Raw genomic sequence first — 144,179 nt, forward strand, 5'->3', positions numbered from 1 at the left:
GTAACTATGTTTCTGATAATGTTGGAAATAGTAAAGGAAACGCTCTAGTACTGGGTTATTTAACCTATTTATGCCTAGTGGACTCTCCCATCCTTCTAAATTGGATCAATTTATTTCCAAACTTAGGGATGTCTAGTATATTTATTTCTATATTTAGAATATTTCTTACAGAAATTCCTTTAAGCAAACAGCGATGACCCTGATGAGACGCCGCATGATGCGGCGTCTCATCAGGGTCTACGCATTTTGCCACTGTCTTTTTTTTAGACGCTAGGCATAAATGGGTTAATATTGCGTTCTATGCCCGCATGGAAATACACTGGTCTATTACGGCTAGGACACTTGTGTTGTAATGTGCTACGTTTACATGTTCCGGTATTCGTGGAATATGTTCCAGTATGTTCCTATTTTCTGGACAGCGCTCCTAAGAGGCCTATTCAGAGACCACTATCCAAGTATAAATTATTTTTGCATTCCCGCTGGCTTCGAGCTGGCCATGAAGTGTATCATGCGTTCGCAATTTACTGCATTCTTTATTTGCCTTCCAATAAAACCTTTTATGATTGCCATGTAAATCACCTGAATAATCTAAATATGAAAATATATTTGACAACATTCTTAAACATTCTTCGTAAATTGGATTCTTATACCAAAAAAAAACGCACACACTTCTATAACAAAACACATAAGTTACATGTGATTATTCAAATTAATAAACCATGCGACAAACTTAATCCATATTTCGGTGAGAATGTATTTGAACAAAATAAGTATGTGTACGCAAAAACGTTTATGTAATATTTACAGAGGAAATGAGATTATGATGAGCATGAACACGGGACTAACGTCACAACCGTAATATGGGTCTGATGTGTATGGAAGGTATATGGTACACTCTTATGCTGTGATGATGTCAACATTCTATGACGGCATGATATGAAAAAGGTGTCATGGCGTAACAAATAACTCATCATGTCGACGAAAACTATGATGGCAAGTCATTTTCACAAGAGCATGACGCCAAAAATTATGTTGATTTGTCGACTTAGACAATGTCGACCAAATTTTTTTTCGGGAAAAGCCGGCAACGTTTAGGTCGATACTTTAACTTAATGTCGTTATGGCGAGTAAAATTAAACTTTGACGACATACCATGTTATTTCACAGTAAGTCGATATAAACTAATCTGGCATGACCATATTATTGGGGTGATATACGCTTCCGCAGGTGTGCACTTAAGTCGACAACGTTTATGCACATATTTCTTTAGAAAAGCGCGATTGGCGATATTGATTTACTGAGAAGTAAAACATTGATTGAGTGCATTAAATCTTTCCAATTATTTGGTTTTTCATTTTACGAATAAGTCGATGCGCCAATTTACAACGTTACTCGTGACATTTAATGGGGATATTAGCCAATAGTTCCGATTGTTCCGATTGCATAGATGATAACCGCAATAAAATCCAGACGAGTCACATGTTCAATCATTTGACCAAAGTGCTTGCTGCCTCACAAACAAATAAAATCAGACGATACTGTAATTGATTGCGAAACCGACAGTAAACTGTCCGATAATGAATAATAAAATTGAGCACTGGTACCCAGTTTATTCTGTGTGGTAAATGTTGAAATTAATAACGGTAAATGGACTTTTAATCAAGTGATACAGAATTATTGGTGCTTTTATATCGTTTATTGGACACCGTTTGTCCATCACTTGAGGAATGTCTCGAATTATACGAATACTTGAAATTAATGCATTGCTTAACATGGTTCAACAGTCGAAAATAACTTCGTTCTGTTTTTTTTCTAAGATAACCACATATGATAGACTTGTTTATTAATGTATAGAATACGTCACTCAAAAGTAATATTTCATAGTTATGTTCTTGATTATAACGTTTTGAACAAGTATATTTAAATGACTCGAAACTAAAGCAACGTACCGATTGCTGTTGAAAAAATGCAAACATTTCTAGCCTTATTATTTGTCTAGCATGCTGTCTTTATCGACGACTGAAACAAATCTCCAATAATTTCAAGCCCTTGTCTCACCTTACAAACAATACAAAAGCTGATTTATTTTTGTCTACGCCTTTTAATACCGTATTTTTCGCAACCGGAAATTTCGTAGAATAAGATTTAAAATGAGGACCTGATTTAAGGCGACAAAGTATATATGTGTATACAATAAAAACAGAAACAATTTTTTGCGAATATGAATGCCAATAAATTGGAAACTAATTTAGTTTCTAAAGGATGTATTTTACGCAAGACGCGCCAGATTCTGTATCTGACTCTGAGTATTTGGGCAACAAATTAAGAAGCGCACCTAAGACTGTATTGTAAATGAATACACGTATGATTGTCCCTTCCCATATGTAAAGGCTTCAATTTCCTATAACGTTTGTAAAGTAATTTACGATGAGCCCTGAGCAGATATTACTCGGCCAACTTTGTATCGATTCCATTTGACAGCACTATTATTATTTCATTGAACGTAAATCATGTAATGTACGTATATGACATCATAAAAAGGACACAAACTCACTAATATTCTTTCGGAGATTTGCATCGTTGTTCAAAACTACAGACTATGACTATTTATTATATATCGATACTGTGCCATGTTCATATTTACAATGGAAACGGATTGGTGCACATGTCACTCGAACAAAAATACCTGTAGTTTTGTTTTATCTAAACGGGAATGAATTCCGACTCTGAAACTTTCAATTCGTAGCTTAAAATGATAACAGGTGATTCATCGATTAATCGTTTAATACATTTATAATTTAAGTGACGTACTTACTTTCTTAATTAAGGAGTCAGTGCCTCTCGACGAAATTTATCTAATGTCAACAACATGTATCTTTTGTAATTCGATATATACGAAACCACAACTACCGGTCCTTTCAGGTATCCAGATCCAATTTGAAAAAGGTAACGTTTCTAATGACGTTGTTGGGAATCTCAATTAAGTGATATTTTTTAAATGTAGGGCAATTATTAACAGCACACGTGGCAGTATCACTTATTTTCTCACAAAATCGATCTTTCTTTAATGTTTAAATGCGTCCACCAACAATGAATTATGCATTAAAGAATGTCAATCACTTTGCTATGATGTAAGAAAAAACGGAAGTGACGTTGAGAAAAAAAAATAGATTTTTACAAATAGTCAGTCATATGTAGTTTATTAAACAGCCCGCCAAAATTAACTCTTAATACCAAGGTAACTTCGTTACACTTGAATAGTTCAAATGCCCCATCTTTTGTTAATTGTATATTTACCAAAAGTTCGGTATCAATTACAATGACAACAATAAAAGAGTCTAGATACAACTTCAGATGGACCGTTGATTGTGGTGACTGTATGTAGAGCTGATCGGATTAAAAACAACAAATGAATAGCTTATTAATCTGTCATATTTCGGATAAGTTTGAATGTTGCAAAATACATATACTTATTGACCAGACTCTCTGAATGAACATGCATAATGTCCTCCTGCAAATAAAACTAACAAAATATTGCGCTGCTTTGGTTTCTGCTCTCCTACAATGTTGTATTAGGTACTGATGTAGTGTGGTTGTACGGCAGTGTTGGTAATGTTGTTAGTAGGGTTACCTGGTAATTGGCACTGGTGTAAATGGAAAACAACTGAAATAGGCACAATTGAATTCGGATCAACGCCGCGTACAAGGTATTTAGTTTTCAAAAGCGTGAGCCAGCATAGCAAACCATTAAATATACGTTTCAAATTTTTGTTTCCATGGCAAACTATTTAGTGCGCATGCTCTTCATAAGATAATACAACATTTATAATATAAAAAAAAACACGGAAATGAATAAAGCCTTCCTGAAAAAAAACACATCCGTAGACAAATGCAATCTCAGGGAGCAAGTCGGACGTCTTTATTGAACTCAATACACCCACTCGCTGTGCAATGATCACAGTGGTCTTTCGGGGAAATAATTTCGTTGCTTTACAGGATGCAGCCATTACCTTACGGATGTTTTAAAAGTTTGGTAGATGACGGGATCTTTGGCATTTACAGTGAATAAAAAAGGTTCAATAAAATACATCGATAACAATGATTCTTATTTCCCATATTTATCAAAACAATCAGGCAAAACATGTCACCCAAGCCTGTAGCTGCATTAATCGTGGACAAATGCATATAAGTTTGATTTTCATTTTACAGGTTTTCGAGACCTGTTTACAGTTTGAAAGGAGCACGTTTTTTGGTATTTGCATTAATTTCATTGTTTTGCTAGTATTTCTCCGATTCAGTCTAGTTAGAAATCACCTCTTGTTTTTGTTAATGTTTGTATTATCAATAAAACCACAATGATCAAGCTCCTCGACCAATTATTAATTCTACGGATATTGCTCTAATGTAGGTCATCCCTTCCGCAAAAGGTCACGTTTCTTTCCGGTACATTAATTTTTGTTTCTCTGTGACACAATCTGCTGACGAAAGCGTATTAAAGGCAATGAAGCGGACTCAGCGAAGGTTTTGAATGGTCAGTACACGATACCAACAAAGTGTTGACAATGTATTATTAGCCATGACAGTGTCCTCGCAAAACAGTAAAAAAGAGATTCAAATGATATGAACATATGAAAACATACTCCTCAACCTATTGATGGAATATTTGCAGCAAGACTGTATTTATTTAACTAAATTATAGGAATATATAAACGCGTCAACTATGTGGATGATATATAACATATGAGTCGTGTTCTGAGAAAACTAGGCATAATACATGTGCGTAAAGTGTCATCCTAGATTAGCCTGTGCATTGCGCACAGGCTAATCAGGGACGACACTTTCCGCTTTTATGCGGCGTCCCATCAGGGTCTGCGCTGTTTGCTTAAAAAAAATTCTATAAGAAATATTCTAAATATAGAAATAAATATACTAGACATCCCTTATTTTGGAAATAAATTGTTCCAATTTAGAAGGATGGGAGAGTCCACTAGGCTTAAATGGGTTAATAACTATACAATTAGCCTAGCCACACAGACTGCCTTTACATGCACTAAACGGTGTAGGTGAAAGTATTTATTGCGTTAGTGACTCGGTCATACTGCAGTCATTATTCAGATAAAGTGGTAAGATGCAGACAGTTTATAACAGTCACAGGTGTCCGATATATCGATGTGTGAAAATGACCTGCAGACTTGTTCGTAAACAAAAGATTATTAGAAATCGGATGGCTCGAATTCCGGATGGCTCGAACTTTTGTTGCCGGTCCCGACGAGTTCGAGCCATCGGGTTTCGACTGGATAAATAATTATGCATTATGAAAACTTATAAACGTATATAAATAACAGATCAACTTACCCAAACAAAGTTAAATTCGGTAAACCAAACTACTCAAATAGTTGATGAAATGCTTATTTCGGGAATGCCTTTCTGTTATTTGTTTGCGGTTACCAAGTTGAATTAAATTTAAATTTAACGGGAGATATATTTGGTTCAGTCTATAGCAAAATGGACATGAAAAGCGTGTTTTCGTGGCGTATACGCTTACAGAAATAAGAAAACACCAATTCCTTTACAGGCAGACTTTGTGCGGTTTAATGGCGGCGTGTAATTTAAATTGTACTTGATTTGAGTTGCAACACAAATATTTTTTTCCAAATCCTGTTTTAAAGGCTTTTGCCTTACTTTCCAATTCATGTATTGATGCTGCAGATCATGATGAACATTGACATCACACGTTGACGACTTTACACAAAAATAAGGCATTTATTTGAGAACGCGTACCCTTATACCAGGAGCAAAGTAGGAGCAAAGTAACATTAATATAAACAACATCACACGTGATTATGTCTGAAAAAAGTATTGAAACGCCCACAAGACTGGAATATTGATGAATTAACTTAGGTTTTTCTCTTCCCACAAGCAAAGGCTTTACTTCCCCTTTGACATTTGTGATGTAAAGGACGATGAGCCCTGAGCAAAATGTACTCCGCTCGCTTTATATTGATTTCAGTTAATTGCACTTGTTTTTTATTATACATGTAAATGTAAATTGACTTTAATAACCTCATTATAAATAGACACAAACTCAATATAATCTTTCAGAAGTTTTCACTGTTGTATAATTTTGTTCGAAACACGCAGACTATCAATATTATAGTTTCACCCATTTATGCATAGCGTCTAGAAAAAAGGCATTGACATAATGCGGCGTCTCATCAGGGTCTGCTCTGTTTGCTTAAAGGAAATTATGTTAGAAATATTCTTAATATAGAAATAAATATACTAGACATCCCTAATTTTGGAAATAAATTGATCCAATTTAGAAAGATGGGAGAGTCCACTAGGCATAAATGGGTTAATAATCATTTCCGTATCATTTAATAGTAAAACAGATGTTGCATAGGTCATACGGCCATACATGTCGTGTTCTGAGAAAACTGGGCATAATGCATGTGCGATAAGTGTCGTCTCAGATTAGCCTGTGCAGTCTGCACAGGCTAATCAGGAACGACACTTTCCGCTTTTATGGTATATTCCGTTTAACGGAAGTGCCTTCTTACCGAAAATATTGTTAAGAAGGAAAGTGTCGTCCCTGATTAGCCTGTGCGGACTGCACACATATATATATATATATATATATATATATATATATATATATATATATATATATATATATATATATATATATATATATATATATATATTTGTTTCCATAGCAACCAGAATTTTTGAAATAGGAACAAAATGAAATGACGTGCATAATGTCCATACTGCCATCTATCCATGTTTAAAGTTTCATGAAAAAAATATGAAGAACTTTTAAAGTTATCGCAGGATCCAAAAAAGTGTGACAGACAGACTCACAGACGCGCAGAGCGAAAACCGTAAGTCCCCTCCGGTGAAACCGGTAGGGGACAATTAGCAAACTTGTATACCGCTCCGATTCAGATTTTTACTACATCTAAAAGAGGGCAATCACTATGATGATCACAAACGATATATTGTCATTCTAGTAATAAACATCGAAATGTTCTGGGAACTGGGAACGAATGAGAGTAATCACCATGATCAAATACGATAAACAATGTTTAGTCATTCTAGTCATAAACAGCGAAATGTCCTGGGACCAGGGCATGAATGCCACAAATGCCAAGAAAATAGTAAAACCATTATAATGGATCAATAAAATACTAATCAAATCTGCAATTCAAAAGCGTCTAAATGTGATACACAAATTGCAGAATAATGCGTTTGACGCACGTACAATCACATACTTTAAAACAATATTTCCGTTGAAATAGAAAAAAGGTATATCAGATTTGAATATTGTATAGGCGAAATATTATTCAGTCATTTCGTAGTTTTCTAGGGAAATGCAATACTAGTCTAACGGATTAAGTTAACAAACAATATTGATTGAAAGTACTGTTTGCAAAGGGAAATGTAATTTTCCTAGTTTGAGCGCAGCGAATCAGAGGATTTCCTTTGCATACAAAAGTCTCCTGTAGGGGTCGCTCATTGTATTGTATCTGCGGGTAAATAAGCTCTTGGAATAGCCATTCGGCTTTGCGATACGAACCAGAGAACACGTTAATTTTCCTAATATTTTATTGGATATAAAGTATTGACAAGTTTTCTCATGAAAATGATTATACTCATGAATATTATCTGTTTTATTTATTTATTTATTTTCGTGTAAACTATATGTTTATTTCATGTATGAGTTATGAAATGTATATCAAAATGTGAAATGTTCACATTTGTTTATTGTCATACGTTATACTAGTGTCATCGTCTTACGCATGTATACCAAAATACAAGCTGTATTTTCAATTAATAGCGTTGTGTTTGTTGTTTATTTAGGAAACGTATAAGGTATAAGGAAAGGCTATACGACTATATTTTTTTTCCATCCACACGGTTCCATTCCTCTGCAACATGTGTGTTGTAATTTGAACAAGTATTAAGGGGCCTTTGTCACAAATTGTCTCTATGCTTACTTTTCGATATTTCATTGCAATATTTTATGGAATAATGATTAATCATCTGATGTCGCATATGACGATATTCAAGCTACATTCTTATATACTCTGAATACAACTGCTAAGCCGTGTATGCTTGCGTCAGCTATCTTAGCAGCAAATAAATAATGTGAACATTATTATACCAATACTTCCAAACAATTAATGAATACTCGATTTTGCAGTCATGCAAGAAATTAGTACTAACAAAGCAAACCGCTTATTTAAAAAACAAAAAATACATTGTTGGAAAACAACATAAATGGTTTTGCTCTTATCACATACTATGTATCGCATACTCTTTTTTAATTAAATGGATGAGGTACGAAAATTAATGAAACCTGCATGAAATGCATCCGGTGACAAATGAAATATCAGAGAGGAATTCAGATGTTTTTATTGAACTCTATCCGCCCACTCTCTTTGGAAAAAAATTATTTTGTATAACAGAATGCAATTATTTACAAAGTTTGTTTAAGCGTTATGTGTGGACAGGGGTTTATGAAAATTAAGATGCATAAGAGATGAGACGTTACGCACAATAAAATGCATTAACCAAATCGATACTTACTTCATAAGTCACATAAGTAATAAAACATACTACCTATTTTTTTAATAAAATTATTGCATGGTTAATACAATCATATATAAACACATAAATTATGTGTAGTACATTATACATATTGTCGATCAGTTCATTTAGGGATATTATGCAACAAAGAGGAAATAATGGATAGGCTTAAGCATGTACAGCGTCTTGCCCTATTCCCTTTATTTACGAGCAAACGTTAGGTTATCATACACTTATAATACACGCGATTCATGTTTAAAGCCTTTCCACACACAATCACGATTCATTGGTTGAAAGTTTGTTCCGTTGAAGATTTTATTGTTTGTCCTTTTGCTTGAAAAATCAGATATCTCTGTTTAAGATTGTATACTAAACAGTAGCGGGAAAAATAGTTTTTTTAGTTTTACAAACAGTTATAAATATTTCAAAAATATCACACGACATACTTTTTGTTACTTTATTTCCCTTACTCGCCTTAGCTTAGAATGATGTTTTTAAAACGGTATGGTTATTGTCTTCTCTAAGTGCAAATGTTAATTTTATGTAAGTCTAAATCTGGTTATTATTCACTAAATTACATAAGAAATTGAATTAGTGTATTGTGTCTATTGCGTATTTATTTGTGCTACTAGCCAGTTGCTTTTATTTATCTAACCTAGAAGCAATACACCAACTTTCTTACAAAGTTCTCAAGAACTTATATTAATAAGTACTGAACAGTGTAGGTGGAAGTATTTACTGCGTTTGCGACTCGGTCATGTCATATTGCAGTTCTCACGTAGCCATAATGTTCAGACGCTGACAGTTTATTATCAGTTCAGGTGTCCGAAATGTCGGTGTGTAGATTTTGTATACAAACTACAGATGAACTTCCAAACTAGGTCAATTTAAATCCCCCATAACAAACTGCTTAAATAGTGAACGAAATGACAATTTCGACAATTCTGATATGTTGTTTGATGATGTCACTAAGTTGCATGTCCATGCCCGAGAGAGTTTTTTGGTGCAAGATCAAAAGGGATAGCGCATCATGGTTACAAATGCGAACACCAGAAGACCGTATAAGAGACATAAAGGTAACATGCATTCATTGCGATAATAGACATCTATATTTGAATGCAAAATGCATATGGAGTTGTAATACAACAGATCAGGTGATTTGTTTTTGTATAAATGAAGGTTAAAATGGCAGTAGCAAGAAGACAACCATGTCCTTTACATTCCATTTGAATTGCGCTTTCGAACCTTTCATCTGTTGGGTTGGTTTTATGCTAAAATTGCAGCTTTATGCTGGCTATTCCCGGAGTTTAATTCTTAAAGTACTGAGATACAACCCATATATTTTTCAAATCATGTTCTAAAGGTTATGCTTTTATCTTTCCAACCATGTTATGGACGGAGAAGGTATCGGTGAAAATTGAAAAAAACATGGCAAACTTCTATAAAAAAAGGAAGGCATTCTTTTGCGTCGCGTAACCTTATACCAGAATCAAAGTAACGTGAATATTTGTATACGGAAATACTAACTAACAACATTAGCAATTGATCACTTGGCAAACAAGTGGCAAAACAGCACTAAGACTTGATTGTAAATGAATTAAGTTATAATTTCTCTCGTTTCGTGCGAAGGCTTCAATTCCTCTTTGATATTTGCGAAGTAATTTACGATGAGCCCGGAGCAAAATTGACTCTTCTCGATTTGTATCGATTCCGGTTAACGGTTCTATTATTTTTCATTGAATATTATTCATAAAAAATACTCGTATGACCTCGTCATAAAAAAATACACATACTTAATAATATTCTTTCGGAAGCTCTCGTTTTTGTATTATTTTGTTCGAAACACACACATATTTTTAATTTGTGTAACATCGAAAGTATAATTGATATATTTTATAGTTCAAACGAATTGAGCAGAGGTCATAGGACCTTAACCCATTTATGCCTAGTGGACTCTCCCATCCTTTTTAATTGGATCAATTAATTTCCAAAATAAGGGATGTCTAGTATACTTATTTCTATATTTAGAATATTTCTTACAGAAATTTCTGTAAGCAAACAGCGCAGACCCTGATGAAACACCGCATCATGCGGCGTCTCATCAGGGTCTACGCTGTTTGCCAAGGCCTTTTTTTCTTGACGCTAGGCATAAATGGGTTAACTTCATGAAATTTGCTTGCATGTAGCTCACACTGATTATCAATTATTCCACCGATTATTTATTTTTTTTATTTAATCGGCTTACTAATTTCGTTAATAAAGAAGTATTTGCTTCTTTACGAAATCTCTCCGATGGAAATTTGTATCGAAAGTTTTGCTGGCTAGCGATTTTAAAATGCCAATTAACAACATTTCGTAGCTAATTTTACCGACCTTTTCGCCATTTAGCGAGTCTGATAAATGCTTTTGATATTCGATCAATAACACAAAAGAACTACCAAACCTTAAAAGTATCCAGATCCAATTCAAAACACGTAACCTTTCATATGGTATTGTTTGTCATCTAATGTCATTATAACCAGCAGACGTGACATTATCACTTTTTTTCACACGAAATCGATCTTCCTTTAATCATTAAATGCATTAATCAATAAAGAATCATAGTATTAAAGAATATCAATCACTTTCGTACGTTTTATAAAGAAGAAATGGAGGTAACGTTGAAAACTCTTTTTTTTCCTTAAATATTCAGTCATATGTAGCTACTAAAACAGTCAACACATAAACAAAGTTCAGGCTATGGTAACTTCGTGAATTTCGTTATCGTTCATAAACGCTTTTTAGTTGTTTATTGGCCGAAATTTGGTATCAAATACAATAACAACAATACACAAGTCTAGATATGTTTTAGATTGACGATCCATTGCGGTGACTTAAAATGAAGAGCTGTTCTGATCGAAAAAAGCACATTAAAAGCTTATTAAGCTGATATATTTCTGATATGTTTTATTTTTAGAAGTACGTATATTTATTGACCAGACTCTCTGACTTAACTTTACCATTGACATTCTGTAAATAAAACTAGCGAATAATTTGCTTCGGTCCCTGCTTTCCTAACAACTTCTTAACGGCAATTCCCTGCTTTCCTAACAACTTCGTAACGGCAATATAATATAATCATCATGACCAAAAATGTTAACTCAGTGCACGCAATACTGTCATTAAAGTCATACAGAGCGAAATTTCTTGGGACCGGGTTATGAATACCAGAAATGCAGAGAAAATGCAATCCATCATACCAGATCAATAAATAAACTACTCGAAGCTGTATTATCAAACGTCTTAATGCGACACACTCATCGTGGAATAATGCGTTGTACGCATGTGCAATCACAACCTTCAAAACAAGATTTCAGTTTAACCAATTTAGAAATTTCTTTAAGCAAACAGCGCAGACCCAGATGAGACGCCGCATGATGATCAGGGTCTGCGCTGTTTGCTTAACGAAATTTCTGTAAGAAATATTCTTAATATATAAATAAATATACTAGACATCCCTAATTTTGGAAATAAATTGATCCAATTTAGAAAGATGTGAGAGTCCACAAGGCATATATGGGTTTAAAAAGCCGCCTTATCAGCTCCGTATTGAATGTTTAACAAGCAGAAACGTCGTCCTGTTGTATCGTAGATTTCTAGACAAATAAAAGAGGACTCGAGAGGATTCGATTAACCCATTTATGCCTAGTGGACTCTCCCATCCTTCAAAATAGGATCAATTTATTTCCAAAATTAGGGATCTTTGGTATAGTTATTTCTATTTTTAGAATATTTCTTACAGAATTTCCTTTAAGCAAACAGCTCAGACCCTGATGAGACGCCGCATCATGCGGCGTCTCATCTGGGTCTACGCTGTTTGCCAAGGCCTTTTTTCTAGATGCTAGTCATACATGGATTGAACATGATGTTGGCATAGCGAAATGAATTTATTCACTGACAAATTGACAGAGGGATCTGTAAGTCTAGAAGCTCATCCAAATACCAACACGTTTACAATGTATTTATCTTCATTCTCATATTACGCAAAATTAACAAAAAAAATGACACCACCATTTAAAAAGTGTTCTTTAAAATTCAAAGAGAATTTCAAATTCAGTAATATTATTAGGATATGATCGCAGGAATATATTTATTTACATAGGTGGTAGTACTAATGCAGATTTAGGCTTATTGTACTCAGGTAGTCAGGTAGTACTGATGCTGTCTGGTTGAACAGCACGGGTAGTCGTATGATTATCTAGTATATACATGTGGTATTGATGTGACCGTGAACGCACGATTACTTAGGTTTGGAACAACACCTCAGACAAGGTATTTGGTTTGACTTTAGGTCATAATACACCAAATAGTTTCCCTATATAATTCAATGTAAAAGCGACAACTTTGAGCGAAAATAAATGCAACATTTTGCACATAGAGACCCCCATAACCATACCTTTTCTTAAAAGCCATTCTAAGCGGAATCGATTTATGCAATAAAAAAGATATGTCATGTACAATGCAAGAAAGAACTTGACACAAATCAAAATCGACTGTTTTTGCAACTTTTTTTTCGGCCGTTTCTTAGTGGAATGCAACCTTGTCTAGTGCAATGGTTTACTATAGTCTTCAAGTGTATCATATTTCAGGGATTCAGTAGTGAACACCTATTCATGCCCTACCATTATCTCCGCAAGATAACACCTGAATAATGGTAAAAAGTGTAAAACATGCCTTCCTGTCAACTATGATATTTTTTTAGAGAGTACAGCCCTACATGAAGCGATCATTTAGTGTATTGTAACCATTTCGATATCCGTATGAGTCGATGATCCGAATTGCGATTTGCTTCGTGGCTTTTGTTGTGTTACGAAGGAATGCATCATCTTAGACGGTTGTAACGCCGTACTTGATTAGGTCAGACGTATATAAGGAAACACTACAAGCCTGAGATTAACCCATGCTTATTTCATTTTTTCATCGAAAATTTCTACATTTGTAAAAATCCTTCTATTATTTCATAGAATAAGGAATCATTTTCTGCGGTAAACATATGACGAAAGTAAAGTTATAAACTTATTTATTTATTATAGAAAATGGAATGTCCTGCCATGTATTTTTGGTAGTTTTAAGTATGTTGTCCTCTTGGGTCTTATAATAAGTTATTAAACTATCAAATTGTGGTATAATAAGTATAATAAAATGGCGAAATAACCTTTTACTTACCTACTTCGCCTTATCTTAAAACTTGACAAACCAATTATTTTATAGCAATGTTATGTTACGATTACCGTAAAGGCTTGACATTGTCTATACAAGTGACAATCATACGTCATTAGTTACTTGCAAAACCCAATTGTTAAGCTGGTAATATCGTTTTCAAGATGTTTATTAGGGTGCTCAGAATGGAGTAGAATTCAACACAGTGCTCTTGCACTCTGGGTCAACCCATTGATGATTTTCTAGTAGGCACTATGTCGACAAGGGTTCTATGGCGTGGGCCCCAAAAGTTGAACTGCCTTTGGGCCCAAAAAGTGCTAATCCGGCTTTGGTAGTAGTAATAGTCGAAGAAGTATTACTTCTTTTATTTTAATTACAATAAGAACGTAGAAAGATCTTTGGTTAAAAAGAAGTCCATGTATGCATATAACTGTCATAAGACTGTAAACAAAACGAATCATAATTGCAAACAAAGCAAGCCACTTATTTAACAAGAATAATCGGAAAAATATCAGAATTAAATATCCGCTTGCATAGCATTACATTTAGTACGCATGCTCTTTATTTGGTATTGTAACTTTAAATATGTTCGGAAATGAATTAAACCTTCCTAACAAGATGTACGGAAATGAATTAAACCTTCCTGACAAGCATCCGGATACAAATGCAATCTCAGGGAGGATTTCGGAAGTTTGATTTCAACTCTTTACACCCACTCGCTCTAAAATGAGCCTTGTTCTGAGAAAACTGGGCTTAATGCATGTGCGTAAAGTGTGATCCCAGATTAGCCTGTGCAGTCCGCACAGGCTGATCAGGGACGACACTTTCCGCCTAAACTTGATTTTCGGTAGGGAGGGATTGCTTTGAAACTAAAAATACCATAAAAGCGGAAAGTGTCGTCCCTGATTAGCCTGTGCCGACTGCACAGGCTAATCTGGGACGACACTTAACGCACATGCATCAAGCCCAGATTTCTCAGAACAAGGCTCATATGAAGACGGTGGTCTCTCGGGTCCATAATTATTTTGTATTACATGATGCAGCAATTGACTTTATTGCTGTATTGGTTTAGGTTAATTGCTGGACGGGAGCTTTGACGATCACAGGCATAAATTCAAATATTAAAACGCATCAGAGTTAAAGTGTTACTCACAATAATATGCCGCTATCAAAAAAATGTTTTTGATGAGTAGCCTAAAATAATTATGTAAGGATCATACACAAATATAGCATTCACGAAAGCGTGTAGCTCTTTAAATGGGGCTACAAGGTTATAAGTATGATATGTAACACATTTATGTCTAGCGTCTAGAAAAAAAAGGCATTGGCAAACAGCGTAGACCCAGATGAGACGCCCAATGAGGCGGCGTCTCATCAGGGTCTGCGCTGTTTGCTTAAAGGAATTTCAGTAAGAAATTGTCTAAATATATTAATAAATATACTAGACATCCCTAATTTTGGAAATAAATTGATCCAATTAAGAAGAATGGGAGAGTCCACTAGGCAAAAATGGGTTAACTATGAACTACCTCACTTGTCGTTAGTAAATATCGTAAGTAGTATATGTGACGTGGTTTCAATAACGATATGATAATGTTAAAGATTGCAACATGTTCTTAATTATATATTTATGGAGCCACGTACTTGAACCCGTTGTTGCGTGGACATAAAACAACGAAACGAATTTTAATAGATATTTAAAAACTGTAAATAAGCAAAACATTAAAATATTGAGCATATTGTACAAAGAGTCAATGGCTTGTAGATTTTAATCCACATAAAACCGTGGCTATGTTGTTTTCATCACACCATGCTGTTCCCCAACCACATGTTTTATTTAATAATGTACCGGTCAATTTTGTAGAAAACCACAAACACCTCGGTCTTACACTCAGTTCAAACGGCAAATGGCACGAGCATATCACTAATATAGTAAAATCGTCATCGAAAATACTTGGAATTATGCGAAAAATTAAATACACGGTCTCAAGAAAAACATTAAATCAAATTTATATTTCCCACCTACGACCACTACTTGAGTATGCATGTGTCGTTTGGGACGGATGTGCTCTTTACGAAAAAGAAATGTTAAATAAAATACAAAATGAAGCGGCAAGAATAGTCACAGGTCTCACAAAATCTGTTTCTTTGTCTAACTTGTATTCAGAAATCAACTGGCATAGTTTAGCCGAGCGTAGGAAGTATCTAAAACTTATACATATGTACAAAATTCACAATGGTTTATGTCCAGACTACTTACAAAATTTACTACCAGCAACTGTCTATCAACAATCTGCTAGGAACCTGAGGAACGCAAATGATTATGTAATCGTTACTAGAAGGACGGAACTTTACTCACGCTCATTTATCCCGTCGGCTATCGATCTATGGAACAACTTACCTCGCGACATAAGACTGTTAGATTCTCTATCAAGATTCAAAATTAAATTGAAACAATTATTTCTCCCAAATGTCGAAACTCCTTTATATTTTCATACTGGTGATAGAAAATCGTCCATTTTACATGCTCGACTAAGGAATAACTGTAGCGATTTGAAATTGCACTTGTTCATCAATCACTTAGAACCTTCACCTTTATGCGTATGTGGAGAAGTTGAATCAGTGTATCATTTCTTTTTTATTTGTCCACGCTTTTCTGAACAACGTACTACTCTTTTTGAAACCCTACACGCAATTGAACAAATAAATTGCAATACAATGCTTTTTGGTAATGACATGTTAGATAATGACACCAACTGCTTCATATTTAAAAATGTTCAGATATTTATTAAGACGACAAAGCGTTTTTCATAATGTTGTTGTAGCGCATAGTTATGTTTATTCTTCTGGACAGGACTTCACAATCTCAAGGTTGTACTGTATGTTTTATTTCCAATGCTTTACAAACCATGATTTTCTTTTGTATTTTACTTGCGCACTTGTATTTTGCTCTCTTAATACAAATGTAATCTTGACCATGTAACTTACAGCTTTACAAAATCACGCTATCGTCACGAATATATGCAATGTAAATAACACAACAGGGAAAGACCACCAATAATGTTGTTAGAACTTTAGGTCCTACCCTTTTTTCAAAACAGTTGTATTTCTATATATGTTCTGTAGTTGTGTAACTATTTTGGAAATAAAATATGTTTAAAAAGTCAATATTTCAACAGCCTAAACAAGAGCTGTTTGTGCGTGTGCAAACGTACCACATCGTAAAGTGCTGTGCAACCTTGCGTCAACCCACCCAGTCTAGGTATGTGGAATCTCATTTCCTCGTTATTCACACCCACAAGCTTGATATTTGCTATTATATTGTCATTAAAACCAATTAAGATAGGGCCAATTCCAATGAAATAATATCGGCACCCGATTCGCCGACATCCACATGAGACCGTTTGAATCTAATTGCGATTAATAAGCGACTAATAAGCAGAAATTACAAAAAGTTTCGTTCATTTCTCATTTTACAGGTTCTGCAGATAGCTTGATGTCCACACTGTTAAAACATGTTATCGATATATTGTTCAGTTTGATAAGAGCATTATTCGTTATTCTTGTGATATTTGCATTAAGCGTCTGGCTAGTATATGTACGAAATTTACGGCCGTTAATCAGGACGCCGCGTTTTTTTCGGCGAGGCTGTTTAACGTCACTTTTGACATTAGATGACCTTCATTCATGATAGATCCGAAATGAATAAACCCGAATTGTGCATTGGCTAATAATACAAAAATCACCGTAAACATTGGTAGTCTGGTTCCCAGACTAAAACATTGGATGCATATCATTTGAACTGAAATATGAATATATTGTAAATTACATGTAAATTTCTCCTTAGTATACCAAGCAGTATAGCAGTAATCACATGTCTCTACAATTAAAAGAATCTATTGTTTACATGCCGTAGCGGCCACTCTAAACACTACAAAAACAGTCTAGATTGAACTTTACCGGTACGCAGTTGTTTACCACTATCGACAAAGCGCGGGGGTTTGGGGCGGTAGCCCGCGATATTAAGGAAATATATAGGTGTTGGAAATATATATATATGTCTTTGATTTATTTTAATCCATATTTGCGTTTATCGGTGTAAATTTGTTTCTTTGTACGTTGTTTTGTTCATTTTTATGCAAAGTTCTGTTTTTCTGCAAAAAAATCATATCACAATGATGCTTGCAATATTGCAATGATGCTTGCAATATTGAGTCTTTTATGTTTACATTCTACTACCATCTGTACACATTATAACACATTATCTTTTATTTCATTCTAATATTACGTTCATAGTATTTCAGTGGCGAATATGTTTTCTTTTCCTATTGAAACTAATGTATTACTCGTTCAATTATGAATACCCAGTAATTACAATTCTTATTGACATTAAAACATACAATTTCACCTCTTCTTGTTCTTCATTTTTATTTGTTAATTCATTAAAATATATTATCTTATTATCACTCACTTCCTTTATTAAATTACATGGTCGATTTATTCCATCTCCTTTCACTGGTCGCAAACATTACAACTTCAACGCCGTATATATTTTTAAAGATATTTCTTGTTTGAGATGCATTAATAAATGAGCCAATGCAACTTCCTAGCTGGCACTCAGGCCTGTATGTTTTGACAATTCACGGATAATTACAGAGGATGGGTAGGTTTTATATGTTTTTCAACATATTTCGAATTTTGTTACAAATCGGGCAATGTTTTTCGCTTCAGCGAAAATTAATTCCTCCACAAATGTACATCAACATACAATCGCAGTCGTTGTGTAAACGCGAGGAGCTTTATAACTTGTGACATGTTAAAGTTTATAAAAGCAAATTTATGTATTTTGCTTGTGCATCGAGCACATTCCCAGCCAATTATATCGCTTATTACATACAACGATTCATTTGAACGTGTTCAAGTTAATGCATTCCCCACGACACCGGCTTCTTGCGATTCTAATAGATAATTTTACATTTTTCAAATAGAGATGGAACCAGTGCAAGGAGGTGGCGCTGCTTAGCGCCACCTCAGAAGTAGAAGTGCCTCATGTATGATTGCATCTCAAAAAAAAGTGGCGCCCATGATTGACGGCCGTGAAATTAGCTAGGTAGAAATCACCTCTGCTATTGCCATGTCTGTATAATCAATATTACTACTAAGATAAAGCTGCTCGACCAATTATAAGTATTAATGGCATTGCTTCGTTATTTTGATAAAGATTTTAATAAAGCAATTGCTGCATAGAAAAGGTAACGTGTCTTTTCGGAACATGTATTTCTCGGTGACACAAGCTGATTGCGCATGCGTGTTAAAGGCATTTTAGCGGACTCATCGAAGGTTTCAAATGGTCACTTACCGATACCGAAACAATATTGACTTAATGTAGGATTATCCATGAACTAGTCATGAAGTTTGACAAAAATGTATGCAATTGGTAAATATATTACACCAGTACATTTTTAACTAAAATATCGGACTATATAAATGTATATGCACACCAAATATGTGCATAAGATTTAACATACTGATTATCGTTCATTCTATTAACCCATGTATGCCTAGTGGACTCTCCCATCCTTCTAAATTGGATCAATTTATTTCCAAAATTAGGGATGTCTAGTATATTTATTTCTATATTTAGTATATTTCTTACAGAAATTCCTTTAAGCAAACAGCGCAGACCCTGATGAGACGCCGCATCAGGCAGCGTCTCATCTGGGTCTACGATGATAGCCAAGGCCTTTTTTTAGACGCTAGGCATAAGTGGGGTAAGGGATTTACAAAACAAAGAAAAAATGATTTTTTTTGTATGTAGACCGTTCTGCAATGACCCTTACGGACAAAAGCATGTCATATGGTTACATAACACTTATTTCTATGAGAAATGCAACTCTAAAGGCTAAACACACAACATCTATTTCGTCATGTTTTTCATGGACAGAATTTAGGTCCACTACGATAGCTCTGTTTAAAGATTTGAGAATAAACATTGGCGGGAAAAATAATTTGAACAAAACTGTGAACATCAATACATTTTTAGACATTCCTTACATATCACATGACAAACCTATTTTAATTACTTAACTTCATTCAGCTTAGAATGCTCTTTAAGAAACTGTGTGGTTATTGACGTCCCGACGTGCTATTTACCTTATTTTATACGAATATTTTGCCTATAAACCACTTGTGAAGTTTACTATTAGCATATTGCAATAATTGCTAAACAAAATAAACCTAGCCATACTGCATATTACTTTTTTTTCAAATATCTTCTTAAGATTGTATGAGAATGTAGGAACTGTGTGAGTGACCATCATGTCATGTCATGTCAAATTGCAGTCATCAAGAATGCACAATGGTCAGATTCAGACAGTTTATTACCACCACAGGTGTTTGATATGTCGCGTTGTATATTAATGCATGATATAAATGTGATTATAAAGTACAGATGAACCTATCCGTTCTAGATCACGATGAATCCCTGAAAACAAACTGCACAAAATTCGACAACGCTTTTTTGTTGTTGCACGGTCTTACCAACTTACATCTCCTTGCACGAAATTATTTTTGGGTACAGTTTTGTGCAAGATCAAAATCGAAAGCGTGTTATGGTTATATATTCCGCAAACCGGAAGTCCTGTTGGAAAGATTACATGATGTCGGTTGAATCAAAAGCACTCAAGGCTGAGTGCACGATAGACATGGGTGGTATATATGAAAGCAATACGAAAACAACCCTTTCCTGTGCACTCCATTTTGTAGTGGTTTCAACCAAGTATTTAAAGCAGATACAAAGGAAGGAAGAAAATGTTTCGCACGCGTAACCTTATATCCTGAGCATAGTATGAGCAATGTAACATTAATATATTTATACGAAAAACATAAAAAAGCAGTAGTGTTGTTGTTTTAGAAGTAGAAGAAGAAGTAGAAGTAGTTTGCTTGTAGTATTTGTATTAGTAGCAATAGTACCTTGCATCTCATGAAGACAACTATGTTTAAATTTAACTAGTTTTAACAGAGTGACATTGTTACTGCTTCAATTTAACTCCTGTACGCTATTTTACATCCTGGCGTTTTACTTAAAACATACGTATCCATAGACCTTACCTCAAATCCCAAGAATGTGTGCCTTCAATTCAAGCAATGCTTTGACCGTTCAGGACCACTTTTAAACGTTATCCATTGCAATTCCACCCAAGGTCCACAAACACACAAAATCGCTTCAAGAAACGTGCGAATCTTTTAATGTCCGCCCCGAAACGTTCCTTAGAAACACTCATAAATGTAGCCAATGCAGCCTTCAGAGATTCCGAGATTCCCGTATTCCTACAGCGTTTGTCGCAGAATCTGAAATTCGATCAATATTGAGATAATGTTATAATGTCATCCACCGACCGTTATCTATCAGACTTAACGCATAGATGGCTGCTTTATGAGGAGGGCAAGCGCCACGTGTGATATGATGAGACAAACGATGTTTGGAGGTCGGCTAAAGGGTCGGCGACGGAGGAGCCCATAGGGACGGCGGTTCGGTGCGTACATAGGTAGCGCGCGCCAGCTGGAAGCGCCACGGGGCTGCTTAGCCGCGCGCGCCAGCTGGAAGCGCCACGGGGCCGCTCAGTTTCTAATTTCAAAGATGCGCTCAGTAATTACTTAGGGCAAAGTGTCATTATGTCACAATCTACCAGTTCGTATATAATGGCAACAGCACGTAACAGTAGGTCGACTTCATATCGTGAGGCGCCGTTGTGATATGAGGTACATTATCATAAAAATGTAATGTGTAAACATTAATTGAGTACAAAATTAGACATACATTTTACACATTACATATCTTTGCATAACTTATCATGAACTAGGGAGTGAATTTAAATCGTTATATCAAAACCAATGTCACCTGGAGAACAAATTTTATATCCACGCTGTTATTCTTCTTGTTCGATATGTTGACCGTTATATCGTTGGTTCAAATTATTTTTTAAAACGTAACTCAACATATAATAAAAGATGAGCGGCACATGCCAATTAGTTCTTGAGATATTGTACACAGATCAAATCCCTTATCTATTTTTCATCGAAATGTCTTATACCACGATACTGTATGTCGGCTTACATGTGGACAATCATGCAAAATACAAAGAGTTTTCTTTAATTTTGACCCACCACAAAACACATAAAATCCATTATTACCTGACTTTGGCTTTAACGAAGGAACAACAATTATGCATATAAATTGGTCAAAACTCTGTCGAGGGTTGTGCCCAAAGTACCAATATGACTTTGCTCCTATCTGACTTTTACAACATTCTTATATATTTCGGAAATACAAGTAAGCACGTGTCGCATATGTCTTGTCAGTTAACAAGCGCACAGAAAATAATTAATTGAGGTCGATATCGATCTTTCTCAATTCTATGTGCGGAATGATTGAAAGGTATAGGTCAAACAACAGTGGGTAATTAGGTGAGAAAATGATGAAACATATTTTGGGGATGATTTAAATTACTTAATGTAAATGCTATGACAAATTATTACATTTAGCTATAAATTAAAAAAAAACTTTTTTATTTCGTTTGCATGTGTCTTGTCAGTTAACAAGCGCACAGAAAATAATTAATTGAGGTCGATATCGATCTTTCTCAATTATATGTGCGGAATGATTGAAAGGTATAGGTCAAACAACAGTGGGTAATTAGGTGAGAAAATGATGAAACATATTTTGGGGATAATTTAAATTACTTAATGTAAATGCTATGACAAATTATTACATTTAGCTATAAATTAAAAAAAAAACTTTTTTATTTCGTTTGCATATTAATTAAAAATTATATGAAAATGCTAATTAAATTAGTAAACATGATGTTATTGGAAGTTTGAACAAGACATGTAATATTATAAAAAGATGATAATGCAATTGTATCTATGTTGATAACAAATTGTGGTGACTAATACGCACAATAAATATATGCACATGCAAACATAAGTGCATCATTAAAATGTATATAACCACAACACTGTGTATTGTATAGATTTAAAATTAATTATTTGATACGTGCTCTTTGAAACGGGGGTTTAATGCATGTGCGTAAAGTGTCGTCCCAGATTAGCCTGTGCGGTCCCAAACTTATTTTTTGCTAAGAAGTGACTTTCTTTAGACGAAAAATATCATAAAAAGCAGAAAGAGTCGTCGCTGATTAGCCTGTGCGGACTAGAAAGAGTCGTCGCTGATTAGCCTGTGTGGACTAGAAAGAGTCGTCGCTGATTAGCCTGTGTGGACTAGAAAGAGTCGTCGCTGATAAGCCTGTACGGACTAGAAAGAGTCGTCGCTGATTAGCCTGTACGGACTAGAAAGAGTCGTCGCTGATTAGCCTGTACGGACTAGAAAGAGTCGTCGCTGATGAGCCTGTACGGACTAGAAAGAGTCGTCGCTGATTAGCCTGTACGGACTAGAAAGAGTCGTCGCTGATTAGCCTGTACGGACTAGAAAGAGTCGTCGCTGATGAGCCTGTACGGACTAGAAAGAGTCGTCGCTGATTAGCCTGTACGGACTAGAAAGAGTCGTCGCTGATTAGCCTGTGCGGACTAGAAAGAGTCGTCGCTGATTAGCCTGTGTGGACTAGAAAGAGTCGTCGCTGATTAGCCTGTGTGGACTAGAAAGAGTCGTCGCTGATTAGCCTGTACGGACTAGAAAGAGTCGTCGCTGATTAGCCTGTGTGGACTAGAAAGAGTCGTCGCTGATTAGCCTGTACGGACTAGAAAGAGTCGTCGCTGATTAGCCTGTGTGGACTAGAAAGAGTCGTCGCTGATAAGCCTGTACGGACTAGAAAGAGTCGTCGCTGATGAGCCTGTACGGACTAGAAAGAGTCGTCGCTGATTAGCCTGTACGGACTAGAAAGAGTCGTCGCTGATAAGCCTGTACGGACTAGAAAGAGTCGTCGCTGATTAGCCTGTGCGGACTAGAAAGAGTCGTCGCTGATTAGCCTGTGTGGACTAGAAAGAGTCGTCGCTGATTAGCCTGTGTGGACTAGAAAGAGTCGTCGCTGATAAGCCTGTACGGACTAGAAAGAGTCGTCGCTGATTAGCCTGTACGGACTAGAAAGAGTCGTCGCTGATTAGCCTGTGCGGACTAGAAAGAGTCGTCGCTGATAAGCCTGTACGGACTAGAAAGAGTCGTCGCTGATTAGCCTGTACGGACTAGAAAGAGTCGTCGCTGATTAGCCTGTACGGACTAGAAAGAGTCGTCGCTGATTAGCCTGTACGGACTAGAAAGAGTCGTCGCTGATTAGCCTGTACGGACTAGAAAGAGTCGTCGCTGATTAGCCTGTACGGACTAGAAAGAGTCGTCGCTGATGAGCCTGTGTGGACTAGAAAGAGTCGTCGCTGATTAGCCTGTACGGACTAGAAAGAGTCGTCGCTGATTAGCCTGTACGGACTAGAAAGAGTCGTCGCTGATTAGCCTGTACGGACTAGAAAGAGTCGTCGCTGATTAGCCTGTGTGGACTAGAAAGAGTCGTCGCTGATTAGCCTGTACGGACTAGAAAGAGTCGTCGCTGATTAGCCTGTACGGACTAGAAAGAGTCGTCGCTGATTAGCCTGTGCGGACTAGAAAGAGTCGTCGCTGATTAGTCTGTGTGGACTAGAAAGAGTCGTCGCTGATTAGCCTGTACGGACTAGAAAAAGTCGTCGCTGATTAGCCTGTACGGACTAGAAAGAGTCGTCGCTGATTAGCCTGTGTGGACTAGAAAGAGTCGTCGCTGATAAGCCTGTACGGACTAGAAAGAGTCGTCGCTGATTAGCCTGTACGGACTAGAAAGAGTCGTCGCTGATTAGCCTGTACGGACTAGAAAGAGTCGTCGCTGATAAGCCTGTGCGGACTAGAAAGAGTCGTCGCTGATAAGCCTGTACGGACTAGAAAGAGTCGTCGCTGATTAGCCTGTGCGGACTAGAAAGAGTCGTCGCTGATTAGTCTGTACGGACTAGAAAGAGTCGTCGCTGATTAGCCTGTGCGGACTAGAAAGAGCCGTCGCTGATTAGTCTGTACGGACTAGAAAGAGTCGTCGCTGATAAGCCTGTACGGACTAGAAAGAGTCGTCGCTGATGAGCCTGTACGGACTAGAAAGAGTCGTCGCTGATTAGCCTGTACGGACTAGAAAGAGTCGTCGCTGATTAGTCTGTACGGACTAGAAAGAGTCGTCGCTGATTAGCCTGTGCGGACTAGAAAGAGTCGTCGCTGATTAGCCTGTGCGGACTAGAAAGAGTCGTCGCTGATTAGTCTGTACGGACTAGAAAGAGTCGTCGCTGATTAGCCTGTACGGACTAGAAAGAGTCGTCGCTGATTAGCCTGTACGGACTAGAAAGAGTCGTCGCTGATTAGCCTGTACGGACTAGAAAGAGTCGTCGCTGATGAGCCTGTGCGGACTAGAAAGAGTCGTCGCTGATGAGCCTGTACGGACTAGAAAGAGTCGTCGCTGATTAGCCTGTACGGACTAGAAAGAGTCGTCGCTGATAAGCCTGTACGGACTATAAAGAGTCGTCGCTGATTAGCCTGTACGGACTAGAAAGAGTCGTCGCTGATAAGCCTGTACGGACTAGAAAGAGTCGTCGCTGATAAGCCTGTACGGACTATAAAGAGTCGTCGCTGATTAGCCTGTACGGACTAGAAAGAGTCGTCGCTGATAAGCCTGTACGGACTATAAAGAGTCGTCGCTGATTAGCCTGTACGGACTAGAAAGAGTCGTCGCTGATAAGCCTGTACGGACTATAAAGAGTCGTCGCTGATAAGCCTGTACGGACTAGAAAGAGCCGTCGCTGATTAGCCTGTACGGACTAGAAAGAGTCGTCGCTGATAAGCCTGTACGGACTATAAAGAGTCGTCGCTGATTAGCCTGTACGGACTAGAAAGAGTCGTCGCTGATTAGCCTGTACGGACTAGAAAGAGTCGTCGCTGATTAGCCTGTGCGGACTAGAAAGAGTCGTCGCTGATTAGCCTGTACGGACTATAAAGAGTCGTCGCTGATTAGCCTGTGCGGACTAGAAAGAGTCGTCGCTGATTAGCCTGTGCGGACTAGAAAGAGTCGTCGCTGATTTGCCTGTGCGGACTAGAAAGAGTCGTCGCTGATAAGCCTGTACGGACTAGAAAGAGTCGTCGCTGATTAGCCTGTGCGAACTAGAAAGAGTCGTCGCTGATTAGCCTGTACGGACTAGAAAGAGTCGTCGCTTATAAGCCTGTGCGGACTAGAAAGAGTCGTCGCTGATGAGCCTGTGCGGACTAGAAAGAGTCGTCGCTGATTAGCCTGTACGGACTAGAAAGAGTCGTCGCTGATTAGCCTGTACGGATTAGAATGAGTCGTCGCTGATTAGCCTGTGCGGACTAGAAAGAGTCGTCGCTGATTAGCCTGTACGGACTAGAAAGAGTCGTCGCTGATTAGCCTGTGCGGACTAGAAAGAGTCGTCGCTGATTAGCCTGTGCGGACTAGAAAGAGTCGTCGCTGATTAGCCTGTGCGGACTAGAAAGAGTCGTCGCTGATAAGCCTGTACGGACTAGAAAGAGTCGTCGCTGATTAGCCTGTACGGACTAGAAAGAGTCGTCGCTGATTAGCCTGTGCGGACTAGAAAGAGTCGTCGCTGATAAGCCTGTACGGACTAGAAAGAGTCGTCGCTGATAAGCCTGTACGGACTAGAAAGAGTCGTCGCTGATTAGCCTGTGCGGACTAGAAAGAGTCGTCGCTGATTAGCCTGTACGGACTAGAAAGAGTCGTCGCTGATAAGCCTGTACGGACTAGAAAGAGTCGTCGCTGATTAGCCTGTGCGGACTAGAAAGAGTCGTCGCTGATTAGCCTGTACGGACTAGAAAGAGTCGGCGCTGATTAGCCTGTACGGACTAGAAAGAGTCGTCGCTGATTAGCCTGTACGGACTAGAAAGAGTCGTCGCTGATTAGCCTGTACGGACTAGAAAGAGTCGTCGCTGATAAGCCTGTGCGGACTAGAAAGAGTCGTCGCTGATTAGCCTGTGCGGACTAGAAAGAGTCGTCGCTGATTAGCCTGTACGGACTAGAAAGAGTCGTCGCTGATAGGCCTGTACGGACTAGAAAGAGTCGTCGCTGATTAGCCTGTGCGGACTAGAAAGAGTCGTCGCTGATTAGCCTGTACGGACTAGAAAGAGTCGTCGCTGATTAGCCTGTGCGGACTAGAAAGAGTCGTCGCTGATAAGCCTGTGCGAACTAGAAAGAGTCGTCGCTGATTAGCCTGTACGGACTAGAAAGAGTCGTCGCTGATTAGCCTGTGCGAACTAGAAAGAGTCGTCGCTGATTAGCCTGTACGGACTAGAAAGAGTCGTCGCTTATAAGCCTGTGCGGACTAGAAAGAGTCGTCGCTGATGAGCCTGTGCGGACTAGAAAGAGTCGTCGCTGATTAGCCTGTACGGACTAGAAAGAGTCGTCGCTGATTAGCCTGTACGGATTACAAAGAGTCGTCGCTGATTAGCCTGTGCGGACTAGAAAGAGTCGTCGCAGATTAGCCTGTGCGGACTAGAAAGAGTCGTCGCTGATAAGCCTGTGCGGACTAGAAAGAGTCGTCGCTGATAAGCCTGTACGGACTAGAAAGAGTCGTCGCTGATAAGCCTGTACGGACTAGAAAGAGTCGTCGCTGATTAGCCTGTACGGACTAGAAAGAGTCGTCGCTGATTAGCCTGTGCGGACTAGAAAGAGTCGTCGCTGATTAGCCTGTGCGGACTAGAAAGAGTCGTCGCTGATTAGCCTGTGCGGACTAGAAAGAGTCGTCGCTGATAAGCCTGTACGGACTAGAAAGAGTCGTCGCTGATTAGCCTGTACGGACTAGAAAGAGTCGTCGCTGATTAGCCTGTGCGGACTAGAAAGAGTCGTCGCTGATTAGCCTGTGCGGACTAGAAAGAGTCGTCGCTGATTAGCCTGTGCGGACTAGAAAGAGTCGTCGCTGATTAGCCTGTACGGACTAGAAAGAGTCGTCGCTGATTAGCCTGTACGGACTAGAAAGAGTCGTCGCTGATAAGCCTGTGCGGACTAGAAAGAGTCGTCGCTGATTAGCCTGTACGGACTAGAAAGAGTCGTCGCTGATTAGCCTGTACGGACTAGAAAGAGTCGTCGCTGATTAGCCTGTGCGGACTAGAAAGAGTCGTCGCTGATTAGCCTGTGCGGACTATAAAGAGTCGTCGCTGATTAGCCTGTGCGGACTAGAAAGAGTCGTCGCTGATTAGCCTGTACGGACTAGAAAGAGTCGTCGCTGATTAGCCTGTACGGACTAGAAAGAGTCGTCGCTGATTAGCCTGTACGGACTAGAAAGAGTCGTCGCTGATTAGCCTGTGCGGACTAGAAAGAGTCGTCGCTGATTAGCCTGTGCGGACTAGAAAGAGTCGTCGCTGATTAGCCTGTGCGGACTAAAAAGAGTCGTCGCTGATAAGCCTGTACGGACTAGAAAGAGTCGTCGCTGATTAGCCTGTACGGACTAGAAAGAGTCGTCGCTGATTAGCCTGTGCGGACTAGAAAGAGTCGTCGCTGATTAGCCTGTGCGGACTAGAAAGAGTCGTCGCTGATTAGCCTGTGCGGACTAGAAAGAGTCGTCGCTGATTAGCCTGTACGGACTAGAAAGAGTCGTCGCTGATTAGCCTGTACGGACTAGAAAGAGTCGTCGCTGATTAGCCTGTACGGACTAGAAAGAGTCGTCGCTGATTAGCCTGTGCGGACTAGAAAGAGTCGTCGCTGATTAGCCTGTACGGACTAGAAAGAGTCGTCGCTGATTAGCCTGTACGGACTAGAAAGAGTCGTCGCTGATGAGCCTGTGCGGACTAGAAAGAGTCGTCGCTGATTAGCCTGTACGGACTAGAAAGAGCCGTCGCTGATTAGCCTGTACGGACTAGAAAGAGTCGTCGCTGATTAGCCTGTACGGACTAGAAAGAGTCGTCGCTGATTAGCCTGTACGGACTAGAAAGAGTCGTCGCTGATTAGCCTGTGCGGACTAGAAAGAGTCGTCGCTGATTAGCCTGTACGGACTAGAAAGAGTCGTCGCTGATTAGCCTGTGCGGACTAGAAAGAGTCGTCGCTGATTAGCCTGTGCGGACTAGAAAGAGTCGTCGCTGATTAGCCTGTGTGGACTAGAAAGAGTCGTCGCTGATTAGCCTGTGCGGACTAGAAAGAGTCGTCGCTGATTAGCCTGTACGGACTAGAAAGAGCCGTCGCTGATTAGCCTGTACGGACTAGAAAGAGCCGTCGCTGATTAGCCTGTACGGACTAGAAAGAGTCGTCGCTGATTAGTCTGTACGGACTAGAAAGAGTCGTCGCTGATTAGTCTGTACGGACTAGAAAGAGTCGTCGCTGATTAGCCTGTGCGGACTAGAAAGAGTCGTCGCTGATAAGCCTGTACGGACTAGAAAGAGTCGTCGCTGATAAGCATGTGCGGACGAATCTGAGACGACACTTTCCGCATATGCATTAAACCCCTTTTTCACTGAGCACGGCCCATTTATTTTTGAACATTGATTAATACTGTATGAAAATGTAATTTAAAGAGTCTAGTGTCATTCAAACAAATTTAACAACTGGCACAATTCACCATAATAATATATAATTTATGGGACCTTTTCACGTCTTGGGAAATGAACAAAATAAAAAAAAATGTTTTAGATTCGCAATTTTTTTTGTAGTTCTATTGTTGTCGTTATATTTTGTGATTCTACGAGGATTGCTTATATAAAGTACAAAATGCATCACTCATTGTAGGGCTACTTTTTTTCTTTCTTTAATTATATTCTTTTTTTTTAAATGGAACTTTTTACATTCAATGTTTACATTTATCAATTTAAAGGATTTAATGACAAACTTCAATACATGCCAAAATCTGTGAAAAGGCCCCTTTTAATTACAAAACTGTGTAATGTATTGATTTAAAATAGCAGTCGATTTTGAACATTGATTTACGGAGTTCATAACACACTAGTCCTATACGCATATTAAAACGTTCGCACAATGAGCAAAGCAACATCAGAAGATCGCATATGTGGAATTGACAAATATGGTTTACCTTTGATGCAAGTAAGCATGTTGTACTCACGTACAAAACATTTGACTCGTGTTCTGAGAAAACTGGGCAAATGCACGTGCGTAACGTGTCGTCCCAGATTAGCCTGTGCAGTCCGCACAGGCTAATCAGGGACGACACTTTTCGCCTAAATTGGATTTTTGCTAGGAAGAGACTTCATTTAAACGAAATATGTCCTAAAAGCGAAAAGTGTCGTCCCTGATTAGCTTGTGCAGACTGCACAGGCTACTCTGGGAAGACATTTTACGAACATGCATTATGCCCAGTTTTCTCAGAACACGACTCATATTATGTTGTTGTGGATAAGTATCGAGAAGTATTTGCTATATTTTTAAATAATATTTATTACTACCGTGGGTAGGCTGGTAAAAGTATTACTTAACTTGGATAGCATTTAAAGTGAGACTGCATGATTTTGTCAAATATTTATGAATTTATATAAAATGTGTAAAAAAACTTATTATACTTATATTTTAATATAAATTAAAATATAAGTTAAGAAAACCATGTTTCGAAAGATGCGAAATAAGCCACATATTTAATTCTGAAATCTAAAATGTCTGTACAGTCGAATTCGCCAGCATGTATATCATGCATGTACGATGTGAATCTAAATTAAGTTTCACGGATCATTATAAATTCCTGCAACGATATCTATTCATACGACACTCGAACACTAACTCCGATCCTAAGACGAATGCTTCGGTTATCGTAGGAAAATATGTACGAAATATCTTTGTCACAATCGGGGGTGCTAATTTGTCTTTGCTGCATTTTATGAAATTCGTCTTCAATGTATAATTATTCTTCCCTTATTTGTGTTATTGTAACCTATTTTTATCAATATATTACAATTTAACACATATAAAAATCGTGCAGTCTCACTTTAAAAATATTGATCTCATTTACAGAAACAAACGAATAAGTTGTGCATTGGTACTCAGTCATTTCCTACGCTCAAATTATGCCGATAAATAAGCGTGAAGTGACAGCTGGTTCTTTAAGTCAGCCTAAAATTTATCTCAAGATCATGATGTTCCCAATGAAAATTCTACACTAAAATTAGAAATATGTTTAAAAGGATCATTGCTCTAATACTGATGTTGATGAATTTTATCTTGTATCTTAAGAAGGAACTCGTGAGAGCGGAATCGGCCTAGTATACAAAGAAGCCGGAAATAAGCGATTGCCTTTACGGCAGCTTTGCAAGAGGCCGGAGATACACTGATCTCGTAAATCCCCTTTCTCTGTCAGCCATGATCGGATTTGATATCTCCTGGGCTTAGTTTGATTGATTATTCTGCTTAAACCACCTGCATCTTTCACATAAGCTGAGATAACTTTTCGAAGCAAAGTATCATTGTTAACCCATTTATGCCTAGTGGACTCTCCCATCCTTTTAAATTGGATCAATTTATTCCAAAATTAGGTATGTATAGTATATTTATTTCTATATTTAGAATTTTTCTTACAGAAAAGCCTTTAAGCAAACAGCGCAGACCCTGATGAGACGCCGCATTATGCGGCGTCTCAGCTGGGTATACGCTGTTTGCAAAGGCCTTTTTCCTAGACGCAAGGCATAAATGGGTTAAAAATTAATGAGATCCGTATGTAGCCAAAATATTTTATTATGGATTTGTAATGTTTTGTTAATGCCTTGTTATAACCTCTCAAAAGAAGCGGTCGATACAATAATGTTACTTTAAAAGTACACTGTGCTTGTTTTATCTGTATTTTGAATTGAGTAGAACATTCCAAATAAAGCTGGGGTATTTTCTTGAAACTAAAATTCAGCAAAGGCCAGATATTTTTGAAAACTATTGTCTAATCGTCAATTCCATTGTGTGTGCATTTGTAACCAACATATGATGAATTAAGAACATCGATCTTGTATAATTGCTTTCTGGTGAACGGAAACTCTCCTATCACCCTTGTTCACGATGTCTCTTCTTGTAGGATACTGGCAACTCTAATTTTCCCTCATTATAAGTCTGAAGTGTTCACATGCTTGTATGGTATTGTCATCCCTTTTATTCTCAGGTTATGGAAGTATAATTATGATAACAGCATATGTCACAAATAGAAAAATAGAAACATAAAATAAGATGATGTTTATTCGTTATAGTACTCAAATGCCTCGTCTAGACGGAAAAATGTTGTAGTGAAATGTGTGTTTGCTTGGCATTTAAAGTACTAGCAAAAAGGTAATACGAAGATACGAGAAGATACAATTGAAATCAGTTTATTGCACAATGTATCAATCTTTCAAAAGTGTTAATGTAAAATCCAAGTGTTTTTAACCCTTACAGTGCGGGAACCGGATTTTGAAGGCCTTTGCAAACAGTTTGGATCCAGATGAGACGCCACAGAACGTGGCGTCTCATCAGGATCCAAACTGTTTGCTATTCTGATAGTGTTCTTTGAAAAAAATCGAAGAAAATGCTAATTTTAGAAATTCAGCAGAAGACATTTTAGCAGACGACAAATTTCCCAGCATGCAAAGGGTTAAACTGTTCTCATTGATCATTTAAAACAAAGACTGTTAATTAAAACATATTGTAAAAGTAAAAATAAATTTAAAGTTGTCTGCATCTGCTTTGAATTCGATATAGACAAAATTGTATATTGTATTATAGTATAGATATTATTATTATTATAGATATATTATAGACATGTTCTATCACTTATCCAAATTATTCACATACACAATGCATCGACCATTATTGAAAGAATATGGCCCCTTAAAGCAGTAACACATTTAACAAAACATTTGGACAAAATGACAATCTCGAATAAATTCACTCGTTCGTAATGATGTCCATAATAAAGCGTTCCAGGGAAAAGGTTGTTAATGTCGATTGCCATTTAAACATGTTACACGGGCTTAGAGGGGCCTTTTCACGTTTTCGTTGTAGTTATGATATTTGTGAGTAAACAGTAATACTGAACATTAACCGTGCTCTAAAATATCCCTTACATGCATCTTTTGACGATTTAAAAATCTGAAAGTTATAAAGCGTTGCAACGCGAAACGATTAAGGTTCATGTAAAGTCCCAAAATGACCCCACATAGATGAAATTTTAAAATATAAAAATGATCAGTAACACCCAAAATAAGTTAACGAAATTTACATATGGGTGCAATAATCACATTTTTATTCCATATATGTATACAATTAAAAAAACACTCACAAATGTTAGTTATAATGTAATTATTAGCAAAAATATTGCAATGTATGGCAAATTCTCAATTTCATTAAAAAACACACAAATGCACCAAATAAAAACACCAACAGTATATGAAAGTTAAATGTAAGGTACTCCTAGCAATGAATTGCGTCAATACAGCCCCACAAAGACACTATGCGTATTTCAAAATGAACATGTCAATGCCATGAGTCGCTATTTATAGATTTTGGAAAAATACTATCTTTCCACGCGCATAGCATGCGATCAATAAGAGATATGATCTTATAAAATAAAATTAATGAAAATATATCATTTTCATAATATCTCCATAACAATGACACTTTCTTGAAACGCACTATTTGAAAAGAATCTTGATATAATTGACTCTCCTCCCGATTTAATTTCATCGGTCGTCCATCTTGGTCAGAAATGTGTATTGATTCGTATTTGCGAATTTGTTAAATATTGCTTATATTAAATATTTACGTTATAACATAACTTGAAATTACCTCATAAACAAATTATACAAATTTAAGAACAAACGCATCGTGAGTAATTTATAAATGATCGATTTTGAAACGAAATATTTTTCGAATATACTTCCGGCAAATAATGGCAACCTGAACAAGTAAACATGACAAGACAATAACAAATGCATTTTTTGATCGATGACAAGGTTTTTATAGAAATGTAAGTGTTCAGATGGTTTAATATGTACGTGTGCCCAACATTTGTATTATTCATTTTTCCGATCCCACAAATATTATGCCTAGATCGTTAATTGAAATATTGTTATGTCGACTTCCTTGAAATCGGATGTTTTATGCCCCACATGTTTAACTAACGTGTATGGAGTTCGAGATGTGACATAAACATGTTGTAATTTGTTTTAAGGTAGCCAATTAGTCGTCGTTCCGAGTCCTATATATTTCAAATGAACAATCAAAGTGTTTGCCTTTTGTGACTATAAAGAGTACTGTATTGCGAGTAAATAAGTAATTTTGAAAATGAAGGTTCACTGGTAAGTCCACCATACTTAAAGTAGTTCCCAATTATTGTGTTAACTTTTGACATTTTTTTATGTTTTTCTTTTGCATATTTTAGGATTGTTGATGTGTGTTGTGTGGACTTTTCATTTGTAGTACCTAACATTAAGTGTATACAATATTTTGACCAAAGGAATTTGTTCAATTTAACTCCGTTTGCTATTTTGATAATTTCATGCATGCGCTGTATATTTCTTCAAAAGCAACATTTTGCATCATTTATTTTATTTGCATTTTCTTATATGTTCTACAAGTGTTTACGAAGCTATTGACTTATAAATTTAATTTATTGCCATAATATTTATTGAAGTATTCCTATGTGAAGAATACGCCTTTTTACACTTTACATGAACCTTAAATAATTTGGAGAGTTCTGTGGTGTCGTTATAATTTGTGAAACTACGAGGATTGCTTATATAAAGTATAAAATACATGGGTCATTGTATGAGCACGGATGGCCGAGTGGTTTAAGCGATAGACTTTTACTCCATGGCTTCAGGGGTCAGTGGTTCGAGCCCAGTTGAGGTCTACTTTTTTGTTCTTTCTTTATTTTTATTCTTTTTTTACTGGAGCTTTAGACCCAATGTTTACATTTATCAATATAAAGCATTTAATGACAAACTTCAATACATGCCAAAATCTGTGAAAAGGCAAAATGACAATCTCGTATAAATTAACTCGTTCTTAATGATGTCTATAATAAAGCGTTCCAGGGAAGAGGTTGTTAATGTAGATTGCCATTTAAACATGTAACACGGGCTTACACGCGGCGAGGCAGAGCTTTTTTATTCGATTGCCATTAACATTGGTTTGTCGAAGACACATCAATCACGGTGAGAACATGAAGCGTTTAATTGCATAAAAAATGAACTGCTATGCAAATTGCATCAGCGCACAGCATGTACACACCTTCAATAAATGGTGAACATTATAAGAAACATGCGTTTTATTACCGCTCGTTTATGTGAGGGCAATGGAATGCTTTATAGTCCCGTTTTAGTTTTGTTTTCTGTGCTCATATGTAAGAAGAAAAAAATGTTTACTATGGGTACATGTTGGAGCGTTTAGCTGAATACGAGTTAAGTTGCCACGTACCTTGCGCCAGCGAACAACATGTTAACATTTGCAATACAACGAACATCAGTAGGTAAAGTGCGTTTAATTGCCACTAACTGGTGTAGAGGTACCGGAAAGGGGAAAACTAAACGTCTCATATTATTGTTTTTTTCTTTTATACTTAATGATAAGATTTGACATTTTTGCAGTGAAATAACAGCAGTGAAAATAAACAAATTGTTATTTTCACCGGTGAAAATAAACCATTTTCGAAACTACTTTTTCTAACGATCTTACACTGATATGAACAAATATCCTTTATCTCTTTGCGTATACCAAATAAAAACTCCGCCAAGGACGGTCCCAAGCCCGCGCTGAAAAAAGAGGAGGGTAAGGCGTGGGGCTAGCAACCCCACCCCGTGAAAAAATGCTTGCTACGGAAACGACAAGGGAAAAAGCGACAAACGGCGTCGGGAGCGAAGCAGACCAGGCAACTGGACTTATGTAGGATGGGGATCAAAGCCGCAAGGACGTCCCCACTCCGATAGCGCAACTCTTTACGCCAAAGCGATGGATCAGAGTTGGATGTTGGAACGTGCGAACACTCTACCAGACTGGAAAGCTAGCGCAAGTGGTGAGTGAGCTGAATTGATACAACCTGACCCTTATGGGAGTTACAGAAGCAAGATTTGACCCTTATGGGAGCTACAGAAGCAAGATGGACTGGCTCTGGCAAGCAGAAGGTGAGTGCGGAGAAATCATCATCTGGTCAGGAAGAACTGACAACGACCACCGGAAAGGAGTTGCCGTCATCATCAGACGACGTACCAATAGACGACGCGGAAGAAGAGGACAAGGATGCTTTCTACGACGCCGTTAAAAGTGTTTTAGAGTGCATCCCCCAACACGACGTGCTGATGTTGCTCGGCGACTTCAATGCTAAGGTTGGCTGCGACAACGAAGACAGAGAGAGGACCATGGGGCGACATGGAGTGGGTATAATCACCGACAACGGGGAGATACTAGTCAACTTCTGCCAACAGAACGACTTGGTCATAGGACGGACCCTGTTCGCGCACAAGGAGATCCACAAACTAACATGGACATCACCAGAAGGCAGGACCCAGAACCAGATCGACCACATCATCATCAACTCTCTGCAGGACGTACGTGTGATGCGACATGCAGACATCGGCAGCGACCATAGTCTTCTGGTGGCCAAGGTGACTTTGAAGCTCAGGAAAGCCAAGACGGGAGACATCAAGAACCAACGCTACGATGTGGTCAAGTTGAAAGACCAAAAAGTGAAAGAAGAGTTTAGGCTTACCCTCGGGAAAAGATTTAGTATTTTGGAAGATGAGGCAGCACTGACCATCGAAGGCTTCAACAGAGTAATGAAAGAGACAGGAGAGGAAGTTCTAGGCTTCAGAAAGAGCCAGAAGACAGGATGGATCTCAGAAGAAACATGGTCTCGTATAGGAGAAAGAAGACAGATCAAAAAGAAACTGTTGGACACCAAATCCCTAAGACTTAGGGAAAGAATTTCAAAGGAATATAGCTAGACATTCCTGAAGCTGAAGAGGACCTTGACATCAACCTCGGCAACATCACTGTAACGGAAGACAATAAAGCCATAAATATGCTGAAGAATGGAAAGGCACCTGGCGATGATGGAGTGTGCCATGAGATGCTGAAAGCAGAAGACACAGTGACGCCGCAGCTTCTTTGTCAGATTATTCAAAAGATTTGGGACAGTGAAGAAGCGTCAAGCGACTGGAAGACCGGCACCATCGTAAAACTGCCCAAGAAAGGAGACCTGGGGAACTGTAACAACTGGCGAGGCATCACTTTACTATCTCTCACCAGTAACATCTTCAGCCGCATCATCCTCCAACTCATCACACCAGCAGTGGACGGTATCCTTCACCCGGAACAGGAAGGCTTCAGGAAACGCAAGTCCTGCATGAATGGAATGGATCCCGCTACGTGGTTTTTGTGGACTTTGAGAAGGCCTTCGACAGCTTACACCGAGACTCCCTCTGGAAGATTCTGCGACATTATGGCATCCCTCAGACACTTGTCAACGTCATCAGGTCCCTGTACGAAAACTTTGAGTGTAGAGTCTTCCACAACAACCAGCTCACTGAACCATTCAAGGTGTGAAGCAATGATATATCCTTTCGCCGCTCCTCTTTTCAATGGCAATTGACTGGATCATGCGCCGCACCACAGAGGGAAGGAGGCAAGGAATACAGTGGACGCTTACCTCGCTGCTAGATTACCTGGACTACGCCGATGATATCGGGCTACTTGCTAGCAGGAACCAGGACATCCAGCAGAAGACACAACATTTGGCACGGTCAGCAAGCACCATCTCAGGGTCAACATTGGAAAGACTCAGGTCATGAGGAAGAACGCCAGAGTGGGCGACCCAGTCACCATCAATGACCAGACTCTGCAAGATGTGGACGAGTTCATTTGCCTGGGCAGCAAGGTCACCACAGATAGACTGTGCAAGGAATATCAACACGAGAATAAGCAAAGCCAATCAAGCCTCCGCAATGCTGAAGCCCATCTGGAAGACCACAAGTCTTAGCATGCACACCAAGCTCCGCGTCTTCAAGAGCAACGTGCTGAGCGTCCTTCTATATGGGTCTGAGTGCTGGAAGACCACTGCTACCATCGAGCGCAAACTGGAAGTCTGCGACGGATCATGGAAGTCTTCTGGCTTAACATGATCACGAACATGGGACTGCGTGGAAGAGCTGGCGCAAACAGCATCGCTGAGACCATCGCTTTGAGGAGATGGAGATGGCTAGGCCACGTCTGCAGAATGCCAACCGACTCGCTACCCAGGGCGGCATTGAGATGGACTCAACAGGGGAAAAGAAACCGTGGACGAACAAAAGAGACGTGGCGCCGAACCGTGGAGCGAGAGCTCAAGAACAGAGGCCTCACGCCTGCAGACAGCACCCGCATCAGCAGCTGACAGATCAAAGTGGCGCTCCCTTGCTGTCGCCTCAAGCACCGGACGGCGCAGAGAGGATTGAATGAATACCAATTAATACTTTTTATCTTCACATCTACGGTTTTGCTTTTCCCTTTGTATTATATTATTTTTTAAAAGGAAAGAATTTTATCAATATAATGGTGTAGCAAACCAAGACTATGCTATTTTATTCAGTACATCAAGATAAAAGCACACAACAGATGGTTGATGTGTCGCCATGTGAATGCTGTTACCCTGGATGAGGCGTTGAAATACTGGTAATGTATATATCGTATTGTACATAGTGTCCTTTATGTTGATGCATTTTGTCACTTGCCTTAAATAATCCGAGAGAATTGATTAAATCATCAACCTTAATCTATCACTGACCTCTATGCATGAATATTAAAAAATATTGTTTCAATGAATATACAAGTACCCATTCTGGAAGCGATTTTAATTAATTGAAACATGCATATGCACCTCACTAATCGCATGAATTGTGCAGAAAGTGCACGAACAAAACCGAACGTTAATATATAATGCAATAAAAAATCCAATGTATGCTAATTGAGTTAACGGGTTTGCGGCTAATGTTGTTGAACTATACACAACGACCTTCTCTCCTTGGAAATGTCTCTGGGGCCAATTTTCCCCTATATTTTGTAGATATTTCATTAGTTCTCTCGTGATAAGAATATGTACTTAACGGACGTACTAATTTTCTGGCACAAATACAAAATGTTTTCCGCACTCAAATACAAGAAATCGTAGTCTCTACAACCGTTTAGCGATTTCGTATCAGAATCACACTAGTAGGCGGACCACACTAATATTCGGTTACAATTGTTTTGTCGCAAAACACTTTGTTTTACTTGGCCTAAAATATGGCGTGTGATTTGCTTTTCTACACAAAGAATATATGCTCAAAATGTAAACGTGTATTACACATTAAATTATACGAAAGTATGTATAATAATGTTTGTTTTTCAAACGAAAACGTTCGTGCACATATAATATATCAAACGTTAGCAAAACGTTACGCCACGCGTCGAGAGAAGGGACCAATTTTAATCAAAGTAGCTTAGCAACCGATAACCTGTAACATGCGTTACAATGTACATCCAGAACATTATGATTTTAATGCAACAAAACACACTGAACACATATATATTACATCATTTATAGAAACAACTAATATATTACCTGTTTCCTTATTGTCAATGTTTATCTTACGGGCATCAGCGTTTTATTCATTTAATATGTAATTAATACCTGTATTCGAGTTGCTCAAGATTGTATCGACCTTAAAAATGCGTTTACAACATCACAAGCGTATTTAACTGATATAGCTATTTAACTGTTAAAACTAAAATGTTCAACACCAACTCAATTATGTGTCAGTATTTGATGGGATGGAAAAAATGTAATTCATTTGATGGTATTTATTTGGCTCTAACTTCCGCATATGACTTAAGTCGTTTTCAATGTAGATTTACGTATCATTTACCATGTTATTTTACGTCATCTCAATCATGAACTTATTTGATGGGATAGAAAAAAAGATAATTGATTGTGTTGGTATTTATTTGGCTGTATTTTCCGTATGTTGGTTAGCTCGTTGATACTCTGTATTAAGGTATTATTAATAATGTTTCTATACGTCAACGCAATCACGTATAAGTATTTGATGAGATAGCAAAAATGTTATATTGGATTGTATTGGTACTTCATTGGCTTCAACTTCAGTTATTACGTTTGCTCGTTATTAATTTATGATTTACGTATCATTAGCCCTGTATATGTATGTTTCTAATCGGATTTATCCATTCTATAACTAGACACAATTATCGTCCACACTCTATCAACACGACATTGACTGTTACAGCTGCTTATGTACATGCAGTTTATTCCTGCATTTGTTATAAAGGTATTTCGCCTTTGTTTCCTTTACAGAAGGGAAAATTTTAACAATAAGACATGATAGATAAATCTGATTTTTTTTAAGTCGTTTACATGTTTATAATCGAACCCAGCCTGTTTTCGAGATTAGGTTTTAATCTTAAACTTGAAATAATATTTAACATGTTAATGTTTGTACTGTATATAGGCCTTTTTCTGTTAAATTACTTATGATTCTTAGTTGCCTTCTGTTGCCTTAGCTGCTGAAATGGGTCCTGCTTTAACCCATTTATGCCTAGTGGACTTTCCCATTCTTCTAAATTGGATCAATTTATTTCCAAAATTAGTGTGATGTCTAGTATATATATTTCGATATTTAAAATATTTCTTACAGAAATTCCTTTAAGCACACAGCGTAGACCCTGATGAGACGCCGCATCATGCGACGACTCATTAGGGTCTACGCTGCTTGCAAAAGGCCTTTTTTCTAGACGCTAGGCATAAATAGGTTAATACGACGCAGCGTGAAAACGTATGATAGAACATACACGTTACCACGAATTTCTTAATAAAATAGCCATGTCACATAAACATATTTAAATCGATATGAAACAAAAATAACGTTTCGTTTACGTTACATGCATTTTATAAGACAAAGCGTTTATTCGAATGCGATTACACAATCTAAGAACGTTTTGAGTAAGAATGATATGCAAACCAATTTTAATGCGCCAATATCGGTAAATCAAAAAGGTTCATCTTAATTCATCACATACAATTATAATGACAAATCGCCAGCGACTTTGTATCATCCAAAAAGCTATAAAATCCGTCCTAAAATGTAAATCTAATAAAATTATGAAAACGTTTTATCTTAGTAAAGCATGCAGAACTTACCGAGTTAGTACTATCCCACAATTAATTATCTTAGCCGACAATTAAGATGTCGTAAATATACTCACACTAGATACAACATATAACTTGCCTTACTAGTCAATATTTGTTGCCCGGGAGCTTATTTGTCGAATAGCAATTGTGTTGATAACAAGAGAGACACGCGTCGCCGTGCTTTACTCTATACTGATGATAAGTATAATTACGTTATCGCGATGTTAATAGTTTTTGTTAATAACACAACTCATGTATATCATGTAACTTTTATTGGAAGTATACAGGATAGAACATGTAATTCTTGTTAATCGCCTTGTTATGTAATGTATACCGCTCATGTATGTGAAGCGCATTATTCTTAGTATTATTGACTTGCCTACATGACTGGAAACGTGTTACACAAGATAAATAATGCATGAAGTAAATGATTCGCATGTGCGTTGTGTCCCATATTAGCCTGTGCAGTACGCACAGGCTAATCAGACACGACATTTTTTGCCTAAACTATATTATTTTTTAAGAAGGTACTTTCTTTAAACAAAAAAAATCACTAAAGCGGAAAGTGTCGTCCCTGATAAGCCTGTGCGGACTGCACAGGCTAATCTGGAACGACACTTTACTAACATGCATTGTATCCCCTTTTCCTCAGAGGGCGGCTAAATGTAAATTGTTGACAGTTTCTTACTGTGTCGAACGCATACATCGAACACAACGTTATTTTCCCGAGGCGATATGTTTGTTTTAAGTTGCATTTACACATAGTTAAGAATAAATTTATTATTCTCTATTCTCAAAATACTTTTAAACACTCATCATCATCATCAACCATGAAAGCATCATCCTTTCAACATCATTATCATACAAATAATAACAAATGATAACCCACAGACAAATAGGAGTGAGTGCTTGTATTTGACAGGACTTTCGACATATAAATGCAAACAACAATTCTTCTGACGCCCGTATGTGTTCCATGTGCAACGGAAATCGACCTCAATGGCAACGCTCAGTTCACGAGTCTCGAGCCGACTGTAAACGGTGCAACATCCTTGTTCAGATGTGTAAAGAACTGAAACGATACTATTTAAATGATGTAGGTCATGTCATTATGAATACTTAACATGCACATGTGTGACATGTAAACAAGTGCAAATTTATTCATAACAATTCGACGGCAAGTATATACCTAAAATCGAGAGTTACTGTCTGAATAAACTGATCCCCGCCGATGCCCAAAGAGCACACAGGACGCCCCTAATGCCCATCAATCACGTTAAGTTGCTTAAATATTATACATTTACAAATGTGAAACATTAATTTGCTTAAATAAGCTGCTGTTATCCGCAAGATTCATCCACCACCACCAATCAAGAGAAGTGTACATAACTTCACGTACACCCCCAAACAATAATCGGTAGTAATAAACGATTCAGGTTAAACCGCGAGCGGGATACGCAACCCTACTGCCATTTTTCATCTATTTCTTTTTCTTTTAATGGCAGGGGGAGGTATGAGGACCCATGGCTCAAGACCGGTGTCCAAGTGCCTTCATCTTTATATATAGCTACATTAAACCGACTTCAACATAAAACCAGTCACACCAAAACGAAAAAAATAATTATTCGTTTATAATAGAATACCTTTAAAATTAAACGGTCCTTACGTAAGAAAACAAAATAAATGATAACACTGACATTTACACATACCAAGATTTCAATAAATATGCAGGAAGTACTATCTCCAGAAAGTGAGAGTCTCAAATATGAAACATAACTTAAAAATTTCACATTAAAATCACAATAGGAAATAAAAAATGAAACAAAATAATCAAGAAAACTTAGCTGATTCAGACTTAAATGTTAATACACCCATCGACTTTCTCGGTTAAGAAATCGGTTCGTGTTTAGATCCCATCTCCCATGGACTAAAACCGAACTGAAAATAAACTTAATATCGACTTTATTATTACAAAATAAACGTAAAAATAATGTAACCAATTATTTAGACATACACATGTCCAGTAAGGGCGGGCGGGCGGGGTTATCACCCCTTCGTTTTCTTTTTCCATTAGTTTTGCCTGTCAAATACACCCTCGAGTGGCGACTCAGTAGATTTGCACATCATATATACCCCAGCACAAAAAACTCGTGCGCTTTCGCGCTAAATCTTAAACACAAAACCCGTGCAATTTTCGCGCTAAACCATTATCATAATCTCTCTTATAAATAACAGGTATACAACCATTCTATACTGTATTTATCAAACCGAAAATAATTTCGTTTACATTAAATATAGTTGCTTATAATGTAAAAAAATATATTAAAAAAATTATCAACACGACTTAAAGATTATAAAAGTTTTTTTTCAAACATTTATCCTAACATTGTTTTGAAGTGGATTTTATAAAAAAAAACAAATACGTTTTTGAAATGTTGAGGATTCAATTTAATTGCTTGTGTTAAGTTGAAATAGTCCCTCCATAAACACAATATGAATTTTTCAATATTTTATGTAGACTGACCGACAAACAGACGAACAGTGGATAAGAAAATACAATTAGCGTTGAAATTAATATTTAAATGGTATGCCCTAATTAAGTAAAAACGGAACAAGATGATCGGTAAGCCATATTCTTTATACAATACGTTTTATTTGTATTGCAAATAAAGTATGCATGCTACGCAAATGGACAAATGTATCAATATATAATTTCGACGTATTGCGATATTTTTTTAATTCTTATTTTACATAAAGAAAGATATCAAACAACATTATAGAAATAAAATAGCTTCTGAAGCAGGTCATTTATACACATTTCTTAAAATTGCAATATCAATAAACCCAACTATAAGTGCCAACACAGAAAGAACTATGATTTTGATATTACCTGTTTAAATGAACTTTTTTAACAACGCTGGTATAACGGGGACATCTAAAATATTTTATTTAGCATTTTATATTTCGCGTGTGCACGTGGCTCATGTCGCGTGCGCACGAAACAATCTCGCGTGCGCACGCAGCCATGGACCAATTAATCATCCAGCAATGACATCCTTTTGTTACTAGCGCACTTAGCACATTGGTTTTGCCTCCGTTACGTGCGCAAATGCAATTTCAAGAATTAATGTAATAGATTAACTGATGAATGAATAGTGAATCGAACCAATAGTCGGTCATTATACATTGTATTTCATAAACATAACTGTGACGTCTGTAGTCAAAATCATAAGTGTGACTTCTATGATTTGTCACTAATGGTTACAAAACAAGGACCAACGTCGTTCACGTTTATGTTGAAAGCGGACCGACGCCCCAGGAGAAATGTATCGGAATTCTGAATTATCTTATAATCGGTTTCCGCCTACGTCAACGTCCGAATAGAGCTAACGAAGTTCTGAATTATCGTATAATAGCACACGGAAAACGTTCAAGCTCTGTCGTTTTTTGTTGATTTATACAATAACTAATCTAAGCAAAAAGCTGTTTATAGTTGAACCGGTATTAATGTTAGCTTAAATGGTGGTTTATATAGTGAAGATTCAAGAAATGAAACTTGGTTTATCATATGGCAATGCGATTATTCACGAAGGTATAGAAATAGCACCGCACATAAGATCAAAAAGGACGCACCAATTATCGTATAAAATTATGCGTATGACACATAACCAGAATAATATGTACGTTAAAATGTAGCTTTAATATATTGTCAGCGAAATCAAGGTTTAGATCACCGGGGATGAACAACTTTTGTCACGTGACCACAAAAGTCAACGCAGGTTGTTGAATTACATCAGGAATCCCGCTCCGTCAGGTAATTTTCATCTTTTTATAGAGAATATGTTAAAATTTCTGGACAATACAAAGCTTATGACATGCTTCATACCTTTTCGCATATTAAGACGCATTGCACTTGTTTCGAAGCTTTGCAGTTTTTAAGAACACTTCGACACAAACTTTAGATTTTCGATGCAAACGCAGTTTGATTTTATATTTTTTTACTTTCCATTCACGAATAAATCATATTTCTAGAAAAATGAGAGCACACGATGCTTAATTTTTGATGATTTATTGTATTTGCGATATAAGTTGTTGTTGTTATATTTAATTTGGGCAGTTCTTGCTATTTCAAAAATTTACAAACGCGGGTTGGTTGAGCAAACGCAGTTTGCTGAAGCTGGATTATGGCAAACGCAGGTTGGTTAAGATTACGGAATCTATATTCTTGCCCTTCTTTCATCAAGGGCGACACACGACACACGAAGCGATACACGATATTTTGCGCGACAGTCGCGGCGACGCGCGATATTTTATTATTCAAATATCGCCCATATTATCCGAATTTCGTGTAACGCGGTCTAATTTCAGACCGCGACACACGACACACGAAGCGATACTCGATATGTACTGTTCAAATCAAATCATCATCAACATCTTCATCATCATCATCTCCATCTTCATCGCCATTATCATCATAAAATAAATCGCGATTCGGAGCGGAGTATTGTAAAATGAAGATCTCAAAAGAATTGAAAAATAATTTGTCGGAATGTTATTTTTCTCATGCTGTTTTGTTAGTTGTCCAAATATATTTAATATTAAATATTATCTTAATATTAAGATTTGGTAGTTAAAGAATGCAATTTGAATGAACACAATTGTATGCATATGTTTTGCTCAGCTGTGAAGATTGAGGGAACAATTTATAGAAGAACTGTGAGAATCATCTCTACAAATATCATGTTTCAGGGACCACGAATTTGACATTCCAAAACGGAAGGAACCTAAACGAAAATTTGACACCGTGTCAACAAGCAGAAACGCTCTCCAGAAGGGAACGTTGGGTGTCCGATGGGAGAGGGCAAGACGAAATGACAGCAAAATGCTTCTAACATCAAAAATGGGAATTGACATTGACCCGTAAAAGGAAATCATAATATCATACGACAGTTTGTAGTTCTTTAAAAGACAGCTGTCATTTTTGATATTCGTTAACCAACGTTACCTATATTGATTCCGTGTAATGCTACTGAATTTGATTTTGTGTTGCTCTTTCTATGTTTATGCATTGAGGAGCTACCAATATTGGGGCCGTATAATATGCTGCCTATATTGACGCTGTGGGATGCTTCATTTAACGAGGCCTACCGGTATATTCAACCTTTTTGGGGGATTTGAAACAACAACAGACATATTGGATCTAACTTTATTTTGTTTGCTGTTATTTGTTTCAAGTTTTAAAATTACAGTTTCTAAAAAATGCCATGTATCTTGTATCTTGTTAATTAAAAAAAAGGTATCTTTCTTTTAGTTGCATAATGATAAATAATGTGGACCTATAAGGAGAGAGGTATCATGAAGCAAATAAAACAATCGATTCCTCTTATTCTGCAAGACATAGTTTTCATTTTAGGTGTATACCATTATCTTTTGATCCGAAACTTTAAATATAATAATAACTATTGACCTTTACATGGGCGCCTTGCAAATCACTAGTGTCTTCATATTGGTCATACAATATAATGTCTTTATGTGTAACGTGAGAATCCTGACAATCTTACAATATGATTGTTGGAGATAATACTTAAAATAAAGCTGAAGGCATACTACATCCATGACAAAGTACACTTCACCGAGATAAGTCTAACTATACTGTGAAAAACATTGAAAAACCCAGCGGTTGAACGCAAACAAGATCAGTGTCTTTAACAACAAAACGAACCAAACATATGCAGATTAATTGTTTTATTGCTGCAAAGAATATCCCGTATCGCAATAATAGCTTATACGCAAAACATTAAACTGGCCTATGTGCAACTTGAGAAGGAATTACAGATTTACATGTAATTGTTGACAATTCGCACAATGATTCCAATGAGACAAAAAGCTAACTCACCAAAAATATATTTTAATCATATTGATTCGAAATAGATAAACAAAAATCGCAGATTACAAATGAGTCTCGCTCTGTGAAAAGGGGGTTTAATGCATGTGCGTAAGGTGTCGTCACATATTAGCCTGTGCATTCCGTACAGGCTAATTAGGGACAAACCTTTCCGATAAACTCGATTTTTGCTCAGAAGAGACTTTCTTTTAACAAAACATATCATAAAAGCGGAAAGTGCCGTCCCTGATTAGCCTATGTGGACTGCACTTTACGCACATGCATTAAACCCCCTTTTCACAGAGCGCGGCTCAAATGTATATTCCAGCGGATATGGTGAGATCAACAATAATCACAGATAATCAACATAAATTACAATGATTTTGAAAAGATCAACAATAATCACAGATAATCAACATAAATTACAATGATTTCGAAAAGATCAACAATAATCACAGATAATCAACATAAATTACAATGATTTCGAAAAGATCAACAATAATCACAGATAATCAACATAAATTACAATGATTTTGATAAGATCAACAATAATCACTGGTTATATAAATCACAATTAATCGGTTGAGATCAACAATAATCACAGATAATCAACATAAATCACAATGATTTTGATAAGATCAACAATAATCACAGATAATATAAATCACTATTAATAGGTTAAGATAAAAAATTCAAAGATAATCAACATAAATTACAATTATTTTGATAAGATCAACAATAATCACAGATAATCAATATAAATCACAATTCATGGGCTGAGATCAACAGTAATCACAGATGAGCAATAATGAACACAATAATTTGTATGAGATCAACCATTATCATAATCATTTTAAATTAGAATGATAAATATTACAACAATAATCTTATTAAAAACAGGAATATCAAACAAAACAACACAAGATAAACGATATGAAACACAATGTTTAAGACGCAAAAACACGCGTAATACTATATATTATTGTATGACAGTCTGTATTTTCAATAATTAAGAAAATAACCACGGCACATTGGTAAGAATTAAAAATAATTCTTGGTCTTATCATCGTCATGCAACAGATGACTAGGCCCGGTGCTTTGCAGATCTGTGCTTTGATAGACTACTGCGGTGCCTGTACCTCTTTTCACACATATCACAAGCAAAGTTTTTCTCTCCATTGTGGGTGGCAAGGTGGGCCTGAAGGTCAATTTTCTCCCGGAGCGTTGCATTGCAAATTGAGCAGGTAAATTGCTTTGCAGCAACCTCCCTCCGGACGTGACGATTCAGGTCATCTTTGGTTGAAAACTTTTTGCCGCATTGTTCACAGGGGAACGGCTTTTCAACACCATGAATGCTGCATCTATATAACAAAAACAAATGGAACTGTTGAATTATTATTCAATACAGAAAAATACACACAGAATATTATCCATAACAATGTGGAACTTAACAAAATGATGGTCGTCAGAAGCGCTCCAGATAAGGCGCGTTAACGCGTATTTACGCATTTCAAAATCCAAAATACGCATTAAATAATATGTTTAAGGGTCCAATTACATACGTGAAGTATCGGAACGCGTACATTCTGGATTTATACGGTGTAAATTCCAATTGTTCAGTGACAATTTGCATTGAAATTTATCTGGACAATTATGGTCGTTAAAAACTAAATACTATAATGAGCACACCAATATGCACCACACTAGTAATAATGTGTTAAGTGTTTTAAAGCCGGCTTTTTTTCGAAAACACCATTCAAAACATTTTAAATAGTGCTTTGCAACTAGGTTATAAAAACATACTTTCGCTCAGAATGCAATGACCTATGTTGAATTGTATCTTGATTTTTAAACCGACAGAACCTAGCATTGTACAAAAAACAAAAAAAATACAAACCTGTGTCTGTTGAACGCCTGTTTTGTGTAAAATGTTTTTCCACAACAGGCGAATCGTCCAGTCCCTCTGTGGCGCTTATCATGAAGCTTTAACCCCCACTTCGATTTAAATGTCTTTCCACAGATTTCACACACGAGCGTCATGTTTCTGTAATGAAAGAATTACTTTTTGTTAAAATATATTTCTAAAATGTTTTTATAAAGTTTTAAAGACTACACCAAAAGAGATATGAAACGCAAGTGATTGGATGTGACACACTATCTGCTATTCTTTTCGTCACAGTTCAATAAACATGCGTGTTTACTAATGCACGGGATTTTCGTGAGTTTTGGCGCGTTTAGCGTCATTCGAGGTCCGCTTAAAGGAGGCAACGCACGTTGTGGTTCAATATACTTGTAACAGTACTTAATGTGTTGATAAGCATATTTCCGCTCTGTTTAAATGTCCTCAATTGAAGTTCCGTAGTCATATATTGTGTTGAATAGTTAATATTTTCGTATTTGTAACCATATCATATTTTAGAAGACTTTCAAAAATGTGTACAGTGTGCGTTTCATTATCCTTTGAATATTCTCGCAACCTGCGTTTGCCATTTCCTATTGCTCAAGAAATACCAACCTGCGTTTGCAAAACAAAACAAAACAAAAAAATAAGATATTTTTCAATTTGCACCGCTATTTTTGTCATGAATCTTATTAAATATATTAAAATGAAGTGTAAAATCATACTAATTCAGTCGTTAAACCAATATTGTTGAAAGAAAATCATCAACACCACATAAACAAACAGCGTTTGCAATGCATTTCAGAATTTTGTGTCGAAGTGTTCTCGGAAAGTGGAAACAGTAAAGGCAATGGAATCATTTCAAATAAAAGTTTATTTAGTATACTGTGTCATAGGCTATCACTTGTTAAAAACTGAAATTTTGATTATATGAAAAAACAACAAAACTTACCTTAATGTACAAGATTACAATCTGTTTCTGCAACCGGCGTTGACTTTTGCGGTCACGTGACAAAAGTTGTTCATCCCCGGTGAGATAGGCTCCATAATATTTGTGAACATTAACGTTACTTAAAGGTTAAGATACAATTATATAATATATATAACACCTTATGAACTTCAATACTGATCACAGGTCATGCCTTTATATATGTTTCTTTGTTTTGAACATATATAATCGTTGGCTCTATTTTATATTGAATAAACCTAAACCTATATTATAAAGATTCTCTAAACCGTGTGACATACGCGTTATAAGTGTAATAGTGATTGGGCCTCTAGTACAATTAACATTATTTTTTTGTTCCGTTTTTGCACCGTATCGGGTTCTAATCCCTGTATCAAGCCTAAATGTGAAAAAAGATGTTAAAAGATGGCTTATTGTGTTGCTTTGCATGTATACTTTTTGAAACTAGTGACATTTGTTTAATAGTGTCATTTTGTTTAACTGGCAACAATGAGACCGTTTCAATCAAGTCTTGCAAAGTTGCATTTATTTATTGAAACACAAAACTTCAGTGACAAGAATCACATCTCGTTTACGGATTGTAAAAAATCACTGAAACCGCCCCCCTGGGTCATGTGAATAAAATATTGTTTATGACCAGTTTAAGTTACGCCTACTATTTGTTCTCTTAACAATGTGAATTTAGGACTAGCATGCAACTTCAATAAAGAAATGAAAGCTGCTGCGGAAAATTGCTCAAATTAAGCAAGTGATTATGTACCTAATATGCGTTCTTCAACAATAGGTATCGTTGAGTAAAACATGACATACGGGTTGTTTAATATGAGCAGTTTAGAGTGAAGTAGACATAAAGATGTGGTTTTGAACAAAATTCTTGTAAAATATTGTCACTGAAACGAGACATGGTCAGCTTGTAAATATGATTTTAATTTCTAAAATTCATATCTTGTAGATCGTTGAGACTTTCCCACAAAATGCCGTATGTAATCAAATTCGATTACATCGCTTATATTGATTAAAATAAGTATGCATGTCCCTACAATAACGTAAATGCCTCTTTGGATCCTAAGTTGAAGGACGTACACGTATTTAAAATGTTCAAAAGAAAAACATGTTCATAACAATGGTTGTTAATCAATATCAATAGTTTAATAATTTCAATAACATTAAATAAAACAAATGCAGATAAAGCCAAACAATATAATATATATGCCCAACTAAAACATATTACATACAATTGAAGCCAACAAAACTGTAAGGGGCTTTGCAAAACAAAAAGACCGTTTAAAATGAAATTATTGGATCATTTGCTATTTTATTATATTATGTATTATAATAATATTATATATTTTTATTATAATATATAAGTATACATTTGTATTATAATGTCTTATTTTTTAATTGTTTTCTTACCGTCAAAAACCATTAAAAACTATTTGCCATTGCCCATTGTCAAGGTCTGCATTAATGCCCCACCATTTTCTTAACATGTAATAATTGCAACAGCATTTGTTGTCGCTTTCGTGCTATTTACAATACACTGCAAAACGATATTTGCCTCAAGCAATTAATTGAAATTGTTTTGACTATATCATTTCGACCTAATAACCTTAACATATATATGAAAACTTTTAGGAAAATTCTTAGAAAGGTACAGCAGATTTGGAGTGGAGATGAATATGAGGGCTCAAACATTCTCAATGTGACCTTGACCTTAAGCTGGCATTATGGAGTCATGCCGGACATGTGCCTTCTGCTTATCGTTTCAATGACCAAAAGATCTAAGGCAAGTTTCATGAAAATCCTTAAAAATTATATGAGAGATATGGAACTGATAAACAGCTGCACACGTGACCTTTAGTGTGCTGTAAGCCTTGATGGCATCCGCGAATAGCCTATATGACCTAAAAAATTGGGTGCAAGTTTATTGAAAATTTGAAAATCCTTCAAAAGGTATATTAGATACTAAAAGAACAAACAAAATCAATTCTCCAACAGATGACCTTCAAGCGTGACCTTACGGCTACAATTTGCATGATTCATGCGTTTGGAATATCGTCTCAATGGCATGAATCTTTGAGACAAATTTAGGGAATGTATAGCGGACAGGAACATAGGGTACAGACTGACAAGCAGTTGGACAGACAACTACAAAACAGATTTCACCAGAGGATATCATTGTACCAATATATGTATCATATAGCACAGAGATTTGAGATGATGAACCTATAATATCACAGTATGAGACCATCTGGTTTTAACTATAGCACTTTAAAGACAATCTAAAATGTTGATGGCAGGGCAAATGCAATATACCGAATAATCTATTTGCATATGATACATGGAATGTGACATTTGTTGATAGAACATTACGGAATAATAATATACACACAGTAAATAGAATGTTTAGGTGTTTCAAATTACATAAATAATATTGTCATCCTTGTAGTACACATGGTAAAAGTTAAACCTTTTTTCATTTGTATAATTTAAATTTACATTTGTACTGTTATAAGTTTAGAAACTTTCGGAATTCAATATTTGCTTTTAATCAAACAATGTAAGATGTTTATTAAATTCTTCCTTACATCTATCATGTCATGACACAAGAAATAAGATAAACATAAACTGTTGTATCACTAAAGTAAATAAACACAAATAAATGTAACAATATGTTAACTGGAATTAAATTTGTAATGAAATATTAAGACAATATTCTCCATGATGCTTACATGGCATTATAGATGTTACCATTGTCTTAATGCATAATAGGCAAAATTATTGTTTACCTACTAAAGAGGCAGAATATATGCGAGGCACTTTGGATTTCAATGTATTGTTTGTAATAGAAACATAGTAATACAAACAGCAATAATTAACAGCAACAAGGCACATGATTAAGTAAAGTAAAAGCCAATGGTCATTTTTTTAAACTATAAAATCAACATTATAATTTGTGGTGATTATTATATAAAGCAATTATGCATTTAAAAAGAACAAATTAAATGTGAACTGTTAAGTATTAAGTATTTATTATAGACATTAACAAAATCACATCTAAACAAATGTGTTCTATCAAACAAAACATAACGATGAACAATAAATACTGAAACGATGAACAAAACTGTACTGATGAATGATTCAACAATAACATTTACCCTTCTTAGGACATTTAACACTTAATTATTTTACAAATAATATATAACTGTATAAACTTTAGAAGTCTCATACGGGCTTTCATGTAATTTTGTTGTCCTTAAAAATTTGTCTGTAAAGCAACTAAACTAAAGGCATATTCCATCAATTTTTACTGTTCTTCCTTGCTAAGTAATAACCTGATCATTACAGACAACTGACGTCATTTCCAACTCAGAGAAATAACATTCATCCATCAGCGTAAAAATACTATTTTGAGGGCTATACAAAAATTATGTAAAATTTATGACAGACAGTTTAGGGAAAGAGAAAAACTTTTGACTATTAGTACACATAAGAACCCAATAAAACGTCATTTGGCTTATCAAAGACGGCACCTTCACAAGCCAAAATTACCCCCACCCCTACACACACTCACACACAAAGTAGACGATATAATGATTATTGAACATTCCCCAAGAGATTTTATGAGATGGACCCAAATTCTGACAAAAGCAAGCAAACATTATATTTTCAGAATCACTAGAAGTTTCCAATTATTACAAATTATGACACTTAAAGAAGAGTAAATAATTGGATTGTAACACACCAGGATGCAGCTGATGAAATTTCCCTCAAGTCAATGCTAAAGTAATCTTTATAAAATAACATAAAAATTAGGTATAAATGACCTTTACCTCATTGTGGTGAAGAAAAAAGTGATGTTTCAATATGCCTCAACTAGTTAAATTGCAATATGGCATTTTGACCATATAGCTATGACTAGTACTTATTAAAGGTTTAATAGACCCATCTCTTTAATACTTCATTGAAAAATTATCTCGTAGTCATGGTTTACAATAGCTAAAGGTTATATGAACTTTAGCACACATCTAAGTCTTCAAAGGTTTTTTTACAACGAGTGATGACATTATAAGTTGTGTGAGCATTATCATTTTTCAATGTCAGTTTTTGTAATTTATAAAGTACATTGTATATAAATAATAACTGAATTCTTAAAAAATGTAAAACCAAAGTCAACAAACAGCCGATACGTCAAAACAAAGTCATAAAGTACCAAACTAGCAATCATAAATTAAAGTATATTATTGGGCTTTAAATGTCAAAGTGGGCTATGCATCAAAATAAAACTTCCAAGAAGACAAGGTAATGACAAAATCATTTCAAGAACAAAGAGTAAAATATTTAATGGACAACAGGAATGACTCATTTATTTTTTGAAAACATGTATACATAAAAATATTTCCCCCTAGAGGACAATTAAAAGAATTCAGAATGCAAATACATGTACTTTTATAGGAAAATTTATGCAAATTGTTTAATATATAACTACTGTCTTGACCTTATGACATGCTTGGATTAACAATATATTTAGCCATTCATTATAAACACTCTTTGTTGTTTAACAGGCATGACTTGTTCAAAGAGGGGCAAGATGGCTATAAGGTGCTCATCCGAGTCTAAGGAGGCATATTGTGGCAGACTTTACTGGGTGATCTAGTTTTTGTTCAAACTTTACCCAAGATTCAAGTATAGTCCTCATAGTGTCAAGATAAACATCCTGACCAAGTTTCGTCAAGACTGAGTCATAAATCTGGCTTCTAGAGTAGCAACATTTTTTTATGATCTGACCTGGTGATGTAGATTTTGGACCAACACATGTGGTTTTGGTTTTCTAAGCCATGCTAAATAAACTTATCTGTATTCAACACTAACCTGGTAATCTCTATACACACACACACACACATCGGTAATATTCAAATAACGAATAGCATATATTTCAAATACAAATAATTACAAGCAAATTCGTTGAATTGATATCCCCCGCCAATATGCTTCTGGACACAAAAGTATTATATTTGACACTCAAAAAAGCATTTTTTTCAAGATACAAAGGGCCATAACTCTGTTATTAACTGATGGTGTACAATGCCACTTGGCATGCATCATCCTCTTATCTATACTCATACCAAGTTTCATTGAAATCCGCCAAAGCACTTCCAAGATATGGCTCCGGACGGACGGATGGGCGGAAGGACGGACAACGCCAAAACAATATCCCTCCGCCTAAGGCAGGGGATTATTAATGATGATATCTCTACAAGGACAATACAAATTGAGCAATTATGCGTGGAAATGTTGTCTCTGATATGGATTTAAAATTGCCTAATGTAAACACTTGCCATTAACAGCCAGGGTGACATATGGGGCTAAAACATTTTTTAAACAAACTGGTAACATATTGGATTGCTTATAACACATGTTCATGTCATTCAATGACAGTGACAAAGAAATGTTAACCATTATAGATAATTATTAACTAAAGAACTCAATATTTCTAATATAACAACTACAGCATGTTCTATATAATCCCTAATTACAGGTAAAATTCCCCCAAACCACAAAAAATAAAAAGCATTTAAGCAAAAATAAGTAATGAGCTACATATTCCCATAATCTTTGATAATCTCAACTTATTTTCCCTGGTTATTAAGATAATACCAGGTTGAATAATGTGATCACTGAAACTTATATATTGGCTGCACATTTTAAATAAATGCCAAAACAAATTCTTTTTTACACAATGTTTCTTGTCCAAAAATCCATCCATAATAAGTTTGATATATATTATGTTTAAAGGGGCTCTTTTATGTTTTTAACTGTAACACATTAATTTGTTTCCTTTCTTTGAAAATCACCATTCAGAAACTCTATTTTTGATGAAATTCCAGACCCTGTAAAACTGACCTTAAAATATAGACCTGTGAATTCCACAGTGGAAAAACTCATTCTTGAATTTTACTTGGTAACCTACTTGTATTACTTTTATTTAACTGTAAAATGTCCAAATTTCCTTCTCACTTCATGTTTTCTAGTAAAATTGCATATTTTTCACAGTGTGAATGCGGCAAGAGTTACATCTAAAATAAGGCTTTTTTCCATTTCCTCATGATTACAGAAATAACGCAGATCCTCCTCTCTCGTCATACTATTGTTCAGAAGCCTGGGCAACATTTGCCTTGGTACCAGGAGTAACTTTGTCCGAGAGCTCCGTAAAGTCTGAGTCTATGTCCCACTCAAGCTCAACAGAACCCCGGGGGCTGCTTCCCCCCTCTGTTCCCTCAGGGGCCCCTCTCTCCTCCCCACCAGGTCCCTCGTATGCAGGCAACTTCCAGTCCCCATCAGGTATCAGGCCAGTGTCTGCAATATACAAATAAAACCATTTTCCAGTGCTAAGGCGGATTTCAATTTCCCAATCTGGTCCAAAATTACTCAATATCTGGACTCATATTCCTCACTATCTGGGCTCATTTTCCTCAATATTTTGACCCATATTCCACAATATCAAGGCCCATATTTTACATTATATATGCACCCATATTCCTTAATATCTTGGCCCATATTCCTCAATATCAGACTCATATTCCTAAATATATAGGCCCATTATCCTCAATATTGGCCCCTTATTCCTCAATATCTTGACCCATATTTCTCAATTTCTTGGATCATATTCCTAAATATTTGAGCCAGTAATCCTCAATATCTGGGCCCATATTCCTTAATATATGGGCCCATAATCTTCAATACCTGGGCCCATATTCCATAATACCTAGGCCCTTTTCCTCTTGGCCCATAGTCCTTTGAATAGAAGGTCTGGGAGTTCAAGGGAAATCTATTGAAAGATACCAAGCATTTGATACACCTAGTTTGCATTTAATGCAAAGAAAATTGTTCTTTTTATAAATAAAGTTTTTGCACTTATTATTGAAATCAAGGCGATCAATTATGCTATAATTTGCTTTGATGAGCAATTTTTATTATTAATTTATCAAGCTATAAACTTTATAACAATGCAACCTTTTGGTAATATGTTGTCATTTATTTCCATTTGTCAAAATTCTAAACCAATAGTTAATTCTTTTCAGATTAACAGAACCAGTAAAAAAACATTAATTACAAGATACATTTATTAAACCCAGTGCAGCAATTAAAAATCTGCAAGCACTAAAATGTTGTAAACTTTGATGAATTATATACACTCTAGCCAAGAAAAGCATATTATTTCATCAAATTGACAAACATTAACTGCAATGGCAAATCAATCAAAGACAATAAGTGATGTCATCAATTACTTACATAAACTTGAAATTCAAATTATATAATTGTTTGCATGTAAATGTAGCATTAACTAGTTTTTAATGTGATCAATGACTTATCTTAATGGTGACAAATGGTTTAATGATTTTTTGCATCCAGAAAACCTCATCATTTATTTGTTCAGCACTTGCATAAATTTGCATTAAAAAAACCTTATCATAAATTTATTCAGCACTTCCATAATTTTATGCAAGCTTTTTCTATATGTTTGAACAGTTTTACTACCTTTTTGTTCTCATTTTCATAATAATTCATGGAATTCACTGACTTTTTTATACCCAGAAGCATGTGACAGTGATTTTTTTCCTTCTTCATAAAGCACTGGAAAACTATCCCAATCAGGAACACAAATATTCCCAATTGCTGTCAAAAAATCCCGCTTGAAGGTTTCCACAAAAAAATAAAAAAATGCAACATTTAGTTAATTCCCCTTTGCATCTCTATGGCATTAACCTAAGTAAATATAATATTGACAACTTGCCAACATTAAGATTTCAATTTTAAAGTATTTGGGAGCAAACAAATACACCAATTCCCAATATTAAGACTTTACAACGAGAATTTTCCCGATTACAGGTTTTTTCGCACTATTTTTTTCCCAATTGGGCTGGTAATGGTACTTTTTTCAATGGGCAAAAAAAGATGCCGATGCATGTGACGATGGGAAGTTGTCATCATATGGAACACCACAAGCCATGTAAGTTTCCTCTACGCTCAACAAATTATAAATTAAACAAGACTATTGTCAAGCAATATGGTCCATTACCGTTGAAACTCCACCATTTTCAGCAATATTTATAGTCTATTTCTTGAGTAGGAACAAAATGAAATGACGTGCATAGTCTCCATATTGCCATCTATCCATGTTTCAAATTTCATGAAAAAATATGAAGAACTTTTAAAGTTATCGCAGGATCAACAATTTTCAGCAATATTTCTAGTCTATTTGTTGCCAGAATTCTTGACGTAGGAACAAAATGAAATCACCATATTGCCATCTGTCCATGTTTCAAGTTTCATGAAAAAATATGAAGAACTTTAAAGGTTATCGCAGGATGCAGAAAAGTGAGACAGACTGACAGACAGAGCGCAAACCATAAGTCCCTCTCCGGTTTCACCGGTAGCGGTTTCACAGGTAGTGGAAAAAAAAGCCTTGTTCTGGGAAAACAGTACAAAATGCATGTGCATATGTTGTCCCAGATCATCCTGTGCAGTGTGCACTAGTGTCTAATGAATATTTTCATATTGACAAAATATGGAAGGTCATTGTCATTAACCCTTTGCATGCTGGGAAATTTGTTTTCTGCTAAAATGTCGTCTGCTGAATTTCTAAAATTAGCATTTTCTTCGATTTTTTTCAAAGAATACTATGAGAATAGCAAACAGTTTGGATCCTGATGAGATGCCACGTTCTGTGGCGTCTCATCTGGATCCAAACTGTTTGCAAAGGCCTTCAAAATTTGGTTCCCGCACTGAAAGGGTTAACAAATGACTATACATAATCCTATGGTTTTCGGTCAGTTTATTTTTGCAACATGTAAATTAGCACAAACAAGAGATGTGTTTGTCAGAAACACAATTCCCCCTACTGCGCCGCTTTGATACGATTTTTTACCCTTTGACCTTGACGGATGACCTTGACCTTTGACCACTCAAAATGTGCAGCTCCATGAGATACACATGCATGCCAAATATTAAGTTGCTATGTAAAGGGAAATAGAAAATATGTGCATTAATCGAAACCTAAATGCGAAACCTAAATGCAAAGTGTGACGGAAGGACGGACGATCCGATCACTATATGCCCTCCTTCGGGGGCATAAAAACAGTGATTAATGAGGTCTGAAAAATAACATTTATTTCCTCGATGCTGATCATCAAACTATGGACTCTTACAGAGCTACAACAAGTCACATTCACCATGGAAGCCATGCACCTCATAAATTTCAAAACTGTAAAATTTCTTTATCAAAATTATGTATTAACAAACATTAAGATTATTGAAAGGATTTAATATTTTAATAGACTTATTTACTGATCAGAATTTACGCATATATCCATGAGATTTTTTTTTTAAATATCAGATTTCAAGCATTTAGACACAAAAGTTTATAGATACAAATTCCTGCATTCATAAGTTTGAACAATATTCATGAATTCATACAAATAAATATAAATAAATCATACTTGATCAAATAAAATGTATGTATTTGTCCACCAAATTGTACTGAAACTGTCATAAATTTCATTCAGAATTAATGCATACATACACATTTATCAAAATTCATTACCACTGACACCTATTTTAGGGACGATCAATATCACATCAATTTGATTAGGCTAATAAATCTCCCTGGAGCCAAAATAATGAATGCGTCCAACTTGTATTTGAGTACTGTTGATGTATCTACTGAGCTACAAAAAACCACTTCATGTGATAAATTGTCCTTACACACAGTGATGTCAATCCTGAACAACAATTAATGACGCCCTGGGCAATATTTAACAACTGCAAATCAATATACGACTTTTAATGCAAGGCTCATGATTGAATCCAACAAGAGTTATCTTGTTTAATTAGTAAAAAATATACATGTTGAAATATTAAGGTTGCACTGATACAATTTTAATTAATTTGATATTATTGTTAAGAAGTATTTTGAGCTTAAAATATGTTTTAATACTGCAACATACTTTATGTCATACGACAACAAAAGCTTAAAATCTTAAATGTATAATACAGACACAATTCAATAACAAGTTTTGTTGCAGAATTTGACTTTTATTGACTCATGTATATCAGTTTAAGACTAAGAGTTTGCAGTCCACAGCAAGAGATATCATAAATCTAAGAAACTTACATATTTTGATGAACTTTTAGTTTATGAATTTTTCATGATCCTCAGAGATTCAAGGACATATGATGAATCAAATGACATAAACATTTATGAATCCTTAATTCCTGCACAAGATGATAAACAATTTATTTTGTAGATTAAACGTGCATGCATTATCATTTACTCTACAAAAACTTATGAAAGTGTATGAATATTTGAGCCTCGTTTTCAAAAAACAGGGTTCATGCATGCGCATAAAGTGTTCTCTAAGATAAGCATGGGCAGTCTGCACATGCTTTTCAGGAATGACCCTTTCTGCCTTGACTGGATTTTCACTCAAAAGCGACTTCCTTTCAACTAAGAATTCCATAAAATCCGAAAGTGCCATCCCTGATAAGCCTATGCAAACTGCACAGGCTAACATGGAAAAACACTTAATGCACATGAATTAAACAGCATTTTCCAACAGTGAGGCTCATCTTATTAACCTTTTCCCTAAGAGAAGCAAAGTGAAAATGGCTATGTGCAAACAGCATAAAACCAGAACAGCCTGGGAGTGACTCACAGTCTGTTCAGGTTGTATGCTGTTTGCTGCTCATCAGTATCTAAGGGTTGGAAATGAAGTCTTAAACTTGAATCTTTTAAGAAAGATTTTAAATTAAATATAACTTTCTACGGGACTACAAATGTGTGAAAATACCCATCTAAGTGGTAAAGAATTAACCTGGAATGACTGTACCTTCATCGTGGTCCCATTCCAGCTCCATGGACTGGTCCGTGTTTGATCTGCCCCTGGCAACACCCATGGTTCCCTGCTCTTGACTGCTTGAGGAGCCAGCACCAGGGGAGAGGCCTTCAATGAAAACATTTGAGTGTCACTCTGGGAAAACTGGGCTTAATGCTTGAGTGAAAATTGTTGTCCCAGATTAGCCTGTGAAGCTTGCACAGGCTAATCAGGGACAACACTTTTCGCAAAAACTGAGTATGGTTAAGAAGAGACTTCTTTAAATGAAAAACAAACATTTAAAGTGTCAACAGACTTCACAGGCTTATCTTGAATGACACTTTATGCAGTAGCACATGCATAAAGCCCTTCATGCTTTGCCAGAGCGCAACACATAATGTGTATATGGACCTGTTATATGTGGCCAAAATTGGCTGAAGTGGAGTAACATTCATTCTTGATATGGAACAAACAAGTTCACATGACCAATCTAAGCATTATCACAATAATTTTTTAATTCATCCAAAATGAGACCCGCAAAGTGCATTTCTAAAGTGGTTTCTACTGTTTGAGTATATTCAGTGGTCATTTTGTTTTTGCTTTATATATATCTATATATAATCACTTATTTACTTCTTGATTAACAAAGTTAACTAAGACATAAACAAGGGCTGTTTGTAAAACATGCATGCCCTCCATATGGGCTGTCAGTTGTAGTGGCAGCCATTGTGTGAATACGTTTTTTGTCACTGTAACCTTGACCTTTGACCTAGTGACCTGAAAATCAATAGGGGTCATCTGCCAGTCATGATCAATGTACCTATAAAGTTTCATGATCCTAGGCGTAAGCATTCTTGAGTTGTCATCCTGAACCATTTTACTATTTCAAGTCACTGTGACAATTACCTTTGACCTAGTGACCTGAAAATCAATAGGGGTCATCTGCCAGTTGTTATAAATGTACCTATGAAGTTTCATGATCCTAGGCGTAAGCATTCTTGAGTTATCATCCTGAAACCATTTTACTGTTTCAAGTCACTGTGACCTTGACCTTTGACCAAGTGACCTGAAAATCAATAGGGGTCATCTGCCAGTCATGATCAATGTAGCTATGAAGTTTCATGATCCTAGGCCTAAGCGTTCTTGAGTTATCATCCGGAAACCATCTGGTTGACAGACCGAAACTTTAACCAAGGTTAAAGTTTTTCATCCAGAAACCTTTTTACTATTTCGAGTCACTGTGATCTTGACCTTTGACCTAGTGACCTGAAAATCAATAGGGGTCATCTGCCATTCATTATCAATCTATCTATGAAGTTTCATGAGCCTAGGCGTAAGCATTCTTGAGTTAAAATCCGGAAACCATTTTACTATTTCGAGTCACTGTGACCTTGATCTTTGACCTAGAGACCTGAAAATCAATAGGGGTCATCTGCCAGTCATGATCAATGTACCTATGAAGTTTCATGATCCTAGGCCTAAGCGTTCTTGAGTTATCATCCGGAAATCATCTGGTGGATGGACCGACCGACCGACAGACCAACCGACTGACCGACATGTGCAAAACAATATACCCCCTCTCCTTCGCAGGAGGGCATAAAAAGGGATGAGTGTCATTATATTTTAGTGAAGTTTTACTATTAGAGAAAATGCAATTAAAGCTAGTACTATTTTAGTGAGACATACAGTTGACATATTGCTGCTTAACCTTGTCAAGTAAATAAATATGTCATAATCATATATGAGCACATTACCACTTTGTGACAAGAATATGTATAGATGGGTCCTAGGTTAATGATGATATATGGCAATTACATAAGAAATTGTTATTATATCAAGAAATTATTATTATTGCAAGGAATTGTTATTTTATCAACTAGCACATTAATTCAGAGGTCACTGTCTATACAATAATGATATGGAACATATGAAATTTGGTTACTAGTTAGGCATCATTTAGGTATCTGGTTAAATACTTAATTATTAAAGACAACAAAAACTTTATATATTTATCTGGATGTGAAAATAAGGCAATTAAGTGTGTTTGCACCACTATCTATCAAACATTGATAAATTGATTTCTAATGTGTACATTAATTTCAATTTAATCAAATTAAAGTGATATTTTTCATTGTATTGCTTGTTTTCTATGAAATATACTGTAAAACCATTAAATTTCGTGTGGTACGAATTTTTGTGGATTTCGTTGGTCCACTGAACCACGAATTCAAGTACCAACGATTATTTATACATTTTTAATTCTAAATCGGTCATTTCCGACATTTTCTTGTACTGTCAGTTATCCGAGATATTTGTTTTTGTAATAGTTACTTCACATAAGTAGTTCACATTACACTATATCTATCAGTTTTTCTTTTTTTATTCATCATCGTTAATGTACGTTTTATTAATCATGGTAAATAGAGATAATAAATAGCATTACCAATTGTGAAGAAAAACAAATTTCTTTTACGTGACGTCGTAAAATTAACAGTTTGCAGATTTATCATACATGTCAATATGCGCAAATTAAATTTAAAAGAGACATAACCATTTTCACACATCGCCTACTGAATGTAATAAGTCATGTAACTGACATTTTTATACATTTTTACTTTTTTCAATTTTTGTGTTTATTAAGGTGACTTACATCAACTGTTAAAATATTAAGTCAACCTTTTTGGTAAAAATAATGTTTTAATCAAATTTTCGAAATTGACATAACAAACACATGTCATTTTCTGAATGTATAAAGTAGAGTAACTGACATTTTGTTAAATTTTCAGGAGAAGCAAAAAAATGATTTATTAAAATAATAAACATTTTTCTGTATTTAAATTTTCTGATTAGTATTATAATAACACTTGAAAAACGAAACAAAAATCCAAATTGATATGTCTTTTTTAAAACAATTAAAAATTAAGAAAGGAGCAGTTGCCATAATGTCAACTATGAAATATTTTGAGCGCAAAAAATCACAGAAGTGCTCTTACTGTATTTTGGAAAATGTCTGAAAGTATGCTTTCCTGAACAATTCACAAAATGTCAGTTACCCTAGTTATAACATTCAGTAGACGACATGTATTTTGGGGATCTTATTACTAAAGTGTTTCTACTAGGGGACCGATTGCGCTGAGAAGTGCAAATATTGTCAAAACAACATCGATGGCAATTAGCGAGCTGGGACCCACACGTGCGCAGCTTTATCGCTCTTATCGACAATTATTGGCAACACTTTCATGCTTTAGTGCACATTAACCTCAAGTCTTGCTGTCAACACAGATTAGCAGATTATGCTTTGTTATTACTCTGGTTGTTTTAATAAAAGTATAATTTTTATGACGGTCAGTCTTCCCCATAAATTTGAAATCAACGAAATTACGTGTCAACGAACTAGTTGTTTTTCATTAAACCACGAAATTTCATACAGACGAATTTCTATACGTTTACAGTATCAACATAAAGTTAGTTTAATGCCCTTCAAAAGTCTAAGGTAACTCAGATATTTGATGTAAATTGTTTATTAATTTATGCATTTGACGCCCTGTGACCACGGTTTGTTCTCTTTACAAGTTATTGAGTGCTACCACATTTGAGTAACAAGGGACAAAATTGTCACAAAACCAGGTTTTCAATTTGAGGAAAAGTCTGATAAAGGGAGACAACTCAAACTGAACTGATTGTTTATTATTTATAACCCCCTTTGTTTCAAAATAAATATATTTTTAGTTGTGGCGACCTTCACCTTGGAGATATTGACGTAATTCTTTTGTATGGCATACCGTCCAATAATGGTGAACATATGTGCAAAATGATTTTAAAATCTCACAATGAATGACATAGTTATGGACCAGACAAGCTCATTTATGGCCATTTTTGACCTTTGAACTCAAAGTGTGACCTTGATCTTGGATATATGGACGTTATTATTTCGCGCAACACACCGTCCAATGATGGTGAATAAATGTGCCAAATGAATTTAATATCTCACAATGAATGACATAGTTATGGCCCGGACAAGCTCATTTATGGCCATTTTTGACCTTTGAACTCAAAGTGTGACTTTGACCTTGGAGATAACGACGTAATTCTTTCGCGCGACACACCGTCTAATGATGGTGAACAAATGTGCAAAATGATTTTTAAAAATGTTATGGCATGTACAAGCTTGTTCTGCCCACCCGCCAGCCCGCCGATACGCCGACATTCGCCAATCTTATAACCAGTTTTTTTCCTTCAGAAAACCTGGTTAAAAAACAAAAAAGAAAATTTTGCATTCAAAAATTAAACTAGGAAATATATCCAATTATAAAACAATGTTACTCCAATTGCGAAATATTTCATGAACAAGTAATAAAAAATGTCTTAGTTTATTGAATATTTTATCAACTTTATCTCTATATGCAATTCCAGCTTCCACACCATCAGCCTGATTTTCTTCATTCTTTTTATCAAGGGCGAGGCCACTACTTCAACAAGAGGGCCATGATGGCCCTGAATTGCTCACCTGACTAACCTTGCTTCATGAACTTAAATTTTATTAGACCCATATACAATCCCAAGCCAAATTTTATTAATTAATACATTATGACAAAATTTCATTAAGACGTGATGAAAACTGTGACCTCTTTCATCTACACAAGGTTTTACTAGAATTTGCCCGGTGACCTAATTTTTGACCCCAGATGACCCATATACGATCCAAAATCAGATATTATTAAGATAAACATTCTGACCATATTTCATTAAGATCATATGAAAACTATGACCTCTATTGTCTTCACAAGGTTTTTTTCTTATTTGACCTAGTTTTTGACCCCAGATGATCCTAATACAATCCCAACCCAGATTTCATCAAGATTAATATTCTGGCCAAATTTCCTAAAGATTTAATTAAAACTGTGACCTCTACTGTCTACAAAAGTTGTTTTTTTTAATCTGACCTAGTTTTTGACCCTAGATGACCCAAAGTCAATCCCAATCCAGATTTTAACAAGACAAACATTCTGACTATATTTCAATAAAATCTGATGAAAACTGTGACCTCTATAGTGTACACAAGGTTTTTCTATTATTTGACCTAGTGCCTAGTTGCTGACCCCAGATGACCCAAATACAATCCAAACAGGGCTCCTCTTGCCCAAAAATTTCTGTGGCCAACATTTTAGCCAAATGGAATTTTGTGTAGCCAAATTTTAGAAACTGTAGCCAAAGTTTTAGCAAAGTTGGATATTTTGAAAATCCTGAACTTAAAGCTGGGGGCCAGGGGGCCGCAGGGCCCTTGGTGGGTCCAGGGGACAAGGGGGCCAGAGGCCCCCAGAAGCTCCTGGATTCGACACATTTAAAGGGTGCCTGTACCTGTTCTGGTGATTCTATTTTCTTTAAAAAACAACATACACATATATTTAAAAATCTTCATGTATTTGATAAGGAACACACAAAACTTAGTCAAAAGGCAATTCATTCACATGCACCCTCTGTCTGGCATGGACTCAACTGCAGGTGTTGCTTTTGAAGAACCAGATAAAACCTGTAACAGTGGTTACAAATTATATTTTTCACACATACTTTAAAAAAGTCAATAATACATGTTTAATTAATGCAGAATCAAATGTCACCATTTATATTCACAGAATCATGCTGCCAGATGCCTCCACATACACCTAAGAAAATTGGGTATGGTGGCTTCTGCTAAACAGTTAAAATTGAAAATTTCAGCATGGGTTCAAGTAGTTTTTATCCCAATCGTTGTTTGAATGCTAAATAATTGTATCCTGGTGTGACCCAAATTTGACAATGTAATGGTTACATGAAGCAATATTTAGCAAATAATTTAAGAAATAATGAATGTTTAATAGCACAAAATAATAATTTTAAACTCGGCTGTATTACTTTGAAATAATTCCAAGACAATAATCATCCATTTAATCGATAAAAATAGAACATCGTCGAATTAAGGTGTCGCCGAATTTGGATTACGGTAGGTTTCCCATATGTTTTACAAAAAGTAAAAAAAACAACATTTCTTGCTGCTGGGCTCATATGTTGGGGACAATAAAACATTTTATTTAACTAAAAAAGACCTGTCCCAATCAGCAAAAATGGCGTATTTGAGCGTATTTTCAATTACTGTTAAAATTCTTTTCCTGATTTATGCTTTATTCAAAGGTCAAAATGTTTTAAAAGCTCACAATCAATGAATCATACGTTATTAATAAAAAAAAATTGGCAAATTTGCTAGATCTATCTTGCCGATTTTTGATGCAAAACAACCTAAACAGTCAACTTTAGCAACAGAAAATACGACCAAATTCGGGGTGTTAGTTTGAAAAAATAAAAACCCTACCTGGTTGGTCTTGATGGTTCTTATATTCTTTATGTGATAAGGGCCCTCTGCGTGGAGACGCAATGCCTTCTTCCCACAAGACTGATAATTCAGGGTTTTCTTACAAACTTCTCAAACCGCTTTTCCACAAGCTTCCACTTTTCTCAACCAGTTCACTACCCGCCTGTAGACTACAGCTGGGAATGGGCACCCATTATAAACTGTATGCTGAATTTTCTTTAGCTACCAACAGGCAAGTATCTCGTTGCCATTTTTCTCAACATAAGTCTAAACACAGCTTCCCATTCGGCATCAAATATACGCAAAAAGTACTCAAATTGATTTAAATCGGCAGCAATCTTTAATCTTTAATCAGATGTAATTGTTTATTTAATCCTCTACGATGTACGATTTGTTTTCACATCAGTAATTTGTCTCGATGACCGGTGTTAATGCCGACTGCGTATGAATTTTTCAGGTCAATAACATGGCGATGTATTGATGCACAGTCTACAGCTGAAAGCGGTTAATATCTGGGACGGCATGTCAGGAAAAAAATCAATACCGATAATTCGCATTGTTCATTAATTAAGCAACGATTAATAACACTTATCCTTTATGGATTTTCATGAAAGAAAAACCATAATAAAGAAAATTTTATTCTCTTTAATCTGATATATAAACAAGTTTGGAAAGAATTGGATGAACAATTTGGACTTTATTGCATAAACACCATTTTCTCAATTCAAGGGGAGGTAATTCTGTACTTCATGGACCAATAATGCTTTTTTGAAGGGTTCGTGTCCTCATTGATATAAAGACACTGTGCAAATTTGGAAAGGATCGGACAAAAAATGTGGAAGATTTTTGAAAGTTTTCACAAAATAGGCAAAAACGAATAAACATGCAAAGTTCAACGAGCTCCTGCGGCCATGTTTTTTGACGAATCAAATTTCTTTGAACAACTTTTTCAGGGGAGCCTTCAAAGGTCATCCCTGTGAAATTTTTTGAAAATCTGATGAGCGGTTTCTGAAAAGAAGATTTTTTAAGGTTTTTACCATATATGGTCAAGGCGGCCATCTTGGTTATGTGTTCAATTTTTTTTTAACAATTCTTTTGTCCCATGACCTAGGGATGCTCCACATGAAATTTAGTTGAAATTGGCTCAATGGTTATGTAGAAGAAGATGTTAACAAATTGTTTACAGATGGACGGACGGACGCCGGACGCTGAGTGACCACAATAGCTCACCCTGAGCTATCGCTCAGGTGAGCTATCGCTCAGGTGAGCTAAAAATTTGAAGGCAAAATTGGTATAGGTTACATTACATCAGTTTTTATCCATCAACAGTAGTGCCTATGTCTAAAGATACCCTTTTCAGTTCAGTTTTAAAAGGGATTTAGCAATTGAACCCATGCTTAATGTGATAGTGATTATTTCCTGTATGCTACGTGTGTCTTCAACATTTTTGTGCATTTCATTGGGGACTTAGTTGAAAGACAATTGTTTGGGAGCCTACATTAATGGAAACTTGAAACTTGCTAATTTGATGAAACGCCTATTTATATAATTATATTCAATGGCGTTGTACAAAACATATATATGTACATACAATTGATAAAAAAATAAGAGGTTTTGATAATATTGTGCAGCATTAATTAAAGGATTAATGATCTAAATATGTGTGATATAAATAATAATGCTGTAAGAAACTTAAGCAATAAAACAATACCGGCTACACTATTAAAACACAGTAAAAGTAAAATATTATGTAATAAATTGATATAACTAGGGTTAAGACAATAAATATAATGATAGTATGAGCAAATGTTTTTCATTAACTAAAAGGATACTTTAAAGGATATTTCCGCACTCTGGATGTCGGATCCCACAGCTTTAAGTCACTGTCACCCTTAAGGACACTTCTTTTGGGTTTTAACCTTATTTGAACTATCGTGACTACAAGTCACAAATAGACTGACCAACTTGAAGGTTAAAATTACAGTGTGACTATAAGACACAACTAGAGGGCCTATATTAAGCGTGACTAAAAGACAGGTTGTTGATGTAACTCAATCATTGAGCAAAGAAGCCCTAATGATTCTTGGTTACCAGTCACTTGTACAATAAATATCCTTTTCTCGATCACAGGTATTCAAATTAAAAAAGGTTGTAAAAGTCTCTGAAGAGAAATGTTTTCAAATTCCTTTTGAAAATGTCTATTGAGGCGGAAGTCCGGATGCTTGATGGAAGTTCATTCCACAGTTTCGGACCAACAACTCCGAAACTCCTATCCAAGAATGTTTTTCTCTTCATGCGTTTCACATCATAACATCCGTTATACAAGACGGTAGATCGTAGGTTACGTGCTGGTACTTTTTCTTTTAAAAGTTCTGTAAGGTATTTTGGCTTGTGACCAACAGAACAATTATACATGAAGGCCAGTAATTTGAATGTTATCCTTGCCTTTACTGGTAGCCAATGAAGTTCATATAAAGCATCTTTTGAACTGTCATATTTCTGTCGGCCGAGTACCAATTTGGCACACATGTTTTGGATACGTTGCATTTTGTTTATTTCGCATTGAGCTGTTCCATACAAGATCAGATTACAATAATCCAGATGGGATATTACCAAAGACAAAACAAGTATTTCTGTTGCTTCTTTTGTTAAGTATTTCCTTATGTTTTTGATTTTAAGGTAGTTGTACATAGCTGTACGACACTTAGTTTTGATGCGTTCTTTAAAATTTAGTGTTTCGTCTAATTGAAGTATGGGGCTTTTGTCGAAATCTCACCTCCAAAACACTGTTTTCCAAGGGTGCTTGCCTGCGGCTGCATTTTACTTCCTTAGAAGTTATGAGAGGGTACATTTTTACTGCAATTATGGAGAAAGGACAGATTTACCTTTAAAATGATACCAGACTTAAAAAATGTGATATAAAAGAAAAGCATGAAGAATGCTTTAAAAGTATGCAGTTTTATGATGGGGCAATATGGGCATTGGAATTAGTGTAATCCAACCTGTATTTAGTCATGCATGTTAAATGTTTAATCCAGTACAGTATATGTCTGAAAGTTCATTTTAGAACACTATAATGCTAAAATTTACCATGACAGTATCCCAAATACATAAACTTACAAAACTTTATGAATACATTTAGTCCTTAACAGAGATTTTGATTTTTTAAGCTTTCCTTAAATATTCAAAACTTTAACTTGACAAAACACAAATCACCTTTGACAAAAAAACATTGCCTGAAATGGGGAAACAGCTTTAAACACAGAACCTTTGCATTTGATTAAAAAACATCCATTTCGTTCTTCAACAGAGAAATTTCCCTTGATCACAGAATATATAAAGTTCCTTTAACAGAACAACCTGACAATTCAGAAAAAAACTTCACAATTAAAATAGAAACTACACTTTAGGCATAGAAATCTTCTTGCAACAGAATATTCACTATGAACCAAACAACGTCATCTTTAACTGATCAACTTTATCTTAAGCTCAGAAACTTAACCTTAAAAAAGGAAACTTCACCTTCAATAAAAAGGACACTTCACCTTAAACAGAGAAATTTTACTTTAAGCAGAGGAACTTAACTTTATGTAAATTTATCACAGAAACTTCAACTTTACCTGAGAAACCATGTCTTTAACAGCTAAACTGCACTTTTACAAAGAAACTCCACTTAAACTGAAACATTTTAACAGAAAAAATCAAATATATACATGAGAAACTTCACTTAAAACTGAGAAAAATTACCTTGAACAGAAGAACATAACACATACAGGAACAATTTAGAACATGACTCACTTTTGCGGAGATCAGCCTGGGCTTTTATGGAGCGTTGCCTGACACCTTCCAAGAACATCTCAAAATCATCTTCACCCCCGGCCCTGCAGCAGGTAAAAAATATATTGTGTACGTGGGTATCTAAGTTAAGTAAAAGAACCCATTCCAAAAACTGATGTTTTTTTTTCAAAATAAATTCAAAGAATCGATGCAACACAGACGAGGATTAGACAAGAAATGTCTTAAATAAAAAAAAATCACAACGACTTGTGATCTTTAGCCATTTATAGGAAGTATATTGAGTAAATATTTGTTTAAATAACTGCAACTCACAAACAGATGTCTATAAAAATAATGGATATGATCCATACTCTGTGAAAAGGGGGTTAAACGCATGTGTGTAAAGTGTCATCCATGATTAGCCTGTGCTAACGTTACGCACATGCATTAAACCCCCTTTTCACAAAGCATGGCCCCTTTAAATATTGGGACTAAACCAAATCTGCTTGTGACGCAACCATTTGCCCACACTGAGTCTCTGGGACTCAGAGCAATTTTGGGGAAACGCAAACATGACCCTCACACCCTCACTTATATAAGAGGGCCAAGATGGCCCTAGTTCGCTCACCTGAGAGGAGTCCGTTCATTCAATCTTACCAAAGGTCAAACTTGACCTCGATATTGTCCAGACAAACATCCTGGTCAAGTTTCATCATTATTTCATCTGTGAGTCATGATCAATGAACCTATGAAGTTTCATGATCCTAGGCGTAAGCATTCATGAGTTATCATCCGGAAACCATTTTTCTAAGTTGAGTCACAGTGACCTTGACAGCCATTGTGCGAATACGTTTTTTGGCACTGTGACCTTAACCTTTGACCTAGTGACCTGATAATCAATAGGGGTCATCTGCGAGTCATGATCAATATACTATGAAGTTTCATGAACCTAGGCATAAGCGTTCTTGAGTTATCATCCAGAAACCATTTTACTATTTCAGGTCACCTTGACCTTTGACCTAGTGACCTGAAAATCAATAGGGGTCATCTGCGAGTCATGATCATTGTACCTATGATGTTTCATGATCCTAGGCATAAGCGTTCTTGAGTAATCATCCAGAAACCATTTGGTCACCATGACCTTGACCTTTGACCTAGTGACCTGAAAATCAATAGGGGTCATCTTCGAGCCATGATCAATGTACCTATGAAGTTTCATGATCCTAGGCATAAGCCTTCTTGAGTTATCATCTGGAAACCATTTTACTATTCGGGTCACCGTGACCTAGACCTTTGACCTAGTGACCTGAAAATCAAAAGGGGTCATCTGCAAGTCATGATCAATGTACCTATGAAGTTTCATGATCCTAGGCCTAAGCGTTCTTGAGTTATCATCCGGAAACCATTTTACTATTTTGGGTCATCGTGACCTTGACCTTTGACCTAGTGACCTGAAAATCAATAGAGGTTATCTGCGAGTCATGATCATTGTATCTTTGAAGTTTCATGATCCTAGGCATAAGCATTCTTGAGTTATCATCCGGAAACCATTTTACTATTTCGGGTCATCGTGACCTTAACCTTTGACCTCGTGACCTGAAAATCAATAGGGGTCATCTGCGAGTCATGATCAATGTACCTATGAAGTTTCATGATCCTTGGCATAAGGGCTCTTGAGTTATCATCCGGACACCATCTGGTAGACGGACGGACCAACATCATGAGCAAAACAATATACCCCCTCTTCTTCGAAAGGGGGGGGGGCATAATGAGAAAACTGCCCCCCTCCCAGCAGCCATGTTATTCAACTGACCGGAACCATTTTTGAACTCAACTCTCGTATAAAGGAAACAAATGTTCTGAGCAAATTTCATAAAAATTGGGCCAAAAATGTGACTTCTACTGTGTTCATATATACATATAGAGAAAAATGCCCCGCCCACTGGCAGCCATGTTTTTTCACCGATTCCGACTATTTTCAAACTCGTCCGAGATATCAATAAAACCAATGTTTTGAACAACTTTCATGATGATTGGGCAAAAATTGTGACTTCTAGAGTGTTTACAAGGTTTCTTTATAGACAAATAGGGAAAACTGCCACTATATACATATTGAGAAAAATGCCCCGCCCACTGGCGGCCATGTTTTTTTCACCGATCTCGACCTTTTTCGAACTCTTCCGAGACATCAATTGAACCAATGTTTTGACCAACTTTCATGATGATTGGGCAAAAATTGTGACTTCTAGAGTGTTTACAAGGTTTCTCTATAGCCAAATAAGGAAAACTGCCCCGCCCACTGGCGGCCATATTTTTTAACGGATCAAAACCACTTTTGAACTCAACCAAGATATCATTAAGACAAACATTTTGACAAAGTTACATGAAGATTGGGCATGAAATGTGACTTCTACAGTGTTTACAAGGTTTTTCCTTTTTTTGTACCTAGTGACCTAGTTTTTGACCCGGCACAACCCAGTTTCGAACTCGGCCGAGATTTCATTGGGACAAAGCTTCTGACCAAGTTTTATGAAGATGGGACAAGAAATGTGGCCTATAGAGTGTTTACGAGCAAATGTTAATGGATGGACAGACGGACAGACGGACGGATATACAAAGGACAAAGACCGGTCACAAAAGCTCACCTGAGCAATCAGGTGAGCTAAAAAAAAGACAAGCTAGATTCCTATTTTTCTTTTAAATCATACTATCTTCTTACTATAAATTCATACTACCAAAAGCTTTTCATCTAAAACAATCAATTTTCCCAATGCCATTAGTGCATTAAAAATGCTTTTAGAGTCACTGTTGACAGAGCAATTTAGACCTTGCAATCCGAGAATAAGAACAATTGAGAATTGAGATAAAAATCACTTAAAATGTTCAAATTTAATCAGTGTTCTGACATTAGCATTTCCCATGAAGAAAAACAGATCCCAAACGGAAATAAAGTGATATTTTCGATTCAATCAGTAAGTCAAGCAAAAGGAGAAGGATCCATTTCTATTTTCAGACATAAAAATCTGTAATCCCAACTAAATTGCAAATTATTATCTTCTTTTGTAACACAATTGAATTTTGCATGAAATTCATAGCATATGGGTTTCATATTTATTGATAATAATCTATTAAACATTTATTGATGGGCAAATTCGCTAGGCATGCTATTTAAATAAGTTTCTCTAATTATTTAAGATGCATGAGGCAACTGACTATGACATTTTTAAACCAAGGTATTTTTATAAAAATTCCATTTGCTAAAATATGCTTAGCTTAACATTTTTGTTGACTTTGTGGCATAACACTAGCAAAATTCCATATTCATTAAGTATTAATTAGGCATTTCATTGGTCCATTCAAATGTATATTAGGATCTTCAACAAATATTAAAACAGAATGGGCAGTGTTCATTTGTGTAGTTTTAAACCTAACCAGTTCCACCAAAAGCTTCTATCTAAATTGCATTTGAATATTATTTAAATGTTACTTAATTAGTCAATATGTGGCTCATCAATATTAATACAAATGAACTTTAAAACAACCAATTCTCCCATTGAATATAACAAAGTTTAAATACAAGAAATACAATGTTTTCTTTTTAATAATATGTAAGTTGTACACATATTTTCTAATTTTTAAAATTATTGTTAACTAGAGGAACATAATGACCCTGAAAAGTTCATAGACACCAATAAATAATAACATGATCTTGTGATCAAGTTAAAGAACCCACTTGACCCCGATTCAAGCATGAAATTCAAATTGCTAAGATCAACATTCCTCACCAAGTTACTTCAGGTCCATGTTACAAATTTGGCCACTAGAATGGCAACTTGTTTTAAAAGATATGATCTAGTTTCTAGACCCATATTTTCCAGATTTAAACCTTGACCGAGATATTAGCCAGATAAATAATCCGACCAAGTTTCATCAAGATTGAGTCCTATATGTCGCCTCTACAGTGATAACAAGGCTTTCCCAAGAATTGATGTGGTGACCAAGGTTTTAGACAAAGGTAACCCAGATTCAATATTGGCTAGAAGTTGTCTTGATAAACATTTTGACCATGATTCATCAAGATTGAGGCTTAAATGTGGCCTTTTGAGTGGTAACAATTGTTTTTTTAGATTTGACCTCCTGGACCTTGTTTTTGATGCACCTGACACAGATTTCAACTTGGCCTGCATATTGTCCAGATAAACATTCTGAACAAGTTTGATTAAGATTAAGTGAGGATTTTGGCCTCCAGAGTGGTAACACCGCTTTTTTAAAGATTTGACCTGGTGACCTAGTTTTTGGACACAAGTGACACAGAATTGAACTTGGCCAAGATATTGTCTAGATAAGAAATATGACCAAACTTAATATAGATGGGATAAAAAATGTGGTCTCTAAAGTGTAAACAGGCTAAAAGTTGTCACCTCATACAACGCTGGTCATTGGAGGATCCCGATAGCTCACCTTAGTTAGGTGTGTATTTTTCCATGTTTGAATAAAATGCACAATTATTGTTTGTGTCTTTTTGCCAAACTGTGACCAAGTTTCTTTAAGGACATTGCAATCATTATAAATAGTAAGATTATGCAAGCAACTCCACAAGTCCTATTTACTTAGCTTGCAAGAGTTGCCACCCTTTGATATTATCTTAACTGAGTTTTGCTACAAGTTTAATCTACTTTTGGTTATAATTTTCAGAAAAAAGTGTAATGAAATCCTGAGTTAGGTCCACTTGTAAGCAAATAATGCAAATAATTTAAGAGCAAAACTTCCATCCAAACTCAAAATATTGTGGTTTTTACATGCTTGGTAACAGTGACCTAAACATGAACCAGACCAGCCCTGCATGCAATTGCAAGCTGATTCTGCAGGTAAGTAACCTACACACACATTTTCCATGCAAAACCTTGTTCCAAGTTTAAGTATAGAGTGGGAACTCGTTTTCTATTTCTAGTTGCAGTAACCTTGACCTTATCCCAAGTTGCTTTTATTGCAACCCCAAGACAGGTATCCAAGCCAGGTCTCCACGCCAGTGACATACACATACAACTTGATTGCAATACCTCCATCCAAAATAATGTTTTTGCCCTGAAACCATTTTCAGATTTAGAAAGACCTAACCTTGAGCTGGCCAGCCTGAAATTCCATTCCTAGCCAAGTCTGTATTGAAGCTTACTTCATCTAAAGTTTCTTCAAGTTTAGTTCATAACTTAAATTATTTACTGGACAGCACATATTAACCCTTTGCATGCTGGGAAATTTGTCGTCTGCTAAAATGTCGTCTGCTGAATTTCTAAAATTAGCATTTTCTTCAATTTTTTTTCCAAGAATACTATCAGAATAGCAAACAGTTTGGATCCTGATGAGATGCCACGTTCTGTGGCGTCTCATCAGGATCCAAACTGTTTGCAAAGGCCTTCAAAATCTGGTTCCAGCGCTCAAAGGGTTAAAGAGTTGAAACAGTTATTTGTCAAATTTGAGATCATTCAAGGGTCCTAATGCAGAAATTATTCATGCCATCTGGCAAGTTATTAAGCTTGGTAAAGTAATTATGCTTATAAACATTAACACATTTCTTGATGATCCAATTTAAACTATTTGAGTTCTTGAGAAGACATTGTTCTCCTGTATGCAGAAAACCACCCACTGTTTGTTTTAAACAGGCTTATACAAATCGTTCTGTACCAAAGACATTGTGAAATGCATTTTGTGAATAAGAAACAGTTTGCCATCAAATGAAAAATCATAAGAGCTCTTCTATTTTATGTTCTAATTATTTATTGTTTATGGACATATTGTTACTTGAAACAAATTCTTTAAATCATCATGTTCACTGAGGCCCCCAAAGCAAATGCTTAAACTCTATGAACATTAAAGGCAGACAAATGCTTGTTTAATCTTTCAGTTACATTTCCTGGGGAATTTTTTTTGGTCTGGAGAAAACTGAGAATAGCATAAATTTACTTGGTATGGAGCAGAGTGGGAGCAAAAAATACACATAGCAATATAATTGAGTTTCATTCTTGAAAAACTGGGCTAAACGCACATTCATAAAGCGTTGTCCCACATTAGCTTTCTGTACAATCTAATCGGAGAAAATAATTTTCGCTCTAACGGACATTTTCTTTGAAAGGCAGTCACTTCAAAAAGAAAATCCAGTCTAAGTGGAAATTGTTGTCCTTGATTAGCCTGTGCAGACTGGGACAACTTTGAACACACGTGCATTAAACCTCGTTTTCCCAGAATGAGGCTCATATAATTACATTAATGTCAATTCTGGTTGAGTCTACACATACATCTGCCACTGGGATATCACCTTTTGCACATGCATGAAGCCCACTTTTCTTTAAACGAGACCCAATCATATTAATATTTACAAATATTTTATAAATATATATGTAATCTGAATAAGTCAACACGTACACCTGCCACTGGCCATGCTGCCCCGCCTTCCAGGAGCTCGGACCGCTGGCGTCCTCCCGCTCCTGCTGGAGTCGCGCCACCCTGGCTGCCTCGCGCCGCGCAGAGATGTATGCCTCCTCCTCCTTGCGAATGCGCTCCTCCTCTTCATGTAACTGTACACAGAAACGTGAAACATAGCAAAACATGAAACCATGTTAGTTTAAACCTATTATTTTAGCTCAAATGCATTGAAAGTCTAAGATTTATTCAAACGTTTCTTGCGGAGAACAAGATTTTTGTGTATATGGGGAAGATCGTATTTGGATCCTTGCTGTCGCTAATTGGAATCAATTCCAGTACGCCACGACGACCATCTTTTAAACATTTAACATATAAAATCACCACGAGTTAAATAATTCTAGACATCAAAACACAAGCTATGAAGCAGTAAGTGTGTTTTTATATTTAGTTACAGTGACCTTGACCTTGATCTCACTGGACCCTTACCAAATCCAAAGTACATTTATGTAAGCAAACTACATATAAAATTTGAATATACAATATTCAAACTCAAATAATTGATCAGACACCAATTTGTTAACTAAAAAGAGGGCCATTAAGCTCTCACAGAAAACAATTTTGAAAACATTAGACAGGGATTTTGTTTTTAACCCCACTTGACCCACATTAACAAAGCCTTCATATTGTCAAGATATTCATTCTGACCTGGTTCATCATGACTGAGTCATAAATGTGGCCTCCAGAATGGTAACATCATTTGCCATGGTGACATATTTTTTGGATGCACATGCAGTGTTTTTTTATGGCAATTTCAGGGCCAATATTCGGCCCCATTCCCCTTAAAAAAGAGTATATATTTTCCCCCGATTTTGTAGAAAAAAATCCCTCCAGAGTTACAAAAAAAAAAAAAAAAAAAAAAATATTTTTAGAAAGAACTCTCTTGTGATAAATATTCATTTCATAACAATTAACAAAGTATATAACAAATTAATAATATTATATGATTTTGAATTATTATAAAGAGTTACATTAAATGAGTATTTCCCAAATCAGTGTACTTTTCATACGAATTTCATGCTTTTCCCAAAATGGCCGGAAAAGGCCTGATGTATCTATATATATTGTGTCAATATTTGATGATAAAAACAATTTAATTTGGTCCATTTTATTGATTAAAAAAATGCTCACATTTGCCATTTTATCGATTAGAAAGTCCCAATTAGACTCAAAATGGCTAGGAAAACTGAGACTGTGCATGAAGGCTTAACTGTTTGAAACTAACGTTGAAAAAATCATTGGTATATATTTTAGAAAAAGAACAGAGAAATTCAGCTGTGAATATTACATTCATACATACATGTGTATTCATATAATAAATTTCAGAACATATGAAAGAGTGCATTTTTAATTTTCCCCTTTTCCTAAAAAACAACGCGTTTTTCCCCTTTGGACGGGCCCCGCCACCATTCCCCTATTTGTGAAAAAAAAACACGATATGACCCAGTTTTATAACTCAGCTATGATATTGTCTAGGCAAGTTTTCTCCACATGTTCCATCAAGAGTGAGTCATAAATGTGGCCTCTATGGTGAAAACAAGTTTTTTTCTAAGACATGATTTGGTGGCCAAGTTCTAGACACACATGACCTAGATTTTAAACTTTGTCTAGATTTTGTCATGATAAACATTCTGACCAACTTTCATTACGATTGCGTCATGAAAGAGGCCTCTAGAGTAAAAACTAGGTTTTTTGTAAGAATCAATCTGGTGACCTTGTTTTTTTTTATGCAATTGATTAAGCTTCCAACTCTGGGAAGATATAATTTACATTAAAGTTTGACCAAGTTTCATCAAGATTGGATGAAAAATTTGGTTTCTAGAATAATAACAAGCTTAAAATGACTATGCAAACCAGACACATAGCAGCCTGGACATAGGGTGATCTCAATAGCTCACCTTGAGCACTTCTTGGTTAAACTTATTTTTAATTGATTACCAGTATCACCTGATAAGGTGCAATGTATGCATACTGTGTCCAAAGCAGGTTGCAAGTCAACACAAGAATAGTGTTCCAAATTGAAGGGGGGTTAAAATATATTATTAAAGAAAGCCTCGTAAAATTTGAGCCAACTAGTCCCACAGGTGCAGAATCACATGACTATGTGGGGTTCGCAATTAAACGATTATGGATGTAAACACATCGGTAAGTGGTGCTTTTTTTCAAATAACTTTTAAAAACAATTTTCCTTAAGAATTTAACCTAGTGCATAAAAGACAGATTTTTATGCTGCTTATGGAAATGTAAAATACATCAGAATTACTTTATTGAATAAGCCTGTGTTCTCGTTAAAAATTCTGTGTGTACTGCACGGTTATGCTTCACGCAACAGATATTTTGTCACCAATTTCAGACATATTCAACGATTTATTCTTATACCTTAAGATATCGGCACCAACTGCAAGAAAAACTGTCTATTGTGCACGTAAGATTTTTGCAAATGTATTTCAATAACTTGAGATATTTGCAAAAAATAAAGTTCTTAACAGTGTGTCCAGCCCGTGTGTAAACCCCTGAAAACCCTGATGATTCTGCACCCTGCCCATAAAGGTTTCTATAATGTTAAAATGGCATTTTAACTGAGTTATATGCAGAGGTTCTGCTAATTATGTGTGCACTCAAAGTATGAGCATATATTTGAAATAATCATTTATGTGTACATATACGCATCTTGTGTGTACATATACGCATACGTGTTTTAATGTTCCCATACATTAGTTACTGCAGAAGAGGATACACAGATGGTTCAAAAGTGTGTTATGCATGCCCATGCAGTTAAATTGTTAATTATATAACAAAGGTGCAATTATTACGGATGAACCAATCATGATCAAAAAACATTTGAGATAACTCAAACTGACATCATTTCCTTAACGAAAAACGACAAGCATGAATTGTCAAACTTCAGCTAAAAACTACTAGCAGACTATAATACATAGGTATTAGCAAGTAAAAAGACAAAACAAAATTGTATTTTCAAAACAATTCAAGACCTGAATACATGGCTTAAAAAAAAATAAAATGAGAAATCATAAAGAATTAAATGTGAAAGTAAGTTACATTGTACGTGTAAACGTTGTCTAACAAGATCCACAACCAGTCACATCTAAATTTATACACACAATTCTGGACTGGAGGACTGGAGGCAGTATTGATAGTTTGCTCCCATGATTCAACATTTACAGTTACCACTGATTTACTTGTGCAAGTTGCAAATTAACAAAACCTTTTTTTATCAAAAAGGAATATTTACAGGACAATTAAGTCATATTGAAGGAAAATAAAGTTGTGTTATGCATATGTTTATAATATAGCCTGCTGTCTGTATTTGCAACACCTTCCATCTAATACAAAGATAACAAGCAAATTCGTTGAATTGATATCCCCCGCTAATATGCTTCTGGACACAAAAGTGTTATATTTGACACTAAAAAATGCATTTTTTCAAGATACAAAGGGCCATAACTCAGCTATTAATAGATGGCGTACAATGCCATTTGGCGTGCGTCATCCCCTTATCCATATATATACTCATACCAACTTTCAATGAAATCCGTCAAAGCACTTCCAAGATATGGCTCCAGACAGACGGAAAGACGAAACAAAAGACGAACGGAAAGACAGACTGACAGACAACGCCAAAACAATATCCCTCGGCCCATGGCGGGGGATAACAAGCAAATTCATTGAATTGGTATTCCCGCCAAAAAATGGTTTATGAATGGTTGCAACACTAAAAGAAACAAAAGGTTATAACTTTCATTTAAGAAAGTGTAGGCTTATGGTTTTTGTGCATATGAACGGCTTGCACATCTCCTCATTGATATCTTTACATATATGATGTTTTATGTTGAAATCTTGTAGAGTATTTGAGATATAGCGCTTACAAATTGCTCCATACAAAAAAAACAAAATGCAATACCTCCTATTAAAGAAAGAGTAGGATTATGGCTCTTATGCATTGCACTTTTCCGCATTGCTATCTATAAACCCATAAAGTTTTATGTCAAAAGTTATATAGTTACTGAGATACAGCCCTAAAAGGTATGTGACAGACAGACAGACAGAAAATCCCAATTCTATATCCCTCCGCCTTTGGCAAGATATTAATAATAACTAAAAGGTAAGTGTTTGATATGCATACATTTAACAGTATTTAGCAAGGCTAAGAAATCCTTACCCAAGAGTATCAGGATAATGCAGTGCAGAGCAAATAAACAAATTGTTGTCTAACACTTATGATCCTCTATTTATCTCAGCATTTTTACAAAACTTTATTTTCAAACAAACAAGAAAATGGTTCAATTTGCCAGAAATCACAGATAAAATAAATATACCGGTAATGATGAAATGCCAATAAACAACATGAGTTAATTATTCTGCATGTGACAGTTCTATCCCGGCAATGCTGAAATAAAGCTTAGTTTATTGCTTGTGTGTTTATTTCCCCACTGCACATCTGATGATATGGATAAAATAGACTTCTCTGCTAACTGCACATGTAAGAATCAACAAATTTTCTATATGAGCCTCGCTCTTTGAGAAGTGGGTTTAACCCTTTGCATGCTGGGAAATTTGTCTTCTGCTAAAATGTCGTCTGCTGAATTTCTAAAATAGGCATTTTCTTCGATTTTTTTCAAAGAATACTATCAGAATAGCAAACAGTTTGGATCCTGATGAGAAGCCACGTTCTGTGGCGTCTCATCTGGATCCAAACTGTTTGCAAAGGCCTTCAAAATTCGGTTCCCGCACTGAAAGGGTTAATGCATGTGCAAAAAGCGTTGTCCCAGATTAGCCTCTGCAGTACGCACAAGCTAATCAGGGACAACACTCTCCGCCTAAACTGGATTTTTGCTGAGAAGAGACTTTCTTTAAATGAAAAATATCATAAAAGCGGAAAGTGTCGTCGCTGACTTTACACATGTGCTTGCATTCCCCTTTCACAGAGCACGGCCCATGTGTGTTATTTACCTGTCGATCTATTTCAGCGTCATGAAGCTTCTGTTCCTTAATCAACGTGTTGTACTGACGGTTTGACAGAAGCTGTTTCTCACGCTCGGTTACCAATCTAACAAACAATACAGATAACTAGCCCTAGGTGATCAGTCTAATAGATTACATATTCACTACAAACAATTCTAACAATGATTAACATGCAGGTTTAATAAATAATACATTCAATGCACACAAATGCTTCATGTATGAGACGGCTGCAGTGATTTGTTTAAAAAGTTATTTTTGTGCCAAGGTTTCCACAGACAAATTCCATGCAGACTTACTCAAATATATGAGCCATGCTCTGTGAAAAGGGGGTTTAAGGAATGTGTGTAAAGTGTCGTTCCAGATTAGCTTGTGTAGTCCGCACAGGCTAATCAGGGACAACACTTTCGGCTTTAATAGTATTTTTCGTTTACAGAAAGTCTCCTCTTTGAAAAATTCCAGTTTAGGGGGAAAGTGTTGTCCCTGATAAGCTTGCGCAGATTGCATAGGCTAATCTGGGACAACACTTTAGCACATGCATTAAACCCCTTTTTCACAGAGCAGGCCTCATATGTATCAAACAGAACACACAAACAATATACTACAGAACACCTAATTACAGCACTCGCAAGACCAAAAAAGATAAACATAAGACATTCTTACTTGGACATTTCATCCTGGACCTCTTCCTGAAAAGAAATAAATCATTCATAATTTTGGTACAAGAAACTTCTTATGATTTTTGTGCAGATATTTTTATTATTAGATTTTTATGTATATTTTTAATCTTCTATTAATAATTAAATTAACAATACAATAAGCATTCAATGCATATCAGTGCGGCTGGTAACAACATCCATTCTGATTTGAATTTATCCAACTGTCATTTATCTTGCCTGCCTTTACTCTTTACAAAGACTTTAGTTTAAACTTGATATTGAGAGGCACATGTAGTGCCTAAATTTGTTAAATCCTTGTCAAAGCCATGCTTAACACCTTAATCAATAACACTATAATAAGATGAGAGTCTGATACAAGCTGATAACAAGAGCACCGCATAACAGGTGCTACGCTCGGCTACAGGTGCAGTTTTGAATAAATGAAAGCTTGTATGAATTATTTTTTTTAGGTCACAGTGACCTTGACCTTTGACCTAGTGACCCCAAAATGGGTGTGGCGTGTAGAACTCATCAAGGTGCATCTACATATGAAGTTTCAAAGTTGTAGGTGGAAGCACTTTGATTTTAGAGCCAATGTTCAAAACCTTAACAGAATGTTAAGGTTTTAGCACGACGCCGACGGCGGACGTCAGACGGCGAGCTGGCTATGACAATACCTCGGGTTCTCTTCGAAAACGCCAAGCTAAAAATCAACACTGCAGAAGACTACATTTCAGTTTTACTGATATTACCATACATATACATAATTCAGTCATACATACACATGTACTCATATCATTGTTAGTATCATCACCCTGTCATTTTAACCATGGCTTGGGCACTGCATATTTACTTGAGTATTTATATTTCGTATGTATTTCAAAAAAATGAAGACCTCACTAAGTAGTTAATAGTTTGTCCTTGTGTATGATGACTTTCAGATTTTACAGACTCAGGTACAAAGCCATCATTTTCAAAACTCTTTCAAACAAACAAAATTCAATGAAATCTTGGCAAGATGTGACCTTTCTCGATGATTACATTATACCGCTAATTAAAATAATAAATGTTCTTGCATTTTTATGTTAAGCCTTTCTATACATTCAAAGCATAGTTGACACTTTCTATAAATTATAGGCATAGTTGACACTTTCTATTCATTATAAGCATATAGTTGACACTTTCTATACATAAAAAGCATAGTTGACTCTTTCGATACATAATAAGCATAGTTGACACTTTCTATACATTATAAGCATAGTTGACACTTTCTATACATTATAAGCATAGTTGACACTTTCTATACATTATAGGCATAGTTGACACTTTCTATACATTATAAGCATAGTTGTCACTTTCTATACATTATAAGCATAGTTGACACTTTCTATACATAATAAGCATAGTTGACACTTTCTATACATCATAAGCATAGTTGACACTTTCTATAGATTACAATAAATAGTTGACACTTTCTAAACATTATAAGCATAGTTGACATTAAACAGAAATACACCAGCAGCATTATTCATATCTTTGTAATCAAAAAGTTCAAAACACCACTGGCAATACAATTTGTTATAGTCTTAACAGGCAAACCATATCTGGTAGGGGATAGTGCTGGGTGACCTTACCTCGTCCATTAAATTCTCAAACTGAAATGAAAAAGAGAGATGGTGCAAAATATAGTGTGCTGGAATATTGTATGGGAGGTAAGCTTTAATACTACAAGAGCAATGTTACAATGAGATGTTGTGTGGTTATTGATTCAATTTGTACATTGACATTTAATTTTAAAAAGCACAAAGGTATTACACCAAAACATTACTTAAAATACTGTTAAATGGATTATAAATAATTAGTTACATGTTGTATAAATTATTATGTAAAATTCAACATATTTATATAAATGATAAAGGGATTGACTATCTTGCTCTGCATGTGAAGTGCTAAAGTTATATACTTGGTAAATGAGGAATGATATCCAGTTATTGTTAAGCTCAATATAAGGTTGTGAATATATAATTATACCAGTTATGGAAAATTGAAATACTGGTTGGTAACTCTAGTTCCCCCAAAGTTCTGTCTGCTTTCAATACCCAACCCCCTTTTTAGTTTATTAGCAATTATTGTCAATGATTATTATCTTACCTTACATCTAATGCACTTTGAGACAATCTTGTATTCTTGTTGTATCAGCTCTAAGACTTATTAACAAAGACAGTGTTGATAAAAAGATTAGAGTAAGATACCAATTATAATCCTATGTGGCATTTTAATCAAATCCTCCTTTTGATGTCAGGAACTGTGTTGTTATTACCTAATTTTGGGTCAGAAACATTTTAGGAAGTTGTAGCCTTAACAGCATTTGGCAACCAAATTGTAAGTAAGCCAGATGTTACATTGGACATGTATGGATTGTCACTTGCCATTCTGTGTGCTATTTCTTTATCAAATATACCGGTACTTTGACTACAGCTCTGACTTATAGGTAATACATGTACATGTATTTTATTTCCATTACAATTATTAAATTTGCATTTTATACTTATAATTATAATTTTAATTTAATATTTGCATTGCAAATTGTTTGTAGTGCAGTGAAATAATACTGATGCAAATAAAAATGTTTATGTATTTTTTTAATCAGAAATCAAAAAGAATTTTTTCATAAATCAATATTAATTGACATAGCTAACTAAGTTACTGGTAATATTATTTGTATAAGTCTTCATGTTGCCTCTTACTAAATCGAGTAATTCCTTGCGATGTGCTTCATCTTAATTCTTAAGATAGCGATCCATGTAATATGGGATAATTTGTGTATAATTTTATTGTTGATTCACGGACTCTGTCAATATACGCTCCGTGGTTGATTGTATAATAATTTATGTATTATTTTTATGTATCATAGATTATACTTGTGTTTCTATTGACTTTACTATTCACTTGCCATTATTTATGCTGTTGCCTTTCCAAATAAATCTACTACAACTGCGGCTCTGACTAACAGTGAGCTCTTGAGCAAAAAGTTCTGTGTGACACAAATCAGAAATTAATACACTACAAAAGTATAATTTCTTACCTCAACAGACGCATCTTTTTCAACGGAGTACCTCAAGTGAAGGAAATTTCTCCTGCAATACAAATACATAACTGGTAATCATCTGGCTAGATTTTAAAAGCCTGCGAAGATTATTTAATGATATTGTTAAATCATATACATTTGATTTAGGTTTGTGCTGTTCACTGTCCAGTTTTATCGGAATATAAATGGTATAGTTTTTAGATACACACTGTTTTTTTACAGTTGTTGCATAAAAAATATTACCACAGAAATGAGATTGAGTAACTTACTATTGCATTTTATTTCATACTCTGTCTGATCAAAGTGCCTTCTAGTTTAACCTTTTTTTTACATAGATCCATGACAACTTGTTGGACCATGAACTTTTTCTTAAATGCTTTGAGCTTTTATGAGTATGTAGCAGGGTTCAGTTAAAGGAGAACGTATACTGCCTTGCTGTATGAGCTAGCTTTTATACCGACATGTTAGACTGTCTGCCTGATTTGGAACCGGGAGGTCATGGGTTCAATTCCTATTGTGGTCGGGTATTTTTTGGCTTGGTTGAATTGGCCCCCGATGTAAAAAAAAACATGGTGTGTGTCAGATGTCCCATAGTCCAACTTGTTTATCGTTCTCAAATATTAATCTACTTTTTATATTGGTAATATTTGGAATTATATAATTATATCCAAAGAATTAAGCCCATTTCAAAAGTATCTCTAAATTCTTTGCGCGTCTTATAAATTAGACTAGATGTCCCAAAGATGTCATGGCAGTTAGAAATTCATGGAAGAATTTCACAATTGAAGATGGTGTGTGTAGAAGGGTTTGGTATAAGAAGAACTTATACTGCCTTGCTATATAAGCTAGCTTTCATAGCAACGAAGTAGTGTCTGCCTGATTTGGAACTGTAATGTCTGGCTAGGTTACAAGTACATATGTACAGCTCAAGCCAACAGGAGGGTAAAAAGCTGGGAGTTAGATTATGGCAACTAGACCATAATGCGTTTCATAAATCAGAACATGTCATCTGACTCAAAACGACATGACTCAATCAGCTCTCTATTAATTAGGTGATTATATTATTTATGACAAAAAAGACATGTATGATATAAAAGTGCACAGATTTGTATGGTAAGACATTTTTATGCATATGTTAAACACACGATAAACATAATAGATATAAAATGTATATCGATATTTGTTTACAGTTGTCGCATTTAGTGGTATGTATCCATTGCGTCTGTCAACAGAGAGAAAAAAAAGCTGTCAAGTTATACTAAATTGATACCTCTTATCAAACCGCCCAAAGCATTTACGCAGACAGTTTCCCATCGTTCCGGATCACTTCATAATAATGTCAATGTTAATATCCGTGACATGCACGCAAACTATACTTCTTCCTTGTTGACAGGAAGTGAGTTGCCACCCCTATTTTTAGCTTTTATTACAACGTGGATATATATTGATGAAACAGCTGATACTGATAGTAATCTGATCGACAAAACACGATATATCGATACAATGTTACAGTTTTGTCAGCGAAGCGAAGCCTTTTATTAAAGGTGCGACAGCAAAATATGATTTCAAACTATGGACGCAAATATATATTGGTATAAAATGGAAATTATTGAGTAAACACGATTAGTGGATCTACCGGAATATGCAGGGACCTATACATGTTTGTAGACTCTATAGGTCCCTGGAATATGCAACTTACAAGAATGTATCTCACAGGCGGCAGTATCATATATAAATTTGCTCCCCCCCCCGGGACCCCCTCCCCCGAGCTTACCCCAAGGGTTCCAGATTGTTAAATGTACACTTATTGTGTATGATTTGACTTTTCAACAACGAATATTGACAAAAATACACAGTTAAAAAAAAACAAACCCTCGTATAGGTATTATAATACACAAGGTATGAAACGCACTATATGCCTATTGCTGAAAGATTATGGAACACTGGACGCTACCTTTTCATCGAAAACACACATGTTCCCATGCAGTTTCCGACAAAATGCAACTGGATTTGTTAAAAGACAGTAAAAGCAACGTGATTACACAACTAACCAATCTCCTGGGGGGGGCAAATTTATGATACTGCTGGTGTGATGAATCTCACCTCTTTTCGAACCCTTCATTAGTTTACATTTTATGCGCGCATGTGCATGACATCAACGTTTTTTTAATTTTAGTAATTTGTTTACGTCAACTCGCGCATACCTGCAAATCAACAAAAATGCATCAAAAACAGGTAGAATAAGTTGATTAATCATAAAACACGTAAAAATCATTGTATTTCTTAATGCTTTTTACATATGTAAGGATTTTCCTTAAAAAACCTATAAAAACATGGTGGTATTGATAGTTTTACATGATATGGATGTGCTGGAAACTTGCAAAAATCTGTTATCAAAAGAGGATTTACATAGCAATTAAAGTTGCCAGCTATGAAGAAACAAGTTATTTATCAAATATAGTACTTGTAAATATGTTTCACTATTTTCAACATTATATTTGAGTATAATTGACGTGTCAAAAATTAAGAGGTTCGAAAGATGGTTCGTCCATGATACATAAATTTAACGAAATAACACCTAAATCTACAATAAACGAATATACATATCTATTTTGTATATGTAACGATATTAAATCTCATATTAATGTGAATTATTCATAAATGCCCACGTTATGGAAAATTCTAACAAGACGATTGTATTCACTTTCTCGGTAATGTTGGAAGGGGCCTTTTCACAGATTTTGACATGTATTGAAATTTTTCATTAAATGCTTTATATTGATAAATGTAAATGTTAGATCTAAACAGCTGTTGTAAAAAAAACAAAAATAAAATTTAAGAAAAAAGTAAACAATTTGGCTCGAACCACTGAACCCTGGTGTAAAAGTCTATCGCTTAGACCACTTGGCCATCCTGGCTACTTCTATGACTGCTGTATTTTATACTTTATATAAGCAATCCTGGTAGTGTCACAAAATTTAACAAAAACAACAAAACTCTCCAAATTATAAAATCGCAACGCTTTATAATTTTCAGGTTTTTAACCAGGTTTTCCGAAGGAAAAAACTGGTTATTAGATTGGCGAATGCGGGCGGGCTTGCTGGCTGGCTGGCGGGCGGGCGGAACAAGCTTGTCCGGGCCATAACTATGTCGTTCATTGTCAGATTTTAAAATCATTTTGCACATTTGTTCACCATCATTGGACGGTGTGTCGCGCGAAATAATTACGTCGATATCTCCAAGGTCAAGGTCACACTTTGAGTTCAAAGGTCAAAAATGGCTATAAATGAGCTTGTCTGGGCCATAACTATGTCATTCATTGTGAGATTTTAAAATCATTTGGCACATTTGTTCACCATCATGGGACGGTGTGTCGCACGAAAGAATCACGTCAATATCTCCAATGTCAAGGTCGCCACGACTAAAAATAGATTTTTTTTAAAAACAAACTTACAAAGGGGGTTAATTTTGTTTGTTCATTTCAAAAGTTCAGTTTGAGTTTTCTCCCTTTATCAGATTTTTTTTTCACAATGAAAACCTGGTTTTGTGACAATTTTGTCCCTTGTTATATCTTCAAAAGATGCATGTTAATTATGTTATAGATATTTTAGAGCATGGTAAATGTTCAGTATTACTGTTTCCTTACAAATATCATAACTGCAACGAAAGTTTGCAAATCTGAAACAATTTTCTTTAATTTCGTCAATTTACTAAAACTTTAAAAGATCCCTTTAATGTATTAAATGATTTTGGAAATAAACATAACAAAACATTATTTATTCTTCATGCAATGAGGAGTTTTGTTTCAAGTTTATGTTAGATCTGGTGTGTTATATGTTTGCAATTAATGTGTAGTCAAATAAACTTGATATTTAAGTGAACATGCAATTCTTTGTCGTGTATATTTGTACCACAGAATAAATAATTGTAATGATCAGTCTAAATTTTTAAAATACAATATGCACTTTCTCTTACTTAAAATAAACTATTTTTTCTTTTTGAATTATAATAAGATGCAACTTTTGAAGCAATACAAAATAAATGTGAATGTAATTTAAATTTACTGCATATTTGATTTTTATGTAGTTACATACTTTGGATATCATGATATATAACGCTAAAAAGTGTTAAAATGTCTGTAGCCTTTGTGACACATTTGCCTATTTATGGTTAGCTTTCATATTTCTGTTATTATTAATATCAGCCATTGCTAGCTTTATTCTAGTTTAATAAATGCATAATTGTATTTTGACCATGTGTTGAAGTTAACATCAATTAAACTGATTGATTTATGTATTCAAAAACATGAATTACTTTGACATCAACAAGATTTTTTTTAATGAACATGATTATTCCCCGTAACAGGCATGATTTTGTGAATGAATGCTTAAAATTTAGCTTATCAAACAATTATAGAATGTCTCCTTGCCAAAGCAAATCATGCATATATGTGTAATCTTGAATCTGTTATCTTATGGAAGATTTGCTTATCTTATGACATTCCTTACATTTTAACACGTTCTTTTTCCCATGAAATTGAGTATTTACAGAAAATAATTACATGAAAACACAAATTCACGATAAACTTGATTTGCAAGTTGTAAGAATATATGTATTTTGTATTTAAAGAATATGTAAATTGAAATATTATTTCAGTTTTGATCTCACAGTTAGCTGTAACTATGAGCTGACGGATTAGTCATGAAGCCTGCAGCACTTCCCAGAAGAGAAGATGAGAGCTTGGCGTACAAGTATATCCTCTCTTCTGCCGCAGCTATGGTCTCAGAGACGGGTAGGAATCTTGATGGCCAAAACCTTAATCCAAGGATCCCTGCATTGTTTGAATATAGAAACCAAGAACCCAAGCAAAGTTTCCTTTTATGTTTTTCAACCAGACATTTTTTTTTTGAAATTCAGGCTCTTTAGTATCTAAAAGCCTGAATCCCAAGTACTCAAGTATTTTAAGATGCTTTAAAAGGCATGTGGAAATCCTCAGCTCAACTTGGATATTTCCTCAGCCCTGGCCTAGTAAGCACTTAAATAGTTGAGAATCTTACAACGCCAAGATGGTTAACAAATTGAAAACAGTCTAGATCAACCATAAACAAGTAGTTTCATTTCGCTTATATTTTTAAAGAGAAAAACTGTGTTTTTGTTCTGATTCTATTTATTTATATGAAAAACAAACTGTATCAGAAATTTAAAAAAATAAAAATAAATATTTTTAAGTCCTCCTGGATATTAAATTTAAATTCAATATTTAGATGACTCAAACATGGTTGAGATTATAATCTCATAGCAGAAAAGTAATCTACAATAATTTTACTAATTTACAATTTACAAAAATCCAATTGTATGATGTCTTTATAAATTTAAAACTGCAAAAAATTCTTAAACACCTGTATTTTAATGACCATTTCAGTTACCTATCCACTGGACTTGACCAAGACTCGACTACAGATTCAGGGGGAGATAAGCCTGGGAGGTACCACGGTGTCATACTCCAACAGGGGTATGCTGAAAATTCTACATGGAATAGGTAACAAAAAAACTAACATGTTTTAAGGAATTTTCCTTTCTTTCATTTTTAGCTCGGCTGTTTTCGTAGAAAACCCGAGGTATTGTCATAGCCAGCTTGTTGTGTTATGTCCGTCATCGTCTTGTCCGCCGTCCGCATCGTGCTAAAACCTTAACATTTTGTGAAGGTTTTGAAGATTGGCTCTAAAATCAAAGTGCTTCCACCTACAACTTTGAAACTTCATATGTAGCGGCACCTTGATGAGTTCTACACGCCACAACCATATTTGGGTCACTAGGTCAAAGGTCAAGGTCATTGTGACCTCTAAATTAAAAAAAAAATTCTGACAAGCTTTCATTCCTTCAAAAATGCACCCGCAACTGAGCGTGGCACCTGTTTTGTGGTGCTCTTGTTAGATAGACTATTTACCAAATAGTCAGTGTTTTACTACTCACCCAAATGTCGGTTTAGGTGGAAGCAAAATGCTCTGGTGCATGAAAATGTGCAAAATCTCATATCACATGTATTCAGGGTCATCGTGTAAGATCATGAACAAAGTCCCATAACTTTTACCTGTAATTAATCAGGATTAAACCCCTTGTGGTATAAATTGCTTAAAGTTAATGTTCAAAATCTTTATTAACATCAAAGTTACAGGTAATTGAAGTTTCATACATGTGTTCCATAAATCTGATCTGCAATTAAGCATTGGTTTAGGTACATGTGCGACATCTCCATTTCACCGTTTCTACTATAGGTATTACATGGAAACTTCCAGCATGTGTTCATTTTTGTGAGGTCATTGACCGAATTCCATAACTCTGACCTGAAGTTTAGCAGAATTATTCCCCTTTTTTGTTTTCTGATTAATATTTGTGTGCATCTGCTTCACATCTCTAGGTTTACTGCAGATATTTATATTAAACTCTATATATTCTTTCAGGGTCTTTCATTACAAAGTTAATTAAATTCAGCTAATTAACTGGAATAATTAAACAATCCAATTTCTTATCATGGGTGCATTTCTTGTTTTAGTTAATGAATGTTCATATTTAAAGTTACATATATTAAATAACTACTACATATATTCAACTTAGAATATGTCTTTGTGGTATTTATATAAGTGATCGACAGAAAATGTTAATTATACTTTTAAAGCGGATGAAAAGTCCAGCTTGCTGTCTTAAAACAGCTGTTGCTATTCTAATTTTTTTTTGCATAAATTGATCATCATTATGTCTATGAAATTGATGATAAATGTATGGCAATGTCTTTGGTAAATATATGTAGACTGCCAATTAACGAGTTGAGAAAATAATTTGTAGCAAAAAAACAAACCATGGCTATTTTGTTTAAGTAAACTTTGCAAAAGTTGAAACCCACAAATGACAAAGAGTGCTGGAAATTTATTTTATTAAAATACACAATAATACTTGGTAATTTTGTTCATATATTGTATTCATACTATTTTCTGTGTTCAGTTACAGAAGAAGGGTTTTTCATGCTGTGGCAAGGAGTGACCCCAGCACTTTACAGGCACATTGGTAAGAGTAGAGTTTGGTGTGCTTTGAAAAGGGGGTTTAATGAATGTGCATAACATTTTGTCCCAAATTAGCGTATGCAGTCTGCACTAGCTAATCAGGGACGACACTTTCCAACTTATCTGGATTTTTGCTAAGTAGAAACTTTCTTTAAACAAAAAAAATCATAAAATTCGAAAAAGTTGTCTCGTTTAGCCTGTATGGACTGCACAGGCTAATATGGGGAGACACTTTACACATGCATTAAACACCCTTTTCGCAAAGCACGGTCCATATGTGTTAGTTTTGTGCATGAACCTGTTATCAGAATTTTAGTCTGGGGCTTGAGCTATAAGCTACCCAGCCCGGCTTTGCTTTACATAATATAACTTGTGAAGGTTAGGCCAGGAAATTGTTTTGACTGCCATTCTCTTCCTACCTCTGATTCAAGTTAACCAGTTGTCAGTTGTAGGTTTGATTATACCGTAATTTAGGAAGGAGATAAGTATTAATGTGATTAATGTCAATGTTTGAGAAGTTAATTCTGAATACAATTGATTTCGAGTTTTCTTGAATTTTTAGTGCATACCTGGTAAGAGTTGATAATTTTGTCTCTAATCCTGTTTTGTGCTAGACGAGCTAGACGAAAATAATGCTGTTATGCCTTGTCATTGACAAGTAAAATGTTTAATATAGATATAATAATAAGACCATATTTTTTATATAGCAGAATTACTAGTTTGATTTTGATTTGTTTCAGTGTACACCGGCTGCAGAATGACGACATACGAGTTACTGAGGGACAATGTTTTCATGAAGAATGAAGATGGTAGCTTTTCGTTATGGTGAACACACATTGGTTTTTTATTATGATATAATTGTATGCTTTCAAATAATTAGGCATGGAGACATAATATATTCAAGATGAATATGCACATTTCATATATACATATAAGCAACTTATTTGACACACATTGACTGAATTATGGTTTCTTTTATGGGTTTTAACTGGATGCATGGTCTTAAGAGTATAATTGTTATTCTTATTTATTTACTTTTGAAATTATTTTGCATGGCAGTATTTGAATTTTATTGGTTTATCATCTGGACTAAAATCCAAAATAGAAATATGGAAAATTGTTATATTGATTCAGTGTAAATGTTGTGAGTTGTAGAATATGATATACTAAAACCAAATTTTGTTATCAGGAAGGCTGGCATAGTGGGGGCAGGTTCCGGAGCGTTTGGCCAGCTGGTTGCCAGTCCCACTGACCTTGTCAAGGTCAACATGCAGATGGAGGGGAGACGGAGGTTGGAGGGGAAACCAGCACGGTATGGTGTTTGGGATATTGAAGCTTTTAGTTTTTGTGTAAACATCTCTTGGGTGTGATTTTGCCTCCTTTCAGCTGATTTTGGCCCCTAAAAATGTCTACTTGTATTTGAAATAATCATTACCTTTTCTGGATCTATATACAAATGAAGAGATCATTTGAATCCTGCGCACACCCATGAACCTGTGTTGACGCTTGATTGGATTTAAAGCCTTACAGTTTTTGAAACACTTTGAGTCCATTTTCTGGATAGAACCAGTGCTTAATATAGTTGTCTTTAGATAAAGTCTTAAGAACCTGGGACCTTCTGATCACTACGCAGACAACATAAATATCCAAATACGCAACCATGTACTCAATTGTAGCTATTTAAGAGCTGATGTTAATACATTACATTTATTTGCTTTAGTGGAAACATACAGAAGAAATATTCAACTGCAAGGAAATGCAGATGCTTAATGCATATAGATTGCCAGAAAACAGGATATTGTATATCTGTTTGCTTTAGAGCTGCAGCCAGGCATTTAAGTTTGATATTTGTCTGTACGTTTCAGAATTCACAGCTGTTCACACGCATTCCGCTTGATCTTGGCCGAGTCTGGAGTTAAGGGCCTTTGGAGGGGCTGGATACCCAATGTACAGCGTGCAGCTCTAGTCAACATGGGAGGTAACTGTGCTATTATATCAGTCACGCTCTAAGAATAAGGCCCTTAATGCCTTGGCTTTAAGTGTCGTCCCAGATCAGCCTCTGCAGTCTACACAGGCTAATCAGGGATGACACTTTTCTCTTTTATTGATTTTTTTAAAGAAGTCTTTTCTTAGCAATAATTCAGCTTAGGTGGATAGCGTTACTGCCTTAGTAAAGTCAATGGGCTATATTGGAACTACCACGGTCGTCTGTCTGTCTGTCACCACAAATTCGTCAAGAGAAGTTCTCCTAACCACACTCAAACTTGCTAGGATTGTTCCTTTGGAATTGAAGTTGTGTGTGTGTGCAATTTTTATTGTCCTTTTTGAACTCATAATTGATGAAACATTTTATTGTTTCTTAATATTGTATAAGCAACAAGAGATGTGTTTGTCAGAAACACAATGCCCCCTTATACGCCGCTTTGATTTTTTTTTTACCTTTGACCTTGAAGGATGACCTTTTACCACTCAAAATGTGCAGCTCCACGAGATACACATGCATGCCAAATATCATGTTGATATGTTCAATATTGCAAAAGTTATGAAGAAGGTTAAAATTTTGGTTAAAGTTTTGGGACACACACACGGACACATACAATTACAGACAGGCCAAAACTAATATAACCCCGATCTTTCGATCAGGGGGCATAAAAACTGCATGTCTTTGAAGTGTGTCCTTATGTGTCAAATTTGGTTTGAAACATTGCATATTGACCCTCTACTTTGTTTCATCAAAGCATGATCCATGGTCCAAAACTGGCCATACCAAGCCGGTGAAATAGTGAATACCCGTATAAGCTGCATCTAATATATATAAAAATGGTGTTTGTTTTGTTAATATTTGAGTCGTGTTTGAGAAAACTTTGCATTATGCATGTGCGTAAAGTGTCGTCCCAGATTAGCCTGTGCAGTTAGGGACGACACTTTCCGCTTTTATGTTATTTTCCGTTTAAATGACATCCCTTCTTAGCAAAAATCAAATTTAGGCGGAAAGTGTGGTCCCTGATAAGCCTGTGCGGACTGATGTCTATGCGCTATGATGTCTTTGATTTCAGATCTGGTTACATATGACACTGTCAAACGAAAGCTGCTCAACAACACTCAACTACAGGATAATTATGTTGTTCATGGTCTTTCAAGGTATCCATCTTTCTTATTACACTTATTCTTTTAAACTGGTTCCAAATACCTCAAACTCGATAAGGTTAGAATGGTTATTTTGTGTTTGTATATTATGCAGATTACTATTAAAACCAGCTACTTAAGCCTGTGCCAAAACAACACAATTACAATCCATCAAATAAAAACCAATATTTTAACAACTTGCTATTTGACCGACCATATGCCTTTTTCGTCAAGAGTTGATTGTAAAAGTGGCGTATCTGCCAAACATTTTCTGTAGCCAATAGTTTCATAATTCAACTGTTCATTCACTGAAAAATGTGTTTGGCAAAACAAATCTGAATTCTTGCTGCAGTATTACCAAAGAGCAAGAGCATGTCACCAGCTAACCAACCTACATTAAACTACATAAGAATTTGAGCTAGTGAAAATTAGCCAATTTAGGGCGTGTGCTTTGAATTGACCATTCCAAGTCGGTGACCCCAGCTTTATTCTTCTATGTGTGTATGTTGTTTTGTATTGTGCTTTTTTGTACTGTTTTGACAATTGGTCACTCGCCTTAAATAAAGGACCACAAAATTTTATATAATGAGAATGCAATACTGCTCCAGCGGCTTGAGTTTCCCTTCTTCATATTGTGTGTTTTGCTCATTTTCATTTTTGTGCTTAAAACTTAACACACGGAACTAAGAGCAGGACTGTTATGAAACAATAAGATGTAAACCAACAAGAGTTAAAATTTTGGTCTTTTTTAAAAATCATATTCAATGGTATTTGTTTCAGTGCCTGTTCTGGTTTGGTGGCGGCCATTATGTGTACCCCAGCAGACGTTGTGAAGACCAGGGTAATGAATCAGCCTCTGAAGGACGGCAAGTATGTGTCACATATAATGGAACACAAGTTTCCTGCTGAGACAAGATTTGTTTTAAGTTTCTGAAAAGTTTGTACTTGAAATACTATGCTTATGTTCATGTCAAAGAAAGTAAATCATCTATCTACATTTGCAAATTGATGATGTGTTTGAATAAAATTGCAAAAGTGTCAGTCAAAACCTATGATCTTCGAATTCGTTGTTAGAAAATCCAGTTATGAAAATAATAATATCCTTACCCATAAATCTTTAAATCAGTCACAGTTGGAAATAATTGTACTTGTACTTGGGGAAAAAATTACCTCTATTTGAAGCATATTTTCAGTGCAAGATATTTATATCAAATATTGTCTGCATGATATTCAGTCATACATTGTCAGCATATTCGGTTATACATTTTCCGCATCATATTCTGTCATACATTGCCCGCAGGATATTCAATATTAAAATTGTCTGCATGATATTTGTTCCTAAATTGTTTACCTGTAGAAGGCGGAAGGCTGGTCGTCATGACATTTAGTCTCAAATTGTCAGCATGAAATTATTAAAACATGGTATGCAGGAGATTGGACATATAAAAAACTCTTCTGAATTTTGTGCCCCTTCTGTTATTGGCCGCTGTTTTAAAAAGTGTCTGTGGACTGTTTTTTGCAGATGTTGAACTAAACTGTCTCTGCATTTTGTGTCCTTTCTTTTTCAGGCCGATGGTTTACAAAGGATCAGTGGACTGTTTTCTCAAGACATTGAATCAGGAGGGTTTCTTTGCACTCTACAAGGGCCTATTTCCCACTTATTGTAGAATGGTAAGAATTAGAGGATTTTTTGGTTCAATAACAAACTATACAATAGCTGATTTGGAAGCTGAACAGTTAAATTAAAAAAATAGTTTTTCACAGATGTTTGCCTTTTTCAAGTTAGTTATTAAATTCCTTAAAAACAGTGGAAACATTCCAAGTTATTTGATAGTTTTTGATTTGTAACGCTTTATAATTTTATCAATTTCAAATGATGATTTCATATAAGTAAAACTGTATTTTCAGTATGTGTCTACTTCATTTATGTTATTTTGCCTGCTGATTTACGGTATTATTGTAGTTTTTAGCTCATCTTTTTAAAAAAAAAAAAAAGAGCTATTGTCATCACCTTGGCGTCAGGGTCGGCGTCCGTTAAGTTTTGCGTTTAGGTCCACTTTTCTCATAATGTATCAATGCTATTGCATTCAAACTTGGTACACTTACTTACTATCATGAGGGGACTGGGTAGGCAAAGTTAGATAACTCTGGCATGCATTTTGACAGAATTATGTGCCCATTTTATACTTAGAAAATTGAAAATTTTGTTTAAGTTTTGTGTTTAGGTCCATTTTATTCCTTAACTATCAAAGATATTGCTTTCATACTTGCAACACTTACTAACTATCATAAGGGGACTGTGCAGGCAAAGTTATGTAACTCTGACTGGCATTTCGACAAAATTATGTGCCCTTTTTATACTTAGAAAATTGAAAATTTGGTTAAGTTTTGTGTTAAGGTCCACTTTATTTCTAAAGTATCAAAGCTATTGCTTTCATATTTGCAACACTTACTAACTATCATAAGGGGACTGGGTAGGCTAAGTTATGTAACTCTGACTGGCATTTCGACGGAATTATGGGCCCTTTATACTTAGAAAATCGAAAATTTTGTCAAGTCTTGTGTTTTGGTCCACTTTACCCCTAAAGTATCATAGATATTGCTTTCATACTTGGAACACTCACAAACTATCATAAGGGGACAGTAACGGACAAGTTGCATAACTCTGGTTGTCATTTGAACGGACTTATGGCCCTTTTTTGACTTAGTAACTTTGAATATATGGTTAAATTGTGTGTTTAGATCCACTTTACTTCTTAAGTATCAAAGCTATTGCTTTCAAACTTCAAATACTTTCATGCTATCATGAGGGTACTGTACCTGGCAAGTTGAATTTTACCTTGACCTTTGAATGACCTTGACTCAAGGTCAAATTATTAAATTTTGCTAAAATTGCCATAACTTCTTTATTCGCTGATTAGATTTGATTGATACTTTGACAAAACAACACTTACCTGACAAACCCCAATAGAATCCACCCAAACCATCCCCCAAATTTTTTTTTTTTTTTTTTAAAGATCATATAATAAATGACCACCACACCCTCACACTATACCCCGCCCCAACACCCACCCACCCCGAATCAACCCCCCCCCCCAAATTTTTTTTTTTTTTTTTTAAAGATCATCTAATAAATGACCACCACACCCTCACACTATACCCCGCCCCAACACCCACCCACCCCCCAATTTTGTTTTTGTTTTTTGAAACATGGTTTTTGTTTGCATTTTTGGAAGATAATGTAATAAATGACCACACCCCCACATTATACACCCTCTCCACTCCACCCGTCCCTCCTTTGTGATTGAAAGGTCCCTTCACCTTTAAAAAGAAAAATAGATGAGCGGTCTGCACCAGCAAGGCAGTGCTCTTGTTAAAACTGTTCCAGAAAGGTGAAAAATTGTTATTTGAACAATCTGGTGAAAAAGTGCCCTAGTGATTCATGTTTTCACTCCTCAATGTATGTAAATGTTATCTTTTGCCAGTCAGCCTATTTTATCACACATAAAACCAAACATGTTTGAATGCCTCCAACATCTTTAGATGCCATAAAGCATAGACCGGTAGCACTTATCCTGTCAGTTTTTCTGTCCGTCTGCACATCTGTTTAGATGTCTGTGCATCCGTATGTACAACCTTAAGCTAAAATTACATGTTTGGTCGCACATCACTAATTCTTCCAACAATTTTACTTGCATGGACGATGTTTGTGAACACGATCAACACACCCTGATCACCTGACCTCATGTTGACCTCGACATTGACCTACTTTTAGACTAGAACTTATGTAAACAGGCCAATTAATCAATACACAAGCTTCCACTGTGGTTATATGTGTAATTGGACGCAGCTTCTTGTCTTTTTATCGTTCAATAACACTGTTCTTTTAATTATATAGAAATTTTTGAACAGACCCATTTTATATTAAATTTTCAATTGAGTCAAAACACTTGAAAAACAGTTTTAAAATAATGAATTTACCTGTTAGAAATTACAACTTTACTTTATGTGTTTTTATTTCAGGCACCATGGTCTTTGACATTTTGGATTGTGTACGAAAAATTAAGGAAGTTGACAGGGCATTCCTCATTCTAAGTCAGTTTGTGCCAAAGGAACTTCCCTTGTGCCATATTGTTAAAAGTTACTTCCCATTGTATTTCCTGGTTCTTAACTCTAAAACAAGTTTTGTATTAAGATGCATTTTTTGACAATCGTGAATTGTAAGAGTATTTTCAGTATGAGGATTCTATTTGTGATACTTGTACCTCATTAACGTTTTTGTGTCAGTGATTGCTGTGGTTGTATTATTATCCCTTGCCATAGGCGGAGGGATATTGTTTTGGCGTTGTCCGTCCGTCCGTCTTTCAGTCCGTCTTGCCGTCCGTCTGTCCAGCACTTTTGTGTCCAGAGCCATATCGTGGAAGTTCTTTGGAGGATTTCAATGAAACTTGGTATGAGAATATATATAAATGGATAAGAGGATGATGCACGCCTAATGGCATTGTACACCATAGCTCAGTGGATAAGGCGCTTGCTGAAATCCAGAGGTCTCGGGTTCGATCCCGGGTCGGGGCACATACATGCCAGTCATGTTTCAGCGGAATGCTGACTTCTGACTGACAAATAAAGGCTTAGCTCGGCATTAAGACGTGTTTGTTTGTTTTGTTTTTTGTTAATAACAGAGTTATGGTCCTTTGTATCTTGGAAAAATACTTTTTTGTGTCCGGAGCCATATCTTGGAAGTGCTTTGGCGGATTTCATTGAAACTTGGTATGAGTATATATATGGATAAGAGAATGATGCACGCCAAATGGCATTGTACACCATTGGATAATAAAGAAGTTATGGCCCTTTGTATCTTGAAAAAATGCTTTTTTGAGTGTCAAATATAACGCTTTTGTGTCCAGAAGCATATTGGCGAGGGATATCAATTCAACGTATTTGCTTGTTTTTATCATGTTTTTTTTTATTTCATGAATTTATATTGCTCATTAGTTTGATTTATAATGTATTCAGCGTGTGTACTATACTTTAATATACTATGTAAATAATTGAATGTAAATAATACTACATAATGTGATTAAATAATAATTGTTTCTTAAGAGTTTTTATGCCCCAGGGTGGCATATAGCAGTTGAACTGTCCGTCAGTCTGTTCGTCTGTCTGTCTGTCTGTCCCTCGAAAACTTTAACGTTTGTCATAACTTTTGCAATATTGAAGATAGCAACTTGATATTTGGCATTCATGTGTATCTCATGAAGCTGCACATTTTGAGTGGTGAAAGGTCAAGGTCATCCTTCAAGGTCAAAAGTAAAAAAAAATCCAAGGGAAGTAATAATTTCTAAACCTGCCAAATGATATATTGAAATTTTATTTCAAAGAGTCGCATAAGAGGGCATTGTGTTTCTGACAAACACATCTATTGTTTGTATATTTATTGGAGAATACATACTCGGAAGATAGTCACATTTTTAGATTTGTTGGTATTTACGTACATTCCTCATTGTTTTGGCATAATGTACAGGTATTAAGTCTTTTTCCATGAAACAAAGAAAAAAATCTTAAATAGAATTGGGATTAAAGTTGTGTATGAATTGTTAGCCTATAAGATTATAATTACAATTTTCTCAAAAAAGATGGTTATTGGAAAAATATTTTGTTTGTGTAAATTCTCCTTATTGTTTATATAAGTATCATCAAATGAATCTTATCAAGAGTAAGTTCATATACAAATCACTGCTAAACGACCATATTCGATGCATTAGAACGGTTTAGTTGATGTCCTTTAGCTACTAATATCCAATCAAATTTCGATTGGTTGGTGCCAAATTTTCGCGTCTTATTATCAGTGGAATGTAGCCATTCTGTAAGGTCCGGTGGATTACGGCATGTACAGTCCTGCTGGGCACATGTTGTTTTTCTGAAATGCATAATCATATAAACATTAATATGTATATCAATATGACCTTGCTGGTGAAAATAAAATACGCAAAACAACAAATGTCTTTGTATTAGTATGATTTTGCTTCTACCTAAAATGTTGGTACATGTAGTCACGGTAATCTACATTGTTGAAACAATTAACTGTCAAATTGACTTGACTTGAGCCTAAAAAATTGTTTGTTTCCAGTAATCCGACCGACCAATAACAGGTACCGACAAAAACTGTTGTTTGTATTCGAGGTTGATTGTCCGATCTTATTTTGCAAAATTAACTTGCATTCATTTCAAAGAGAGGTACATAACATTAAGATTCGGATAATTTTTGCAATTGAACATCCTCATTAAATTAAGAAGCTAACTTGTAGATAGCAATTTACTAAAAAAAACGAAAAATGATGGCCCACGTATCTACCCTTTTTAATTTCTGTTGAAATTTTAGTGGAAACAAGACTCATTTTGGGGTCTAAGAAATAATTTAATATTATGTACCTGGCAGAACCCTTGAAACTCCGGATCGTTCTTGATGTATGCGGCCAGCTTCATGACGCCGTCCGCAAATGGACGCAATGACGTCACACACTGCAATGTAATTCGTCATTAATTGATGTAAAGAAAAATTACAGCATAAAACGTCGTCGTGTTTAGCGTACACCAATAAAGTGTCGATTATTTAACTTTCGATTTGAAACTCGGTGTTTCAGCATTGTTAAGTAGAAAGCTAACTTAAGCGTCATACGTATGTAATGGTATGTTTTCATTCCACATGTATATCCATCTTTACCAATCGCCATTGGATTTATAGCCACGCCTTCTCAGGTCAATCTCCGACAGACTTCCAGAGGAAGTAATCGCGTGACAAACAAGATGGCGACGTCCATGCCGAGACAGGTATCTGCCGTTTAATACCCTTTATTACTTTTATTATTCCCCTACCGGTTTCATCGGAGGGGACTTATGGTTTGCACTCCGTCTGTCAGTCTGTCTGTCCGTCACACTTTTCTGGATTCTGCGATAACTTTAAAAGTTCTTAATATTTTTCATGAAACTTGAAACATGGATAGATGGCAATATGGACATTATGCACGTCAGTTCATTTTGTTCCTACGTCAAAAATTCTGGTTCCTATGGCAACAAATAGACTAGAAATACTGCTGAAAATGGTGGTTTTCTTGATCCTGCGATAACTTTAAACGTTCTTAATATTTTTTCATAAAATTTGAAACATAGATAGATGGCAATATGGACATTATGCACGTCAGTTCATTTTGTTCCTACGTCAAAAATTCTGGTTCCTATGGCAACAAATAGACTAGAAATACTGCTGAAAATGGTGGTTTTCTGGATCCTGCGATAACTTTATAAGTTCTTAATATTTTTTCATGAAACTTGGAACATTGATAGATGGCAATATCGACATTTTGCACGTCATTTTATTTTGTTCATACGTCACAATTCTGGTTGCTATGGCAACAAATAAAAAAATATTCTGACAATGGTGGAATTTCTGATAATGGTGGAGCCGGTAGGGACTTTGATTGCTTGGCAATAGTCTTGTTAATTGTTAAAATGCCCCTCACTTTCCAGCCATATTGACAAGCAACGGATTAGCGTTTATGTCGTAATAATATAAGCTCTTTATCTCGACTTAACTCGCTGCGAAATTTCTTAGCCAGGTAACAAAATTACAGCTCCCGCTAAGAAAATTCGCAGCGAGTTAAGTCGAGATACAGAGAAAATAATAATAAAAAAGAAACGTTTATCACTTTCTTGCTGATATGGCTGGATAGTGAGCGGCATTTAAACAATGAATGCAAGTAATAAAGGGTATTCAACGGCGAAGAATGCGGCATGGACGTAGTCATCTTGTTTGTCACGTGATTGCCCTCACCGTCGAATAATGGAGTTAAGGTTTTCTTAATGTTGAAACGTAGAGTCCATTTAAGACAAGATCTTGTACGTTGTTCGGACCATAGACTAGATACTAAATATGCATTGGACTAAGCCTTATAGAGGATAGTCCGAGTTTTTATGTGAAACTCTGGTCCACTAATTTAGATCAAGTATCAAATAAAATTGTCCTTTTTCGGTATTGACATTCAAATTGAAGTGACCTGAAATCGTGCGTCAGTATTCACAAGTGCACGTAGAAGCCGCCCATTATGACATTAAACAAAGAATCTCTTCTAGTTAATTCTCCTTTATGGCATTTTATCATGAATTTTCTTTTTCAATCAACATCATTATGTTTGCTCTTCCCTTAACGACATACGAGTGCGTCCGGTATATGACCTTTGCATACCACCAAAGACACTATATTAACGTTTCTTACTAGTATTTTGAGTTCCATATAAGGTCTATCGGTATTCACGATCATCAACCTACCTCCTTGCGCTTAGACGGTTGCTCGGTCTCACAGAAAGAGCTCGAGAATGTCTGCAGCTGATCGTGCAGGGAGCGGTCGTTCACGGTGTCGTACACTATTCCGAAGCCGAACTCGCAGACGCGGCAGTCATCGCGCGCAAACATAGCGTCTGGAAATAGAGGAAAGCACGAACGGACGCTTTGAATGTATGTTGTCTGTTTTTAAGTTTGCTAAAATGGCCAGGTTTCAAAGTGTGTGTTGTGTGTGTGTGTGTGTGTGTGTGTGTGTGTGTGTGTGTGTGTAGTTTGAAGTTCCTTCCGCGCCTGAGGCTGCATTATGTGAGGACCCGGAGTGTATCCCGGCACTCATAACTTATTAACTTAATAGTCTCACGAATTATGGGGCGAATTTTGAATTAAAGCTGCAGTTTCCATCTTCTTATTGTTGTCTAAAGATTTTCAATTTTGTTGTAGTTGTTGCGGGTGGGGGGAGGGGGGGGGGGGTGCGGGCTGCATACACCGAGGAAACCCCACCAACCAAACTCACATGCTTCCTTAAACATGGATTAAATCCGGGTCGCCTTGGTAAGGAGCGCGCCTACCAACCACTGCGCTAGCCGGACAGCCCGGATAGAGTACAAACAAATTCGCTTGAACTTTTCTACAAGCGACGGGTCCAATGTCAATAGAATATACTTGTGTGAGTGCACACATTGTCTAACTGAAACAAGCATTACGTACCTGTCATATTTGGGCAGATGTGGAACAGCGTGTTGCAGATTTGTGGCTGAACGAATTTTCCGAGGAACTCAATGGCCATGGTACCGTATTCGTTCACGAGCGCCGTGCACGTGTTGCCAATATACGGCAAATACTTGCAGACTAGCTTCAGCAGGCGAAGGATGACTTGCTGCAATTTTAACATCGACAATTTAGGTCAATCTAAAATATGGACATGTGATCTGAGGCATGTGTTATAAAACGTCCTTAACATTATTGCAAGCAATGCAGAAATCCCATGTGCAGGTTAAAACCCGAAATAATAAAAGGTTATGCTAGTTTTCCTTCGTCCTTTATGTGTACATTCGAAGCGTTTTAAAAGAAAACCGATTTGTCGCAATTGTACTTTTTAAAATATTGATCTGCCGTTCGAGCTCTCGTGCAAAGAATGCTGCGTTATTTTGTTTCCACAACTGCTATTTTATACAGTATACAATAAAGCGAAATATACAATCAAACAGCACAATATAATCAACGTATATATATGTAAGAGTTAAATTAACTTGATATTATGAACGAATAATTCAAGATACAACAGTCAACACAAGTTAAAATTTGAAAATAAACAACAGAATAAAAAGTCAAATTAATGTCATTTGTTCTGCGAGCCCTACAATAATCAACTGTACCACCACCGTGAAGGGTAACTGTTACGCCAAAATACTGTTCATCGCCCTCTTTTCTCGTCATTTTCTTTAAGGACAATGTTGAATGGTGGTAAAATAATTTAGGACCAGGAGAAACCAGCCATATAATACTTATTTACGTAGTTTATTTGAGTCGTTATGAGAAAACTGGGCATAATGCATTTGCGTTAAGTGTCGTCTCAGATTAGCCTGTGCAGTCCGCGAACTGCACAGGCTTATTTGGGACGACACTTTACGCACATGCATTATGCCCAGTTTTCTCAGAACGCGACACATTTACGTGAGACGCATACCTGCCACTTTGGATCGGCCAAGAAGCGATGGAGGGTAGAGGTGATCACTCTACAAATGTGACACAATGCGCTGTTACGAGAAATATCTTCTGAAAATACAAACGAGATTTGCGGTTAATAGTATACAAGTACAATAAGTGTTCATCTACACACAGGGTAAATTATTTAAATACATTAAATATAATTTAACGTGTGTTTCTGTGGTCCCCTATGATATCCTACTGTGTACAAATAAAATTCACTTTTTGATGTGAACATTCAGATATATATAACACTGCACTCCGACGAGTGATATGAGCAACTGTATAAACAATCTACATGTACATAGGCAAAAAACTTTATTTCATTATTGCTATATAGCGGATATATACAAACTTTTATTGATTTCATTTTCACAATTGAACATTGGCTTTACAAAATGGATAGGCACAGTTTTCATCTCGGAGCATGACACAAAGTAACTGCATAGAGATCAGTAAATGTAAATGTTTATAACAACAGGACTTTAATTTTTTGTCATTAAATCGTCAATTTTTGTGTCAAGCCTGAAAAGTCGTCTTCAAGATTCCCAATAAAATATGAATGTCCCATGGCTAGAAGGAGTCTTCAAAATTTCAGTTAATCATTTTTTCGTTGCAAACAAACAACTTTACGTTCCCAATGACCCTCAGTCTTCAAGAGACGAACTTTTGTATAAACGTGTTATACAGTTTAAAGAGCTGACATTGGAGTGATGTAATGAAACTGTTTATTATTTATAACGGCAGTTAAAAACCAAGTGGAAAACACGTCATGCTATTTTTTTTGTATGACAAATTAAACAGTAAAATATTTATCTCAGATAGATCAGCAGTCGTAACCTCCGTGGGCGTAGCATGCTATAGGCCAACACTATTTGCCTAGATATTTCAAAAAAGAAAATACGCCAATAAAGAATATAATGGGTATATAAAGGCCGCAGTTCAACCAGTAAATCAGTAAGCGGTAAACAAACTAGAGACCTTTTCTCTAGCAGTTTTGATTAAATTTTCAATACATAATAATAACTTTGAGTTTATATTAAATTCTGATAAAAGGCGAACACGTGTTAATTGCATTAACATATGTACCGGTAGTCACTTTTATACACCTTTTTGTGAATTAACTATTTAAATAATGATATAAATGATTGATTAAATACACGTATTTTTTTCAATAATCAAAATATAGGCAAAACCGCACACAAACAGCCAAGACAAAATTTGGAGACCATATCCCAAACCACTGAAGAAATTCGGCCAAAGCATTTTATTTTTACAAAGCTACGCCTCTGTTCAGTCTGTATTTTGCAAGCAGCAATTTCCGGTTGTCTGAAGTGTTAGTGAAATTATAGAAAACGGATTAGAGAAAGACCAAACAACAACCACAACTAAGAGCGGTTTTATATGCAGTGCTACCAACGTGATTTCCTAGCGACAACTTGCAAATTTTAAAAATAAATAAAACTGAAAACGTACTGGTCACGTCATAGTCATATTCCACGGTGGCTAACGGTGCCGTTTCGCACTGCCCAAGCAAGCCGCACATGCCCTTGGCTGACATTACGTCCTCGGCCGTCTGGGGCTTTAACATAAAGGGATCATGGGTGAGAAAAGAGTTCCCTCCAAAATGTGCGCTAAGGTGAGGGTCCGGCATGTCTCCTCGCTAATTTACTGATTATTGACTTTTTGAAAAAACAGTTTTGTCATAGATGACTTTTCCAGTCATTTTTTTAAAAATGACACCCAATGTCTTAAAAAATCTGATAGTCAATACCATTAATGACACCACGAGGTGCGCTTATTTTACTGAAAATACAACTTCCATAGCAACACACATGTGCCTCAACTTACCCCCACGGATCCAAAAAGCTCCATGCATTTCGAGCACTGGTCAGCTCCGGGGGCCGCTACGACAGTAATACACACAGTCAATGCGAACATGTACATACATTTGATGAACATATATCATCCGCGTTCTGAGAAAACTGGGCTTAATGCTTGTGCGTAAAGTGTCATCCCAGATTAGCCTATGCAGTCCGCACAGGCTAACCAGGGACGACACTTTCCGCCTAAACTTGATTTTCGGTAAGGAGGGACTTCGTTTAAACTAAAAATACCATAAAAGCAGAAAGTGTCGTCCCTTGATCTGGGACGACACTTAACGCGCATGCATTATGTCCAGTTCTATTAGAACGCGACTGAAATTATTTAACAACAGCTTTTTGCAAAAAAAGGGGGTTCGTCGGGTGTGTTGATGCACAATCTATTGTAAATCGTATCCAATTTTGATGAAGATCGAACATTTGAAAACATAGATATCAGAAAACGTTCAAAAATGCAAATTACGCATATACGTGTATATCAATGACCAAAATTCCCTCAGATATAATGTTATTACCTTAGAAAAAATCGAATTTTTTGCGGTCTGATTTAAATTGTGTAAAACTTGAAATCGTCAAACGACTTATTTTAAATACGGGCCACAGCTCCGTAATTCCATAATTGCAGTTGCGATTGTGTGTTTTGGTTATCATGGTTTGTATCTATTGATGCATTTCAAATCGAATTTCTATTTTTTTTGTATTTATAGTATTATGAAGACAAATGCATACCTTATAACTTCGAAATATCGAAATAGATTTTATTAAAAAAAATAAGTGCAAAAAATGCCACAATTATTTTTTAACTTGCAGTCTACAGTAGCCAAACCCTGTTAACATATTATTTCTGATAATATGAAATATAGGTATAGAATTTGAATCAATTTCGTACGGCACTTTTGAACGTCATCGAAAACCCAGAAACCGTTGCATATTGTTCGACAAATCGACATTAAATATATTTAGACTTCTCGCTTTTAAAACGGCTAAAAGTTCAGTTTTAGATTTAGTAACGGTCATTGTGTCTGCTGAATAGGTATTGTATATAGTTGAACTGTATGCATTGCTATCGTGCAAACACACACTAGTATGGTACAGCCCAGCAAGGGCATCTTTATATCTTTTCTTAAAAAAATACATTGTTTGTCCGTATTCTTTTTAATTTTCCTTACAGATAAAGTAGAAAGCTACATTAAGTAAATCAATTAATATTGAGTAAATTAAATTACTAATATTTTAACATTCTTGAGAAATAAAGGCAATACTGTATTAACAAGTAAAAACTTTACCTGATATCAAAGGAACGAGAACAACCAATGCTAAAACAACGCAGCTCCTCATGTTCCGTATTACAAAAGAGCTCTGCAGTTAAGATGAGCTAGATGTATTGCGAAGACGCCTTTGTTAACGAATACTTAAGTTTATATACATTACCATGTCCGGGTTTGAGAAGAGTCGGGGAAGATATCTCTATCCGGGCAGACAGTCAGCTGTCCGGATAGTGTCAACAACTAACACGCATCGAAAGGAAATTAATAGCAATTCATTTCAAGGGCTTGCTTCGGTGAATAATAAATCAAACAATTGATCATGAGTTTCTTGTCCTATTGTTTCAATTACTTCGATTTGCGCAGCAAGAATTGAAGAAGAGCAGTCCGAAGTTTACGAACTTGTTGCCAGGTTGCAGGATCAACGGGGTTTGCACACGGTCAGGACAGAAGGAAAAAACACCGTTAAGAACTTTATTTTTTTTTTGCAAATATCTCAAGTTATTGAATGATGTTTGAAAATTTTTAAGTATTTTTAAGTGCATGAACGAGAGTTTTTCTTGCAGTTTTTGCCGATATCTTAAGATAAAAAAATTTATTATTGAATAAGTCTGAAAGCGGTGCCAAAATTGTACGTTGCGTGCAGCATAATCATGTTTATGAATGCGATAAACATCGAGTTTTGGTCAAGAGAACAGGCTTATTAAATAAAGATATTCTGATGTTTTTCACATTGCCATAAGCCGCATAAAAATGTACTTTAAGTTCTAGTTGAAATTCTTAAGAATTTTTTTTTAAAAAGTTATTCGAAAAAAACAACAACAACACTTACCGATGTGTTCACATCCATTAAATCAATTTGTGAACCCCATAATCTCACGTGAACCTGCACCCTGTTGCACAGTACACACAATTGTAATCGAACGAATGGATACTATTTTTAGTTTTATAAAACCAATTATAAATTTTCCCCGAAATTTCGGCAGACAATAAACACCGGTTCCTTTCATTGCGGGAATAATTTGAAATGGAATATATTGTGCCACAAAAAATAATAACGAGCATTTTGTTTCTCGTTAAATCTGTGTTACCATACCACATCTAGCGTTGAAATTTTGCCTAAAAGGAGCACTGATTTTTTTTATGGGTTAACTTTATTTTAGGAAATATTTTGCGAAATATTCGTTGATTTTGAGTATTTATGGTGCTTTAATTGTCAACAAAGACAAATCGTCACAATCTTCCAAAACTCGTCGCACCCAAATGTTATTCATAAACGAGCATCTACACAATAAGTTCATTAAGCTGTGAGAGTCTAAGCAATATCCACCAAGATATTAGCGATATTAGAAACAAGTTAAGTACACAAACCTCGTGATAAACGCACACAAAGTCATATGCAATGCTAAATGCCTCCCACTTAGAAGCGGCAAAACATCACACATTAACGTTGATCGAAACATACACATGTTATGCTTTATTTTAGTAAAAAGTAGTTAATATCACGATGCTGTTTTCCTCTACGTTCGTGATTATTGAAATCGCATCCATGGACATTTGGATTTGCTGACCATCCGTGGCGATTCATGAAATCGCTAGGACCTTAGGTCTTGCTGGCAAATGCCTTATGGTACATCAAACTATGCGGACTTTTGGACTTGCCGACCAATTGGTAATGATATATAAAATCAGATGTAATTCTGGACTGGCCAACCGATCCGTTTGGGCACCTACAATCTTTTAGACTTGTGAACTAGCCGATCAATCCGCAAAAATGTATGTAACCTTATGAACTCTGACATTCTGGCCAATCGTGAATGGCACACGAAGTCGCACTGAATTCGCTGGAAATTTGTGATGGTGCCTGAAATAACATGAACTTTTTGACTGGCTGGCCAATCGTTGATTGTATATAAATTTTTCGTGGCTCTTTTGGTTGATGACCAATCCTCGATGTTACATGCAATTGCACTGACGTTTGACTTGCTGGCCAATAGGAAATGGTACACGAAATCGCATCCACCAAACGGCCAATCAGTGATTGCACAGGAAAAAATGTACTTTTGGGCTTACTGACCACTCCTTGATGGTACCGTAAGTCGCATGTCTATAGGACTTGTTAACAAATACCATGATGGTACAAGTGAAATGAACTTGTGGAATTGCTGACCAAGCCGTGATGGTTCATTGATGCGCGGCGCATTGGGATTTGCCTTCCACTTTGTGATGGTACATTCAATTGCGTTGACTTTTGGACTTGCTTACCATTTCATGATGATACATGAATTCGTAGGGACTAAACGACTTGCCTACCTTTTCGTGACGGTACATTAAATTGAATGGACTTCGTGATGATTCATGCATAGGTATTTAGTCTATTGGCTTTAGCCCAAATTGATTATTGTAAACCGAAATTTAGAAAACACGTCTCGCAGTCAGGTGCCTGTTTCCAAAGGGGTAAGAATGTCCGAATGTGTGATGTTGGCAGACAAAATAAATATTTAATATAGAATTTTCTAGTTCTTACAAGTTTTCACTTAGAAACTTTTTTTCTAAGATTTTCCTCTTAGAATTTTTCTAAGACCATTTTAGTGAATGTTTCTAAGACCATCGTACGTGAAAACAAACGTTATTAGAAAACATAACAAATTTCGTTCGTAAAACAATTATGTTTCTTTTTATTCTGCTAGATAACGTTTACAATACCTACATGTATTATGTTTCACAACAGTTTTTAAAAGTTTGCGTGGTGCAGCTGTAGCGCATCTGCTAACGGATCCTGACGACTCGGGTTCGAATACCGGCATGGTCACTTTCTTGTTTAATTTGTTTATCTATAAAACATAGCAATTAGTTCAGTCTATTAAAAACAATAAAGATGTGCTAGTAACACATCTAATGACATATAAAAACAATGTCGATTTGTGTTAACAATTTCTTTTAAACGCGGCTGTGGACGAGATTTTAATTAAATTGTCGTAGTTCCACAACGTGCTTCATATATCCCATCATTCCAATAGATATTTTCCTAACATTTGTTGCTCACTTTTTTGCATACTCAGTTATGCTATTTACAAAGTGAATCACGTCGTATTTGATTTTGAGATAAGATACTTTTTTCAATGTATTTATTAATTAGGACGTTATTTTAAATAGTTTAACGGATAAATAATGGTCTTGTTTTTTGCAGAAGACTGTCGAGTTTTTTTAGGGCTGTTATATCGTTTAACTTTGTGACGGCAAACATTTACCTTGCGATTATAGGCGGTAAGAGAGGGGGGTGTCGAATTCCAGTACATTGATATTAATCTGCAAATTATGTTGCATATCATTTAAATAATTTGAATAAGGATTTAACACTTCAGAACGTGTGCTCCAAAATACAGCTTTCAGGTAATATTTGGCGTATTTAACGAAGTCGGTTAATATAACAAAAACAATCAAAGCGCTGTAGGCACTGAAGACCTTGGGCTAGATTCAGTGTGCTTGGAAAAAAGTATTGTCCGAATTTCTCCCTTTGTCCGAATTTACACGGATTGACCCAAGCGGCTGAGTGCAGAAGCTCGGAGACTGTAAGAAAAGTGTATATACCACAGTGTACAAAGACGGTGAAGGACTATACGATACTAGTGGTGGGAACGATAACCTTTTGTTCAACTCTACAGATCTGGTAGAGGTTCGTCTACATAGGCGGTGAAGATATACAACAACAACAACAGCATGGCCGCAAAAAACTGTTATTGTTGGCGTCAAATAAATCACTTGCAATAGCATGAAATAGCTTTTTATTACATAATTAACAGATCAGGAAAACACTCATACTTGCATTGTAATGTGTATACAGAAGAAAATCCATTTACCCTGATAAAGAACGGTGTACAGATTGTGTTCTTTGTCTCACGTAGACACGGTGCCTATACCACGTGACTTTTTCGGATCTGTGTTTTGCGAATAAAGCGCGGCCCAATTAACATTTTAAGGATCTCTTTTTAAATATTTCACCATTTCCAATGAGATAAAGTGGAGAGCCCGCTCATTCGTAAGAGTTTTCTATAGGTATCATGATCTTTTTAAACAAATAAGTATTTTTTCAGTAAAGTGCAACCGCGCGTTTGAACGGTTAGAAAAATGTCGGATCAGTGTGGGGACTTCATAATACAAACGCGCGGTTGCACTTTACTGAAAAAAATACTTATTTGTTTAAAAAGATAATGATACCTATAGAAAACTCTCACGAATGAGTGGGCTCTCCACTTAATCCCATTAAAACTGGTGAAATATTTAAAAAGAAATCATTAAAAAGTGTTAACTGTGTCGCGCTTTATCATCCCAACACATATTTTAAAGTCACTGGTATAGGCACCGTGTAGAACTTTTCGCGCCCCATTTGCGCGCTCGATCTGCGCAGTGAAATACGATATCCGGTTACTTCGTCTATTTCCGAGAATGATCGTGAATATTTGTGTTTATCTCTTTTTCTTTTCTTTTTCTGGAATGTCATGTTTGCGCAAAATAAAATAACAATATTTTAAAATATGTTTATAAATATCAAATATAAGGTCTTCAAAAAATGTCTCAGAAAAAAATCTTCCTACTGTCTCCGTAAATACATATTTTCGGCCTAGACCGTCAAGTGAGGAACTTATTCTCGCATGAATATGTAAACAATAAAAACTGTCGTAGCCAATGCTCAGCAATTTTGCTTCAATAATATTTGTTTGCACGTTTTATAACACTGTTATGTTATATAGTGATGTTGTGTATTTACAAGGAGAGTTATTGAGATCTGCGAAGGGCTACTTTTATTGAGCACGAATTAAGTGGTTATTAGGACTTTGGGGAGTTTGGTTTTTGGCAGCCAGCCAATTCGGACTTGCTCAGAAATGTGTATCATTACTATGGCCTTGGGGCTTCGCCCAAGGCCAAAAACACAACGACAACAACGAACTGTTCATTTTTTCTTTAATACAATTGAAGCGATCGTGACAGTATAATGAATAGTCACAAAAACACCACAAAAACATAACTCTGACCTTAGCTTCCGAATGAAAAAGTAATTCAATCTCGTAAATAGCAATGATGTGTTTATTAAAACAATAGCCAAAATATACATCTAGCCAATCAGAAATAACATTTACGTCCGGGCATTTACTTGCTTGCAAAATACCAAGCTCCCTTGATTCATTTTTCTGATTTTCCAGTTGATATACTAGGATGGTTTGCACGATTTCACCACTTCTTGTTTCATTTATTTGTACTTATTCACAAATCAATAAAATGTGTTACTAATAGTTCAAAATCAACTACAACAAATTATTATATTGCTTGAATTTTGTTTAAAAACGATGACACGTGTGTTGTAATCAATGATATAATTGTCGATACACGGCTGTTCTACAATAAGTGAAGTTAATTTGTGTTTAAAACATCGGAAATTTCCAAATGTTAGCAAAACAACGAAAAACATCAAACCAATTGTGTTTGATGAAAGTGAAATTGACATGGAAACGGCTTTTATTTCTACCTGTGAATAACCTGCTTTAGGCGAATTGTTTGTGCAATGGATTACAATTAATATAGTATTTTACAATCATGTGTTGCGTTCATAAATATAAAAAACATATCTAAGACTATTAAAATCAATCATTGAATTACAATACTGTCCACGAATCAATTAGCCCGCAATATGCTGACTAAGCTATTGATCTAACCCTATCCTGATCAGATATCAGGTTTCCAATACTACTTACTCAGAAACTACGGTATAGCTATTCTAACCTGCTGTCAGTTGACATATGTTTGGTTTGATTTGTCACCATTTTCAACAGCATTTCAGTCATATCACGACGGTATACGCCCCAGGAAACCCGAAACCTTGTAAGCAGTGTAAAACCATTGGAGCAGTGTTCGGTATTTTACCATAAACTAACATAGGGTAAGTACATTGGAAAAAATAAAATTTTCCAAGTCCAATTTAAAAACAGTGTATTAACATTAATAATAAATGTATTGGCCTACATGTAGAAAAAATCTTGACAAATTTTCTTAAAAAATGAGCGAAATGTGGCTCCCTGAAGTAGAAGATCGGGAAAATGGGCCATGTTCAGGCATTTAGGGGAGAAACGCTGCTTTAATTTGCAAGCCACTACAATAATTAAAGGATTTATACAAACTTACACATGTCTGCAATAACCTCTCAGCAGGGTTTCTCCAGAAAACGTTGCGTTTTAATGACCATGTTGGCGAAACATGGATACCATCTGGAGAAGACCAGGAAACCTTATATGAGCAGTGCCTTTATAATTCTTTTTGTTAACAAAAACCTAATTTCCAGCCATTTTGTTGCAATTTCTTTTGCACACTTGTTTTCTTTTTATTTGAGCAATATAAATGTATGTTCTGCAGTAAACAACACTGTTGGCATACTCACGGGCAAAAGAAACACTTAAAAATAATTGGTACAAATTAGAACGTGACCCTAAACATACACCATTCTTCGAAAGAAAACATAATTACCGAGGAGGCACAAACACCTAATTTTCCCTATGTAAAGAGTGTCCGAAAACGTAGCACAAATACAGATCATGTGAGTCTAAGCCTAAATTCAGTTGTTTGAGTAGCATGATTACTTCACAATGTCGAAATAGTTCCTATGCCTCTGTGTACGATCACATTCAAAATGTAGTCCGTACAAATGACCTGGAGTAAAGCCATAGGTAATAGACAAGGAATAAAAGCCCATAAATTCCCAGAAGTTGCGCTCGCAGTCATAATGTACCCCGGCTTCACGATGAGTAGCAGTATTGCGTTGAAGGTTAAGACGGAAACCAAACAATCATTCAGTTTGGCACATGTGCATTTTCCGGACGTTGATGCACATTGATTGTTGGAAAGAATAACAAGTTTCAGGCAGGATATTTCTGGAAAAAATATCAACAAACGTACTGACAAATGCATACATTTAAGCGCAACCAACAAATAAGACTGAAACTGGAGCTTTATCTTAAACCTGTTGCGTCTAAAAACATTTTAGATGTGTTTTTAGATTCCAAAAACACGTTGACACATCTTTCGCGCCGGTGGTATTGATGTACATGTACAAGATCACACAATAGAAGTGAGAGGTACAGTGTAAACATGCGAAACTTTCAATAGTTATCATCATCATCATCTGGTTTATTTCCATTAACAAACATTTTAATTGTAAGCCTTAAATGAAATATTTAAAAATATTTTGGTAAAATATTGATCGAATATATATCTAATATTTGTAAATTTGTACACGTGTAAAAGAGCAGGACGTAAACCAACAAGACCCTTTCAACAGCCTCGGTCATGTATTATTTCCCATGTAAGTCATTGACTGAGATCACAAAATCAGCAAAACAAGAGCTCTAAAATCATTTAAATTCATGTAAAACAACAAGGTTATCTCTTTGTTTTTTCTATTACAAACACATTCTGTATAACTTTTTAGAGCTACGTAAGTACATAACAATTACCGTAGCTTTTATTGTTCGATAGTTTGGACGAAAGTACCAAAGTCAAACAACCAGATATTTTAAAACATGCCCTTTTCAATCGCACTGCGGTTATTCTAAAATTATTGTTGTCTGATTCTACAATTTACCCATAATCCTAACTTTGCATGCATATAAGTCATGAAGGATGTGTAATTCAGTGTCTGAAGTCCTATTAGTCAACTTAAGTGTATTAAACGATGTAGAACTTGATAACAGATCATTCATTTAATTAGCACTTCACAGAAAGCTATGCCTTACATCAGACAGAAAATTACTAACTGATTTAATTAACTCGTGGACAGATATGATCTACCGTAATTACTCTATGTTTTCGGATACTTAAAAATAATTGTATTTAACACTGAACTAGATCAACATTGAACTATACCAATTAAATCAACTTAAACACCCGTTATTGATTTCTCAATTCAGTAAAATACTCCTGCTAAATAAACATTATTACATTACCGGTAATTGCGATTCGAAAATGTGTTACTCAGTTTTTTAAGGAGACCAGTTTTTTATGTCATGAACGAACAACACACGCAAAGTATGAATACATTTCTAAGCCGTATTCTAAAACATAAAATCGCAACGTACCTGAAATAATTGGTCCTTCATTCTCTGTCTTTTTATACCACAATATTTATATTTCGATAATAATTCTCAAACCGCGGTTTCTACTAAAATTGATAACCTATAGAGCGTACTTCGCAGCTGTTGTAATCAAAGTACTGAAGTACTGGTGGGGCGATTTTGCTCAAATTTTATGGTCGTAAAAACACTATACATCCTGATGCCAATCAATCACCTTTGTTGAATAAAACATATGGAATTAAGAAGGGTGACAGGCTGTCAACATAATATATGATTTAGCTATTGGGATTAAAAGTAAATGCTGCTTTTTAAAACAAGTAATTGTCGTACTTGCCAATTCATATCTGAGAAACGTTTGTGAATACAATTTTGATAAATATCATATAAACTGGTGACCTAGGTTTTTACTCTGACTTAGTGTTATATGTATCTGAGATTTCGTGAAGACAAACGTTGCCATAATGTTTCTATACATCATGTAGATTCGATTATTATTCATATATATATATATATATATATATATATATATATATATATATATATATATATATATATATATATATATATATATATATATATATATATATATATATATATATATATATATATATATTCATTAATGTATTTGCTGGATTTTAAGTCACACCAACACAGTGTAGGTCATAAAGCGACTTTATGGGAATACAAAATAAATGTTGATAATATTCTACTGTTAGGACGGACATATACGAGAGTGTTTTGATTACTTAGAAAACACTAACGCAAATTAATTAGCTGCTGTGAAAGTGACAACCCACAACATATATATCGTGTGAAAGGAAAAAGTTCAAAACTGGCATTAGAAGCACGGGCGAATTGTCATATAAAAACTTTGTAGCGCAGAGAACATTGAGATGTTTACTTTGACAGTAAAAAATGTAGCGCATGGTTATTAAATTGTGTCGCCCATATCGCTAACGCAGTTGATTTCTTAAAACGAAAGAACACAAATGCCTGTATTGGTTAAGTGTAGATAGTTTGGCATTGAACCGATATTTCGTCGTTGTATACACCGTCGATGAGGACTGCGTGTTACTCGTTTGCTAACGCCACAGTGAAAAGACGTTACCATGGATGGAACGCGTTCATCGGAGCTATTTTGTTTGCGAATGCAGAATCTGGATGCTAAGTGGTTAAATGCAGTAACGGACTACATTCTTCGGTATACGTTTTTTTTAACCTATGGGGCGAATTGCAGAAGGCAATCCACCCAAAAACTATAAATCTGTTTTATTCACTTTCAAAGTCTCTCAACACATCATTTTCACATACAGGGGCCGGTTTAATGAAAATCTACAACACCCGACTGTAGTCGCGCGACTGTCTGGTCGACCGACGCTCTTCGGCCGCCAACTGACCACTCGTCGCGTTCAAGGAGCAATTAGCCTTGACTGTTGTCGCACGACGGTGTGGTCAGTCATTTTGCACGGGTTTTGGTTGCCGACAAAGCGTCAAGCGACGAGCAGTCAAGCGACGAGCAGTCGTGGTGTGAGGGGTGGACTGCGGTCGCTCTACAGTACGTCGAACAGCGCGCGGTCGACTGACGATCGTCGCTCTCCATTTAACCCGGTGATCGTCGCACGACGATTATTCGCTGGTACAACCATACTTACTCGACCATGGTCGCTCTCATAAAACCGGGCCCTGGTTACACATGCGCAAAACGGAAGTCATGATAGAAATATTAGTTTGCTGTCAGTTTGGTTATTAGCATAATGGCTTAGATGCATGATGCATATAAACTATTCAAAAATCAATGATTCTATTTAGTATTCATTTAAAGGTATATAGGTAAGCAATGATAAAAGAGCCGTGTGTTGGACCTACTTTGTTTCAGTTTAGTCTAGCCTAACATATGTTGTCCTCTGTATTCGTGCTCAAAACGGCAGCCTTCATGCCGGCACGGATCGATGTTATTTCTAAGGTAACAAAACTTGCAATTTAAAAAAATCGGTGTATTCTATTGACATGACATCTTTCCATCCATGTATAGTTTTATATTAGAAAGTAGCTTGGTCATTTTTACAAAAACAACACAATGAAGCCTAACATGACACTAGGAGTTGAGGAAAAAGATAGCGCATGTGAAGCGGCGAAACAGAGGAAAGACAAACCAAAATAACGTGTTTATTAAATCATTACGATATGTTTTTAGCGACTTTGTCTTTAGGTTGGTAAAGTGCCGCTACCGCCAAAAACAAGTGCAATCTGGAGATGTTTTTTTAAAACTTACCAGTGGAGTAGCCAGACCCAAACTTTAGCCGAGGCAGTATCTAAGGCCATTCTAGGTGGGTGTGGTTGCATGCCCCACCCCCCTTTAAATTTGTTTATACCTAGAACGTCTCTGGTGCGATTTAAAGGCTATTTAAACCACATTTTATGCCTAAATTATCGGAATCGTAGACACTACATATGGCCGTTTAGTATCAATAAAGTAAACACAAAAATCTGCTACAAGTTTAGTGTCAATTTTAGATTATGTTACCATAAACGGTGTTTGAAGTGACAATGATGTAACAACATTAACTACAGAAAAATAGTCATATAATTCATTTGAAGTCAGATAGAAAATGAAAAATTGAGACGCAGCTCTTTCATACAAGCCATTATATGTATATGGATAATAGAATGTGATTTATATATTTATTATTGAAATATTAAAATAATATAGATCTACCTTATGATATGAAGAACCCGGACATACTGTGGTTCGAACCAACGCAGTGACAATATAATAGTGGTCAATGGATCCAGAGTCTGACGCGTTACCGATTGCGTCAAAGGGACATATTGATTATCATAAGGAGTACAAATATTTAACTTAAATCAGTAAAGTTTCTGGCCATTTTTTTCAATTGTCTTGTGTACAATTTTGTTTTAGCTCTGCCTCATCATTTTCATTCAGTTCTATCATCAAATACATTGACTATTAAAAAGAAAAGACTTGAACTTATTTATATCAAACAAGTCTAATCATGTTGAAGGAAAGGACGAAAACCAAACCATCGTTCAGTTTGGCAAATACGCATTTTCCGGTTGTTGATGCACAATGATTGTTGTAAAGAATAATTAGTTTCAGGCAGGATATTTCTGGAAAAAAACAAATGATTATAAAAGTCACTAACGGCACCACCGCCATGATAAGTTTCAATGAAAGTACCTACGTAATTATTCTTATGACATAGATGATATGCATCTGAAACATAGTATATCATTATACCATTGTTATATACATATAATTGTTGTACATAATACCTAAAAAGATTATAAATTATGGAAAAATTAATTAACGTATCATTATTTTTAATATAAATGGATATACCAAATGTACTAAAAACATTTGAAGTCATATTCTTAAATATATAATCGCAACGAACATTGTATACTTTTGCCGTCATTCTTTGCCTGTGTATATCAATATATAATTATATATATTTAGTTCATAATTTTCAAAGAGCGGTTTTTTACTAAAATTGACCATCTATAGTTTGAACTTTGATGTAGTGTTGTCAAGGCACCATGCCGGCTAGGAACTGTGTATCAGTTCTAAGGTTATTATTTCAGGTTCTGGAAATGTACATATCTTGTAATATGTTTACAAATGCTGGGTCAAATTTAAGAAATAACACGATACACAACTCGTGTGACCTACAAGTCAACGATCAGACCCGATAACAAAGACACACCATCGCATTGGACCAATGAAATCACTCGTGTGTTTAAAATGTCGGCCAGTTGCAATTTATGTAAACAAAGGTTGAAACGGCACTGGACAGTTAGTTTTGATGCATACTGTTTCGGCAAAAACGGTAAGAATGTATGTTCATACGTTTTATTGAATTATGGTCCCTAGGTCCGTGAACTTTGCAGGGAAAATACCCTTAACTCCGTGAAAATTCAGTTTTCTATCGAGTCTGATCGATGGCTAGTAGGTCACGAGAGATATGCATCGTGTTATTTCTTAAAATTTGACACAGCATTTGTAATTATATTGCAAGATATATACATTTCCAAAAAATAAATTTATTTCTGCGTTCAATAAGACCAAGTTCATGGAAATAGCTGCACAATTGATGAAGTTATGGCTGTTCAAAGCGAATTCATTTAAAATGATGTTTTTACTAATTAATATCATAGCCACACGCTAACCTGTGGTCAAAACCAATAAGCTATTTATCATAAAAAAACTACATGCTAATATACATTATTATGCAGATTGCAAATGATCGCAACTAATTTTACATGCAGTTAACGTTTCTTAAATTAACAATCAGAACATAATTAAATTAATTATTGCAGTACTTTATAAATATAATTATTGGATCACATGATACACAGTATCTGTTGAATATGTTCGGACAGACCTTCTAGCATGCATAAGATGTGCCATTTTAAAGCGAGAATATTACAACTCACCATTTTTTAATCGATTTTGTGATAATAAAAGATATGTGCGCATTATAGATAAAGATTTGGAACACTTGTGGTTTTACGAGTAGTTCATAATTTTAGGCGTTTAAATACGAACTAACCATGTTTGTTTTACATCAACATTTTAGATTTCGTTTCGCCAGTTATTTTAAAAAACTAGTTCTTTTAGATATCCATTCTTTAGAGGCCAAGTCAATGACTTCTGTTTTTAGTCAACTGTTGACAAACGATGTCGACGTAAGTTACCTTAGCTATTATATATGTCCATATTATTGCATGTAAGACATCTAATGACATCTCATTTTTTAACTGAATGAGGAGAACTTTAATCATGAATTTGTTTTAAAACCAAAATCCTCTGGATAATATCTGATCAACATCAAAACAGTACTTACTCATGATGGGAAAATAAAGAAACGGTGCTCACATGCTTTCTGTCGAGACTAAAGAACAATTATAACTCCCCTGTCTTGCCAGATTATTTTTGCACTTGTTCAAGCTCCGCGCAGAGATTTGACTAGAACTAGCAAAACTGAATCAAGTTGCATGTGAGAGCATGGAACAACAACTCTGCGTTAAGATAAGGCTGTTGCTTGCACTTTCTTACGCATAGGAGAGGATCCAAATAATGTCTGATTTCAACCAAAAGTAAACACAACTGGCATTGCGAGCGAGTTAATACAAAAATGCCCTTTATCGTTCATAAAAGTTTACCACTAATTCACTAATTAAACTGCGACGTTAAGTATTGGTTTAAATTGTATCATCACTTATCAATAACATGTGTGACCGCGTATAGCTAGTACCATGCTTTTATATTTGCGCGCAACAAATCATATTAAAATCAACCAATATAAATAATTGTTTTGGAATGTGTAAGGTTTTGCTAGTATTTTGTTGCAAAGCAATGACAAAACTAGAGGAATTGTGGATACTCAGCTTTTTTTTACAACATGTGAAGTCTAATTTACCAACACAACATAAAGAAATTTTAATTGAACAGGTGACAAAATATAGTTTCATTTACTGTTTATTTAAGTAAGTGCATTATACATGTACGAGTAATCGTGCAGCATACATGACTTTGAGCATCTACCAGAACATAAGAAACACTTACTGATAATTGGTACAAATCAGTACCAGTACGAAGGCTTAGACACTTTAAAATAGAAAACGAAAAACCAAGACATATTTTTTTTTATTTTTCCCCGTGTTAAGAGATTCCAAAAACTTTGCATAAATACAGATTAAGTGAATCTAAGCCTACATTCAGTTTTTTGATGAGCTCGATGACATCTTTGGGTCGAAATTGTGCCCCTTCCTCGTTGTACGATCATGTTCAAAATGTATTCTATGCAAATGGCCTGGAGTAAAGCCATCGGTAGTAGACTAGGAATCCAATCCCGGAAGTTCCCAGATGTTGCGCGCGCATACACCATGTACCCCGGCTTAACGATGAGTAGTAGTTTTGCGGTGAAGGATAGGACGAAGACAAGACCAGCGTTTAGTTTGGCACAGACGCATCTTCCGGACGTTGATACGCATTCTTTGTTGCAAAGAATAACAAGTTTCAGACATGATATTTCTGAAAATAAAATATGAACAAACATACTGACAAAAGAATTAATCAAAGCACCACCAACAAATGAGGCTGAAACAGGAGCTTTATCATAACCTTGGCATATATACACACAACTTGTTGCTATAAAACATTTTAGATGTGTTTTTAGATTCCGATAACACTTCGACACATATTTCGCGCCGGATGCATTGATGTACACGATTGCACAATATGCTTCCACATACAAAATAAATTTCAGTGTACTTACCAGACAAGAAAAACAAACCAAGCAAGTCGTTTTTTGAAACATTTTCAAGATAGAGGTAAAGTGTTAACCATTAAACAAGCATTCTAACTGTAAGCCTAATATGAGCAATTTCAAAGTATTGAAAAAAAATATCGGTCGAATATATATATATCCAACATCGGTCCTTTAGCCTTTATCATAATTATTGTAGATATTAATAAACACTATTTACATCATATATAATAGATACACGTTTCTGAATCTATATCATAAAAAGAGAAACACAAAAAAATGATATTAAAGAAACAAACAGCGAATTTACGATGTAACGAAAAAATGATATTAAAGAAACAAACAGCGAATTTACGATGTAACGATAGATCTATGAATTTGTTTGCGCCGACAAACCTCATTACTCTAATTCAGAATCGTGTAAAACCACCGTATTGTGAAATTTATCAACGTGTAAAAAAGCAAGACGTAAACCAACACGACCCTTTCAAAGCAATCAGTCATGTATTATTTCCCATGTATGTAATTGACTGAGATAACAAAATCAGATTAAAGATTTAGCTCTAAAATCATTTAAATTCATGTAATACAACAAGGTAATTTGTTTGTTATTTCTATAACAAACACACGCTCTAAAGACTTTTTAGCTACGTAAGTGCAAAACAATTATCATAGCTTTTATTTCTCAATAGTTTTGATGAAAGTACTAAAGTTATGGCATCTAACATCATCGTAATAAAATAAATGGACAAACTACCAAAATCTGTTAAATCATGCCTTTTTCAATCGTATTGCTGTTATTCTTAAATTATCGTTGTATGCATTTCATTCACTCTCTGACCCGCTAGAGTGTGTGCATTGCCGGAATTATTTTTGATTGTTTTTTTCGTACGGGCATATGCTAAATTACCCACCTTGCGACACTAAATATATATTCTAAGCATGCTTTATTTACTCTTCGATTATTCAAAAAGCAATCATTTGTTAAATAGGAAAAACCATCGAACTCGTATCAATATTTAAAACAAAACGTTGCATGTACCTCTCGTCCGACGGAATCTGCTTACGACTGCCCACATGGCCACAGCAACAACCGGAAGGTAAACAAACAGGTACTCAATGATCACGTTGGTAATCTCGCTGGAAACGCGTTTCTCGCAGATGAGCCAGGATGCGTCAAGGTGCGAATTAGGTGTAGCGAGAATTGACATGAAACTGACTGGATTCAATAGAGTCATATCCTGATTAACGGAAGAACTCAACGTCAACACCACTCCTGCTAAAATTGAGCAAAACGAAAACATCCGGATGAGCGCGGCAACTCCACTTGTCGCAGCAATGTGAAAGCTTATTTTATGTATAATCAACATAAAAATGCCGGCGTTTGCGATCATGGCCGGAAGAGAGTAGTCAATGCATACGTTAACACGTGTCCGATAAGCGGTCTCCAGCGCTAACACCTTCAAGTGTCCACAAACAAGAATGTGGCAGAAGCACGCAAAGGTCAGAGCGAAGAGAAACCCGGCATTTAAACAACTCTTCCGCAGAACGAAGACTATATGCCCGAGGCAAGCTATGCCGGCGACCAGCGTTATAAAGACAATTCCGTATTGTATCAACTGGAAAACAAACAGCGCTTCTGCGAATCCGTCCGAATTACTCCGTGGTAGCCCATTCATGTTGCCGATGTGCGGGTACCCCAATCGTTCTTTCTGAAAAGAGTAAGAGGATATGCATGTTAGTCGTCCAATAAATGATAACGACAAATAGATGGACGGACTGACAATCGCCATCATAGGAGAGCAGGAAAATGAATAAATAATCTAGGCTTGTTAAAGGTAACAATTATTTAGACCAACCTTGAACTATACCCATTTACACTATTACATTCACTTAAGCATCCGTTGTTGATGTCTCAATACTTTTAACCATTATTTACATCTAATACGTCAATTAAATAATCCTGCTACATAAACATTATTACATTAATTGCGATTCGAAAATGTGTAACTCAGTATTTTTAAGGCGACCAGTGTTTGATGTCATGAAAAAACACAAACAGGCAAAGTATGAATACATTTTTAAGTAGTTTTTTTAAAACCTAAAATCGCAACGTACCTGAAATAATTGGTCCTCCATTCTGTGTCTGTCTATATCACACTATGTATATTTCGATAGTAATTCTCAAACCGCGATTATACTAAAATTGACAACCTATAGAGCATACGTTTGCAGCTGTTGTTCAAACAATTGATCTGATTTATTCGTTTTTAAAGTTTAGTCTATTATCACATCATTATGACATACGTGACACGTGCGCAAAAAGGAAGGCCTGATAGAAATGTTAGTTTGCTGTCATTTTTATTATAATCATACATAATTAGGTGCATGATGCATATAAATAATAAAATACATTTTCATTGATTCTGTTTGGTATTAATTTAAATGTATATAGTGTTTATAGGTCAGCAATGATAAAAAAGCCGTGTGTTGGACCTACTTTGTTTCAGTTTAGTCTAGCCTAACATATTTTGTCCTCTGTATTCGTTCTCAAACCGTCAGCCTCATGCCGACACGGATCGATATTATTTCTAAGGTAAAGGCTCTTAGTTACAACACTTGCAATTGAAAGAAAATCGGTGAATTTTATTGATATGACCTTATCTTTCCATCCATGTATAGTTTTAGATTAGAAAGTAGCTTGGTCACTTGTTTACGATTGACATGAAACTTCATGTTCAAAATAGAACAAAGGGGTAGTTTTGCGCATTCGTAACCTAAATATCAAATAAAACTGTTTCGCATTCCCTTCTTTAGCGATTATCACGATCCAATAGTTTCTAGCAAAAGGCTCGCGATGTTTTGACGGCGGTTACTCCCGTATGCTCAAAACAACAAAATGAAGCCTAACATGCCATTAGAAGTTGAGGAAAAAGATAACTCATGTGAAGCGGCGAAACAGAGGAAAGACGAACCAAAATAACTTGTTCATTAAATCATTACGATATGCTTTTAGAGACTTTGTCATTAGATTGGTAAAGTGCCGCTACCGCCAAAAACAAGTGCAATTTGGAGATTTTTTTTAAAACTTACCAGTGGCGTAGCCGTGGCAGTATCTTAGGCCATTCTAGGTGGGTCTGGGGGCATGCCCCCCCCCCTTAAATTTGTTTATACCTAGAACGTATCTGGTTGGATTTAACGGCTATTCAAACCACATTTTATACCTAAATTATCGGAATAGTAGACGCTACATATGACCGTTTAGTATCAATAAAGTTAACACAAAAATCTGCTACAAGTTGAGTGTCGATTTTAGATTATGTTACCATAAACGGTGTTTGAAGTGACAATGATGTTACAACCTTAACTACAGAAAAATAGTCATATAATTCATTTGAAGTCAGATAGAAAATGAAAAAATTGAGACGCAGCTCTCTCATACAAGCCATAATATGTATATGGATAATAGAATGTGATTTATATATTTATTATTGAAATATTAAAATAATATAGATCTACCTTATGATATGAAGAACCCGGACCTACTGCGGTTCGAACCAACGCAGTGACAATATAATAGTGGTCAATGGATCCAGAGTCTGACGCGTTACCGATTGCGTCAAAGGGACATATTGATTATCATGAGGAGTACAAATATTTAACTTAAATCAGTAAAGTTTCTGGTCTTTTTTTTCAATCGTCTTGTGTACAATTTTGTTTTAGCTCTGCCTCATCATTTTTCTTCAGTTCTATCATCAACTACATTGACTATTAAAAAGAAAAGACCTGAACTTATTTATATCAAACAAGTTTAATTCACGTTGAAGGAAAGGATGAAAACCAAACCATCGTTCAGTTTGGCAAATACGCATTTTCCGGTTGTTGATGCACATTGATTGTTGTGAAGAATAATTAGTTTCAGGCAGGATATTTCTGGAAAAAAACACCAAATGATTATAAAAGTCACTAACGGCACCGCCGCCATGATAAGTTTCAATGGAAATACCTACGTAATTATTCTTATGACATAGATTATATGCATCTGAAACAAAGTATATCATTATACCATTGTTATATACATATTATTGTTGTACAAAATACCTAAAAAGAATATCATTATGGAAAAATTAATTAAAGTATCATTATTTTTAATATAAATGGATATACCAAATGTACTAAAAACATTTGAAGTCATATTCTTAAATAAATAATCGCAACGAACATTGTATACTTTTGCCGTCATTGTTTGCCTCTGTATATCAATATATAATTATATATATTTAGTTCATAATTTTCAAAGAGTGATTTTTTACTAAAATTGACCATCTATAGTTTGAACTTTGATGTAATGTTGTCAAGGCACCATGCCGGCTAGGAACGGTTTATCAGTTCTAAGGTTATTATTTCAGGTTCTGGAAATGTACATATCTTGTAATATGTTTACAAATGCTGGGTCAAATTTAAAGAAATAACACGATACACAACTCGTGTGACCTACTAGTCAACGATCAGACCCGATAAATGAATGAAATCTTCAGTAATAAAGACACACCATCGCATTGGATCAATGAAATCACCCGTGTGTTTAAAATGACTTTGTCATTAGATTGGTAAAGTGCCGCTATCGTCAAAAACAAATGAAATTTGGGGATGTGTTCTTTTTTTTAAACTTACAAAAGCGCCTTGCAAAACATTGTTTATATAATAATCATGCATAAATTATGAATAAACCTATTTTTTTACCGTAAGGTGTATTGTTGGGTCCAAATATGTAAATAAAATGTGACACAATTTTTTCAATACACGGGTAAATATATCGGCATCTCTGGCACTGGCATCAAGAAACTATTTGATACAAAATTAACAAATTAAACTACATGTGCACACAAACTCGCATCAATAAACATTAATGTTATGCCCTGAGCTATTAATTTAACAATGTTATGTTCAATTCACACTTTGCCGTGTTTAACTTTCTTGCTTTTTAAATAGAATTACATAGTATGAATGCTTTCCTTTAAATTTGCGTTTGAAACACAGATGTTTGGTTTTTAAGTTAATTCCACCTCCATGGTTGGGATTGCATTTTTTGTCTTAAACAGTTCATATTTTCAGCAATACAAGGACCTAAACACCAAGTCTAAACCATTAAGCTATTCATTAAAACACTAAATATTCATTTATATTATTATTTAGATACATTTACACACTCATCGCTATTTTCCACTTTTACCCATGATATTATAGCAACACATAATACTGATTTACAATTATAAATGAATTTCAATCTTCTGATAACTTCACAAATTAACGCAACCGTGATATCAGTTATAACTTAATTTCTAAAAATGATATGGTATAATTATTTAAATAATCTTGCGCATCACAGGCTAAGAATTAAAAACAACAAAGTGTTCAAGTAGCTTCTTAAGCTTTATAACGTTTAACGGCCAATACATCAATATTGTTTTACTTCATTTAACATTTTATTTATAAGCGATATATTGCCTAACATGGTTTAATGCATTTTCACCGGTTCTTGAAAAATGTTTTTAAAGAGTTTTCCGTGCTTTACCGGAAAAATAAGCCCTTTTATTTTTAGTCCGCCGAAACGACACAACGATGATAATGAAAGTTACCCTGGCTACAATTGTATATATAATTGCTTGAACGAAATCCAGAGATGCCCTAAGATTGTTTAACCGAATGAACAAAAGTATAATATTGAATTGTTTTAAAAATAAGAATCCCATTCATTGTATCTGATTTCCTATACAATCAAAACAGTCATGAAATTGGTTGAACAAACTATAAACAGTGCTCACATGCTTGCCATCGAGACAATTAAGACTTCTCCAAGTTTATTGTATGCACTGTCTGGCACGTACGAGAAAAAACACACTATAGTCTGATTTCACCAAAACGTAAGCGCAACTGAAATTGCGATTGATTTAGTACATTAATGTATTGAACGCCAATGCTGCCTTCTGATGGCACTGGTCTTTATGTTCTGTGCATTTACTAAGTTGTTTTGTGTAAACTACATTTCGTCCTGTAGAAACATCATTTCGTTCTGTGCATTTGTCATTATATTGTGTGCATTTGTCATTATATTGTATGCATTTGTCATTATGTTGTGTGCAATTGTCATTATGTTGTGTGCATTTGTCATTATGTTGTGTGCATTTGACATTATAATGTGTGCAATTGTCATTATGTTGTGTGCAATTGCCATTATGTTGTGTGAATTTGTCATAAAGTTGTGTGCATTTGTCATTATGTTGCGTGCATTTGTCATTATGATGTGTGCATTTGTCATTATGTTGTGTGCATTTGTCTTTACATTATGTTTTTGCATTTGTCATTATGTTGTGTGCACTTGTCATTATGTTGGGTGCATTTGTCATTATGTTGTGTGCATTTATCATTATGTTGCGTGTATTAGTCATTATGTTGTTTGCATTTGTCATTATGTTAGGCGCATTTGTCATTATGTTGGGTGCATTTGTCATTATATTGTGTGCATTTGTCATTATGTTGTGTGCATTTGTCATTTTGTTGTGTGCACTTACTAATTCGTTCTGTACTAACGACATTATGTTTCGTGCATACAGCATTTCATTATGTGCCAACGTCGTTATCATGTTCGGATACGTTACACTGGGCAATAAAAGAGAGAGCACCGGTGTGCACTATAAAAGGTTACATTCCACTAGAAAACGGCCGAAAAAAAAGTTGCAAAAACAGTCGAGTTTGACTTTTGACAAGTTTTTTCTTGGTTCGTACATGACAGATCTTTTTTATTGCAAAAAATGACTCCGCTTAGAATTGCCTGTAAGAAAAGGTATGGTTATGGGCGTCTCTATGTACAAAATGTTGCATTTATTTTCGCTCAAAGATGTCGCTTTTACATTGACTTATATAGGGAAACTATTTTGTATATTGTGACCTAACCACGTTGGAAGGCGCTCTCGCCGCTGTTTTCCTTAGCGCCATTTTACCGAGATTGATAGGCGAAAAAATTGATTTTAAGATAATGAAAGAAATGTCTGATTGTGAATTTAGTAGAATCGGAGTGGAGACCATTGGGGATCGCTCAAGGTTGCGACAAATAGCAACTGGTGGTAGTGATACAGTTCATACAAGCCACAGTTGCACGCCAGCGCCATCAGCAACAGGAAATTGTAATCAAGATAAATTTTACGAAGAAATTTAAATTTGATGTTCAAAAGTGTTTTTTTTCAATAATTATAATATATGAAAGTTACATCCCTGGTTTTCGTCTAATACTGCCATAATTTGTTACATCCTTTTGTTCTAGTCATTCTCAGGGGCGTAAAAATGCGGTGTGTACACCTAAATACAGCAATGTATACATTTCTACGCAATGTGGCGAAATGAGGCGTAATGCTGTATGAAGAGTGTGGGGAAGTTAGTGTAATGTATATATCTGTCAGTTACAGGCCAAGAAATGAAACTAAAGTGATTTCCAACAAATTAATTCATAATAAACGTGCTCATTTCGGTCTCAGATTTTACAATTCATTCTAAACATTAAGTACCTTTAAATAACTAGTTCTTTAAGATATCCATGCTTTACAGGCCAATGACTTCTGTTTTTAGTCAACTGATCACAAACAATATCGACATAAGTTACCTAAGCTATGTTAAATGTGCATATTATTGCATGTAAGAAATCTAATAACATCTGATTTTTTTAACTAAATGAGGAGAACTGAACTTAATGAGGAAAACTTTAATCATGAATCATGTGAGGGCATGGAACGACAACTCTGCGTTAAGATTAGATTGTTGCTTGCACTTTTTTACGCATACGAGAGGATCATATCATGTCTGATTTCAACCAAAAGTAAACACAACTGGCATCGCGAGCGAGTAAATACAAAAATGCCCTTAAGCGTTCATAAAAGTTGACCCCTAATACACTAATTAAACTGCGACGTAAAGTATTGGTTTAAATTGTATCATCACTCATCAATAACATGTGTGACCGCGTATAACTCGTACCATGCTTTTATATTTGCGCGCAACAAATCATATTAAAATCAATCAATATAAATTATTGTATTGGAATTTATAAGGTTTTGCTTGTATTTTGTTGTAAAGCGATGACAGAGGTAGAGGAAGTGTGGATACTCAGCTGTTGTTTACAACATGTGGAGTTTAATTTACCTAAACAACATACAGAAATTTTAATTGAGCAAGTGACAAAATATAGTTTCATTTTCTGTTTATTTTATTAAGTGCATTAAAAATGTACGAGTAATTGTGCAGTATACATCACTTTGAGCATCCACTGGAACAAAAGAAACACTTACTGATAAGTGGTACAAATCGGTACCAGTGCGAAGGCATAGACACATTAAAATAAAAAACGAAAAAAAACGAGACATAGTTTTTTTATTTTTCCCCGTGTTAAGAGTTTCCGAAAACTTTGCATAAATACAGATTAAGTGAGTCTAAGCCTACATTCAGTTTTTTGATGAGCTAGTTACATCTTTGGGTCGAAAGTGTGCCCCTTTCACGTTGTACGATCACTTTCAAAATGTATTCTATGCAAATGGCCTGGAGTAAAACCATCGGTAGTAGACTAGGAATCAAATCCCGGAAGTTCCCAGATTTTGCGCGCGCATACACCATGTACCCCGGCTTAACGATGAGTAGTAGTATTGCGTTGAAGGATAGGACGAGAACCAAACCAGCGTTTAGTTTGGCACAGGCGCATCTTTTGGACGTTGATAAACATTCTTTGTTGGAAAGAATAACAAGTTTCAGGCAGGATATTTCTGAAAATAAAAATGAACAAACATACTGACAAAAGCATTAATCAAAGCGCCTCCAACAAATTAGGCTGAAACTGGAGCTTTATCATAACCTTAACATATAGACACACAACTTGTTGCTATAAAAACATTTTAGATGTGTTTTTAGATTCCGATAACACTTCGACACATATTTTGGGCCGATGGCTTACCAGACAAGAATACCAAACAAGCAAGTTGTTTTTTTTAAACATTTTCAAGATAGAAGTAAAGTGTAAACATGCGGAATTATCCATATTTAACATCATCATCTGGTTTATTTCCATTAAACAAGCATTCTAAATGTAAGCCTAATATGAGTAATTTCAAACTATTTAAAAAATCGGTCGAATATATATATCCAACATCGGTCCTTAAGCCATTATCATAATTATCGTGAATATTAACATACAATATTTACATCATATATAATGGATACACGTTTCTGAATCAATATCATAAAAAGGAAAAACACAATATTGATATTAAAGAAAAACAGCGAATTTATGATGTAACGATAGATCTATGAATATGTTTGCGCCGACAAACCCCACTACTCTAATTCAGAATCGTGTAAATATCATAAAAAAGAAACACACAATATTGATATTAAAAAACCCCAGCGAATTTATGATGTAACGATAGATCTATGAATATATAAATCACTAAAATTCATGATAAACAACAAAGAAATCTCTTTGATATTTCTACAACAAACACACGCTGTATAGACTTTTTGAGCTACGTAAGTACATAACAATTACCATAGCTTTTATTTTTCAATAGTTTGGACGAAAGTACTTCAGTCATAAGTTATGGCACCTAGCATCATCGTTTAAAATTAAAGGACAAACGACCAAAATCTGTCAATACATGGCTTTTTCAATCGTTTGCGATTATTCTCAAACTATCGTTGCATGCATTTCACACACTCTCTTACCCGCTTGAGTGTGAACATTGCTTGAATTATTTTTTTTCGTTCGGGCTCTGATAACTTACCCATGAGGGGACGCTAAACATATCTTTAAATTTGCATGGTTTAATTACTTTCGATCATTTCAAAAGAAATTATTTGTTAAATAGGAAAAAACCATCGAACTCGTATCAATATTTGAAACAAAACGTTGCACGTACCTGTCGTCCGACGGAATCTTCTAACAAACGCCCACATGGCCACAACAACAACCGGAAGGTAAACAAACAGGTACTCAATGATCACGTTGGTAATCTCGCTGGAAAAACGTTTCTCGCAGATGAGCCAGGATGTGTCAAGGTGCGAATTAGGTGTAGCGAGCATTGACATGAAACTCACTCGATTTAATAGAGTTATCCCCTGATTAACGGAAGAGCCCAACGTCAACACCACTCCTGCTAAAATTGAGCAAAACGAAAACATCCGGATGATCGCGGCAACTCCACTTGTCGCAGCAATGTGAAAGCTTATTTTATATATAATGAACATAAATATCCCGGCGTTTGCGATCATGGCCGGAAGAGAGTAGTCAATGCATACGTTAACACGTGTCTGATAAGCGGTCTCCAGCGCTAACACCTTCAAGTGTCCACAAACAAGAATGTGGCAGAAGCACGCAAAGTTCAGAGCGAAGAGAAAACCGGCATTTAAACAACTCTTCCGCAGAACGAAGACTATATGCCCGAGGCAAGCTATGCCAGCGACTAGCGTTATAAAGACATTTCCGTATTGTACCAACTGGAAAACAAACAGCGCTTCTGCGAGTCCGTCGGAATTACTTCGTGGCAGCCCATTCATGTTGCCGATGTGCGGGTACCCCAAGAGTTCTTTCTGATAAGAGTAAGAGGATATGCATGTTAGTCGTCCACTAAATGATTGACCACTAATAGATGGACGGGCGGACAATCACCATCATAGGAGAGCAGGAAAATGAATAAATAGTCAAGGTAACAATTATTTAGACCAACCTTGAACTATACCCATATACCTATATTACATTCACTTAAACATCCGTTTTTGATTTCTCAATAATTTTAACCATTATTTATGTTTTTAACAGAACAAATATTTTATTCACTAAAGCATTTTACAGCTCATCGTGATCGATATAAAACATTCATGCATGCGTGAAAAAAGTAATAAAGATAATAATAAATTATTCGTGAGAATGTTGTGTGTTTATAAACACACTGAATTGAGTATTTATACTGAACTATATATCAACAAAACACAGTGGAAACAGCCAAACAAATCCCATTCATTTCAGAATCATATGATATTTATTACGTCAGTAAAACATCCCTGCTACATACATTATAACATTTATTGCAATTCGATCATGTGTAACTCATTATTTTAAGGCGCCTAGTTTTTTATGTTATGTAAGAACACAAACAGGCAAAGTATGAATATATTTATAAGAATTATTTTAAAACCTAAAATAGCAACCTACCTGAAATAATTGGTCATTCATTCTCTGTCTGTCTATATTACAATATTTATATTTCGATTATCATTCTCAAAATTGACAACCTATGGAGCGTACTTTCGCAGCTGTTGTAATAACTATTGATCTGTTTTATTCGTTTTCAAAGTTTTAGTTTTTCAACACATAATTTTCAGAAACAGGTTGCGTAAAACGGAAAGTCCTGATGTTACATTGATGTCAGTTTGATTATAAGCATACATGATTGGAGCATGATGTATATGAATTATTTTCAATGATTCTAGTTGGTATTAATTTTAATGTATATAGGTAAGTAATAACAAAACAAGCCGTTTGTTTGCCCTACTTTGTTGCAGTTTAGTGTAGCCTCACATATTTTGCCCTTTATATTCGTGCTCAAAACGGAAGCCTCCATGCGGACATAGATCGGTGTTTTTTGAAGTAAACACTTTTAATTCCAACACTTGCAAATAAAAAAAAAATCGGAATATTTTTATTGTTATGACCTTATGTTTCCAACATGTTTTTAGTTTTAGATTAGAAAGTAGCTTGGTCATAATTAAAGTTTACATAAAACATTTTCATTTTTAAATAGAGCAAAAGGGAATTTTTTGCGCATTCGTTAACTACATATCAAATAGAACTGTTTCACATTCCCTTCTTTAGCGATTATTAATATGCAATAGTGTGTAGCACAAGACTCGAATTGGACTGCAACCTCCGCGCAGAGATTTGACTGGAACCAGCTGGATCTAATCCCTGTCTTCATAATCAACCACGTCATGCTAGCCGGGCCACATTGTACAATAATTTTGCCGTTGTTGTTGTCTTTAACCTTTTTTTTTGTAAATTGAGGTTATTTAATTTTATAATTAACCTTGACTTATACACAATTTTCAAATATTAAAGAAAATGATACTACTTTTCATAATATAATACTTAAACAAAAAAATCCTAGCAAATCTGGTAGAGTTTTCATGTGATGACAGAGAATGTATGTGAAAGTAAGGAACGACAACTCTGCGTGGAGATTAGATGGATTGAGGGTGGTTACTTCCGTTTTCTCGAAACCACACAACAAAGCCAAACATGACACTATGAGTTGAACTTGAGGACAAAGAGAACGATGCCTGTGTAGCGGCGATACAGAACAAAAACTAACAAAAATAACTTGTTCATTAAAGCATTACGAGATTTTATAAGAGACTTTGTCATTTGCTGGTAAATTGCCGCTATCACCACAAACATATGCAATTTGGAGTTGTGTTCTTTCTTTTAGACTTACACACAGCGAATTGCAAAACCTTGATAAAAGTCATGAAACAAACTATGTCCGTTTTGTTACCATAATGTGTATATGTGGATTCTTATTTTTAAATAAAACGAGACAAAAATTTACTTAATCAAAATGTTGTCATATCAATTTCTAAATTAATACTAGGGTAACTAACTGGCTCGGTATCTCTGACACTGGATTCAAGAAACTATTTGATAGCTCATAAAAAAATTAGAAGTATAATTGAAAAACCTTTAATGTATTTTATGCTAATATACATAGCCTACATCGCTTATTTTGATGATAGCTCAAAAATTTGATAGTGAATACATGTATTTATGACATGTATGTGTACACAAATAAACAATATTGTTATGCCCAATGCTATAAATTTAACACTTATGTGTTATTTTTTAATCCATATCTAACCGATAAGCATGTTTTTGATTTTTTAATAGAAGTACAAAGTAAGAATGCATTCCTTTAAATTTGCGTTTGAAACACAGATGTTCGATAATAAAGTTAATTCCGCAATATCGGTTGGGATTGCATGTTGTTATCTTAAACAGTTAATATGCTAATCTATACAACGACCTAAGCACCTAGTCTAAACCATATAGCTATTCATTAGAACACTTAATGTTCATTTTTATTATTATCTAGATCAAAACTCATCGCCAATCCCCTTTTACCCATGATAGTATAGCAACACACAATAATGATATACAATTATAAATGAATTCAATATTCTGATAACTTTACAAATTAACGACACCATGATGTCTGTCACAGTTTAGTTTAAAAAGAAATGATATAGTATAATTGGTAAAATATTCTTGCGCGTTACAGGCTTAATTAAAGAATTAAAAGACCATTCCGAGTGTACACGCAGCTTCTTATGCTTTATAACGCTTAACGACAAATAAACCAACATTTTTTTACTTTATTCAACATTTTATTTATAAGCGATATATTGCCTAACATGTTTCAATGCCTTTTTACCGGTTCTTAAAAAACTGTTTCTTAAGAGTTTTCCGTGCTTTACCGGAAAAGTTACGCACTTTCATTTTTAGTCCACCGACGACAAACGATGATAATGCAAGTTACCCTGGTGGCTTCATGTGTGCATAAAATTGCAGGTAAGAAATCCACATATGCGCTAAGATTGTTGAACCGAATGAACAGACGCATAATATTGAATTGTTTTAAACATAAGAATCCCATTCATTGTATATGATTTCCTATACAATCGATGCAGTCATAAATTTGGTTGGACAAACAATAAACAGTGCTCATATGCTTGCTGTCGAGACAATAAAGACTCCTGCAAGTTTCTTGTATGAACTTTCCGACACGTAACAGAGGAAACTAACTCTGGTCTGACTTCACCAAAACGTAAACGCAACATGAATTGCGAGGGATTTAGAACATGAATGCCTTTAAGCGTTTGTGATAATGAACCAGTAATTAAACTGTATGTTAAATATTGATTTAAATTGTAAATAAACTAATCAATAAAATGTGTTTCCACGGCAACATTTTATCATGAAATTATTGTCACGCATGACAAGTCATGTTTGAGTCAAGCAGCACAAATGGTTTTATTGAATGGTGTTATGTTTAGCTCGTATTTTGATTTGAAACGACGAAACAGGTTATGGAATGTTTGAAACACAGCTCCCCTACAATATACGGAGTCTATTACACAACCTACCGAAATTTTGATTAAGCTGTCAACAATAAACAGTTACAGCGATTGTTGGTATATTGTGTGCATTATACATGCATTTTGTGAAGTATAGATCACTTACACCAGGACAAAGGAAACGCGTAATCATAATTGGTACTAATCAGTGCCTGTTCGCGATATTAACCTATATTGAAAAAAACAAACACAACGAGACACAAACAGTAATGTTTTCCCAGGTAAAGATGTCTCAAACGTTGCACAAGTAAAGTGTAAGTGAGTCTAAGCCTACATTCAGTTGTTTGAGTAGAATGTTTACATCACAATGTTGAAATAGTTTCCATGCCTCGTTGTACGATCACATTTAAAATGTAGTCCGTGCAAATGACCTGGAGTAAAGCCATCGGTTATAGACTCGGAATAAACTCCCGGAAATTCCCAGAAGCTGCGCTCGTTGCGTCACCATACATCCCGGCCTTACGATGATTAGCAGTATTGCGTTGAAAAAAAGGACGGAAACCAGACAATCGTTCAGTTTGGCACATGTGTTTTTTCCGGACGTTGATGCACATTGATTGATATAAAGAATAATTAGTTTTTGGCAGAATATTTCTGGAACAAAAACAATGAAAATGCTTATAAAAGTCACTAACAGCACCACCGCCAAAGTAAGATTACACTGGAGGTTCGTCATTAACATTTTCCCAAACACTTTTATTGAGAATGAACAAACAGACTCAACCCCATAAGTCAAGGTCGGTAGTCAAGGTGGGGGAGAAAACCTCCGTTAAACGTATGTTACTTATATTTATAAACATCGTTTGTGTTGGACTATTTATCAAAAAGGAAAGTAGCACAAATCGGAATTTATGGAGTTAGCTTTATTTTGGTATAAAACACAGTGTAGATAGCTTCTAAGTTTACGAAAACACTTCAATACAACGTGCATAATGCAGCGACAAACGTCATTGTTTTTGTAAGCATCGCAAAATGTTTTATGTTGTTACAAGTCGATGACTAGTAGATCACGCGAGATGAGTATCGTATTATTTCTTAAAATTTCACACAGCATTTGTAATTACATTGCAAGATATATACATTTACAAAAAATATTTTTGCGTTGAATAAGACCGAGTTCATAAAAATAGCTGCATAATTGATGAAGTTATGGCTGTTCAAAGCGATGTACCCTGTTTTGGGATGATTTTGAGTTGAGTTCTTATATTTACATGTATATATTTGATAGTGATTTTTTTCCAGAGAAGTTGATTTTGCGTTATGATTCGATTATGTTTCATTCAAAATGATGTTTTTTACTTATTAAAATCATAGCCACTCGCTAACCACCTGTGCTCAAAACCAATAAGATATTTATAATAAAAAACTTACATGTTAATTTACATTATTATGCAGATTGCAAATGATCGCAACTAATTTACGCTGTCAAAGTTTGGTAAATTAACAACCAGAAAATAATTTAATTAATTATTGCAGTGCTTTTTAAAATTTGATTACTGGATCACATGATACACAAAAGCTATTGAATATGTTTGGAAAGGCATTCTATCAGGTCACATAACCCCAAACCGAAACTCCTGTTTGCACGGTTACATGCAGTCAACTTGATACTTTGCACACATTATTCAGTACATGCTGCCTATTATTTGTAAAATATATTTCAAATGGTATGTTTTTGGTATCAAATTGAAGGTATATGTGTATGCAATAAGAAAAAAAGCAATTATTGCGCTCTTATTGTTCTGTTGATGATTCCCGGCTTTGAAAGTAGGTCATACTATGTGCGCCTAAAAAGGACGCCTCCACACCTGTCAAAACCGGTGTGTCTATTCTAGGGTAAATATTTTGAGTTACAACGCATAGAATTGAATGACATGCATTTTTTTCACATGTAATGACATGCATTTTTTTCACATGATCATGCATTTATCTTTTCAATGATTTATGATGATATAGTGGCTATACGCTTGATCATGGTTAAAATGATATCGAACTTCAACTATTTTATATGTAATATAGAAGGAAATTAATTGCACATCCGTAACCTTAAAGAACAGCCGACCAAGTTAGTCCTCTGCCAGAATTTTGACAATTGACCATTAAAAACTCTGTATTGTAAAAAATAATTGCCAGATGTCATTATGACCCAATTTAGGGCTGTTTGCAAATGGGCTGTTGCACTTGGGGTCATAAGGGGGGTAAATGCTGGAAAATCACACCGAAACCTGTTCCGGAGACATATTCTAAGACTACTTACACACTCGGTATTGTTTTTCAGTGACATTTTGACATTAATTTGCATCAATCTCAATAATGAACCTAATGCATGTCTTTATTTTATCTGTATACTATTGATTATATTTGAGCCTTTTACTGTTAAAACACCCGCCAATGCGGACCGATATTGCTATCTGCCTTCGCCTCCAACCCCGTCACGCAGATCTACTCAGAATTACACTACTTTGCCTTATTTTTCCTGTTTGGATATCTGGCTTAGTTCAAGTAAAGTCCAGTATTCATCTGAAAACACAAACAATGCTTTCTTTCCTGGAACGATGTGATATACCCCCGCGTAAAACACCAGGGGAATCAGTAGTTAAGTGGCCTCAATATTATGCGTAAACCTAAGTGTGCATTTGTAGGCGGTGTCGAAATTAGAGGGTTTTATACTACTATTGCTATTTCTTATCTTTTCGGAGCTGATCATTGTTGATAGAGACCATTAAAGTTCATCCAACAAATAGATGTATCCTTATGTATGATCTAGATACTAAAACCATGCCAGAGGTACAATGTCCATTCCCTGGTTGTGAATACAAGACTCCGGATGTCGACCCACTGATCGTAGTAGCACTCATAGCATCACACAGCGCAGCACATCCTGCTGCACCGCCAGCTGTCCATGTAGATGTTGCAAAAATTGAACGCGTACGACGACCAACCATCTCCGCCGCAGGTACATGTGAGGATTGGTCTTATTTTCAAGGCCGTTGGAAAGACTATGTCGATGCTACAAAGGTTACCGGTAGAGACAAGGTTATACAACTCCTTGAGTGTTGTGACGATCCTCTACGTAAGGAAATCACAAGAGCCAGTGGAAGCCTCACCGATAAAACAGAGGCTCAGGTACTTGCTGCAAATCGTAAACTGGCCGTCCGCGAGGAAAACACGATGGTGGCACGCGTCACGCTACATAATATGCGTCAAGATCAGTACGAGACTGTGCGAGGTTTCGGCGATAGGTTGCAGGGTCAGGCAAACATTTGCAAGTATTAAATCAAATGCTCTGGGTGTGATATTGACATTAGTTATACGGAAGCCATTATGCGCGATGAGTAAGGCAGAGGACTCGCAGACGCTGAAATCCAAATGGATCTCCTCGGTAATAAAAACCAGGACATGTGCCTTGAGGACATTTTTCAGTTTGTGGAGGCTAAGGAAGCAGGCAAACGCTCTGCCTCTCGCCTGTTAGATCGAGAGTCGGTCAATGTTACCAGCACCTACAAGAAAACACAGAAAGTATCGGGACAGTCTGACTTAGAGGTTTGCTCATATTGTGGTAAACGAGGACAAGGGAAGCAAAGTAAAGCACATATTCGCCGTACTCAATGCCCAGCATTTGGCCAAAATTGCAAACACTGTAAGCGTGATCACCATACTGAATCCATCCGTCGCAGCAAGGACACTTGGGTCCGCCGAAGTTCCAAGCCACAGACATTTATAAATGTGATTATTCACACTGTGTTGGAAGACTATACTGAACTTGATCTCGACGACATGTATGCACGCTTCACCCCAGCCTCCGTCCATGCCATGGCTGATACCGGTTGTCAGAGCTGTTTTGCAGGCCTTTAAGTTATCCATCCCCTCGGTTTAAGAGAATCAGATCTGCTACCAGTTACTATGCGAATGCACACTGACAATAATGAAGGTATTAAGGTCCTGGGTACAATCTTGCTTCGCATCTGCAGCAACGATTCCACTGGACTTCCTGTTACAACCCGGCAAATGACGTATGTAACAGATTCGTCGGACAAGTAATTCCTAAGTAGGGAGGCGTGTATTGACCTTGGAATCATACCACATAGTTTTCCACAGGTACAGTCTGCATTCCAACATTGCACAGCCGATGTTCATGACCAAAGTGCGGCTCCATGTGGTTGTCCATCTCGACAACTTCCTCCTCCACCGCCCATTACACTAACATTCCCAATATCCGAGGGATTTCGTGAGATGTTGCAGGACTATCTGCTCGAATGCTATTGATCAAGCACATTTAATACATGTGAACACCAAACTCTACCGCTTATGGACCGTCCGCCTATGAAACTAATGATCGATCCAGATGCTAAACCTGTTGCTCATCATACCCCAGTGCCAGTACCACTGCACTGGAGGGATGCTGTGAAGGAAGGACTTGACCAGGATGTGCAATTAGGTTTTATTGAGAAAGTTCCTATTGGAAACCCTATTACATGGTGCCATTGGATGGTCGTCTGTGCGAAGAAGACTGGAAAACCGAGGCGTACTGTGGATCTTCAAGCGCTCAATATCCATGCAACCCGTGAGACCCACCATACACCTTCCCCATTCCTACAGGCCCGCTCAGTTCCAGCTGGCAAAAAGAACACCGTTTTGGATGCTTGGAATGGGTATCATAGTGTACCAATATGTGAAGAAGACCATCATTTGACCACATTCATTACTCCATGGGGCAGATACCGCTACAAGACTGCACCACAAGGCTATATTGCTTCAGGTGATGGTTACACAAGGCGTTATGATGAGATTGTTGCGGAAATCCACAATAAGACCAAATGTGTAGACGACGTATTGCTGTGGGAAGATTCCTTAGAGCAGAGTTTCCACCAAACAGTCCGTTGGCTTGATGTTTGCGGGAGAAACGGCATCATACTTAATCCAGAGAAGTTTGTTTTTGGTGCTGATACAGTGGAATTTGCCGGCTTTGAAATTTCTTCAAATTTAGTCAACGGTACATGATGGCAATCCTTCAGTTTTCTTGCCCAAAGAATTTAACCGATGTGCGGTCATGGTTCGGCCTAGTGAACCAAGTTTCGTATGCCTTTAGCATGGCTGACCGTATGCGACCGTTTAGAGACTTACTCAAACCAGAAACCCATTTTGAGTGGACTGAAGAGTTGAACGAGCTCTTTGAGGAATCCAAACGGGTGATTGCGGACCAGATAGAGAAAGGCGTCACGATCTTCGACCCCGCCAAAACTACCTGTTTAGCTACAGACTGGTCCAAAACGGGTATTGGCATTTGGCTACTACAGAAGCACTGCTCATGCACAGATATCAAGCCGTTCTGCTGCCCCATGGGCTGGAAGATCACTCTTGTGGGAAGCAGATTCACCCACGCGGCCGAGTTAACATATGCCCCCATAGAAGGTGAGGCACTAGCAGTGGCAGATGCACTAGAGAAAGAGAGGTATATTGTACTTGGTTGTCCAGACCTCATCATTGCAGTGGACCATAAACCTCTAATTAAGATATTTAGTGACAGGGCCCTTGAGGACATCTCTAATACACGCCTACAAAATCTGAAGGAAAAGACACTGCGATACAGATTCCGCATTATTCACGTCACAGGAGTGAAGCATCGTGCAACGGATTGTCTATCACGCCATCCTGTCAACGAACCTGTACAACTGATCCTACCAGATGACGTAGCCACTGTCAATGCCGATTTGTCGCGCACATCATCTAGACCATCTCTTTTGTCTGTCCTCAGACTGAACGACACTCATGCATATACTGGTGAAGAGGAAAATGTATCAACAGCCATTTCTACCTTGGGCGCACTCCATATACAGTCAGTTACTTGGGAAAGGGTTCGCATCATGACAGCGAGCGACGACGATATGATTGTTCTAGCTGACCTGATAGAGAACGGTATGCCTGAATCACGAACACAAATGCCTGATGCACTGAGGGATTTCTTTCAGTTTAGAGATGACTTCTCCGTTACAGATGGTGTTATCCTGAATAAGGACCGTATTGTGATCCCTCCATTACTTTGAAACGAAGTCCTTGACGCACTTCATGCGGCACACCAAGGAGTAACATCAATGATAACTAGAGCAGAATCATCAGTATTTTTGCCTGGCATAACACCTGACATTACCGCTCTTCGGTCTGGTTGCAATCACTGCAATCTTTAGCTCTGGGTCTTTAGCTCTGCCTGAACTGTCGTCCAATTGGTTTACAAGTCCGGCTGAAGTGACAGGCCATCAAAAACTGCACATTATGACTGATTCGGAGA

General features: G+C 35.8%; 3 protein-coding genes and 2 long non-coding RNA genes across 8 annotated transcripts; 2 read left to right on the forward strand and 3 right to left on the reverse strand.

The window, feature by feature from the left end:
* The first annotated feature begins 44,662 nt into the window (after positions 1-44,662).
* LOC127868581 (uncharacterized) lies at positions 44,663-46,236 on the forward strand. The gene is made up of 2 exons (XR_008044182.1): positions 44,663-44,746; positions 45,682-46,236. It is a non-coding gene; the product is annotated as an uncharacterized LOC127868581 (long non-coding RNA).
* Positions 46,237-46,662: 426 nt separating this feature from the next.
* Positions 46,663-49,749, reverse strand: LOC127868580 (uncharacterized). The gene is made up of 3 exons (XR_008044181.1): positions 49,669-49,749; positions 48,714-48,860; positions 46,663-48,177 (listed from the first exon to the last, which is right to left on the reverse strand). It is a non-coding gene; the product is annotated as an uncharacterized LOC127868580 (long non-coding RNA).
* A 449-nt stretch (positions 49,750-50,198) lies between these two features.
* On the reverse strand, positions 50,199-87,318 carry LOC127868571 (AP-1 complex-associated regulatory protein-like). Of its 2 annotated transcripts, XM_052410448.1 has the most exons (9): positions 87,155-87,318; positions 85,882-85,933; positions 84,431-84,451; positions 82,801-82,826; positions 82,129-82,225; positions 77,101-77,252; positions 70,702-70,784; positions 60,573-60,686; positions 50,199-56,040 (listed from the first exon to the last, which is right to left on the reverse strand). In XM_052410448.1, the coding sequence occupies exons 1-9, from the start codon at positions 87,196-87,198 to the stop codon at positions 55,829-55,831; spliced, it is 801 nt and encodes a 266-aa protein (XP_052266408.1). In that variant the 5' UTR covers positions 87,199-87,318; the 3' UTR covers positions 50,199-55,828. The 2 variants fall into 2 exon arrangements, with proteins under 2 accessions (XP_052266408.1, XP_052266409.1); XM_052410449.1 differs by lacking the exon at positions 84,431-84,451.
* Positions 86,979-101,690, forward strand: LOC127868568 (mitochondrial uncoupling protein 4-like). 3 transcript variants are annotated; one of them, XM_052410443.1, is made up of 11 exons: positions 86,979-86,997; positions 90,541-90,676; positions 91,307-91,423; positions 92,884-92,946; positions 93,683-93,767; positions 94,132-94,254; positions 94,808-94,920; positions 95,999-96,083; positions 96,849-96,938; positions 97,637-97,739; positions 100,092-101,690. In XM_052410443.1, exons 2-11 carry the CDS (start codon positions 90,586-90,588, stop codon positions 100,161-100,163), a joined length of 942 nt encoding a protein of 313 aa, XP_052266403.1. In that variant the 5' UTR covers positions 86,979-86,997; positions 90,541-90,585; the 3' UTR covers positions 100,164-101,690. The 3 variants fall into 3 exon arrangements, with proteins under 3 accessions (XP_052266403.1, XP_052266401.1, XP_052266402.1); XM_052410441.1 differs by lacking the exon at positions 86,979-86,997 and adding an exon at positions 87,286-87,428; XM_052410442.1 differs by lacking the exon at positions 86,979-86,997 and adding an exon at positions 87,313-87,476.
* Positions 101,489-109,443, reverse strand: LOC127868573 (prosaposin-like). Its single transcript, XM_052410450.1, has 8 exons — positions 109,282-109,443; positions 107,964-108,019; positions 107,589-107,694; positions 106,093-106,181; positions 105,114-105,282; positions 104,394-104,542; positions 102,501-102,590; positions 101,489-101,988 (listed from the first exon to the last, which is right to left on the reverse strand). Exons 1-8 carry the CDS (start codon positions 109,331-109,333, stop codon positions 101,950-101,952), a joined length of 750 nt encoding a protein of 249 aa, XP_052266410.1. The 5' UTR covers positions 109,334-109,443; the 3' UTR covers positions 101,489-101,949.
* Positions 109,444-144,179: the final 34,736 nt, after the last annotated feature.

This window comes from Dreissena polymorpha, chromosome 2 (assembly GCF_020536995.1).
Source record: "Dreissena polymorpha isolate Duluth1 chromosome 2, UMN_Dpol_1.0, whole genome shotgun sequence".
In the NCBI taxonomy this organism is placed as follows: Eukaryota; Metazoa; Mollusca; class Bivalvia; order Myida; family Dreissenidae; genus Dreissena; species Dreissena polymorpha.

What these genes read in the sequence shown, in the direction of transcription:
- LOC127868571 (XM_052410448.1), bottom strand. Translation starts at nt 87,198, where the DNA reads ATGGGAAACTGTCTGCGTAAATGCTTTGGGCGGTTTGATAAGAG. An exon ending in TTTGGGCGGTTTGATAAGAG is followed by an intron (nt 85,934 to 87,154) that starts GTATCAATTTAG and finishes TTTGTATTGCAG; the next exon opens with GAGAAATTTCCTTCACTTGA. An exon ending in CAGCATGGCCAGTGGCAGGT is followed by an intron (nt 70,785 to 77,100) that starts GTACGTGTTGAC and finishes TACCTGCTGCAG; the next exon opens with GGCCGGGGGTGAAGATGATT.
- LOC127868568 (XM_052410443.1), top strand. Translation starts at nt 90,586, where the DNA reads ATGAAGCCTGCAGCACTTCCCAGAAGAGAAGATGAGAGCTTGGCGTAC. An exon ending in TTGGAGGGGAAACCAGCACG is followed by an intron (nt 94,255 to 94,807) that starts GTATGGTGTTTG and finishes TGTACGTTTCAG; the next exon opens with AATTCACAGCTGTTCACACG. An exon ending in TTCCCACTTATTGTAGAATG is followed by an intron (nt 97,740 to 100,091) that starts GTAAGAATTAGA and finishes TTTTTATTTCAG; the next exon opens with GCACCATGGTCTTTGACATT.
- LOC127868573 (XM_052410450.1), bottom strand. Translation starts at nt 109,333, where the DNA reads ATGAGGAGCTGCGTTGTTTTAGCATTGGTTGTTCTCGTTCCTTTGATA. An exon ending in TCTCGTTCCTTTGATATCAG is followed by an intron (nt 108,020 to 109,281) that starts GTAAAGTTTTTA and finishes TTACTGTCGTAG; the next exon opens with CGGCCCCCGGAGCTGACCAG. An exon ending in AGTTTCAAGGGTTCTGCCAG is followed by an intron (nt 101,989 to 102,500) that starts GTACATAATATT and finishes TATGCATTTCAG; the next exon opens with AAAAACAACATGTGCCCAGC.